The 120,001-nt window shown below is 41.5% G+C and overlaps 7 protein-coding genes across 14 annotated transcripts; 3 read left to right on the forward strand and 4 right to left on the reverse strand.

Annotated features, from left to right (window-relative positions):
- Window positions 1–15,700: 15,700 nt before the first annotated feature.
- ndfip1l (Nedd4 family interacting protein 1, like) lies at window positions 15,701–23,141 on the reverse strand. Of its 2 annotated transcripts, none has more exons than XM_084565533.1 (7): window positions 22,963–23,141; window positions 21,146–21,233; window positions 20,559–20,677; window positions 17,597–17,684; window positions 17,335–17,459; window positions 17,004–17,070; window positions 15,701–16,597 (listed from the first exon to the last, which is right to left on the reverse strand). In XM_084565533.1, exons 1-7 carry the CDS (start codon window positions 22,990–22,992, stop codon window positions 16,494–16,496), a joined length of 621 nt encoding a protein of 206 aa, XP_084421659.1. In that variant the 5' UTR covers window positions 22,993–23,141; the 3' UTR covers window positions 15,701–16,493. The 2 variants fall into 2 exon arrangements, with proteins under 2 accessions (XP_084421659.1, XP_084421658.1); XM_084565532.1 differs by having other exon boundaries at window positions 20,547–20,677.
- Window positions 23,142–24,023: 882 nt separating this feature from the next.
- On the reverse strand, window positions 24,024–27,932 carry endou2 (endonuclease, polyU-specific 2). The gene is made up of 6 exons (XM_084565462.1): window positions 27,828–27,932; window positions 26,949–27,054; window positions 26,135–26,256; window positions 25,318–25,430; window positions 24,829–24,982; window positions 24,024–24,349 (listed from the first exon to the last, which is right to left on the reverse strand). The coding sequence occupies exons 1-6, from the start codon at window positions 27,927–27,929 to the stop codon at window positions 24,095–24,097; spliced, it is 852 nt and encodes a 283-aa protein (XP_084421588.1). The 5' UTR covers window positions 27,930–27,932; the 3' UTR covers window positions 24,024–24,094.
- Window positions 27,933–29,389: 1,457 nt separating this feature from the next.
- rnf14 (ring finger protein 14) lies at window positions 29,390–34,899 on the reverse strand. 2 transcript variants are annotated; one of them, XM_084564059.1, is made up of 9 exons: window positions 34,851–34,899; window positions 33,988–34,146; window positions 33,657–33,718; window positions 33,340–33,529; window positions 32,830–33,185; window positions 32,497–32,725; window positions 31,960–32,132; window positions 31,708–31,838; window positions 29,390–31,453 (listed from the first exon to the last, which is right to left on the reverse strand). In XM_084564059.1, the coding sequence occupies exons 2-9, from the start codon at window positions 34,136–34,138 to the stop codon at window positions 31,393–31,395; spliced, it is 1,353 nt and encodes a 450-aa protein (XP_084420185.1). In that variant the 5' UTR covers window positions 34,139–34,146; window positions 34,851–34,899; the 3' UTR covers window positions 29,390–31,392. The 2 variants fall into 2 exon arrangements, with proteins under 2 accessions (XP_084420185.1, XP_084420184.1); XM_084564058.1 differs by having other exon boundaries at window positions 33,657–33,787.
- A 490-nt stretch (window positions 34,900–35,389) lies between these two features.
- Window positions 35,390–49,754, reverse strand: hspa4a (heat shock protein 4a). 3 transcript variants are annotated; one of them, XM_084565028.1, is made up of 19 exons: window positions 49,472–49,754; window positions 46,809–46,866; window positions 46,517–46,657; window positions 45,564–45,686; window positions 44,543–44,642; window positions 43,918–44,051; window positions 43,388–43,632; window positions 43,104–43,180; window positions 42,546–42,697; window positions 42,135–42,241; window positions 41,454–41,587; window positions 41,018–41,199; window positions 40,289–40,372; window positions 38,564–38,719; window positions 38,141–38,266; window positions 37,875–37,982; window positions 37,495–37,614; window positions 37,163–37,324; window positions 35,390–36,807 (listed from the first exon to the last, which is right to left on the reverse strand). In XM_084565028.1, the coding sequence occupies exons 1-19, from the start codon at window positions 49,576–49,578 to the stop codon at window positions 36,604–36,606; spliced, it is 2,520 nt and encodes an 839-aa protein (XP_084421154.1). In that variant the 5' UTR covers window positions 49,579–49,754; the 3' UTR covers window positions 35,390–36,603. The 3 variants fall into 3 exon arrangements, with proteins under 3 accessions (XP_084421154.1, XP_084421155.1, XP_084421156.1); XM_084565029.1 differs by lacking the exon at window positions 49,472–49,754 and adding an exon at window positions 47,210–47,792; XM_084565030.1 differs by lacking the exons at window positions 46,809–46,866; window positions 49,472–49,754 and adding an exon at window positions 46,753–46,807.
- Window positions 49,755–51,027: 1,273 nt separating this feature from the next.
- Window positions 51,028–55,979, forward strand: zcchc10 (zinc finger, CCHC domain containing 10). The gene is made up of 4 exons (XM_084564489.1): window positions 51,028–51,120; window positions 52,459–52,620; window positions 53,235–53,276; window positions 54,436–55,979. Exons 1-4 carry the CDS (start codon window positions 51,080–51,082, stop codon window positions 54,671–54,673), a joined length of 483 nt encoding a protein of 160 aa, XP_084420615.1. The 5' UTR covers window positions 51,028–51,079; the 3' UTR covers window positions 54,674–55,979.
- A 169-nt stretch (window positions 55,980–56,148) lies between these two features.
- On the forward strand, window positions 56,149–84,341 carry aff4 (AF4/FMR2 family, member 4). Of its 4 annotated transcripts, none has more exons than XM_084564486.1 (21): window positions 56,149–56,402; window positions 68,099–68,228; window positions 70,819–71,598; window positions 72,149–72,187; window positions 72,321–72,407; window positions 72,593–72,620; window positions 72,718–72,778; window positions 72,929–73,021; window positions 73,184–73,328; window positions 73,493–74,243; window positions 74,364–74,512; window positions 74,839–74,924; window positions 75,223–75,457; window positions 75,858–75,955; window positions 76,323–76,386; window positions 76,990–77,126; window positions 78,395–78,466; window positions 78,653–78,746; window positions 78,904–78,947; window positions 79,163–79,380; window positions 80,473–84,341. In XM_084564486.1, exons 2-21 carry the CDS (start codon window positions 68,103–68,105, stop codon window positions 80,598–80,600), a joined length of 3,435 nt encoding a protein of 1,144 aa, XP_084420612.1. In that variant the 5' UTR covers window positions 56,149–56,402; window positions 68,099–68,102; the 3' UTR covers window positions 80,601–84,341. The 4 variants fall into 4 exon arrangements, with proteins under 4 accessions (XP_084420612.1, XP_084420611.1, XP_084420613.1 ...); XM_084564485.1 differs by lacking the exon at window positions 56,149–56,402 and adding an exon at window positions 63,321–64,102; XM_084564487.1 differs by lacking the exon at window positions 56,149–56,402 and adding an exon at window positions 65,303–65,424.
- A 1,981-nt stretch (window positions 84,342–86,322) lies between these two features.
- On the forward strand, window positions 86,323–117,609 carry shroom1 (shroom family member 1). The gene is made up of 9 exons (XM_084565311.1): window positions 86,323–86,466; window positions 106,446–109,338; window positions 109,425–109,611; window positions 109,803–109,855; window positions 110,165–110,800; window positions 111,002–111,592; window positions 112,114–112,222; window positions 113,241–113,513; window positions 115,163–117,609. Exons 2-9 carry the CDS (start codon window positions 106,661–106,663, stop codon window positions 115,415–115,417), a joined length of 4,782 nt encoding a protein of 1,593 aa, XP_084421437.1. The 5' UTR covers window positions 86,323–86,466; window positions 106,446–106,660; the 3' UTR covers window positions 115,418–117,609.
- Window positions 117,610–120,001: the final 2,392 nt, after the last annotated feature.

Raw genomic sequence — 120,001 nt, forward strand, 5'->3', positions numbered from 1 at the left:
CAGCCAGCCAGCCAGGACAAGAGCAAGAGGAAGCAGTGATTATGGAGGAAGCCGGGGCGTCTTAAAGCCATTATATGCCCCTCAGTGAGGAGGCAGTCAGAGGCAACACGGCTGACTGGAGCGCTTCAAAGCAGGAAGGAGCCCAGCCACCACCACCACCACCACCGACTCCACCGGCCTTGCATGTTCAAGGGGAAGTGAAGGAGTTTACAGGGTGAGATAAGGGTTACAGGGAAAGGTGGATGAGATGAGATGAGATGAGATACAAGGATGTTTTAAGCATATGTAGGCCGTTTCAGGTTTGGCATGCCTGTCTCAGAGACAATTTTGTACTACATGAATATGTTTGACACTTTGACAGCATGAAGAGACAACAGATGAGATTCCTTGACTTTTCCCGTCGGTATGTTAATGTTAATGAAGTCTCAAGATCTGGTAGGTGTATGTGTGATTAGCAGTGATTGCTAGACCTGCAACAAAACCCCCCCAGGGATGCACAGGGCAAGAGATAATACATAAATGAACAGAAATCGCTGTCTTTGTGAGAATGGCTGATATCGGAGGGAGAGGAGAGAAAGTGACATGAGTTATGGTAAGGTAAGATGGGAAGTAGAGGATGGCCTGGCCACCGCCTCACCTTCTCTTCGACTATTTTTTTTAAGATTTCTGAAAGGTACTTCAGCGATATTAGAGAGTACATGAAAATTTAATAATGCCTTTGGGGAAACTGAGATTATGCAATATATTGAATGAACCACTAAACCACCAAAGGAAAGTCCTTAACATTCCTAATGCATCTTCTTCTTCCTCAAATAATCCAAGCATCCTTTTGCCTATTGTTGTAGCTTTCCTTCATGCATTCTTCCCTTTCTGCACTTATTTCATCCCTCTCACTTTAGCTTTTTTCCTCATCTGTCTCCCGTCTCTATAATTATTATTTTTTTTCTGTATCATACCCTTTGCTTCTTCACGCTTCTCCCTTCCTTCCCTCCTCCTCCTCCTCCTCTTCTTCTTTTTCTCTCCTGCACCTGTGCCCCTGCGGTGGGGAAGTTCCGGAGAAGAGGAAACCCCCGGGGGCAACCAGCCACCTCGCAGATGGCGAGCAAATTACGCCTTCATTACCTCTCCTCTTCCGTGCTTCCTCTGGTCATTGCTGCACAATGACTAGCTATTCCTGTGACACCTCACATCTGTCAGCAGCTGACTTGTCTGCTCATAAAAGTAGCCCCTATTTAGGAAAAGTCAGGAAAGATTAAATCTCTGTCATGGTATATGTACTGTGTATATGCATGCAAAGTAGGGGTTGCACCAACTAGTCAGCTTTACTGCTGTGCCATGACGCTTTAAGGAGGAAGTCGACTAGTCGCTGATCATGTGAGAATAACAACGCCTCTGAGAAGACAGAATAGGAGCCCAGGCAAACTAGAAGCTGTTCATCAAGTGAGTGGAAATACTTCACTTAAGATGAAGCCCATTCATTCTACCATGACATGCAGAATATCTAAGTCAGTCTTGAAATACAACAAATGTACTACTGCAATACACACTCATCTGAAAAGGCATCCGCTAACGCTAGCAGAGGAACGCTCCAAATCCAACGGCAGTCAATTAACAACTTCACCAATTATCCTATGGTAACAGAGAGAAGGAGGCTGCAAATCAACAATTTGATTGTGAATTTCTTTGTCTAAAGTTGTTAGACCTTTAGCTGCTATACACGGAAAAGGCTTTGGAGATATACTGCTTCTATACTATACTGTTTCTTTATTCCTGTCTTACAACACGCTGTGAAGTGCTATTAAACGCTACGGACAGTGCCCATTTATATAGGCTGAACATATCTGCAGCGCACAGTATTGATAAGCTCATGTGTTTATGTTCATTTCTGTTGTTGACATTGTTGCTATGGTTGTAGAGCGTGTTTCTTTGTCCTTGATGTCAGTGAATGCACCGTGCGAGAGCAGACTGGCGGTGTTTATGGTGTTGACGTGCTCTACGGCCGACAGTAGCCCGTGTTCAAGCTTACAGAAAACCCTATGTACCTTCTATTGTGTGACGCTACAATATGGATTTAGGTCAAGAATATAGATTTCATTGTTGCAAAGCATTATTTTCTACTGTGATTTTATGTATGACGTCACTGACTAGTTGACGTCGACATTCACCACATTAAGTACCGCATATGCATATATATATATGCATATTTATATATGCTGTATATATACAAAATGGTAGAAATGTAGGCTATGTATGTACAACATTTCATGGGCATCTCTACAACTATATTTATTTTTTTCGGCCTTGCGTGGTTGAATTGAAAAGGCGCAAAGACATGAACACATAATGGCTTCAGGGTAAGGTGCAGTTCACGCTCGGTCACTATGTCCTTGTCAATTTAAGTTGTTCAGCACAGCAATGTATCTTTAAAAACATATCATACACATGAAATTCAATTTCATTCAATGCCTTGATGTTTGCAATGTGATGTTTGTGATTTTCCTGAAAGAAACTTCCATTATTTCCAATATATTCCATTTATTGAGCCATTATTATCCGCAGACACATCTAATTTTGTCAGGATTTTTTTTTCAGTTTCAGTTTTTATTAACAGTTGTTAATAAGTGATGTATGAATTTAAACCATGGCACTTTACAAATATTAGGATGATCTATGGAAACCGTTTGGTTCACGCTGAGTGTTCAGGCGCCATTTTCAGTGAGATCTTTATACGTCATGTCTCCTGGGTTGGAAAGTAAATGTGTCAAAATGAAAGGGGGAAGTAAAATAATAACAGCCTGATAGAAAGTTGCTTATGGGAACCATTAAGAGGAACACTAATGATGGATCGCTGGGGTTTGATACTTGACACAAAATCAGCCAGAGAATGAGTTATGAAGAATTCCCAGACAAATCCCTTGTGACATAATCACATTCCATTCCATTGATGGAAATATTTCTCAACCACAGATTAGTATTATTTTATTTATCTGTTGGTTTAAGATGTAAATGTACTAGACATATGCCCCCCAAAACTGACTGTAAGATTAGGATTAAAGCTGTTAATTTAAATACTCACTGATCGTTAGCATTTAGCTCAGAGACTTCACCGCTGTTCCATGATGCTTTAAGCATCAAGCCGACTGGTCACGTGACAGTAACAACATGGACACCTGGAAGACAGGTGGAGAGCCCAGTGGGTCATTGCAGTAAACTAGCAGTGGTTCATCAAGTGTGTGGAAATACTTCACTAAAGATGAAGCCCATACTGCTGTGACACGTCAGTCCGGAAATACAGCACTCATCTGAAAAGGCGCCCGCTAACGCTAACGCAGAGGAACGTCCAAGTCCTCTGGACAGTAGTCGATTAACAACTTCACCAAACAGAGAGGAGGAGGCTGCACAACAACAATTCGGTGGTGAATTTCATTGTCTAAAGTTATTTAATACTATTAAATGCAATTGATGGTGCTGAATTGCAGCCTGTTTTTATACAGGCTATGCATATCTTGACTTTCATCAGAAGCATTGTTCTGATTAAGATGCTTACATTGGTGCTGTATTGTAGATTTTCTTATAACTAATCATAATATCCCTGGACCTTATTTATTTTTTTCCAACTTAGAATGCAATAAGAAATAATCCTCATCAAAAAAAGAACACATAACCTACCAAGTTCTCTTCAAGGATCTGCTTTTAAGCTTTGGTTGCGTACAGTCTGTGAGTTACCACTTATTTGTTAATATGTAATGACCGCTGACTGACTCACTCACTCTGTATCTTATTTCCATGCCTCCTCCAGCCCAGCGTGAAAGCACAGGGCCCAGTGCACCCATTAGTCAAGCCGAGGAAGGCATGGAATAATAATGAACGCACCTAATATGCATGAGCAAGTAAAGCCCCGCCGCCACCCCTGCCACAACCGGTGAGCCTCCAGGAGGTATTTCCATCATGTAAAATGTATGTCGCGCTCACCTCAACGCACCTCTCCATCCTCTGTCAAGAAGGGGAGACGTTTCAGTGCTATGAACACTTCTTTACATCGTCATCAGTATTAATCATCGTGGTCACGTTACTGCATCAAATCCAGCATTTGCTTTGCTCGTCTTCCTGCCGAACGTCCTTTAGTTGATTCTGAGGTGAAAGGTTTTTATTAAGTTTCTTGCTGCTGTCATGTCACCAGGACTTCTGAGTAAAAGCTTCTCAATTTTTCAGTTTGTTATAGCCGTGTTCCATTACTCTACGACTGCATAACTTTATTATATGCTTTACCGTTGTGCACACAAATTAATCAGACCAATATCGTAGCTGCCCCAAGCCATGAAGTCTTTCCCCATGTCATGCTGCACTCCACGCTGCATCTGGTCTGCCTTTTTGAATGAAACGGTCCAGACTCAACGCTGCTATTATTACTATTATTATCATCATCATTTAAAGGCAATATAACAGTATTGGAAGGCAGAAGCTGGGTGGAAGAGCACAAAATGATTTCCTCACAGAAATGCAGCGAGGTTTAATGCTACTTTTATTTATTTTTTTAAATCATCCAGCAATTATGTCATGTGATGCAAAGAGACTGAATGAAGCGCCAAACAATGAGTCTGAACTAACCGACACACAGTCAGAGTCAGTGGGTTTAGGTTAAAATAGAGGACGGACAAAGTGCCAGTGCTGGAGAAGCTGTGGAACAAATGGAGAGGCAGACAGGGAGATGGAGATAAAGGGGGGAGAGCCCACAGCAGGGCAGAAGTCCTCCAATGCTACTGCAGTGAAGTGACAATGAGAGAGGAGAGTATGAGTCATACACAAACCCCTCCCTCTCTCTTTCACCCCCCTCCCAGCACACATCCCCCCCCCCCCTCCCATGTAGCCGGGTTACGTCGATCCTGACTCATTCATTCACAGCCGAGTCTCAAGCCTGCTTTTGTTATACTGATGAAATTTTGCTACTTAAGAGACCATCGCGTCTCTCATTATAGTGCTGTGGCATACTTTATTGCGCTGGCTGTCGGCGTCCCATTCATGAAAAATGCTCCACTCTCTGAGTATGTGCAGAGGAAGACACACGCGCTAACACATCTTCAGACCCATATTTGGATGTCTGGTGCATGCTGAATGGGCTGAGGACGAGTGTGTGCCAGTGCCAGAATGTGTGCACCCGTAGTACTGTAACACACTCAGGATAAATTCCTGTGTGCTACATCTTTTCTCCATCACATGTGGATGTTCCTACGTTCCCCTTGCTCCCAACATTTTTGCTGCTCCATCCATCCTCCTCTTCCTCCTCACTCGGTGGAGCAGCATCTACCTACATGTAGTTAGCTCATCTCCTTTCCTTTTCTTCCTCTCTCCTTCTCTCTCTGGTTAGCTCATCTCTAGGCAGTCGGCTTTGCAGGCAGCTAATTATAGGCCACACTGTGGAGCGCAGGGCCGGATGTGACAGCATGCTGTTTGCGTGTGTGTGTGTGTGTGTACTGTATGTATGTGTTAAGTGCAGACATATATGTTGCTGTTCGTCTCCACGTATGCATCACGAGTTCAAGTGATGTTCTGGTTGTGAGGACCCATTTGCGTATCTCACCCAGTTGCTGGTCCTCGCTTGTAGACATTTCAGAATGTATTCCATAGCTGAGGGTCCTAACAAGTATAATACAAACGTGTATGTGTGTGGATGAGCCACCAGCAGGATATCCAATCCCAGCCCCTCCCACACTGTACTGCAGCTCTGACTCATACAAGGTGGAGGCAGAGACAACCAGGGTCTGATAACTGGCAATGAGCGTGCACACGCATGCACTCACATCACATATAAGACCAATCCATATAGTCTGTATGGTAAAGTAAGCAGGTGCGGGCATAAAACACACAAATGCCTAGTACATATAGCCCTCTATATACTTTAGGCAGGCTGAGCTACACGCTTACTGGCCAGCATTGCATGCATCTATTTGTAAGTATTTACTTTAACTCTTTGTCGCCTCTGTGGTCAGACCCAGACAGAAAAAAAAATCATGGGATCATGTTCAACATTAACTAGAAAAGCAGCAACACTTTTTTTTCCACACAGCTTTTGTGATTTTTCCTGTCTTACAGCATAAAAATAATAGTTTTCGGGATGAACAGAAAATACTAATTTGTGTACAAATTGTAGGTAACTATAGTAACAGCATTTCAGTCTGAGGCCTTTAACATTAACGCTTACTGGCAAAATAGACCTGATGTCAACAATTACAACGCAACTTTTTCAGCAATTTCAGAAAATGGTTAAAGACGTGTAGTGCAAATAGAGCAAAGATGGGAGAATGACACCAAGGCACATCGTCACTCCAGCCAGTAAGATCAAAATGTTAGCCGCCAAAATTGCACCGACTTCCCCACTGAACACTAAAAGGTCACAAAGCACCTGTAACTGCTGATGTTGTTCACACATAATACCTCCTGTCAGCTCACCCAAAATATCCCCATCTTCACAAAGAACAAACAGCAAGGACTAGCGAATGCCACCATCATATTGGAGGTTCTCATTCCAGAAATTGCCCAGTTTCCTCTCTACCTAAGAGACTGAAATTCTAACTAACTAGACCTCAACTAGTTTTCGTCAGCTTTCCCGGGCACGCCAGGGGCCACCCCAGGGTTAACGCACAAAAAAATAATAAAGTGGTGGAGACTTTCTACACCAGGCAAGTTCTGAAACAAGCAAATTTATCTCATGTGGCAACATTAGCTTGGACCTGCAAACAACATCTTTAGATAATTCCCATTCTCACCCTACAAAAACAACAAATTTCATGATATAAAATCCAAAAGATATCCCGGACGAGCCCCTATTTATGTTACGAACCAGTTCGAGGGCTGCAACATAAAGTGGAGGCAACAGGCAAGCTTCTGCAGCTGAAAAGTGGTCGTCGTAGGCCTCTTCAACAACACCCTTTATTCACATCTTCTCAGGTGGAGCTGGTTAAGGTAATTAAGCACAAGCACTGCCACTGCAAGGCCAGTAGAGCTAAACCATTGTTTTGGCCGTGGCACCTTGTAAAGTTGATCTGCCTAAAAGATATCTTTTAACTAATATAAGACCAACATTTTTGCTCGTCTTTGGTGTCCACTAAGTTAAGTCTGCACCAAGTTTGGAAGTATTCTTAACCTTGTAAATGAATCTTTTCAAATAAGGTCTGAGTTTTATTTTTTGTATTCAAATACCCAGCCGTCATCTTGATAATCTGTTAGTCTCAGAGGCTTCTAGACACCAAGAGTCGCAATGTTCTCGAGGCTTACGGCCAGTGTTACCACTTAAACGTGACAAGCTCACAAGTTCCATTCGAAGGCAGCAGTACACTCACCCTCTATTGCTGCCTTATTATACACAATATCCTGAAGAAAACATCAGGTTCTTTAACTCCTGAATGCTTCGCCACGAAAGTGCATAGCTGAAAGTGCATGGCTTCCTGCTGCTGCTGCTAGGAACAAGTTGTAGGACACGAAACCAAAACAGCTGGCCGAGAGTCACCACAAGCAGCTGCAAGTTTTAAATTATGAAACACTTGGAATAAATCACACGACACTAGGACAGTTGTGTACAAGGAGGAACCTCAGTGAACCTTGCAGTGTCTTGTAGTTCACTCAATCAAAATGATCAAACGAACGAAAACAAGAACACAGTCTGAAGCTAAAATATATACACCGATCAGGCATAAGATTATGACCACCTTCGTAACATTGTGTAGGTCTCCCTTGTACCTCCAAAACAGCTGTGACTCATCAGAGAATGGACATGGGCCTCCCGAGGACGTACTGTGGTGTCTGGCAACAGGATGTTGTTAGTGGGGGGCCTTTGGGTCCTATGGGTGGAGGGGAGCTTCCTCTCTGGATCATCCCACAGATACTTGATCAGTTTGGGATGTAGTGAATTTAGAGGCCAGGTCAGCACCTTGTGCTGTTCTTAAACCGCTTTTGTATCAGGCTGAATCCTGCTGGGGATGGCTGCTGTGTCATTGCTATGGGGTGGGGGTGCCTGGTCTGGTCTAGGTGGGTAGCGCATGTTTGAGTAGCATCCACATGAATGAATGCCAGGTCCAAAAGTCTTCTCGCAGAATATTGAATAGTCATAAGATGGTCAACGTCATTCACCTCTCCCGTCAGTGGTTTTAATGTTGTGGCTGATATATAGATGCAGATATATGTACCTTCTACCATCCTGTAACACATAATCTCTATTTGTGTTTGCTGTATTTCTAGAGGATATGTTTCACCTACATTTTGTCATAATCTCTGTAAAGCAGGTCAGAGAGACACAGCGGCAGAGTCCCTGTTAGACGGAGATACTTCTCAATGAATGAAATGAAGTAGCATCCATTCATAGGTACGCCTCCACACATGCACAGAGAGAAGCAGCTTCACACGTAAAGGATGAGATCTATCTCTCTCCTCCTCCCCCTCTTTCTTCCTTATCAGTCATTCTTTCCTCTTCTACTACTCTGCGTCTGCCTCACGGCTTCCTGTCCAACCCCCCCACCCCCACCGCAATAAAAGGAGAGAGGCCTGTTCATTCATGCATTCGGCCAGTCAGCTGAGCAGGGAGAGAGGGAGAGGGAGAGATAAAATAAAAAGAGAGGAGAGGAGAGGAGAGGAGAGTGTGATGAATAGGTCACCTGTATTACATCACTGATGGAGGTTGGAGCAGTGGAAAAGAAAAAAAAAAGGTAGAACGAAAAAAGACCAGACCCCCCCCCCCCCCCCCTTTCCCCTCACTCTCCCCTCTTCCTCATCCTCTTCATCTCTGTCTCCTCCTCTTCCTCCTGCCCTTCTCTCTCTCTCTCTCACTTACTCCCCTCTCCCCATCCTGACGGTATGAGTCACAGACAGACTAGTTCCGTTGATGCACTGCGGAAACGTAATGTGACGTAGCCTCCACCTCCCTCCCTCACCACACACATCCCTCCATCTCTCCCATTCATTTGTCCGTCGCCCTCCCCCCATTCATCCTCCCTCTCTCTCTCTCTCTCTCTCATCATTGCACAGCAAGCCTCCATTCACAAAAAGAGAAAAAAAAAATGAGAATGAAAAAATAAAAAAAATGAGAGAGACGGCAGGTGGAGTCACAACAACAGAGCAAGCACAGCTGGCCACCGGTCATTAGATAAGACGATGAGCAAAAAAGCTGAATATCTTGCAGGATGCAGCGACTGTCTTTGGTTTAGAAAGTTTAGTGAGTTTAACCGTTAATGTTTGGGCATGGTTTGCGGTTGCCATAGACACGGCATGTGCTGTTAAAATATGAGCAAGCTCGCCAAGAGCACTGATTTGTTACAGTAATTAAACTATTGACAGGAAGTGTGTTTGAGGCGTGTGAAGAAAAAAAAGACAAGTAACTAAGTAGTTTGGTATATTTTAATAGATTAGAATAATATAATTGATATTGTACATATTCATACACTGCCTGGCCAAAAAAAAAAGTCACACACTCTTAATATTTTGTTGGACCGCCTTTAGCTTTGCTTACAGCACTCATACACTGTTGCATTGTTTCGATAAGCTTCTGCAGTGTCACAAGATTTATTTCCATCCAGTGTTGCATTCATTTTTCACCAAGATCTTGTATTGATGATGGGAGAGTCTGACCACGACACAAAGCCTTCTCCAGCACATCCCAAAGATTCTCAGTGGGGTTAAGGTCTGGACTCTGTGGTGGCCAATCCATGTGTGAAAATGATGTCTCATGCTCCCTGAACCACTCTTTCACAATTTGAGCCCCATGAATCCTGGCATTGTCATCTTGGAATACGCCCGTGAACATCAGGGAAGAAAAAATCCATTGATGGAATAACCTGGTCATTCAGTATATTCAGGTAGTCAGCTGACCTCATTCTTTGGAAACATAATGTTGCCGAACCTAGACCTGAGCAACTGCAGCAACCCCAGATCATAGCACTGCCCCCACAGGCTTGTACAGTAGGCACTAGGCATGATGGGTGCATCACTTCACCTGCCTCTCTTCTTACCCTGATGCCCCCATCACTCTGGAACAGGGTAAATCTGGACTCATCAGACCACATGACCTTCTTCCATTGCTCCAGAGTCCAATCTTTATGCTCCCTAGCAAACTGAAGCCTTTTTTTTCCAGTTAGCCTCACTGATTAGTGGTTTTCTTAAGGCTACACAGCTGTTCAGTCCCAATCCCTTGAGTTTCCTTCTCATTGTACGTGTGGAAATGCTCTTACTTTCACTATTAAACATAGCCCTGAGTTCTACTGTTGTTTTTCTTCAATTTGATTTCATCAAACGTTTAAGTGATCGCCGATCACAATCAATCAGGATTTTTTTCTGACCACATTTCTTCCTCTAAGACGATGGTTCTCCACTATCCTTCCAGTTTTTAATAATACGCTGGACAGTTCTTAACCCAATTTTAGTAGTTACAGTCTCCTTAGATGTTTTCTCTGCTTGATGCATGCCGGTGATTTGACCCTTCTCAAACAGACTAACATCTTTTCCACGATCACAGGATGTGTCTTTAGACATGGTTGTTTAAGAAATGAGAAGCTACTCATTGCATCAGTTGGGGTTAAATAACTTGTTGCCAGCTGAAAATGATCCAATAGGAGGCTCGTACCTATTTGCTTAGTTAAATCCAGCTGGCGACTTTTTTTATATATATATATATAATACCATACGACATAGTACGTTATAATAAATCAAAGTAACCGACCTGCAGTCACAGAGCTTCTGCAGCTTGTATGTGATTTTATGAATGAAGAAGTGACATTTATGTTTGAGCGGAGAGAGGAGCAGAGATAAAACAAAAAAGGATTTCAACGTACAGTATGATTCACCACAACAAAGTATAAGGGAGGGGGTGGTGATATCATTGGTGGTGGTGGGGAGTCATGTGTGAGTCATATGTGAGAGGAGAGAACTTTTGCCTTGCACAGGAAATCCAGGTGGGGACTTTTTTTTTTGGCCAGGCAGTGTATAGCACATCATAAAAAATAGATTTCCAATATGAAGAAACTGACAGATTGTCATCTCAGATTCTGGCCAGTAATCTACAGCCGTGCCAGGTATCCAGTATGAAGTTTCAAACGACAGGCAGAGCTAAATCTGACAACAGCTTGAGGACAGGTGACTTCACACTCTCTGACATCACCGCTCCGCTATGTCTGCGTCTGACACGGCGGCACGTCACTAACCCACAGCATCCACAGCAGACACGACACAGCACAGCACAGCACAGCACAACACAACACAGCTTCCTGTTTCATGACATTCTGGAAAAATGTCTCCTGGTCAGCAGTCTGCGGACGGTAAAGTGAGAAACGAGGGTCGTTTTTCATATGAGGGGCTGAATAGTGCAGACGGGCAAGAAAAACCAGAGGAAGAGACGTGACGACACAACATTAAGTACACATAAAAAACATTTTATGCAAAAGCTTGCAAAAATCTGGATGCGATACATTAACGGTAAGAGGCGACAGGGAACGCCGCAGACAGCACATTCTGTTGGCTTGCACATTTTATTCATTATTGAATGCGACTGAGGAATAATGTTGCATTTCCTGTGCACAGCCAAAAGTCAAGAGTCACAGAAGTCACAGCACACACACAAGCACATTCCATGAAACTGTTAGAGAACACTTATAACTCCATGTTATTCATGTTAATGCACATTGCTGCACCTTAATAATCCTTCCTGTGTATATAATATATACATTTAAGAGTGTTTTTTTATGTGCAACTGAGCAACTGTGACCAAGCAATTTCCCTTGTGGATGTCGGTCTAAGTATGTGTATTTGTAGCATGAACTAGCATTTAGCGTTTAAATAGATGGGAACAAACATCTGGTTCTATAGTCTTCCAGTGACTCAGCTAAGGTGCTAATCTTATCAGTATCTTTGCAGAGAGACAAGTAAAAACTGCATCGACAGTACGAACTTCTAAGTGATTCCTCTTGAAACAGTGTGCCACAGTTTCAAACAAGGTAAAGAACGACGGATGTTGTGTTTGTTCCTCTACGTCATAATAAATCAAAGTAACCGACCTGCAGTCACAGAGCTTCTGCAGCTCGTATGTGATTTTATGAATGAACAAGTGACATTTATGTTTGAGCGGAAAGAGGAGCAGAGAAAAAAACAAAAAAGGATTTCAACGTACAGTATGATTCACCACAACAAAGTCTAAGGGAGGGGGCGGTGATATCATTGGTGGTGGTGGGGAGTCATATGTGAGTCAGAGAGGAGGAGGAGGAGGAAGAGGATAAGGAAGAGAGGTGGGTATAAAAAAAAGAAAATCACATGGGGAGGTGGGGTACCTGCTGTGTGTGACCCATGGTAATAGGCAATGCTGGCATGTGGATGAGTCACCACTGTTTTAACACACATACACACACACACACACAACAACACACAGGGATGCTCGAGCCATTCGCCATGACACACATAACGCACCGTGCATACACAGCCTGTTTTATGGCTGTTGAAGTAACACATGCACATTGATTCGCCGCTGTCTGCAAACACACGCACACACACACACACACACACACACACACACACACACACACACACACACACACACACACTACATTAAAGGTGCAGGGAGAGGAGAGGAGGGTCAGGATGACTCACATCCAGTGATAACACTCCTCCCCCCTGCCCCAGTCACACACACGCACAGAAGAAGAAGAAGAAGAAGAAGAAGAAGAAGAAGAAGAAGAAGAAGGACATATCATTTGGATGCAACCCACATCCTCCCCACATCCTGGGAACCTCCCATCTGAAACTCAGACTGACAGCGGGAGGCTCCGGCTGACTGCAGTTTGTCTAAGGTGATGGGAATACTTTGGCAGGTTATTCTGACTCGGAACAAATAAGGATTCAGTTAAAATTGAGAATACGTTTGCAGCAGGAGCGTGTCTGCCCTGACCTTCAAGCTTCTCTGTCACATTAATATCAACTTATTTGGTCAAACATTTTGTAGCTTTTCGTTCTAGTGTTTCACATTTTATATTTGCCTTGTCCTGTTAACAGGGAGGATCATCAGCTTCATTTGTTTCTTTTTTTTTTCTTTTTGGCCTGAACAGATAAACATGTTACAAGTGATTTTTCCAGGAGCCATTCACTCTTTTGTTCACCATTCGTGCTGAACAGCGCCCTCTGGAACTTTTATCAGCATTGCAAGCTAGTGCTGCACACTGTTATACTACAGTATAATGTGACTTCTCTGTGATTTAGTTTTATTTTTGTTTCTGTGCCTGCACTTCAAATAAACTCAGTTTACAAAAATAAATCAGCCCATTAATGAACATAATACATAATAACTGTTTGTTTTTGTTTTTTTTGTTGACACAATTGCTCTAATTAATTGTCTTTAAAATGCAAATTGTGGGAAGAACTATTTTTAATCTTTAACCGCTTGTGTAGAGGGTCGTGAGAGGGTGGAGCCTGTCTGAACTGGATTTAGACAAGAGCCAATCCATGACAAAGCCAACACATTTTTTTAAAAATAAAAATAAAACACAATCACACTCACATGCACAAGTACAGCCAGTTATTGGAGTCACTAATCTCCACGCAGGGACAGGGAAAACGCTGCATTAGCAAGATGCCAGCAGTAGAATTACGCCTGGCAGATTTAGCTCCAGCTGTTAGCGTTAGCTTAGCATAAAGACAAGAAACAGGTGGAAACTGCTAAAACTAAAACAATAGTAATCGATCCCAGAAAAGCTTAAAAATTAACACATTATATCAACTTTAATTAATCTGTACAGTAACCAAAATGTCAAAATCACACTTTTACAAAGAGGCACAGACCCATATATTAATCTGGTATTTGATTCAAACGCTAACGTAAAGTCTGCACTTGATGTTGGCTAGCTGTATGCGTTTCCACTCTTAAATGCTAAGCTCATTTAACCAGGTTTAGTCTAGTGTTTAGAAACTTAGCAAATTAGAAGGGCGTTCAGCAATAGTTGCTCGTCTCCACATTGTTTAAGGCACCGAGCTTTTCATCTTGTAAGTTAAAACTGCAGTCGCACAAAAAGTCTACTTAACAGAAGCCAGAAAAGTAAAGCATGTCTTTTTGGAAAGATGGCTCACTCCCACACTCTCTGTAAATCATAAAGACTCCTCTTATCTTTTGATAGCTAAAACATGCAAGCAGTGCAGCCACTTGGCCAGCACACATAATTCCCATCAATTACTCCAAAAAATACTTCCGTCTCTGTAAATCGAGGGCAGCTGACAGGACACGGACAGCTCTTGGCACAATGGAGTTATTTTATGAATGACATCTGGATCACAAGAACACCTGCACTGGGTGACCCTGCTGAAACACAGGAGGAATGACTTTACAGATGGACCTAAGTGGGCTGAGGAAGGATTTGTAGATGTGGATGATAGGCTAATTTTGTTGTTTGTGTGCTTTGAGAGGACTTACAGCCGAAACACTGTCAACAGTCAAACTGTCCGCACCTGGCAAAGTGAAGTTTGTTGATTCGGGGGGGGGATCTGGTGACGTGGTGATTCAGTGGACTGGTGTTGAAGGTCTCGTAAATGACCTTTGCCCTTTTCCTCTCTCTCTCTATTTTGTGCTGTGCTAAGTCAAAGCAATACACATCTCAAGAGCCGAGTTTTCTACAGCTGACATGGTTTAAAGTTTACATTTTCTGCACAGAGCTGGGGAACATCTGTAATTTCTGAACGACAGCTGTTTCTATTTTAACAAAGTGCACACTGCAAAAGGAAATCCAATTTTCAGAAAGTACCAGTGGTGCAGCAACTCAGGAGTAAACAACAGGGTGAGTCTATAGTTCATAGGGAAAAAGAGCAGCATGCACTTGTGCTCCAAAAAGTTTAAAGCTCCTATTAATCACACCTAAAGGCAATTAAACTGTGTTTCTTCACTTTTGGGGGAAATGCTCAACCTCCTTTGAATTTTCAAGCTGTGAGTGGCGGAAGAGGATCTAAATGCAGTTAATGTCACGTCAACCGAGCCCCCACAACCAGCAGCAATGGAGGGAGACGCTGCAGTGTGACACCAACGTTTCCAGTGAAACCAAAGACCGCCTCAGTTGGTGTGACACGTCTTCCAGGTGGGGTGACATTCACATCCTGTTCAACTGCAAGGGAAAACACTGCTGACATGTGTAATTAGCCACCACCAATAAATCATCTCCATCCTCTCTCACACACACACACACGCACACACACGTGTCCCAGTGTGTTAAATTTAGCCCGGCTAAAAGTACGCCTCAAACTGAACGCCGTGGTGAGCATAGATTCTTCTCTCTGTAGCTGGAGACCTTACTGAAGTCGCTCTTCTGGATCTAATAATAATAATGAAAGGGTAGATTCATACAAACAATCTTTAAAAATGTAATTTACTCTCTAACAATTTATTTTCCACCGAGAGAATATGGTGAAATTTAGAATGATTCTGAAAATCCTGCGTTGACAGATAACTCCTCCTCGTAGATATTAACAGACCAGCTTACAACCTGTTTGAAAGATCGTTGTATTGAGCCAGCTGAGAGGAAGTAGCTGCAATAACAAGCACATGTCTGGTATGTAACGTGACATATTTACTGGAAGCTTATTAGCCTTTGATAGATACCTCAATAGTTTTAACAGACCGAACTTTTTCCAAGCCAAACATTTAAAAAATGATTTCACTTCCAATAGAAAGAAGATAAATAAAAAAAAAAAGAAGAAGAATTTTTCTTTTTATTTTGCCATCGTTGCATCAAAGAAAAAGAAAGTGAATTAATATAATACTTTGCTCTTCACATGGCAGGGCGTCCAAAACACATCTTGCAATACTTTTTATTTCCCTTTAATGGACACAAATGGATTTCCTGCGACCTAATAGGGACACTGGAATAATTAAATTGACCACAAGTGTCCAGATTGCACGTCTAAATCCAGTTACAGACATCAGTTTCCCTTTACAACTGATTTTGTCACCTTTCCACAACGAACAAACAGCATTGGTCAGAGAAGTTAAAAGCACATTAAACCGGAACTTGAAATATATTATCTCACATCGTCTAAATCAACCCCATACAACCCCCAAAAGCTACCCAGTGTGACCCTTGTGCCCAGAACCGTGTCTCTCTTTATGCAAGATACTTCATCAGAAAGAGGACTTGAGGAAAAGAAATAACACAAGCAAGACCGCCCCCTGGTGGCTAAACGAGAGACAGATATTTAAAAACTGCAAATAAGGCATTAATTCATACATTTCACACTTCATAATTGCAAATAGCACTTGACAGTTCACCACTAGCTACTGAGGGGGGTTTTACAGATTGCTCATCATTCACCGTTTAACATCAAAAGGGGACAACAGACGTCATATTGTCCAAATCATGTTAAGTAGACGGGGAAGGGGGTGGGGGGGGGGGGGGGATATCCCTTCCCGATTGGATAATGCCAGACAAAATGTCTCACTGGGGGGAAAATATACAATATTGAAGAAAGTGGTGTCGGTTTGTGGGCTCAGCTCAGTAGATGAAGAGGACTCGGGTGCGGGGCAGGCTGGAGAAAGTGTCAGCCATCTTGCGGATTCTGGCGTAGTTGATGAACCCTCGGAGGAAGAGCAACAAGCCTGGAGAGGGTTAAAAAGGGGTGGGGGGCGGCGTGAGACTCAAAGCTAGCCAACAGCTCTAAATTAGGATCTTGGAAGTTTTGCTGCAAGTGTCTGAGTTCAGAAATGACTTCATACAATACTGTTTTTCATAGGGGTCGCAAATCTTAGCTGGTTTGTGCATGGCCTTTAATTTTTTTATATATAAAATATTGTTTATTGTAGCTTCAAGTTATTTGGGAGATGCAATTAATTCAAATAAATCTCTGTCCTAGCCTGCAAGAACACAATAATTAAGCTTAACTATCCTGTTGTAATTATTCTATAACATTTATACATCATAAGACATCAGCCTGAACTCCAGAGAGCTGAAATGGGTCACAAGTCAGGACAAAGCCATGTGTTTCTTTTAAAATTTGCCACTTACCCAACACCAGGAACACCCACCACAGCCAGTACTGTCCATCAAAGTAACCAGGGAAGTATGTGGAGAACTAAAAACCCGACAAAACGACAGAAATTACTGGTTAGAATAAATACGGCCGGTACTGGTTAACTGAAATTTAAAAGTGAATAAAGAAAGCAGCACAGTTCACAAGAAATGTTTTGATTAAACAGTCTCTGTGCCAACAAGCCAACCACTACAGAGGCTACAATAAAATACCGCAGTGGTGTTTGGGGCTTTGGTTTTGTTTGAGCACACATGAAACCACATTTTATGTTTGTACGCGAGCTGTGTCTACGTTTGCGTCTCGTACCCGGACTATGAGGATCCATTTGATGAGGGAGAGGCCGAAGCCTGAGATGGCCCCGTAGCGGCCGGCTGCTGAGGTGGTCAGACAGAAAGAAAGGAAGAAACCAATCCAGTTGAACAGGAATGCCACTGTAGGGAGACAAGGGGGAGGAAAACAGAACGGTGCATGTCATCAGAAACAAAAAAAACAAAAAAACACGTGTAAAATAAAATATTCCCAATGCAAAGAAAAACTGAGAAGATGCAGAATAGACTGGGTAACTCACTGAAGAAAGTGAGCATGAAGATGCCATCATTTCCTATCCTGAGCTGATCAGCATCTTCAAAGTCATCTCTGGTCACAAAGTCTTCATCCTGTGATAAAGCAACAGAAGAGACAAAGATGAGGCTTACCGCAAAAACTATCGCTGTCGACTAACACCGTCTCTATCAGCCATTTCACACTGATGCATTTAAAAAGTACTAAGTGAATATATGACATGAAGTACAACAAACGGACAAATGGCAACATCACAGCACAACCAGTTCATTTAATTTCTAACAGTGTGACTTTACCCGGACGTCTGGCGTCTGCATGAAATCAGCAGAACCGGAAGACCTTGTGAATTTTTCCAACTACACATACTAGCTAGCAATCTGAATACACAAACACACGAGGAGGGTGGGCACTGAACGCACAGTAATATTTGTGTTTTTACACGCGCACAAAAAAAAAAAAAAAAAAAAAAAAAACAGGACCAGATACACTTCCTCTCATCATACACTCCTCCAAGTTACCTCCAGTGAACTGCGAATTACATCGTCAAAAGTCTCCAGGCGTTCCCTGTGCTGAGGCTGCTGCTGAGCGCGAGGCAAAGTGTGGCAGAGAAACACAACACCAGAAATCAAACAGTGTGGCCCCCCCGACATGAAGCATGAAGCAATGCATCACAGCGACCACAAGAGGTCTGACATGAGCTGTATATGTATATATATATATATATATTTTTTTTTTTTTTAGAGGGCCAGATGTTTCTGTTTTCGACAGAATTCGTGCTGACACACATAGGGGTTTACATTACTTTTGGCACACTGTAAAAGGTTGAGGTGTGTTTTGTCATCTCTAAATAAGACAACAACTACACTGAACACTGAGAAAGAGCTCACACGCATTAAGTGCTGATAAAAGAGCACAAATGCTTCCCTTGCGTAACCATGTCATTAAATCTAATGCAACTTCGAACATTTCAAATACTTAACATAAAAATAATTAATATTTAAATTTAAATAGAAGTCTTCCTGGTGACAGCTGCCACAATGGGAAACTACAACAACAACAACAACTAAAAGCATAAAGGAAAACGGAGAGTTCACTGCAAATTCAAACCGTTATATTATATCATCTGCTCAACATTTCTAAACATTACAATGACCGTCACCAATGACAAACTGATGTGAGGCTGTGGGACAGTCTGAGCAGCAATACAAATTGCTAACTAGGGATGTCCCGATCCGATCACGTGATCGGAAATCGGGGCCGATCGCGTGGTTTCAGACTCGATCGGAATCGGACGTTACATCCCGATCAGGGATCGAATATATATATATATATATTTATATTTATTCTCATTATTTTTTTTATCAGATCTATAATATTTCAAAACAAATGGGAAAAATAACAGCTTAGTATTTGCTGTTATGTGGTGGTACAGAGTCAGACCGTCTCAACTCCACACAGAAACAACGTATGCGGCATGACGTCACTTTGCTTCGTGCTGTAAAGGAAGCAGAACACGGCAGCAACTTCAAGCTAGTGGCGCGAATATGTCTGCGGTGTGGAGATATTTTAAAGTTGATGAAAGAAATTTCGCGATTGTTGATATCATAGAAGGATAAAATAAAAAATCAGGGATATCCTGGATCTGTTTCTTCGCTGTTCTTCATTTTTTTTAATGTACTGTAGAAGTATCGGATCGGGACTTGGTATCGGCAGATACTCAAAATCAAATGACTCGGACTCGGGGGCAAAAAAACCTGATCGGGACATCCCTATTGCTAACCAGACAAAAGATAATAAGAGAACCACTGTAAACGTTTGCTTATGTAGGCTGTTTTAGTTACATCACATGTTAATTAATTTAATTGCACACTGTCCTCCCCATTTGTAGTTCTCATATTTATATATATATATAAAAAAAAACAAAAAAAAAAACAACTTCTACCTCTACTGGTCACTTTATATTTTTAACACGTTACTTTATATTTTTAACATAGTCTATAGTTGTATAAAACATTTTATTTCTAGTTACTTTCTATTTTTTATATAGTTTTTGTATTGTATGTTCAATGTATGTAACTGCTACTGGATGCTTGAATTTCCTTCGGGATCAATAAAGTATCTATCTATCTATCTATCTATCTATCTATCTATCTATCTATCTATCTATGTTAATTATTTCCCTGCATCAGTACAGAATATATTTTCCTCCACATTAAAAAAAACTGCGAGAGTATCAGAAAAACTGAGGCATTTGTGAACAGAAGTGAGTCTAATATATACACCAATCAGGCATAACATTATGACTGTCTTCCTAATATTGTGTAGGTCTCCAAAACAGTTGTGACTCATCAGATAATGGACATGGGCCTTCTGAGGGTGTCCTGTGGTGTCTGGCAACAGAATATTGTTAGTGGGGGGGTCTTTGGGTTGAGGAGAGGGGCCTCGGTGGATCACCTTGTCGACACAGTGTGCTGTTCTTCATGTTTTTTTGAGTTTGTGTGTGTGTTCCTGTGTCAGGCTGCATCCTGCTGGGGATGGCTGCTGCCATCAAGCAGTGTCATTGCTATGGGGTGTCTGGTCTGGTCTACATGGGTGCTACATGTCTAAGTAATATCCACACCAATGCCAGGTACAAAAGTTTCCCAGCAGAAAACTGAATTGTCACAGGATGTCATTTACTTAACCTCATAATGTTGTGGCTAATCAGTGTAAATCATAGAATGCTTTTTAATAGCGTGACAGTAAACGTTATTGATGTGTATCTGTCATTCAAGTAGGCAAACCAAAGAGATACAATCAGATTAAAACAAAGTCTGCAGCACAGCACTAGACACTTCCTGCCTTGCAAACAAAACAGGAAGTGTCTGAGCGCAAGCTGCAGTGAGCATACAAGACGGTGTTTATAGTGAGTGTAACCAAAAGTAAAAAAAAAAAAAAAACCCAAGTGAGAAACTCACTCTTCCGGTTACCAGTGGAACTGTAGTCTCAGCCTTGGTTCTTTCTGCTTCATCATAGGAAGGCAGCGTAGTTGCTACGTTGTATGATGGAGGCTTCGGGAAATCCCCATCTTCCTTGTAGTCGAAGTAGGCTGAGGAAGAAACAGTCACAACCCGGTATAAAAACACAGAGCCGCTATGACTGGGAACCATATGATGTGGTTTAATTTGAAATGACAAAACAAAAGCCACGGCTGACACGTAGAGTCAAATGTTAACAGACACCTCTGACGAGCTCAGTCTGCAACAGATGAATGAGCAGAAACGGTGAAAGACTAAATTCCACCCAGTTTTCTTCTTAGGAATTAAACAATCAGAACACCCAAAGACATCAACACAGTTTACACGATAACAAAGCATGTATTTCTGATCGACATTCTGCTTTCACCTGGTCACTTACTCAGATTACTTAAGGTAGCAATTAAGAACACGTTAATAAATATGTTTCCCCATGTTTCCCCCTATGCAGACAAGCACATACATGACCCCCCCCCCACAATATGCCATCACAGCATATGACCTCAGCACCAAGGGAACATCTGGATGAGTCACGGCTTTACCAGAATTGTCCGCTGCGACGCTGCTGTACGGCGGCGGAGCGTCGGCTGCGACCTGTGGACCCCCTTCTGTGTCCTCCTCGTTGGTCAGCTGTGGAAAGAAGATAAAACCACTGCATGGTTACGACCGGGACGCGTATGCGCAAGAAATGACTGCTCTTCAACTGAAATAACCTTTGAGTAAGAAGAATCCTTCACAGGAAACTGTGCCCACATAAGAAATCATGGTGTGAATATTATAAAGAACATGAGCAGCGACCACAATACGTTTCTCGGTTCTGCCGTTTTCTCTTCCTCTCATCAAAAGCAAATACCAAGAGTAGGCCAACCACTAAAAAACACACCAATCATAGTTTTGTTTGTCACCACAAACATCGAACAAGCCCGAGTAATTGCTCGCAGGTTAACTAAACAAGATATCGAAACCAAGCACATCTGATTAAGTCACGTTATTGTCAGTTTTCCCAGGAAAGGCCAATCAAGTAACACTGAATACAAAGCCTGCAACGCTCGCTTTACGGAAGTATAAATTACAGATCGTCAACACCTTCAAGTTCCAACAGCCTCCTATGAGTTCCTTGAAAGGAGCCGATATGCTACTGTGAATTCACAGAATCACGTTGAAGGGGAAGCTGGAACAATCGAGATGAATACGTGCATACGTGTACAACTGAATTGTACCGTGTTGCAGTGACACATGCTGCAATATCTCTACTTATCCTGATATCTATAGTCATTGTGTGCACGCTGGAACACGGATCTGTTTTAATTTAAATATTTCACAAGTCTATCTGCACTTACTGCTTCTGCACTTCTGGTTGGATGCTAACTGCATTTAGTTGTCTGGTACTTTAACCTGCACAATGAAAATAAAGTTAAGTCCAATCTATTCTATTATTTTGAAGACAGTGGGCTAAATTCAATATCAGAAGGATTAGGATCAGTTTAATTCAAAAGGATCTAATTGCAAAACAAACTTTATCCTCCACAATGATCATACAGTTGAATTACCAGCTCAAAAATCTATTTCTTCTTGTCAAATTATATTGTTATTTACAGAAAACAACAGGTGACATATAACCAGTTCTACCGATTAGTGCACTCCTCTTAAGGCAGATTTATTTTAGAGATTTTATGAATACGAGCTTGAGCACAAGCAAGGTTAGCATCTTGTAAACAACACCTACATAGCATGACTTGTTATCTACCGGAGCAGCCTCTAATGCACATTAATTACTACTGCACTCAGCCTACAAGCGCAGACTTATGGTACGGACTGTCCGTCCTAGTAACACACAGCTAAGCAGGTTAGCTGGAGATTATAAGCTAACCAGTCAACACACCCACTGCCGGGGTTCACGTGCTAGCCAAACTTTAGCATTAGCATACAGAGAGGCTCGTCGAAAGGCGTTCCAAGTAGTTTGACGTTACTTAGCCCGCAATGTTAACTAGCTAGAAAACACACAGTTAGCTAGTCGGAAACGCGTCTTTATAGCGTAACTCGACAATAAAAACACCCAAGCAGACAATAACGTCCAAAGAAGAGCATTAATGCTATTAAAAAAGCTAGCAAGATAACGTCAGTTGCGTTAGCTAGTAAGCCGTCACCGTGACGGTCATCTTTACGGAATGAAGATTAAAAAACAAAAAACATCGACTTGAATGGAAACGGACTTTTTAGATCAACTGCAAACTGTCGTGTTTAAAAGGCTGACACGAAGTCAACAAGTCAACGTTAGCAGAACACCGCGGACACGTTGATTAATGTTAAATCTTTTTAAAAAAAAAACGCGTTAGCTTCAACTCAGGTTTCGACTCACCTGCTGGTATCTGGCGCTCGATTCGGCCATTCCGGTGTCAACGGCTAGATGTCAATGACCGAAGAAGAATGGATAACGCCGCCGAGCCACCCGATGAAGATGAAATTATATAACAGCACAAGCTGAAAACTCAATTCTCGCCACAATGGAAACCTCCTTCCTTCTCGGTCGCTCTGCGTTGACACTACTGTCAAGTTGTAAAAGTGGTTGGCAAATAAACACAGAGCTTCCTGTTGGACTTTTAAACTAAAGCTCAAATTACGCATTAAATGTATTAGCGGATACATTTATTTATTTTTTTCATAGTAATACACAGTTGTCTTTTCTTGTCCATATCTCTATCCACTCCTATATTTCCATCGTTATGAAATTTTAGTTTTTATTTTTGTACAGAAAAATTATTCTGATGCTTTTATTTTGTAATCCAAACCAGCTTGTTTCCGCTAAATTGTTGCTGACTTTACGTAGTTTTTTGCTCGTCAAGCGATTGACGTCATTGGCCATAACAAACCCTCTACCGCCCCCTTTTGACACAAAGTGAAACAGCTATTAATAGCAACCAAAAATGTCACTACCTTACAAAAAAATAAATAACAGATAAATAAAGTCGTTGAATCATCCAAAGAAAACAAAAAAAAAATGACATTCCAGTTCTTGTCAAGAAAAGAAAAGTTCATTCTGGCCCGGCTCTTCTGGTTTAAACATATCCTAAACCCCAACATTTACAAGACAGTTATTCACAAACTATTAAATATAGTATGTCACACAGTCTGACATGAACGAAACTTAGGATTTTTGTTGTTTTAAGGACAGGATGTCACATAAACAGTTTAAATAATAAGAATATTATTAATAAGACAACTTAATTAGAATTGCCAAATGCCTTTTAAATTGCTTCGGGCAGGTATTTTGTTTGTATGCCTCATGGACATCTCTGTATTATCCTCCATATATTCTTCTACACTTTCTGAGAATGTGCAACAGAAACAAAGACAAATGCAGCTGAAGTCTTGAAAGGTTTTATTGTATCTTTATCTAAAATAAAAAGACAACAACGTTACCTGTGACACTTTCAATGCAAGCTCAAGGGTTGGCTCTATTTCAGCTAGATTTTATTATTTTCTTTGTCACGTTATTTAGGGTTCTGGTACCTGAGGAGAACAGGGTACGTGGTGCCTATGTGCTTTTGGTTGTAGTGATGGCAAACAATCTCCACGTCGTAAAAACTGAACTGGACTTTGACACGTTCGTTAGGCGAGCTGAGGAAACAGAGAGTGTAGAGGGAGAACTCGAACTCAGGACTGACGCCGATGAAGATGCTGCCTTTGGGCTTTATACCGTTCTTCCAGCTGAACTGTAGCGCCAGGATGTGCTTGTTCTCGTCGGGCTGCGGTGGGAGAAATAAAAATAAAAAATAAAAAAACTGGTAAGGGCTGAGAACGAAAAGAAGAGGGTGGTGATGGGTTTGACACAAACAACAGCTCTCATGAGTATGAGCAGTAGGGACAAGAAGGAAATAAATGGGAAAGATGTGAGACTGAAATGTGTCTTTACAAGGAAAAAAAGAAAGTGTAAAACTAGATGTGATCTGTCACTTGCAAAAAGACGAAACAAGGAGAGCTGCACAAGACGTGCAAGAGGAAACTTGGGAGTTTTTTTGTTGTTTGTGTGCAAGAAATATGATGAGGGCAAGACAACAAAGAGTGCAAGCTACTAAGAGAACAGATTTGTCAAATATAAACAGACGTGTCCCTGTTGAAAGGGACACAAGAGGATCTCTAGATTAAGTGAAGAACACACTGAAATGTTATATACTCCACATAATATTATATAGATACCAGAGTCAAACTTTCAGCAGCATCATACCTGCGGTGAATGTGCACTAACACTGTAGCCTTTGTAATCGATGTGTCCCAGCTTCTCCTGTAAGTAGAGCTGGATCCAGTTGTGAAAGCCAATGACGGTGCGCCTTCCCCTCGTCTCCCCAACAAACACGTGTTCGAACCCTGAAGAGTCTGGCCTGGAGGAAGACAGAAAGGAGAACATTAGAACCTAAACATTTATTGCCAATCACATGCTGATTCCAGGTTGTTTTAGTCTGCTGTTTTGCAAGAAGGACCATACAAGCTGCAAGCAGAATTTCATTTTAGTGTATATGAAACTAAGATTGGTCACATTATAATGCCATTTAGTGGCTGCTGATATTTTGTGGAAATTATCAGTTTCACTGTGGAAACGTGCCTGTCAGTCATGCTGACTACACAGAGCCAGTTTCCCAGAATAAGACAGATACCAAGATGGTGCTAGATTCCACAGGTTGAATCATATTTGAGCTCTGTGCCGGATTCCACCCACCTGCTAGAGCCCCTTCTCGCATAAAGCTCAAACCAGATCCTGTACAGCTGCTCCTTGAACTGCGTCTCGTCCTTAGGAGAGAGCTGCTTCTCCACCAGGTATTTATGGGCTATCTGAAAACAAGCAAAATGTTCTTTACCTATGAAGCACTTTTTCAAAAATAAAATGGCCTTTAATGGGAAAAATTCTAATAAAATAATTCAACACCACAGATTACAGTCAAATCTGGTAATTTAAAGTCCCCTGAGTTCACTTTTATTGCCATCCACATCCCTCCTTATTCTGGGAAATATCTCAACATTGGCAGGATGATTTGGAACAAAATGTTGTACAGATACTCACGGTCCCCGGAGAATTTATAATCCTGACACTGAGGAATCCTTAGCTTTTCATCTAGCACCATCGTCAGGTCAAAATCAGAATTTTTAAAATACCTTGATTCATACAAAAGTAAGGGCGTTTGCTTTAGCTTCAGCTTACTTCATGTTCACTGCGTATAAGCAGGTGTTAGCAGTAAACTACAGTAGTGAATGTGGTAGATAACGGCTTGGCATGAACGTTTCAGCTTGTTCATTTACATCACATTTGCTTTAATCGTTTGACAGTGATTCTGTTTGAGAAAACAGTTTTACATCTAGATGACTATATACCTTAAATGCCCAGTATTTCATAGTTATGATTCATAAAAGTAATAATTTATTAAGGGATTATATGAATAGTTAAACAACAGAGTAACTCCTTAATGGTTATCATCAATCATTTAGCAGGAAAAGGGCCAGATGAGGAGTGTTTCTTTTCCAAATGTCCCCAAAGGTACCTTCATAGTGGGAGTCTGAAGCATGGAGTCCAGGAACTTGTGGTTCTCGGCCACCTCCTCGGGGGTCACGATTTCTGGCTCACCGGTGTCACTCTCATAGTTATCCAGCAGTGAGATAAAGGCTGGAGATGCAAATGCTTTAATTATGTTAAGGAACTTTCACATTATGTTACAGGATCATACAGTCCCAGAAGTGCAAAGGTGATGGAGTCTTGCGGCTCAATGTGGAAATATTTCTGAGAAAGATTGAGAAATCTTGTATTTTTTTCAATAGGACAGTGCACTTGGAGTGAACTCTGAGCGACTCTATTACATAACCCAGCTCAAATTGCAACTCTGTGAGGGTGCTGTGTTCTCCTACATGCAGCATGACTGTGAAAATGTCACCAAACAAAAATCTCTGGAAGGGAAACATACATCAGCAGTTATCACACACAGGTAGATGTCAAGAAAAAGCCGGTGGATGGAGAGAGGAGCATCTTGCTGCCTCCAGCACACTGAACTCTGCATGCTGTGTGATTATGCAACATGCTGCTGCTGTTCGTCATAAGGAGATTACGAGTAGAAAAGCTTTAGTCTGTCTGTGACAAGGAGGACAGCGTCAAACTGATAAACAGAGCTGGGGAATGCATGAAGAGATCAAGTCAGTTTAAAAAAATGACTAAGCAGAACAGTTGTGTAAGAGGTTGGTGCCACATTCAGAATTTTTTTTTTTCCAAATCGCATCTTCTCAAGCAAGAAAGGGCTACTGAGCACTAAAACTAAAATAATGTCAAATTGTGGTGATTTTCGTCCCCCGTCAACACACACTTACCTAAAAAAGTCTCCTTTTTGAAAATGTTTTCATCGACAAATGTAAACAGAGGATATCCTGCTGCATCGTTGTCGTCACTGAGGGCCATGTTGTCTCCAGCTTTGCCCTGCAAGTGGAAGAGAAACACCCAAACACATATCATGACTTGTGTGAATAGTTTATGTCACTGTGTCCTTGATGCACGGCTCAGTCAGAGCTCGTTTGCATGTATTATACTGACATATAAATAAATGGATAAATATACTTAATCCTAGTCACAGACGATAGTTTACATTTAAAGTTCATTTTACTGTAATCTCCAGTATTTCTGTTTTTTATTTTTTTAATTGGATTGAAACATTGTAGATATTTATTAATGTTGCATATGATTAATTTTGTTGTACCATCAAGATGAGCGTGTGTGTATGTTTGCTCTTGTACAGCAAACCTTCTGAGGACCACAAGAAGGTTTTACACCATCGCAGTAAGGACATTTGTGCAAAGTGAGGACATTTTGGCCGGTCCTCACTTCCTTTCAAGGCATTTTGAGGATTAAGACTTGGTTTTAGGAAAAAGATTACAATTAGGTTATGGTTAGGGTTAGGGTTAGGCACTTATTTGAGATAGTTAGGGTTAGGGTAAGAGCCTAGATCATTAGGTCAATCAATGTCCTCACAGAGATAGCCATACAAACATGTGTGTGTGTAGTCTTATGTTCATCAAGTTTTGGGGGCCCATTTTTTAATGGAATAAGAAAATGTTGCAGGTTCTTAGTTTTTGGGTAAAGGTTACAAAGAGGTCGTGGTCAGTGTGAGATGGCTGGGGTTAGGGGCCAGGGAATTCATTATGTCAATGAAAGGTCCCAACAACAATAGAGAAAACGTTTTGTGTGTGGTTTACCTGCAGAGAGATCCTGTAGTCTTTTCCAGGCTTGAGTCGGTTGATATCGTTGTCCCATAGCTCCTGCACCATGGCCGACAGCTCTCTGTCACTCTCAATCATGGTATGACTTGGTTGTGCTGCTGCGGATGGTTTGGTCTCAGTATATCTGTCTGGCAGCAGAGAGACAATTATTAAAGCATCTGCTAAGCTGAAGAGGCAACACCAGCATAAAACACAAGAATTACATAGTATATGTCTACTTCACAACTTTTTAGAGGCAAATGTTCCAAACTTTTTAAAAATGAGTGTTATATTAATGTCTGTGGCAACTGCAAATAACATTAATAGGTTTTGCTCGATATTTAATCTTTTTAACCTTCAGGTTGTGATAAAGTAAATGCAAACTAAGATTTCTGTGATTCAGTAGTCTCAATACAAGCACTAATTAGTGGCAGATTAATATTTTTTAAATCTAGAAAAAAGTTTATAGCAATTTAGAACATCAAATACTGAGTTAGCATAACGGTCAGTTTAAATCCTGTGAGCTTGTGTCTTTGACTGGAAGACCACTTAATAGCCTGTTTATTTGGAAAATTAGAATTACTGATCTGAAGATTAACAATCTACTATAATCATTTATAGTACGGGTGTAAACATTAACGTATTTAAGCTCATTTCTGACTAAGGTAGGATCAGATGATTTCATGTTTTTTCTCCAGTTTCTTCTAGTTAAACAGAGTTTTAAGATTTTGTCAAATACATCAGAACCTTTATTTTATTTTACCGTAAGTCAATAACTTATACAGCCTCCTGGCAGCATTAGGTGCTAAATGGAAAACCTAATTAATCTGTAACTCTAAATGTAAAACTGTAACTGTTGACCTCTGGGCCATCCAACGCTACGCTACTGTACAAAAGAAAATGTCTGAGCAGATCACACATTGGTGACTGTTTGACCTTCGGCATCACTCGCATCCTCTTAGCCACATGGAAATAAAAATCCACTGACCTTTTTCCTGAGTCTTTATGGTTCAATGAGTAGAAGTTGAAGAACAATTTGAGAGTCAGTGAAGTTTTTTGGTGCAGGTCAGGTGCTGTCGGTGATGATTTCCAGTGCTGATGCGAGCAGGTGTCTTTACGGGCATAGTAACAGTTCAGTCAGTCGGTCGATCGGTCAGCGTGCATGGAGAAAGACAAGCCAGGCACGAGGCAGGGGATGGGACGGGACAGGAGAGAGGGGCCATTTTAAAGGGTTATCCACTGTCAGCAACTCTGGCCAAAAGGGATTACACCATGTTGTAGTCTCTTTTCAGTCTCAGGCTAAAACGGGGGGGGCTCTTTGTTTCTTTAGTGTTTCGTTGTCTTTCTCTCTCTGTCACAGCATGACCTCTGGATTACAGGGTAAATACGGGTCATATTTCAGGTAGCAAGAAGCCGTTAAGTGAGTTAACCTAAACCTAAACCTCGAACTTTCTGATTTTGAGGATTTATTCAAATTTAGACTTAATGTTTAGTCAAAGAAAACGACACATTCGATCTCTAATATCTTAATTCATTTCAGGCCTTGACATGTTAATTGAGTTATAATGGAAGGTGACTCCATACAGACTGGGCATGCTCGTTTTAATTTCCTTTTTACATTAATAGAGAATCAGCATGTTATATTTTACAGTTTTACATCATACAATACAAACATGTTGCCATTTTATAGAGGAAATGAAACTTGGAGACAAGATGATCCCTTTATGACAAGATCTTATTAATGTATGTAAACTGTGATGGAACAAAATGGAACAAAACGAGGATTTCATCCAAGTTTATGAGTTTATGTCATGTTTATCTTCATTCATTCACTAATGTTCTGTACCCGCTTGTCCTTTGAGGGTCACGAGGAGTTTATGATTGCAATGATCGCAAACATTTGCTCAGTTGCTCTTAATATTACTATCGTCCTTTGGTGTGATAAGTTTGCTGCATTGTTGTTTAGTATATTAACGCATAGTGAGGACAAAAAAATGTGGCTGGAACCGCAGAGAATTTCTTAGTCTCAGATCCAATGAATGAAACAGACAAATTGTTAAGCAGTAATATTTATTTGGAGGAACAGCTTTTAACAGGATTCTGCAGGTCCTGTGTTCCAACAAGACACATGACGGAGACAATGGGCCTGCATCGATGGGAAAGTGACTCTACGTGCACTATGTGCACCGAACAAGAGATTGTCTTCTTTTGTTTTCAAACCGATCCAGATGTCGGTTTTCAAAAATAACAGTGAGGACCAAATTATTCAATTCAAAAACAAACTCAAATCAGGTTTCAAACAGCTGCAACAACTGCCTGCATTTGAACGTCTGTCTTCGGTCAAATGTAAAATAAATATTAAATGAACATAATACAAAATGATCTTTTGTATTTGGAAGCATCGCATCTCTATGGCCTCGCTTTGATACGATAACATTTGGCAACGTTAAAGTAACAGCTTTATAAAGGAGGGTGTGAATAAATCCTTCTGTAAACTATTTTATGAGGAGCATTACCTTTCTCAGACCACAGTTGCTAAATTTCCCTCTTTTTTAAACACATGTACACACCATAATAAACCCATCATAGAATATACTGTCCTTATATTCTGTATGAAACGGGTGCACTTAGAGAATTAAATCATATCACAACCAATCAAATTAGATCATTCTTTCTGTTCACATTTCTGTAAATTAACTCATCCCATGGAAAAAAGAGCAAACCATAGTTTTCAAAATCAAACAAATTAAAATCCATCAATTAAAATGTAGCATACAGAGTTGACTCTGTACACAGCACACTGCATCTGTCTGAGGGACTAATTGGGTGCTGAATCTCCCGGATTACCCATTGCTTCCTCTTTTTTTCCGTATTTCTAATGACTTGATCATGAAATTCACTTTAATAACCACCTGGAAGTTTGCCTAAAGTAAAGTCTGAAAATCAGTACAATCATCTAGATAATTAATAAAAGTAGGTGAGATGACGAAGAAGAAGTGCAAAAGCATAAGACTTTGTTTTCCCTGCAGCACTAAAAGTAATTTTATTAATCAATGTGAAGCACAAAGCCCCTGTGATTGATCAAACCGAGCTAACTCAGCATTTCCTCTAATCTAATCTTTTCTCAAATCTTAATCATTATAAATCTGCAAGATGTCAAGATCTAAGAAAATAGATGTAATCCGCTGTATATAGAAGAGAAATTCAACCGAAGTATTTAAACGTGCGCTCGTTTTGGGTTCTGAATTAGACTTGTGTTGACCTCACATTGAGTATGCATCATTTGTACCCTTCACCTTTTCTCTTTCACTTTCTCACTGGAACAAAAGCTAAAACTGTTCTTGAATATCGCAATACTTTATATGTGGTGACATCCCTCATAATTAAATACCTAACAAAAAAAGACCCGACAATGTTGAAATTACATAAACAGTGGTGTCATGGTTGTAGTGGCACTGCTGGGCCGACGCAGGCATAGTGAGAGTCAGAGATGGGCCGATGGTTACGTGAGCGATAAAGTGCATTCAGATGGAGCATACAGCAGGGAGGCGTCGCAGTGCTGTCAGTCCTCCTCGTCGCTCCATAAGGCATCTTCTTCATCGAGATTTACACCGTGGAAGAGTCTGCAACAGGCAAGAAAAGATGAAAAGATGCCGTGTAAACAACCTGTATCTATACTAGATGACAATTTGACTTGTACTGTGCATACAACTGTATATTCCATGGCCATATTTTCTATTTTGAATACTGTTTTCACTGTTGTAAACAAAATCTCGTCGCACTGTACGACCTGTGTTACTATATTCTATTCTATTCTATGATAGGATGATGACTGTGTGTATAGATGACAGTGATAAAACGCACACCAATCACTTACTGGTTATAACAGGGTGAATGTGGGTTGTTAAAATGACTGTATGGGTTGACTTTGCTGAGGACACCCAGACACAGCCAGCAGAAGTATTGTTTACAGGAGGTGCAGGTCATCTTGTTGCAGCCATCTACTTTCTAGAGAGAGATACAGAGACAAGGCATGAAGGCACTGGATGTGAGATTAAAGAAGAATGAAGCAGCGAATGTGGAAGTCTGACCTGCTCTACTGTAGTGCTACCAGCAGGGGGAGCCTTACCTGTATATTTGTTCCACAGCGGGGACAGTTCTTGCAGTTCTCGCTGAGCCAGTCTCTGCTGAACGACTCCTCCACTGCTTTCTGGATCACCCTCTTCCCAAAGCGTTGCTCCATGAACTTTTGTCCCTCAGGTGTGGCTGACAGGTACTCGTCTTTTAGGTTACGCAAGTCGTCTGTTGCACAAGACAGAAAGAAACGAGGACAACAGTGGTTTTTAACAAAGAGTCTAGGTTGGGATGTTACATTCTAGGTTCTTCATCACGGTTCTCATTTTACCCTGATCGATCATGTGTATGTGCCCAAAGATTTGCTGCTGCAACACCATATTATGTTACATCCTATTAATTAAGGGTATTTGTTGAGTGCATTTGTTGAGAAAGTTTACAGCTTTGGATGCTGGAGGATTAAAATGCAAGTATCTTAAGTTTCAACATTTTAAAAGTTAAAAAGAAGAGATATATTATGATGCTGCCTTTGTGGCAATAACATCTCTTGCTGCCCTCCTGGACAAAATATTAGTCTTTTCAGTAGCATTACCTGAAGGGATTTTACAGTGAGAGACGCCATGATAGCCCAGCTTGCACAGCGTACAAAAAGCATACTGGCAAACTGAGCAAATGCCCATAGTTGTGTCTGGCTCCACCATTACAGCAGTGCCACAGGACTGACGGGGACAGTAGACTACATCAGCCATAAGGTCCAAACTGGACTGAAGCAGTAAACGGTCGTATCGGGCAAACAGCTCCTCATCCACCAGCTGTTTCACCTGAACGATGAAGGCAGACACAAAGAGAAAGCAGAGCAGTTGAGGAGTTTAACCTTCGTCTCCAACATCAGCGCACAAACCCAGACACTGCACAAGCCGCTTACCTGCAATGGTGTGGCTAAAGAGGTACATTTGGGCTCAGGGCAATTAAGGCACTGAACGTTGCCGTCCCGTATTTGGATCTGGAAGTATTCGGTCATGCAGGCCTTGCAGTAGACATGCTGGCACTCCTTAAAGCAGAGACATTTGGCGCCCAGCTTCTCCACAAAGCAGATCCCACAGCCGAACACTTTGCTGTCAAACACCTTCTGCCGCTGCGCCTCGTCAAAGTCCAAGAGCTGAGGTAGGAGGTCGGCACGCGGATCCATCAAAACGACGGCCCGCGGGTCAACTTGAGAAGAGGATGAAAACTTTTCCTTCTTCACTTCTTTTTCAGAATGGCTGCCACACTGTGCTAGAGCTGAGCAAAGAAGAAAATACATGTTTTGATAAATTTACTCTGTTTACATAGCCAAACTGAAAATAAAAATTTTGGAAGAAATCGTTCAGAGACCAGCAATCATTTTTATATTAAATTACTCATTAATTTAACAGGAACATTAATCTTACTCTACCTGTGGCTGCATGGTCAGTTTTCCTTCGCTCACTGGCTGCCTTACTGCCTCCCCTGATGACCTCAAGAGGAGACTGAATGCCCAGAAAGTCCAGAGCCTCCTCTTTGAGGAACTGGATCCACGTGAAAAGAATCACACAACCCTGGTTTTCCTCCCACAGCTCATCCAGGCGTTGACACAGAGAGGCCATCTGAGGATGTGAAACGGTAAGGGGTGGAGGAACAGGTATAGAGAGAGGTAAATGGTGAAAGACTGATCAGGGTCTTTTTCAAGGTAAAGCCACTTGGATGGTGTGGACATCAGCTTATGAGTCTCACCTGTGCTTTGGTCATCCATTTAGAGCTGAGAGTGAATATTGGTGGAGCTGTCGATGGATAGTCTGCAGGAAGCTCAAAGTTGAGCACCAAAGGAGGTAAGAAGCAGACATTATGTTCTGTTAACTTCTCTCCTGCAAAAAAACACAAGGACACTTAATTACTTTCCTTATTAGAGTGTATTAGCATGATTTGGATAGAATAACTCTATTAAAAGTATTTGCGTCGCAGCTTTGTAGCATGGTGGAAAGTGCACTTATTATGACAAATAAGCTGTGCATGATTCATACACTCTGCTTTTTATTTCTTTGCACAGCTTCACTGACAGGCGTACCTTTGGCAACCACTTTGAAATCAGGAGGGAGCTCCAGACACAGTTGGATCTCTCCCCCCTGTGCCGACTCTGCCCGGTGAAACTCCTCCTCATCATAGATACTTGCTAAAGCAAGCAGCTCATCCTCCTGGGCTTCCTTGTTCTCAGACATTTACATTCCTGCAATAACAGCAAAAGGCGAGAGACACATTCTCAGTAGTTAAAATCTACACACAAAGGGGTGCAGCAAAGCAACAAAGCCAGACAACTAGCAGACATCACACCTGTCGCAAATCACAACAGTGACACTTTAAACATAAGGGCACAAATAGCATATTTAAAGCTAATCTTCACACAGCTACGAGTATTAATTGTAAAGCCTTAAGATCCCCACGGGGATAAATAAAGTCCGATTTTATCTCTTAACAAAGTATGTCTGGTGTAACATGACATCAGATTGCTTTAGCTATAGCATTGGGATACAGTGTGGTCCCAATGTTAGCACGTTAGCTTGCAAACGATAACTTTATCCACGTTAAACTTGGTCGCAATTTAATAATGTTTAATAACAGTTTAGTATCAGCCTGAAGTGCTGTCTGAAGTAGGTGTTGTTGTGAATAGTTGACAGTCTTCAAAGTAAACTTGAAACCAGAGGAGAGTTAGCTAGCTAGTTAGCTAGCTAGCTTGGTAACTAGGGGAAAGTAGCTAGCTAGCATTGTTAGCTGATGTAAACAGTGGCTGTGACTACAGTCAAAGCGGCACAACAGTAACTTTTCCTTTACGGCAGCAACGGATTTAACTTCCTCTGTGCTGCTGGGCAGAAACCACAACAAGCTATTAAGTGAGTGTGTAAATCCTACCGTTAAAAATAACACGTTTCTTACCTTGTCTGTGCCAAACACTAGTGACTCTTGCCCCCTGACTAGTTCACGTCATGACCATTTACTGCGTGACAGCACCGCCTGCAAGCTGGGTAGTGTACTGCACGTTTTATTGTACTTTCTGTATTCATATCAGACCAAAAGCGTGGACTGTAAAGACCAGGAAGACCAAAATTTAAAGAGGTCCAGTTAGAGAAAATTTCTTGAAGTAAAAGTCCAAAAGATCTTAATGTCTTCACTGTTTAGTGTGATATATAGTATGTTTATATATAGTAGACTAGTAGTTGTAATCAATACCTGCGTGTCAAATCAAATTAATTCAGTACAATTCTAAAACTATATGACAATATTTATCATCATGTGACATAGAACTGAGCGTATATTTATGAATACAGATATGTAAAAGGTTTTCTCATTAACTAAAGTGAGCTGCACTGTACGCCAAAACCACCCGTCACAAGGACAGTTTCTTGCCCCGGGCTGCCGCTCTGATGAACTGTGTGAGTCCATCCACATGAACAGTAATCAATAACTCTGCACTATTGTACATACTCACTGCACAATAACCCTGGTTTGGTGTATATATTATCTATGTGTACAGATTGAGATTTATTTTATTTTTTTTTATCTTATTTTACTTATTTAAGTTGCTTCTGTACTAGAGAGAAAAGTTGCTGGAGTCAAATTCCTTGTATGTGTACATACTTGGCCATTAAAGCTGATTCTGCATAAGAAAAAAAAATCTAATTTAAAACAAAAAAGTTCTTCACATCTTTACTCAACCATCTCAACCAATTTTTCATATAATAAATCTTTCTTGTACCATCTTTTCATCTATACTTGCCTCTTGCCTGTCTGTAGAGTTGCAATTTTCACTTTTGCAGTCTATTAGAGGTTGTCCTTTAGATTTTCCTAAATAGTTTAACACAGATACTTCACAATATATACTAAAAAAAATAAATAAATAAATTGAAATCGCATGCTTTTTTTGGTGAATATTTTTTATTATATTCATTTTTTTTTCATGATGTTGGCAACAACAGCATCACCTAAAAAAGGTGATTTGTTGCACCAGCATTCACACTGTTGAGTAGAAAAAAAACAAAACAATGCAAGGCTACGAGAGAACAACAGACCATTGCTTCTGAATGAGAAAAGCTAAATTGTGAAATACTGCATGACAGTAACATGTAGTACCTAGTTTTAACAACACGTTTAAACTCAACAAAAAAGAAAAAAAAAAACTCACTGCTTCCTCTTAAACTAAATACATCATAATTCAACAGTTACAACTGTCTGTCAGGAAAGAAAATGCACTATTTGTCATGAACAACTTTGAACCATTCATGTTGCTTACTGCATTATTTTACAAGTTCACAACTCCTGTGTGTATTAGTTTTCTTCAAATCGGACATTCTTAGCTTAAATGTGCTCAGGAGATGCTGATATAAAACAATCTTTAACATAACAGCCATCGAAGCAGCACAGAGAAAGCAGCTCAATCCCAACGCCCACAACTTTTATATCATAAAGCAGTCCATTCATAATATTAAGCAACATTTTTTGTATTCAAAGAAAATGAGAAGTGACATGCCGAGGAGGCTAACCGATGGAATAGTATCGATTAGGGATGCTGCCATCTGTGTCTTTATGAGAGAGGCTACTGTGTCGTCAATAACTATCTCAGAAGGAGGACAGAACCGGGACAAGTAGCAGGACGAACAGAGGAGAAACTCGGGGGTTGAAGCAGCAAAAGTTAGTCAATGTCCATTTCAGGGAGCTTGTTCTCCGCCGTTTCCTGTTCCGTGCCTGCAGGGGTTGTTTTGTCTGGGTTGCATGGTGGAGTCTCTGTTCCCTCCTGCCCATTGACTGGTCCATTCGCGGTCTTCTCCTCCTCCTTTGGTGGCTCCACTTTGGGCTTGGGTTTGGACACCACTGGGTTGCAGGCTGAATAAAGCTCCTAAACAGAGAAAACGATGATAATACTCTTTTAAAATTACACTAATCTTACAAATGTATTTGTCTTGGTCATGACTATTTTTATGCTGTAACCTATGTTCTGTTCCAGTATCAAGGGAGATGTGGGTTTATTGATGCATTCTGGATACACGCCTAATCTTCTGTAATACAGTATGTTTACATTTATAATAGTAGTCTAAAGGGAAGTAAACTAGTCTACTGTGGGGTTTGGTGCGGATGACACCCCTAAGCCAAGCAAAACCCTGCTGAGCAACATCTCACCAGAAAGACTGGATTGACCTACACTTCATTTTTGGCATGTAGTGTGTTGTATGTGTCCTGGCTGCAGTCAGTACCTTAGTCTTGGACTGGATCTCTCCGACTTTGACCACAGGATCCAGGGTGAGGTCCTGATTGTTCTGCTGGTTCATCATACTGTTCATCCAGAACATGGCATCGTTAACCTGCTTGCTCACCCGAGTCACCTCCAGCTCATCCAGGTGCTCATACTGCTCGTCCTGTTGGGAGACACGCAGGTAAATTAGACAGCTGTATTGCTGTTTGTCCAACCTGGTCAGTAAGGAAGATGTTTCTTTTCTTTTTACACACACTTGCATTTGACCTCAAAAGACTCCTGATGTGGTTAATGAGAATTGGAGCTATTAACTCAGTCACTGAGTTAAGTTACCTTTGCCTTGTATGCTTCAACGACCTTCATGTATAACTGGATCTGTCTGCCAAGCTCCTCAAAAGCTCTTGGTCTCTCCTCGGCTTCCATGTATCTCTCGTGAATAGGCTGGCCAAGTTTCTGTAGAAAGGAGGGTCATCAAATTTTGTCAGTCCATCATCCAGACAGCAGAGCAAAATCGAGTCAATTATCCTATTCTATGTATTATACCAAGAATACCAGCTTTGAATCGTGTGGGGAAAAAAATATTATAGGAACCATAAATATGTTTGGTACCTTCACTGCCACACAAGTACCAAACTCTAAAGTGAACTGTGTCATGTCCTTAAATTCTCCAAGAACCATTCTGAATAAAAACTGTCCAGAACACGGCTTGTTACCTTCAGCTCAGCCAGTTTGTCAATGTAGACTTGTTTCTGTTGGTCCTCGCCTTCATCATACAGCCAGTTCTCCGTGTCCTCCAGTTTTAATGAGAACGCATCACGATCCTACACAAACAAAAACCATTAAATATCACAATTTTATACAGTTCACAGCCTCAAATGCAAGCAGCGTATCTGACTTCCGGATTCAAACCTACTACAAAATTAGACCTAAGGCTGCACATTTATGCTGAGAGGATTAGTATCGGATGACTTGAACTTACAGCTTCATTCACAAACTTCTCCAGGACACCATGGAGTTTGTCCCTCATGTCGTACACATACTCCTCCACATTATTCTTTGCGTCGTTTCTCTCCTTCTCCAGCTTGTCCTGCATGATCATCTTACCCTGAGAGAGTCACAGCGAACAGCAGATTAGTCAGGAGAAGTGCACACCAAATAAACTGAAGAAGGGCGATTAAACCACTTGAGAATGAATCAAGACAAAACAGAATTACTGAATCTGAATCAAGTGTATTACGAATAATGTATAAAATGTGTTTTAGACAATATGAACAAGTAAAACCAGATTACAACTACAATTCCAAGTAAATTAAACCAGAAGCAGTGAGCCTCACTTGCACATTTGCTTGGACAACTACTGTGTGTGCATGCCGGACATTCCCGGTGATTTTTAGAACATTACCTCATTCTCCACAAACATATTTAGTTCTTCACTGGGCAGCTGCCAGTGCAAATTGTTCTCTATGGGCAGCTCCACCGTCTTCGTCTTCACTTTGGGCTTCTTCGCCTGTGGAGGCTGGTCGTTCTTCTTCTCCTGCTTGGCATCCTCTGCCGTCGTCTGAGAGAGGAGAAATGAAAATCATTTTAGTCTGTGCAAATACTGGAGCATACACCACGTCTGCACTATCCTGTCATCCTCAAAAACAAAAGCCTTGTGTGACTCCAGTTAGTTCCATCGCAAACTTGACAGGACAAGTTTTGAGTTTGATACGTTCACTTTAAATGTGAACAGGGTCGCTATAGTGATTTTTCTGTAAATAACTTAAATTCAGCGCACATCCCTATATTATTATTTTACATGTATTTGACCATGCGTGTGTGAAATGCTTAAACCGTAACTGCTCTTCAAGTTTTGGGAGGTTATTGTTAAATTCCACTTGAAATAAACGATGTACTACACAGAGAATCAGCACTTAAGTGTCAAATTCTTTACATGTTTTAGTTTAGTAAATGTTTTCTGTAAAGTGTGGGTGAGGCCTTGGGAGTGAGGACTTTTCCTCACTTTTGGAGAGGCTAAGGATCACTTTAAACTGATCAGTCTCCACATTTACACTAAGTGTGTGTCCGTGTAAAACACCCATTACATTTTACCCAATAACGATCAATCAGTGTGAAAGGGTTGGTATATTTGTATTGGTTACCAAGTGCTGAGCGATATGGCAGAAACTTATATCATGAAAACAATCACAGGATTTTCCAGTTACAGTACGTTAAATACTCCTGTCTAAAAGTATTTTGAATTATCATTTGTCATGCATTGTCATAAAAGCAAATATTGATAGACAGCAACTCTGGATTTAGATTTTTTTTTAAATAAATAATGATTTAATAACTTGTTTACTAAAATGCAATTTGTTGATTTGGAGAACTTGCTCTGCGACATTGTTTGCTCTCTTTAATTGAAAGTGTAATGTGATAGTCACACATTTTGAATGGCGTCATTCATCATTCAAGTGGGAGTCTTGTTTTGGAAAACAAAAAATTACTATCCTCGCTTTAAATTTTAAAAAATACTCATTTGAACAAAAGTGCAGTCGTCATCTAGTGATGTGTTTGGTTTATTTTGTAATGGGCACTTGGAATCAAACGCTCAAATAATGCGCGCACACACACACAAAGAACATTCTTTCTGTCTCTGAAGGCATCAAGCTACGCTGGATGCGCATTAGACAATCTGCAATCACAACACAACCATCTACAAGAAGCAAAGGGACTTCCTTTTGGGTTGCCACGTGAGCAGCACTTGTTTTGTAGACAGCAGCATAATTCTGCGCATTTTATCAATGGATGTATTGACAATGGGCCTCATGCATTCATGTTATTTTGTTCTTAATAAATCCAGTAAGAAGAAAATAAGAAAGTCCTGCTTGGTAATTATGAAACATGCACTGACAGACAAATCTTTTCTCATCCATGTTGATGACGTTCGTTTGATCTTAAACTTGATGTACTTCAGGTAGCATAAGGAAATTATCATTATTTGTGCACCTACTTTGTAAACATAGGAAGTATGTAATTGTTGTACCATGTGCAACAAATATTCTACTTAAGATCAAATCTGTAAATGGGTATGTTACATGCATGAGGCCCATTGTGGTTATCGCCTTATCGCCCAGCACAAGGTTACCTCCATTTCCTCGGCCTCTGTTTTCTTGTCTCCGTTGTCTCCAGGCTGGAGTTTCTGCTCCTCCTGGTCCACCTGCATTTTGTTCTGACACACGGTAAAAGAAACGATAGACATAAATTAAGGAAACACAATGTCCCTCTGTGTCAAGCTTCATCTTACCGTCTGGGTGCAATTAGACCCTTTTGACAAGAGCACACCCAGTCATAGCCAAACGTCAGAGAAACATTAACTATAACACAGACAGTCAGTGGGTTTCTGAAGATAATATTGAGAGCTTGAGCCGCTCTGAAGATGTGATGCGTTTTCTTTAGTCCAGAAGAAAACTGTCCTTTTTCTGTACATGTTTCTTTTATCTCTAGTGCAGTTTTTTTTTCTTTTATATGCATGTTTGAGTAGAAAATCAGCAATCATGCATTACTGTGGGGAAAAGACCAAACTACTGCAGGGGGTGACAAATATCCCAAAAAATAAAATGGCAAACTAATTATAAGGAGCATTCAACCCCCCTTGAAGCTTTCTGAAGCTTGTTAAAGCAAGGTGTCTAAATTCCATAGTGATGACAGGATAACCAAGGTGGCCAGACTGACTTTCTGTGTGATTACGTCCAAACATGAAGCAAAGAGCAAAGAAACAGTAAAAAGTATCTCTATTGTCTCTATACGCACACACACTGTGTCATGTTACACCCTATGTCACGTTACACCCTTTGCAAATACAAACTAAACCCACCTCCTCTTCCTTCACTGTCTGGTCCGTCTCCATTGGCTCCTCCCCTTCAGCTGTCTTTATGACTTCTACTAGCGATGCACTTGATACACTGAACACACCGTGGACATTGACGCGAACTTTCACTTTGACCTTGGCGCTCTCCCCAGATGCCTGAGGAACCACGTTCTGCACCAGGAACTGGCCTGCAAGGCAGAGAGGTAAAGGTAAAGGTAATTTATACTGTACAAAACAAGGAAATAGCAAACCTAACATGAGGCTGGAGCACGTGCAAAAGTAAAACATTAAATGTCTCTTGATCTTTTAATGGTCGACACATGTGGAGCTGCAAACTGGAGTTAAAGTTAATAAATACAAAAGAAAGTTCCAGCAACTACTTTTTGAGTTATAACTCGTCTTCTCATTACTGTTCATGTATTTCTTGGAAGTAATGCAGTACCTATGGTGGCATCAGGGTAGGGTAACTCCTTTAGATTGGCGTAGTAGGCTTCAAGGGTGAAGGGCTCCTTCCTGTAGAAGGTCAACACTTTGGAGAAGGGAGCAGGGTGGTTCTTTGAGAAAACCTCACAATCGCTGTAAAAACACGACAAGGGGAATATGAATAAGACACGTTACAATCGAAATCAAAGTTTTAAAGTGATGTGGAAGCTCATTTGGGGGTTTACACAAGGTGTTCTGGCTGAATCCCCTGCTACATAGACGGGAACAGTTTTTTGTTTTTACCCAAGAACACGAGGGAAGAAAGAATGGGCAGGAGACAGTGTAGCCTTCTGTTTGCACACTGTAGGCTACCACCCACTCAACCACCCACCCACCAACTCATCAATCTGCTCTTAGACGACAGTCTTCTTCCAACTCACTTCAACTGCATTCATGGAAGGATTCTGGTCTCAGACATGACCTAGTAAAGTGTGATCTATTACATCTATATTACACTGTTTTGGTAGTTGCAAGCAAGATAAGTACAAATCCTATGCTATGCGGAAGTTCAAAATGCGAAGCGGTCATTTAATGTCCACATGACGAAACAATCATGTTCCCTACTCTCTCTGAGATTCAAGAATAAAAACAAGCCCTTAAACTGCGTTTCCTTCACAGGAGGCAGTGACGTAGCTCGTACCTCAGACCCTCCTCTGCAGCTGAATTCCATTTTAGGGAGATAGGATAGGGGACGACATCCGTTATGGAGAACTCTCTGACTTTGAAAGCTGGTGACAAGATAGCACACTGAGGGGAAAAACACAAAACAAAACCCAAGTTAACAGAGCTCAAACTTTTGTCATTAAGTTTCTTTCTTTAACCGACCAACAGGAAAATGTATTCAACTTCCATGCACAAAGAAACAGGGTTTGTATTTGTGAAGCACAAGCACATGTTATTATAAAAATGAAATGGTTAGACATTTCGTCAATTGTCCAGACTAATTATCACTCATTAAAGGGGTTGAGTTAAAAACCAATGTGGCACACTGGTGAGTGCTGTGTGAGTCACCGATAGGACCAAAGTGGTGGTTATAGCATCAGAGCTGTACCTGCAGAGCACAGCCCCTGGCCACAGCCTCGTCCGCGTTCAGGGTGGTGCTCAGCTCTTTGCCGAAGAATTTGCTGATTCTCTCTTTGAGGGAGGGGATTCTGGAGGCGCCGCCCACAATCTCCACTGCATAGATGTCTTCCTTTTTCAGCTCTGGACACAGGACGCGGGGGAGACAAGGAAGAAACAAAGCAGGCGCGTCAAGTCACACCTTCGCTTTCCAGCACTCTAAACCAATGTCAAGGCTTTAATTTGTTGAGTGTGAACTGTTGGGCGCAGTGGATTGCGTATACATTGACATTTAAATGTTATTTAAAATCTGATTCGTGCAATATATCTTGGTACCTTTTGACATATTACTACTTAGAATGGACAAGTAAGAGCAAGCAGAAATAGAAAGGAAGCGAGGAGTGATTAAAAGAAGGCAGGAAGGCAGATGTGCTGCCAATGGTGGGAAGGAAGGGCTGTCCTAGGAAAGCACATGATAGAACCTTGACTATGTGAGTACGCACGTGCTTAAGGGCATAGTCTAACTGCTATTAAAGTCACATGTACTCACTGGCTTGTTCCATGACGCTGCGCAGGGGACCCTCTACTTTGGCCAGCAGGCCTGCACACATCTCTTCAAACTGGCCTCTGTGGACACAGGGTCATAAATTATTAATAGAAGCAGCCACACACTTTAGAAAACATGCATGCAAAGGTAAACTGGTGCAATGTACGAGGTTAGTTATCACCAAATGAACAATGTTTATTTATATACCTGCTCATCTAGAACAGCAAAAGCGTTCAGACCAGAGAATATAGTTTTAGTTTTTCTCCCAGCTCTCCCTCTGAACATACCTGTTAAGTTTACCGGAAACATCAATGTCATTCATGAAGCACTCAATGTTGAGAGGCAGGTCTGAGGAGTTGGCACTCATCAGCTTCTTGAGCTTCTCGCACTCTTGGTAGAGGCGCACCAGCGCTCTGGGTTTGGACCTCACGTCCAGCTTGTACTTCTTCCCAAACTCCTCACAGAAGTGGTTGACCAGGATGTCATCGAAATCCTTTCCGCCAAGCTCTGAATCAAACGCCGTAGCCAAGATCTGACAGCACAGAACATAGCACACAGGCTTAAGACTTCAAGTGATGGAAAATTATTGAGCAACTAGATTCATATTTGATATCCCTTATTTATAGCAGTACGTCTAGCACAAGTGCATGCAAGGATGACAAATGTCTGGATTTAGACTATATCTACTGCAAAACAGCCCAATCATGAGATAAATATTCATTCACCGCTTAAGTCTATACAAAATTTACAGTGTGCTGTAAAACCTCTCCCCTTTGGTATTTCTTTTCAAAATGGCCACAAATTATTCATTACTTACCTTGAGCTTTCCCTTGTTGAAGGCACAAACTGACACCTGGTAACCGGAGTGGCCCAGGTCCACAAACACCACTATCCTGGGCTTTTCCTCTGGAGCGGGCAGGTCCTGCTTGTAGATTCCATATGCCAGAGTCACTGTGGCAAACAAGCGGGCAGAGATAGCGTTAGTGTCTTTGCTCACCTCTGCGTGTGTGTGTGTTACTAATTAGTATGCTGTATTTGAGCTGTACTCTGCTAAACCTATTCTGCTCTGACTAACAGAAAGTTGTCACTTCCTGACTGCAAGCACAATACAAATAAAATGTAGGCCAAGCTTAACGACATGCGTCTATTTCAGCACGTGTGGTGGTTATAAACTAACACAGTTTCTGAAAATATGCTGTGGCACTAATGCGAGGCGGGATTTACAGACATAGACTCAAAGCAGAGTGCATTTACTCAGCAATAACATATACAGCAATTTTCTTAAGAGGGGTGACGGCTCCAGCACGTTATAAACAACTTAACTCCCGCAAAGTATCATCTGCATACGATTTCACAGTGTAATAGCTCTCTATTGGCTAAATAAGTAATAAATATTTCAAAAAATTCAGATGGTGTCAGTCCTGGCAAGAGTTTCTATATACCTGCAGTGGTTTCATTCATTAGTCGTAGACAGTTGAGGCCTGCGATCTGAGCTGCTTCCATGACGGACCTCCTCTCCGCGTCAGTAAAATAGCTCGGTACCTGGGAGAGGGAAAAGTGAGTGAATGTCGATATAGTCTTAAAGTGAAGATGAACTGCCTGAAACAAGTAGCGATGAAAAATCTATCCATGTGGTATTACGTGAGGCATTCGCAATATGCTAAAAATGTCCTTCATTTATTCCACGTGAAGGACCCGTTTGGATTCTGCCTTAAACAAGACGTCTGGATACCATTACGACGTTAGTTACTCCAAAACAAAACATCTCCTTGTGGAAAAGCTCAAGGGCTAAATTTAGCTACTAGCCACCGTAATAATAACATGTTATCTATCACCCGGGCTGATGTAAACTGTAGATTTAGACCCAGAGAAAGTAACAGTTTCTCTGTGCTGGAGAGATCTGACTGTTAACATTACATAACGGATGCTATCGGTAAAATTCATACACCGAGCTCAAGAAAAACGTACACTTCCCACTCGAGGTGCAAGAGAGGAAATAAAGCCTTCAGACCAGACATCTGTCCAAGTGCTCGGATCTCAGTGTCACATGAACAGGTGGCAGTACATTTATGCACCTTGCAAGCAGCTTTCACTTATCTTTTTTTTTTTTTTGTACCGAAACCGGTGAGGATGCTCGAGGATGACATTAATAGCCGCCACTCAAATAGCAGGATATAAATGCAATTAAGTAGAGTAGGTAAAGTTATTTAATGGTGACCACTTATATGTGTCATGGTTGAGTGGGTATCTACCACCATCAAGCAAATAAACACTCCTCTATGCATTTTGAGCCAACTAGATAAAAGGTTTGTTGTCACTATTCGAAGCCTAGAAAGTTGGAACTGTGTAAGCAGACTTCAGATTTTAACAAGAGCACAAATGCGCAGCAGTAACAAATCCGTTTAAGACGTTTCGTGGATTTTCAGACACCCTGCCGCTGTGACTCTCTGCAGGAGTGCTTACCGAGATGACGCAGTCTGCAACTGGTTTCTTCAGGGTGCTCTCAGCTGTCTCCTTCAGTTTGGTCAGCAGCATGCCGGTGACCTGCTCGATGCTGAATACTTTCTCTTCCTCCATGTACATCACCTGGAAAGGGTGAGAATTAGAAAGCGATTACTCTCAAGGCAAAATCCTATATTAGGATGTGAGTCACATTGTTTAATATTCATATGAATAAATAAATAAAAAGTTTCATTAATAATGAAAGAGGTTACCGTGATTTCATAGAAAACAATGATTTCACAGAAGACGTTTTAACAGGCTAAGTGCTTGTAGAAGAAGGCCCCCATGAACCAGTTATTCCATTAGAACTAAGAAAAATATGTTAATGCAATAAAATATGTAAAGTGATAACTCTGGCAAAGACAATGTTGAGGAAGTCCTCTTTGATTCGACATTTCCTCTGCTCTCATTTATCCCAGCGACTGACAGTAATCATCTCCATGGGGATGTAATAACGCGGTGATTGCAGAGCGCCAAGGCAGCCGTTGTCATTTTTTATTTCCCGTCACTCTGGGTACGTTTTTGAGTTTTACGCTGGCTGAGTGCATTTTTCATATTTAGGCAATCAACTGAGTAGAGTTAATTGTCAGAGAGATAATAGCATGACCCTTCAGAGCAGAGATTGAGAGATAAAATCACAGTAAAATAAAAATAAAATAAAAAATCTATAAATATGGGGGTTTAGGAAAGAGGTAGCAGAAACTCTTATACTCTTTTTGAGATAAATGCATGGAGAATTTATCAGAATAATCAGAAGTGAAAGAGCTAGGATTCAGAGAGGTACTTCTTAGAGCAAAGCAGTTAAAAGTGGAAGATGCAGCACAATATAAACTGCTGTATATTCTATGCTTTCTCTCCAATTCTCTCCACGAGTCCCTTAATTTAAGGACAATATAATAATATAACAATCTTACTTTTATGCCAGTGGAACCAGAGGGCATCTGTGCCAGGTCGTACACCAGGTTAAACTTGGCTGCCTGAATGTAAGGGTCCGAGAACGCCCTGCCATGGAAGCGCTTGAAGCCCTGCACCGTATTCTTACAGTTGGTCACGACCTGCACATGATGGAGGAGGGAAAAGAGGTGGTAAATATGAGGAAACACAGCTGCAAGCTACGCAATAAAAACACAATACAGTTTGCAATTCTTACATTTAATTACAAAGCACTCTGATGAGGATGACGGTGTGGCTGAATAGATTTTTTACCTGGCTCTTTGCGGCAGCTCCTATCGATCGATTTCGTGGTCCAAATGATACAAATGACCTGGAAAACACGAAACCACACAAGTTAGGCAGGCAAGTGTTTTGAGCTCATGTTATAACACATGTATATGTGAATACACGCTGAATCAAAACAGTCTTGTCAGGGCAGTTATTACGTGGTGTCAACTCACTTCCCGACACATGACATGACATTTCAGAGACCTGCCAACATAAACAGACCATTCTCCAAGTATGTAGTCACAACACTAGCTGCTGTGGTATGTTTAAACGCAGTATTTCAGCTTTCTTAAGATATATGGTTACGACATTTTTTTTTTTTTTTTAGCAATCCTCGCTGAAACTAGGATTCCTCCCTCACACACACAGCACTATATAAACACAACCTTAAGTGGTGTGGTCAATCCACTTGTATCCCGGTGGGTTGAGGCCTAAACACGCCTGTCATCATCGTCCCTATCAAACACAGATGCTACGCGAAGCCAGAGCTGCTGCCGACACACGAGTGCAGTTGGCGATGTCAAAGAGAAGGCCAACACTACATGTCTCTGGGGACGCTGGCTTAATGGGTGCAAGGCCAAACCTCGACAGGAGAACGGAGTAGGAGGTAGTATGATGTGGGGTATTGCCTCGGTTTTAATGACGTCGAGGACAAAACACAGGAACAAAAGAAAAACAAAAGAAGAAATGTGAAGAAAGGTAATACCGAACTTTCTTTGAGTAATATTTCATTTTTGCATTTGAAAAACATCTCTAAAACAATATACAGAAGCCATATTAATGTCCTGAAATAGCATATTTTATCAGGTCAGCACACAAAACCCAAAGAAATCAGCTTTTTTTTATTAAAATAAAATAAATTATTTATCTCAGCTCATTCAATAAATTAACTGCTTTTGTCATGCAGATTTGGTAGATAAATAAAGCCACGAAAAGTTAATGATTTTGATTTGTTTCAGAATAAATGTCGACAGGTTAATCCATTAAATTTTGACATGTTAATTGACGTAACCATGCAACAATGGTTTGATTTAAAATATTTTCTATGAGTTGGTGCAATGTGCAAGTCATAAACAGGATCATTATACGTTATTTTGAACAGTACAAATACAGATGCTACTCATTCATTCATTCATCTTCTGTAACCACTTGTTCCTGTGAAGGGTCGCGGGGCAGATGCTAATTTCTTTTCTAACTTTTATATCCTGCCAGGAAAAAAAACAAAAACTTCAGAAATACTTTAATATACAGCTCTGGAAAAAATTAAGAGACACTGATCAGGTGATCACCTGAACCAAATCTTATTTTATGAGGTAGATTATAAAAAAACCACTGCTGTGATTAAAGATTGAGATTATCCCACCAATAATGATTTCTAAACTCTTCCTAAGTTAAAATATTAGTGTTGTGTTGTTTAAGAAATGTTTTCTTTGCATTATTTGAGGTCTGAAAACACTGCATCTTTTTTTTGTTATTTTGACCAGTTGTCAATTTTCTGCCAATAAATGCTCTAAATGGCAATATTTTAAATATCAAATTTGAGAGAAATGTTGTCAGCACTTTATAGAATGAAACAAAAATGTTCATTTTGATAAATACATAGCAAAACTGATCATTTTGCAGTGGTCTCTTATTTTTTTCCAGAGCTGTATGTGTGCAGTATCAATATTGTATTATGCTTTGTATAAAATGTAGCCCTATAATAAAAAAATATGTTTACAAATGCTAATCAGACTAATAAAATACTTAAATATATATATATACAATCTGTGTACAAAGTTAAATATCTCATGGGATGAGGGAATAACTAATTCAGTGAATATTTAATAAAATAAAATAATTATTATTATTATATTAAGCCGTCTTGTGTTTAAAGTTACCGACAAAGTCTCCTTAACAGTCCTTCAAACGCTGCCAAAAAGACTCTTTAAGATTACTTTCATTGGAGAAATACAACTACTGCAGGTACAAAATGTACCATGTGAATAAACTCCACAACTGTTACACTAAAAGCGTATATAAATACTTTTTTTTAAAGAGTATTCGTGTTCAGGGTGAGTCGAGGCAGTACATTTTGCTAGAATATTCCAACCAGAGATTGGCTGCTGTCGTCATCCTACAGACCATAACGTAAGACGCACACTTTGCCACACGGGGCACACCGGTTGGTCAGAGCTTACGTCTTCACGAGGAGTGCAACTTGACAGAGAGGGGGGGAGACACCGCCCGGTCGTGTGTGCCGGGCGACCTGAAGCCCATTATCAAACCCCTCACAGTCTCAGCACCGTTAACTGTAAGATTAGCAAGCCTAGCTGGCTAGCAAGCTAACTAGCTAGCGGGATCTCTCTCTCTCTCTCAATGGTTGCCAATTGAAAAATGTGTCTAAGTTAAACCTGGTGCCATGTTTTCTTTTAACACATTAGTAAATTGACTAACTCGCATGTAAAGACAGCTTAATAAGCAAACATAAGTACATATAGATGTAAGTTTATCTGACGGATGCGAGACAGTGAAGCTGCCTTCACGTGCATTACCGTGACAACGGTGAGACAACAACAGTTAGAAAATGACCCCCCCTCTTCTTCTTCTGCTGCTATCCCCCCCCGGGAAAACTCCAAAAAAAAAATATCTGTATTTCTGGTACTTACGGTGTACATCTGTCGCTGTACTCATTGGCGATTGTCTCGATTCCTCCGGCTCGGGCTACAGCTACATAGCAGCTTTGGAAGCCCAAGTCAAATCCCACCACTGACATCTTCAGCGATAGTACGTCTGTCTTCTGGCTTTAACCGCTGTCTACAGTACGGCTTGGAAAAAAGAAATAAAAAACAAAAGCGGAGATTTAAAAGGATGTCAGGGGGGGGAGTCGTTGTTGCTGACGCTGTGTTAAGTAGTGCTACTTCTTGTCATAATCCACACCGATGACTATTACCGGCGTCTCTGATCTGTACTGGCAAGCTGCAGCAGCAAGGTGGTGTTAACTGACTTCTCGTCGCCACCCATCGCGATATTTACGTGGTTCTAGATATCTCTGGACTTTTCCATAACCATGTGGACGGCTGTTCTCCAATATTCGCGGTTTTGGTGGAAGTGTCACGACATTTCTCTTGATCTGCTTAATCTTTACCGTGAAGAATAACATGTAAATAAATAACATGAAAACAACAACAATTTATTAATTTGACACAATGATGTCTAGGACCAATCCCAGGCGGAGAACAAAAATAGACTGTGATGTATATGGGTGATGAAGTCATGTTTTTACAAACCCACCAAACAGTTGAAAGACTGAGTGAGGGAGCCAAAGCTACACGTTTATTTTTAAAACCATAGTTCATATGTTGTAAGGCTATTCCAGCACTAATCCAAACTAAAATAAGAATACATTATTTGTAAATTAAATAAACAATTATTAATGTTATATGCGTTTTTTTAAATAGGTGTACCTGCACCTGTATTCATACTATTATAATTATATATTTTTTTCTTTTAAATGTACCTAATGTGACACCCATACAATTTATCTATTTATTTTAGCTTGAAGCTTCACTGACGTCTTATTTGTTCTGTTAACGCTGCAAAACCCGTTTTTTGTTAGAGATAAGGGAAGATGACATGTACATAGCTCTGACAAATAGTAAACCTTGGTGGGTGTAATGACAGTTGAATGGTGGGAGTGTGCGCTGCCTTGGTGACACATATAACCAAATGCTCAACCACCGTAACTGTGTGCACAGCAAGTGACTATATGAATGTAACACAGAGGGGGGAAAAAAGTACCCATGGAAGGAAAAAAACATTATTTTTTTCCACAAGGGAAATCGCTTGGTCACTCAGTTGCACAGACAAAAACACTCTTGATAACCACTTGTAAAAAGAAAAATCAATGTAAGATAGTAAAAAATAATAATTGAAATACAATAGCATGAGAAAAAAAATATATGCAAGATTTGCATATGTACAAATGCACAAGAAATAGAAGTAAATATACACTATGTACAAATGATAAGGTGCAATAGAATGGGTAAGCATTGACATGAATAAGATGGAGTTATTTGTTTGAATAGACATATTTAATATAATATATAAGTGCAACAATGTCATAAAGTATGTACAAAAAGTAGTATTCTTAAAAAAAACTGAAAAATTATATATGCAATAAAGCGTCTTTACCTACAGGGGGTGCTAACGTTATTAAGTTCGCCGGAAATACGCACTAAACTGAAACCAACGAAGAAGAAAAAGTAAACTGCAACATGGCGACTCCCATGCATAGAATAATAGCCAGGAGGCAAGCGTGAGTATAATTTAGTTTATTAGATACAGCCGCGTCGTTTTCATGTTTGTATGAATACAGTTGTCTTGTCTTCAACTTAAAGGACATCGAGCTCGTCGAGCGTGTGAGATATAGGACAGGAATTAGGACCGCTGCAGGGCTTAGTGCGAGCACAAATTCGCCGCTGCCTTTATGTACAATACGTTAATATTAGATTATTTATCAGACCTGCTGTTATCCGTGTTCACGCCCTTTAGTTAGTTTTTTAGGAGGGGACTTAACACGCTCCTTATTACACTATTAATTTAAGTATGCGATAAGATGTCTGACATCCATCACAAAAAAAAAAAAGCTGATAGGATTATGGCGGCACATTTAGTTTTTATCATTTCTGCTGTTGTCCAGAGAACCAAACAAGACATTTTCGTATCCTGACAATAACTACTACACTACCGACAGTTTCAAAATAAGTAAATTGCCACAAGCAGTGTTGGGCTGACTCACTGTATTGTTTTAAAAATGAACCTCCACCACATCTATTTGTATATCAAAGTCACTTTCATTCACCACTGTACTAATTACTTTCATTTGTTCGCTACTGTGTGGTTTCACTTGTATATATAATAGATTGTATTGCATAGTGCTGCTATGGTTTTTATCTTTATGCTGCTGTAGCTTCTATTTTTATTGCTTTCAAATCAGAGAGCTGCTAAACTGTATTTTTGCCAGACAATGACAATAAAACTCAGGGAAGTTATTCTGTCCTGTTATTATCAGTCATACTTTACACATCAGATACAAAATATTGTTCACAGTATTGTTATACAAAATTTCTTGGGGAATATTTATCTATCCATACTTGTCTTAAACTTGTCAGGGCATCTTAATCTCTTAATCAACCAATACACATTCAGTACTTAAACCTTTAAATTAAAATATATTCACATTCTTGATCTTTCAATGGGGAAAATAATCTTCAGTATAAAAAATGTTAACTTTCTAAAACTATTTTGATTTATTTTATGAACTGTCATGTTTCCAGACTATTAATCATAATGTTACGTAACATTTCAGTAGTTTCATTAGATTAATCATAGCAAATATGATGATAGGTGAACAGATGGCATTTATTTCAGGAATTCAATGACTGTAGAATGGTAATTTAAAATAGTAGCCAGCATCTTAAAGCATTGATGAGGTTTAAAATTCCCAATAACTTCCTGCAGTTAATAAAGCTAAAAACTCAGCTGGAAATGTAGTAGCAGTTGTTGTTGATTTAATGCGTACATTTGCAGGGACTGTCAATGTCTATCTTTGGACGACAGCTTTGTTCTGATGTGTCTGTTTTATTGCATACAGGGAGGCAAACAAACAAAATGTGCGCTGCCAGAAGTGTCTGGAGATGGGACACTGGACCTACGAGTGCACAGGGAAGCGAAAATACGTACACAGACCAACGAGAACAACCGAGATGAAAAAGAAACTCAAAGAGAATGAAAACAAACCCCTGAGCATCACTGGGTGAGTCGCCTCTGTCAGTTCGTCTCTGGTGACGGCAGGCGAGGTGGTAGTTCTCCACTAAAATGCCACCATTCTCACAAAAGGGTTGACACTGCTCTCCCTACAGCTCTAGTGCACACACTGTATTGGAAGTAATTAATTGACTCAGAACACTTTTAGGGCGTATGAAAAGCAGAGCCCATTCAGGATATAAATTACGTTAGGAGAAGCTGGTGTTTGCACTGTTTGACAATGAAGTGGCCGACGAGACTCAACTGAGTAGTCAGGGAATGTGGCTTGTCAGTGTCGGTGTCTAACTATGAAACAATGCTGTAAGACACTGTGTACCTTGGAGCATAAAAACACACTGAAGACAGTTTAGTCTAGATACTGAATGGAGTCACTGTTGTGACCAGAAAAGGACACACCAAGAGAAAAATAGACATGCTGTGAAAGAAAAGTTCACAGCTATTACTGAGACTGTGAAATTAATTTCTTAATCTCTGTCAATGCTCGAGCTAGGGTGTCCTTTTTTGTATGGGTATGTTTCCTATGTCTGAAAAAGTGCCACATGATGCACAGGCACAAATGCAGATGCATAATTACTATTATTATTATTATTATTGTCTTTACAGACCAGGAAGAGAAGGCTCCAGTGAGAAGAAAATTAAAAAGAAGTAAGTGAGATATTTATTACACAGTGTTTTGGCATTGCTGATGATGTTCTTTGATGATCTACTTAAATAATTTTGGTCCCTGATGCCAAATGATATGTCTGCTCAGTCACATTTGTGGCATGGGTTGTTTTAGGCATTGTCTCAACTGCATTTTAACATAAATAAAACATGTTTGCGCGCATCTTAATCAACAATCAAAAAAACAGACACGTGACACGTTTTATGTTGTGGGAAAAAGCTTATTATCTACTTTTCTATGTTTGTGAGGAGTTTGCTTCCGTTTGTTTGGGTCATGTCATACACGGTCACACAAGGGTCTGTAAGGTCACATCATGTTAGTCGTTTCAGTCACATGAGAGTCATGTGGAGTGGATGTCAGGAAGTCGGTGTGATCATGTGGGAGAGCCACTCCTCGTCTCTTTTGGGATGATTCTCTTTCCAGATTAACGTAGGTGACCTCTTTCACAGCTTCACGTTTCCACTCCTGGTCATAAGCTTTAACTGATTCTAAAATCTTTCCTAACATTGTAGACTGAAATATGAATTAACATTGCCCCCTAGTGGAGATTATTGGCGACTGCAAGCCTAATTTTTTATTTTTAGTAACTTTTTTTTATATAAACTGTAATTTCAGTACCTGGTTCTAAAAAGCACAAATGTGTTGTTTATTAGTTTTTGCTTTTGCAGAGTGGATAATCACACCTTTATTGTTGATCATCACCCATACTGTTTCTACTGTGACTGAAAAAGGCATGGTTGCGTAGTCTAATGCAATTAAGATTAATATTCCTCATGTGCTGTATACATGACTAAAGGATGCTTTGAAAAACAGAATAATATTAGAAAATCTCACATCAAAAATGTTGTAAACATTGAAATAAATGCAGTCAGGAAGTTCTACCTAATGAATTGTATAATCGTACCTACTGACCTGAGGTGACTGATCCCAGCACTGCGTCATGTCACTTCCAGTGTCTGTAAACTGAGTGGGAGAAGAGTCGGCAAGTTATGAAATGGTTCAGTCTTTTTCTTTCTTTTTTTTTTCTGTGAGACATGACACGACAGCCAGCATGGCTCACGTAACATCTCTGCGACCGTGACAGGTGTTCGGTTTTGTATGTTCACGTTTTCCCTTTTGTGCTTGGCCGCTCGCTCTCAGGTCTAAAGACTCCAGTGACAGCAGCAGTGATTCAGGCGGCTCCTCCAGTGACTCATCGTCAGACAGCAGCGACTCCTCCAGCTCCTCTTCGGATGACAGCGACAGCAGCAGCGACAGTGACGATGACAGCTCTTCCTCATCTTCTTCCTCCTCCTCCTCTACGTCCTCAGACAGCTCAGACTCAGGCAGCAGCGATTCAGACCAGGGACCTCCAAAGAAGAAGAAAAAGAAGAAATGAATATGATCGAATGAGGGGTTTTTTTTTTTTTTTCTTGTTTTTGATTCCCCAAGTTTTGATGAATTTATTTGTAAAACCCATCACAGTTGGTTGCATCTGAATGAGTGGGACCGTTACACAGGTTTGTTAATAATAGACAAGGATAAGACGAGAACAAGAGTTTATTTTGAGTTGCCCACTGTTATTTTCCCTGTTCTCTCTTCTAGCGCGACTTTTTTTCAAGTTTGTAGGACGTAAACTTTAAATATCTAAGGAAACACATGTCATTATTCCTGTTTAATCTTGTGATTTTGTACCTAGGATATTTTCTGTCCGAGTTAATATGTACAGTTCACAACCTTTATAAAGCAACACCATACCGAGAACCTACACAAGACCTATCCAAGAAAATGTGACGAACGTAAATTAAAAAAAAAAAAAGGAAACCGAATTAAAGTTTGGTTTAAAAGTCTTGTCGCAATAGAACTACATTTGCTTATGCCACTGTAAAATAAATATGTTTTTGTTTTTAAGGCTTTTGCAGTTTGCTATTGTAAGAGATTTTATTTTGCTACAGTATAACATGGTGTAATGATTTTACCTCTATGCATTTGAGAATAAATTGCTTAGAAATGGATTTTTGATAACTCCAAAAAGAATATATTTTAAAACTGTGCCAAGAAATGATATAAGTTATGCTACAGGAGTTTGTGATTGTCCAGGGCAGGCCTTGTCTGTCTTTAAGAACTTGCAAACTAACATAAATATGAATTTTACTACATTAAAACACAAATAAGTTTCAACTATGTGGGAAAATCAAATGTCACTATAAATAGGAGGAAGGACAGTAGGTAATCATGTGTGAAACTAAATATACACGTATTTTCGTTTTATTTTTTGTCACCCAAAGGTGCGTGACAACTGGATTTAGCAATCCGGTTTTAAAATTTAAAATTAGATGAGGCTATCAGTCAACAGCAGGGAACAATGAAACACTCCGTGATTTCCGTCCTTCTCGTCAAGTCTGACAAACCTGTGCGTCACGGGAGTGTTGCATTCACGTGAAGTCGGAATCTGTGGAACTAGCTGTGCTGTTGTTTGACAAACTTCAGAGGGACAATTTAAATCGTCTCCTAAGTGGGACCGAACTTTATTATAAATGTTCTTATTGCTTCTGTTGTTATTTGTCATTGTTTGTTGTGGAATCTCATATGTCCGCTGTCAAAATAATGAATTCCCTCTGGTAGTATAAACAACTTAAAAATTAAGGTCATTGTTTGTTGTTTTTTTAAGTGGCGCCTCATCCACATTGCGCCGAAGTTATGTAGTTTCCCTGTCAAGTTTACAAAATATAATAAAACTGTAACTCAGACGTCGTATACTTGTCATCCGGTTGGATTTGGATATTTCCGATAACCTCAAATGCAGCTCCGGTTGCTGCCATCCATGCATTCAGTCCTGTCTGTGGTACCTGCTGGCTGCTTAACTTAGCTAGCAGTCTTACCTTATCAGTCACTTCTATCCAGGAGTAAATCAATTGAACGAGGGAGAAAATGATTTTATTTTGTTTTCCGCTCGATCCACAGTTGCGTTTTAGGAAAAAGATGAGGGCCACCAGTTTGGTTTTACTATTTTAGCTGTTATAGCGTTTTGCTGAGTCCATTTTGCGTGTAAACTGGAAGTGGAAAAGACAAAGAGAAAAGAGCTTTCCAATAGCTAGAATGATTTGGGCCTAAAAAGGAGACAAGAGGTAAGGATGCCGAGCATTACGAGAGACGTTGTGTGGTGATTCACTGTGCCAAATGGTTATCTGACATTGGGAGCGGATGTTAATTTAAATTTCCGCAAATAATGTCAATGGGTTCGGAGCTAGCTAGCCGCTAGCCTAGCCTCAGAACGCTGCTAGCAGGTTTGGCTAGCTAACGTTATGCTAAAGCGAAAGATGCAGGTACTCCTATATGTAGCATGTTAGCCGCTTGCTAATGATTGGGTTAGACGTTGTGACTACTTCTGTTGCAGGAAACCTTGAACAAGCGAAATATGTTTTGTGTATATGAAAAGCTAAAAAAAAATGTTCGTTTTAAGACGTGCAGTGTCTTCGCTATCTTGAAAACGAAGGCAAACATCGCAGGGACAGTGGTCATGTTTTTGTTCCTGGAACGTTAGCTAACAGGTAATGACGTCTGATGTTTGTGTTTTTCTGTGTTTAGCTGTGGTTGACACGAATTTACACGTCAAAGTTTGCCAACTTGGCACTCATTTATGTACTCGAAAACGAGATAAGTATTTGACACAAGTGCAATCTAATCGGAGTTTATTTATAATGCAAATAAACAATACATTTACTACTGCAATTAAAGTCTAATCTGTGTAGTTGATAAAAGCTAACAAACTATTATTGTTATTATTATTAGTAGTAGTAATAATTGCTTGCAGTTTTTCTCTCGCACATAAAACAATTTAACTAATCCGAGGCCCATGAGAGTCGTCGCTTTCCTCATAGTGACTAGCAAAAAGTTTTGGTCTGCTGTCCTCTAGCTTCCGCATATTGCATGCTGCATTAATAATGTCAGATGACTCTCAGTGTCGCTCCTAGCTCGGTCAAGTCCTTACGATTTGCATCGAAATTACAATTTCGTGGCAAGGCAACACAGCAGTGTGTGTGTGTGCTTTGGTCGAGCAAAGGGACAGCTGATATGCTTTTCTGGGAAGCCATTTTACGTGCCACAGTTGGGGGAAGGGCCCGTAAACGTATCATAAGTCTAGAGTTTCTCTCAGCAGTTAGTAATATCACGGATTCATGTGCATATGGTGGAGGGTTTGGCACGCTGAAACCAGGACAGTGCACCTAACTGGTTTATCTAGGGCTGACACTTCATGATGGGGGGGGATCCCTAAAGGTCATGAACTCATTTATGGCAGTTTAACTGTGAACTGACACAACAACTGTAGTCTGGAGTTTAGGCACTTAGGCTCAGGGTTGTGGTTGCAGTTGTTCCTGAATACATGAAAGTGTGCGAGAGTTTAGGTTTAGTGTGGACACGTGACAAATGATCATTGCATTCATGTTTAATGGAGACCGAGAAAGCCCCGTCCTAGCTGCAGTATTTGCCAAATAAGACAAAAGAAAGTCTGCAAGAAAAGTACTGACTATTCCAAACTATGGTGTGGTAGTTTTCACAGTTTTTGTAATACAGAAGGCAGTCCACATGTTTGGTGATGGTGTTAACGACACACACTTGCCAGTTCATTAGGTACACTAGTGCTACGCTAAAAGTTATGGTGTTCAGCAGTTGTTTTAAATAACTGGTCGAGCTGTTGATCAAATTGTTTTAATTTTGGACGCCGTGGTTTGTAGTAAAACTGAGTTGTAGCGACACATGTGGTGGCAACGTAGGCTACGTAGCAGAAAGACTATTGTGTTTAATTTGGTCCAATTTAACAACGCCACAAACTGCATGCTCCAGAAGGATCGTACACTTTAATTGCCACCTATCTTACGATGTTTCACCATAAACTGAACATTTCATAAAGTGGGGAGCGGCGGTGGTTTCGTGCAGGGTTGTTATGTTAGAATGCATTGGTTTTCACCGGACCAGTATGTAGTGCTAAAAGCGTATTAAAGCAACCCACCTTGCTTTAAGGGGGTACTATGATAGTACGGTGTCAGAAACTTTAACTCAAATACCGGGTCTTCTTCAGGCTGTGCCAAAGGGTTAAAGAATAAAACCAAATATCACTGTCACATGAACTTTTAATACTTACTTTTAAAATAGTCAAAGAGAAGCTTTAGAGCACGTAAACTGTTAAAACAGTGGTTTAGTTTTTTAGTTTTCTTGCAGAGATGTTGAGCAGTGAGGCAAGTTTTCAAGTATGTGACAGCGTGATGGCTGCATGTAATAGTTTTGAGTAAAGCTAACAATCGAACAACCTAATGAAAAGCGTAATTGGACATATGAGACGGGAGCAAAGCTCACTCGCTCTTGTTAAATTGTGACATAAACAGCCTATTTGAAGTCGATCTGCAACTGCGCTCTCTGTTGACGCAGCTCATTGTGAAATCGTCCTCACTTCCTGTTTAGGTTTTGCTCGGAGGCTCCAGTATAACTGTTTCCTCCGTTGCCAAGGCAAAGGGCACATGCTCTTGTCAAGATGTTATGGTGACTTGTTTGTCCGTTCCAGACAGAGCAGTGGGTGCATGTTTTCTTTGGCTTTGACACGTCTATTGTGCATTTCAGTTGTACTACAGTGCGGTTTCACATGCTGGGTGTTGTGGGAAACGAGCAATGTCGCGTTTGACGCTGTTCGACAACAACTCATTGTACATGACTGAAAGACCGTCTTCACAAAGTTGTGCAGTCCCCTCTCTGAATAAACGAAATCAAGAATACTTCCCTGTCTTGTCTCATCACCTCCATCTTCACCTCCCTTTGAGGACTGAAGTGAATCGAATATGTCAAATACGAAGCGTTACAAGTGTCGGATTTCTGTATTGTTCAAATGTTGCGTTTCCCTTCTTTAACGTTACCTTTTTAAGAGATAATTCTCTCTCCAGCTACAGTCTCCAAGTTTATAATCAAATCATATTTCCCTAACAAAGAGCAGCCAGTTTAAAAGTAAGTTGTTTGAAGACTCTTCCAGAGTCTGCCAGTTTAATTAGCTCGAATCTAATCAGACATCAGCAGCCTTTTTTTTTTTTTAAAGCCCTCAGTACTGTTGCTCACGCAGCAGAAAAATATGCTACTCACTATGTCCTGACCTCGTGCATCTGTTCTTCAGCTTTTGTTCTGTAGGATGGTAGTTAAGCTCTTGTGTGTGGCTGCATAGTCCTGTGCAGGTGAAACTCATTATGGACTTTTCTTATTTCTCAGATTTTGCATAGACCTGCGCTGTGTGGTGTGTCTATATTACACACACACAGAGTTTCAGGTCTGTATTCCGTTGGAGCAGTAATATATATATGTGATAAACTGTCGTGGGAATTATTGGCACTCTGTATTTTCTGAGTAGGTTAAGTGCATTGCAGGGAATAACAAATAGGTCAGTGATATAAACAGTGAAAAGTGTGCGTGTGTGTCTGTGTGATGGCTATATCAGCTATCAGCTTTATTTTCCCTTCTCTATTAATCTGTATGTTAGGTAAAGCTCCTTGTATATGTTTTGGTTTCATATTGGACAAAGAAAAGCATCAAATCCTCATTTGAGAAGCTTTAAGTTGCACATTTTTGCTTAGAAATAACTATAATAATAATGATTTGCAGATCAATTTGAATTCAGTTAATCAGCTATTAGTTGTAGCTCTACTTCACTTGTATTCACATTTGACGTGTTCTGGAGTATTATGTTATGGGTCGGCACGCTTCTGTTCGCGGGCAGACGTATATGTTCCAGCACGAGATTTAGTTCGGACTGTTCCGAGTTGTAATGATGTTACAGACGCGTGTAACATTTATTGCACAATTCAGAAATTCCTCCGGCTCCTCAGCAGGAATGCGGCACTCTTTGAACCGCCTTTGCTCTTATCACATTTCGGGGGGGAATCTTTGATTTGCGCGTTGTCGCAGTATAGGTTTGCGTCACATCTGCAGTTTTTAAAATGGCCCGAGTCGAGTTTCAGCTGCGTAATTGTTAGTTTCTGGGAGGCAAAAAACTGACTAAGAGAGTTAAGTCATGCCTCCATGCCAAGTTGAGAGTTTTATGTGGGTGGGTGTTACTGCATGTCAATAAAAGAAAGCGAGTATATCGGAGTATAACGCCGCGTAGGGTTCTTATGTTTGTGTTAGATTTGGTGAATGCCATTTCCTAATTAAGTACATACATCATCAATAATGAGGAGCAAGGGCGTGAACGTGAATTTCTTTAAAAAAAATAATAAAAAATTCAGTCGGTCATAAGCAAAAGCCTCTTGACAAGGCTTGGTGTTCTCTGTGCGGAGCTTGAATGACGCAAGTTCTTTTGAAATGTTGCCAAGATAATTGAGGGGTGCGTGACATGTTCCACTAACATTATGGCAGAAAAACTACCCGGAGTTATCTGTGCCAAAGCTGTGAGTTGACACAATTTATGAATTCAGAACTTTCTAGGTGGATGCTAAGACATGCCAAGTACGGTTTAATAGGGAATTACTTTAGTGTTGGCCTAAAAATTAAAAAAAAACTTCCACTGAAATGTTTGTTTTTCAGTCTGATTTTAACGTGTCATATGAAGTAGAGTGCAGTTTTCAAACTTTACGTTTATCATTAATCCGAGTCTTAAGTTCTCAACACCTCTTGATAAGCAGGTTCTCCGGAAGAAAAGCTTCTAAATTAATATGATTCATTGTTTTTTTTTGTTTTTTTTTTAATTGCACAACAGTCACACTACTGGGCCCTGATTGGTAAATGCTAAAAGCTCCCTCTGATTCAGATAATGCACGCCTGCTGAGTGGAGGCATTCCAGGCGGTGAGTCAGTTCAAATGCTTCAAACCTGCCTCAATGAAAGGATATAAGCATTTGTTTCGAGAACATGCCAATCAAGTCCTAAGTCTTGTTTTGATATGTTAATTGAAGCTAATCTGAAGCCACATGGACATATTGAAGGGGTTTTCTTTTGTTGAAGCAGGAACTCAAGAAAGCTCCTTTTGATGCCGTGTTCCTCGGCAAAATAAATGGTTAATTCAAAGAATAAAAATCAGGCTTATTCATTTCCTGTATTGTTTGGAGGAGGGGGAAGATGTTTCCGCAGTATTGATATAATGATAAGCCGTCATTGTGCTTGGAGAAGTTTCCTGAAGAAAAGTTTAGATCTTTTATGTAAGTTATAGTTTTTTTTTTAAAAGCTGTTAATTTTCTGGCTGGTTTGCATGGACTTCTTGTCCCCGGGCTGCATCTGGTGCTGACAGCAGTCCTTCCCAAACTGCTCCTTTCTTTTTTTTTTTTTATGAGGCAGTTTTGCAGCATTTGAATGGACACTCCCTCTGGAATTCCTGCAGTCAGCAGGTTTGCTTCAAAAGCACCAGGGGTGGTGGCACTGGCTGCCCATCTGAACCCATTTACTGACAATTGGCTGTCGAAATTATTAGAAAGAAATCATTTTTACGAAACCCCGTCTGAATGGTGACACTTTTCGGCTTGTGTAAACATAACTGAATATTTTTAATATCCAGTATTCACTGGGGAATTCCTCCAAAGGGTCGTTCTAGTTGTTGCAGTGGGTTGAAACCTTCCGCTGCTGTTAAAATTTCGTATCACGTAGGTTTGTGGCTGCTCAGTTACATTTTCTACTTAATGAGCGACTTATTGATCAAATCAACCAAGGGTAGTAGTCTGATTCTGTTTCTAAAAGTAACCGCCATTTATTATTTAGTTGCTTAAAAATAACTGCTCAAGCGCGCGCTTAAAGACGGAGATTACAATAATGGTTTGTCATTTAAATTCGGTGTAAAGTTGATATTTTTCAGTTACAGGAACATTTCCGCTGAGAAGACCTACATCTCTTCTCTGTTCACATATATCGAAAGTGTATTTATTAAAGAGTGAAAGGGAGATTCCCAAGTTTGAAAATTTTTCCCAGTTGCTTTTCTGTTGTTTTCTTTGTGTTTTCCTGTCAATGCCATGATAAGTAACCAACAAAAACACTATAAAAGGTCTGATCTTTGACCTAAACGTAGGGAAAAATGTATAAATCTTTATTAAGTTGTATAGTTAAGCAATTCAAAGTAAAGTTTACATGTAAAGAAGAAATAGTCGATGTTGTAGATGGATCGTATGAAGAACATAGGTGATGGATAAAGATAGTTTTGTAAAGTTTTAAAAGTGGTATGGTTACACCGCTGCAAAGTCTTAATTTGCATTGTAAAGGATCACAAATTGCAGCTTCAAAATCTGAACAACATACATCATCTGCTGCCCTTAAAGCTTCAGTTCAGACAAGGAATTTTCCACAGGGGGAAGAAAAAAAAAAATTGGACGAAAAAACAAAAAAGCGCAAGAGGAGGAAAACCTTTCTCTTATCCAGGACTGACAAAGTTGTAAATAAAGAAAGTAGCTAGTAGTGCCACTACAAAATTGCTCGATACATATTCTGCTCTTTAGGCATTAAAGTGATTTAAATGTTAACACCTGGAGACATGCCAGACAAGAAGTGGCATGTTATTCAGAGTGTTTGTAACGTATAAAAATCATTGCAACATGCGGTGATGCCACATTTGTAGGCATGTGTCGTCATCGCACGCAGCAGCAGATGAATATGTCCCTCGTGTTTTTTTTTGTGCGGCCCGGCGCGCTGGAAACATGCACGCTGTGACTTTAACAAGCTGCATGGGCGCTTTTGCCCCTGTGCTCGGGGCACAATGGGGGAGGGAGGGAGGTTGTTGACGGATAGACGAGCTCCGATTGGCTGGGTCCTACTGAGGGCAGTGACATCACGTGGAGGAGAGGCCCTGTGGTGTAAAATAACATCTCCTTTTATGGGAGGAGGTGGACCGTGCCATTCTTGAAGAGAGGTGAGATTTATTCCCCTCAGTGCCGTCTTTCCTCCCTGTAGATGTTCTCCTTAATTGGCCTGTAATACTTTTTTTCTTATAAATTATTTTTTCTTTAAGGCTTTCTTTGACTGAATGTTAATCCTCCTGTTTTTTTATAAACCACTTCTTATTATATGGCTTTTTTCTTTACTTGTCTTAAATTTGGGTTTAACTTGGAAGCTGTAATTAACTCCTATAATACGTCTCTTTGCTCCACAGCGAGTCTGCAGGCTTCACAGATTCTTGCTGATCGCTGTGCTCGGCCAGTGCGTCCTTCAGATAATTCATGTGCTTAATTAACTGAGATTAAAAGATTCCTCTGCTCCTTGCTGAGCAGTTATTTTTTTTCCTCATACTTCAAGATTAAAACTGGCCCTAGGTGCTTTTAGTGAAGCTTTCTGGCACCCTTGTGGAAAGAAGACCGGCCAAACCATTCTCTTTTTTTCTCCCATCAGTTGCTCTCAACATTCGCACGCTCCGACGTTACTTATTCACCCTTAACCTCTTCTCACCTCGCTTGCGCTCTACACACACCTTGACCACAAATCAACCCAAACGGAAGCAAAAAAAAAAAAAAAAAAAAACCTTCGGCTGCTCGCACACTTCACCGAAACATGTGACTACCCCTGCTGTTTGCCCATGTGGTATCTCCCGAGAACAAGCAGTCACCTCCCCTCCCTAAGTCAGATTTGTCTCCACTCCAAGGAAATACACTGTACCTTCGAGTCGAGTAAAGAAACCGTAGTTGCACTTTTCTAGCAGGGCGCCCACAGATGCGTTTAGTGAAAGAAAGGGTCAGGTTGTTTTCACTGGAGGGGGTTGGCGTACGAATCTGGGCTGTCAAGCCATGACGAGAATACTTCTGAATCCCTGGGAGATCCTCTGAGCCCTCCTCCCCTCCTCCTTCCAATGTTTCAGTGGTTGGGGCCATGGCCTCTCAGTCAGGGTAAGAAATGAACAACTAGTTGGCTGCTTTCACTTCTTTCTCTTACAAGTCACATAATATGTTTTCTTTTTTTTTTTTTTTCCGATTGGCCTCGCATAAGGGTTATGCCACATAAATCCAGTCCTGTATTCATGGTGCTCAGATAACATCAGTTCTTCTTCTTTTTTTCCTTTTTTTTAAGTTATTTTTTTGCTTGCCTTGAGGATGTGGCTTGACTGTTCTGTTATGAGGTAGAAAGACACATGAGCTGATTAATTTAGGTACAGAGTGAACTGCTTGTTCAACTCTGGAGACTTTGACCTTTTGAGTTTGGCACACTGTTGAATGACTACAAAAAAAAAATGTAGCTGGCCAGTACACTCTGATAATACTACACGCTGAGCTTGTGTGAGGAGTGATATTGTTTACCAATGACTCTTTAAGACGGCATACTTATATCCTATCTCACTACGCTGGCTGAAGTTGAAGACTTGAGTCTTGGACGTAGTCTTGGCCAAAAATGCAAATTAAAGCTCATCTATTATCTGCCCCTCAAGCATAAAATTGAGATATACTTGTACTTGGGGTTTCCCACACAAGCCTGATAATAATATAAAGCATTAGTGTTCAGTTTCGTTGAGCGCCACAGGTCAATAGTAGCTGAATGTGTGGTCACATTTCATTTTTACAACGCACAGCTTTAGATTCTGCACTCAGAAAGGATGATATAGGCTCAGTTGGACTTTGCGGACCTCCATTAGTCCCAAACGATAGTAGATGGCATTAGCCTGTTCCTGGGGGAATTCTGACCCAAGACTGGAGACATCCCTTTCTACCATTCGCTTTGGCATGTTAGACATCCCTTCTTAATTCTGTGTGGTGATAGCATTCGTCGTTGTGATGCTAAGCCGTATTTGCAGACACCAGCTCCCGTCCCCCATATTGTAAACACGTTGATGCATAGGTAACTGAAGTTAAGTTTTTTTTTTTTTGTTTTTTTTCCAGGAAACCGTAAGCTGAAATGAAAAACACGTTCTTGATTTAAACCATAGTTGATGACAAAATGATGCTGCACAGAACAAGGTCCAACAGCACATTGAATTAGCAAAAAAATGCCGTTTTTAAAATCAGTTTTCATATTTACTCGGCCTGGTTTTGTGACGTCCCTCCTGCTCGTCTTTAGACTTTATATTTTTCACATAAAACAATTCCTGATCTGTGTTTTGCTTTGCTGCTGCATATAACCTCCTGTAGTTTTAAAGCTGATCTAAGGCCAACTTTAAAACGGGTTAAGCTCAGAAGCTTGTTCCACATTCACTGCTACGTCATGTCAACAACACCAGGTTTGTAACATGTGGGTACCTGGAGTACTTCCTTGTTTATTCAAAAGCAAATGTACACTTTCATTGTTTTTTCTCTTTTCATACAGTACAAGTTTAGATCCCTTTTTTTAACAATACAGATTCCTTGATAGTATTAGTTTTTGCAGGCTGCAGACTATTACACATCTGTACTCCAGTATTGCTGAAACCAACAACTGAGATGTGAACCTACACTGCTAAAATGGATAACATTATGACCGTCTGCCTAATATCGTGTAGGTCTCCCTTGTGCCTCCAAAACAGTTGTGACTCATCAGAGAATGGACATGGGCCTTCTGAGGGTGTCCTGTGGTGTCTGGCAACACAATGTTGTCTTTGGGTCCTATAGGTTGAGGGGACGGGCCTCTGTGGATCATCCTGCAGATACTTGATCAGTTTGGGATCTAGTGAATTTGGAGGCCAGGTCAACACCTTGTGCTGTTCTTCATGTGTTTCTTGAGTTGTGTGTGTGTGTGCCTGTGTCAGGCTGCATCCTGCTGGAGATGTCTCCTGCCATCAAGGAGTATCATTGCTATTGGATAGGGGAGCCTAGTCTGGTCTAGGTGCGTGGTACATGTCTAAGTAACATCCACAGGAATAACACTGTATTGTCACAAGGTGGTCAATGTTATTTACTTCTCCTGTCTGTGGTTTTAATGTTGTGGCTGATTGGTGTATACGGTAACGTAACTGAGTAACACCCCCATTCTCAACTAATAAAAACCAGTAGATTAGGTCAGTTAGTTGAGCAGAATGGTCGAGAGCAGTGTTTACAAAAGATCCTGTGCCTGGGGCATTTGATCATCTATCACTGTGCTAACAGTGGCTCATTCACACATGTAGTCCCACTCCCAACACTCCTCATTTACATATACATGCACTACTACTACTACTACTACTACTACAACAGCACACTGAAAGCACCCTTGGTACGTCATCATTTAGTTTCAGTATTTGACCACTTGATATGCTTTTTTTTCCTCAAACCACAGGCAACATTTATAGCATAAAAGGCCTACAAATGATAATTGGTGCTTGTCGACGAAATAACTAACATTAAGCAGAATTTACGAGAAAGCGGCTTCAGTAAATCTTCCATACTGCTGTGTTTGGCGACGCTTGTCAACCAGTGGTCAGTCCTGTTGTAGCAAGTTTCTCATCGCGGGAGGTGTCTGTTGTTTAGCTTTTTGACGGTGTATCGTCTAAGGTGGGTTCTTATCGGCGCGAGTTAAATAAAAACCAAGAGACTGGACGTGTTGATAGATGGTGTGCAGCCCAAACAAATGTTTTTCGTCTTTTGTTTACACTTCTGCTGATAAAACTGTTTCTGAAAACGGCATGTTTTGCAGAGCGGTTCTGGCCTTGGTCTCTTCTTAAGCCTTTGCTTGATGTAGCCGAGCTATAAAGTGTAAATCACACTGGCTGCTATGAGCAATGACTCACAGTTGGGTGGTGTTGATGATGTAAAACAGTCTTAGGTTTTTGTGAGGGGAAAAAAAAAAAGATTTCTTCCAGAATTACTGCTTAGATTTGCTGATAAACATTAATGACGGCTAGTCAGAAATCTCACATATAAATATTTAACCTTTTTTATGCACAAGTCATTCTAAGATCTTGCAAAGTTTCGGATGATTTGACTGCCTTTCGTTTCTAACTTGACTTCGTTCTGTGTCGTCGTTCTGCAGCCAGTTTCCCCTACTTTTGTTGTGCTAGGTAAAGGTTAAAAAAAAAAAACGACCCGGTGTGATGCGTTTATAATCTAGGAGGAGGTCAGGTGCTTGCTGATGGATAATCGCACTCCGTCAACAGCCTTAATAATCATTGTTGTCACTGGCAGAGCTCGAAGCTGTCGACCTAAACCGGGATGCGACATGCTTGGCTGACCGTGTGCTTGTTTCCATTTTAAAAGCTCTGTAGTCGCTTTCTGGTAAACAGGGTGCACAACTGAAAGAGAGAGAGGGACAGAGAGAGAGAGACAGAGATTATTGGTTCTTCAGTTGTGTTTTAATATTTAGAAACTCACCAAACATGTTACGCAAAGTTTGACAATAAAATAAAGATGTCTTTGCATATCCAGTGTCTGTTACATGGGCATTGCCCTTTAAATAGCGATGCGCTTTTGTGTTTGCACCACACACATTATGCTCGTATGCAAAATAAGGGCACGATTGTCTCCCTGATACGGAGTCCGTGACGCCGAGATTGGCGCTTGATGGCGTTTTTACCTAGTCCAGCGTGTTTTCTACTTTCCTGTCTGATTTTGATGAGATGGAAGACGTAGAAATTGTGTAAACACCCGAGTGTGGTCGTTGGTAGTTTCAGCCGTGATACAAAATCACGCTGACCATCTGTACAAGGAGATTATTTGCAGTAGAAGTAGGCTACTGTACAGTCTAGACTGTCCTAAGCTTATTAGAGACTACTTTCCCCACAGGTCCTGCTTGTGATCACCATGTTTGTGATGTGTGGGGTTTCACTAATGATGAGTCGAGAGAAGTTTTTTTTAGGTAGATCCTTTCAGAAACGCCAGGTGTCTTCCTCCGCAAGTCTTTCACTTTCTGGCCGTCAGTGTTCAGCCGTTTCAGGAAGGAGTCCGTTTTTATTGTTTTTATGTTGACTCGTCATTTATTTATTTATTTATTTTTTGCATTAACAGCAACATGAACCGTGAGGACCGGAATGTGCTCCGAATGAAAGAAAGAGAAAGGAGAAATCAAGAAATCCAACAGGGAGGAGGAGAGGCCTTTCCAGCAAATTCCCCTCTCTTCCCTGAGCCATACAAAGTGGTAAGTTTGTTTTAACTCACGTTCACTTTTGGTATTCATCATTAGTCAGTTAGAAGGAATTTTCTAACCGCGACAGGAAGTGAGAGCGGCACGTACTGCAGGGAGCCTTCGTGACGATGCGGTTTCGTCATCGCGTGTCGACGCCTTTATACATTTGCGGCAGGATTGGTTAACCTGAAGAAAAAAACGTTTAGCTTCAGGAAATCCTCTTTATTCTGGCGTCTCTCTACCCGCATTTAATATCTTCAAAAAGTTTTGTTGCTGTCATACTAGTGGGAAAGGTGACCGGCAGCACCGTTCATTCTTGGTGATGTTTACATTGTATGTGTGGTACTTTAAACACGGCTAGATATGCTTTAATACCCACGGTGGTGTTGTTTCTGTAACATATCTCAACAAAGTCTGAAAGTGACCTCCCACCTTCTTTTAATTGAGGTGATCTCAGGCAAATTTAAAGAGGTAATTGCCTGCTCTGTGTGCTTGTGCTATGTTAATCATAATCAGGTGTTGAAAAGAGTTTCCTTTTACAGTAAAAGGAGAGTGGAGTAGGTCCTTACAGTAACAGTTGTGGGTTGCATGAAATGATAGTTGGCCGCCAGATGAAGTCGGTGATTACCTTACTCTGCACAAAATATAAAAACGGTCTGCTGACAACACCTGCCTTTGGTTAGCTGCGTAGTAGCACAGCTGTTGAAAGTAAACAAATAACAGCTCTTCCTCCCATGTCTTCCTCCCAGACACACACATGCATACAGTACATGTAGGCCAGCCAGCTCCCAGTTCCAGTGTAATTGTAAATTGTAAAGAGGATTTGAGTTCTCAGTACTGGTCTAATCTTTGCTGCTAACCAGATTTGAGCAGATGTTAAGTGGCTCCTCTCTTTAGCTTGTGCGAGACATCAAAGAGGCAGTGAGGAATATGTCCTGACAGGTCTGGGAATAATAATAAAATTAAAAAAAGCCACCAGAGGTGAGTGATGAGTGCTGGTGCACATTTTTGGACCACAACAAAGTGAAAGATATAAAGCTGATATTAAAGAAAGTCTTTGAGCTTTGCGGCAGATCTTTCTGTGCATGTTTGTTATTTTGTCTTAAGAAACGTGGAACTACTTTCAAGAAAACACAAGTGGCACGTTGAGCATAATCTCTGACTGGCTTGTCTCTACCTCGTATCTCTCGACTGCCGTTATGTAAGCAGTCGTTTGACTTTTCTCCCCCTCTGTCATGCTTCACCAAGTGGAAGTTTACAGTGTTTTGCATTAAAGGCCATGCGTGCGCACAGCTGCAGCTGTGGCCTCCCAGATGCAGACCAGCGCAGCAGTAGTATTTTTACGGCGCAGTCGCTCGGCTGCACAAAATGAAGTGTGATGAACCTCAATCTATAAGGACGGCCTCAGCCAAACTGTGCAAAGATCCAAGTAAACCCAGAACCAAATGGTCTATTATATTTATGTTGCTGTTTTGATTGCGTCTGAAGAACCACAGAGATCAGGCTAATTCGGATTATATACGAAGATAAAGGAAATTATTTCGGTGAAGTTTTAAGTGTTGTCTGGGCTCATCCGGTCGGAGAGCACTGCCTCAGGTCTGGGACTGGACGTGGAAAATGTTTCTTGTGGTCTTGTGTAGTTTTGTCTTGTTTTTGTAAACTCTACCAAGCGCTGCAGTCTGCGTCTCTCTGAGCAAAGAGTTTGTCAAACAAACTGTGTAATAATTCAGCTGAATTTTATAGATCCTCAAGTACTTTCTTTCCATTCTTTGTTGATTTAGCGTCATCAGCCAGCATACTGCGCACGCCAGCGTCCGTATGTGTGATGAGATATTGCACCAGCCGGCTGAAAAGCGTCGATTATGTCCGCGTGTTTTTATGCCATTCGAGGTCTAACCAAGTCAGCAATAAAGCAGGTAGTTTATGCTTTTACTGCCACCAAGCACACTCCGCCACATGTGAGCCAGGCCACGCTAGCAGGAGGCTCTACGTTATGACCAAGCTAGTCACACTTCCTGCTGCAGATAACGGCTTGTGTTTCCTCACCCTCAGTGTGAATCTGTCAAACAAAACAGAGGTGTGAGGCTGCATGTGAAACTGGATATTGCGCACAGACTTCTGTTCACGGGGTGACTGCATGCAGGTCGACTGGAACCCACCGCCTCAAAGTGATTGATTAACCTCTGTGTTGGGACTGTGGCGCGGACCCTTATCTCTGTTCACACACGGCTTTGGAGGCTCAGTTTGGACGAGCTTACTTGTTGTCTTCAGAATCTCGAATCGAATAATTTATCTTATCTTAAGTGTAAAATTGGTGACGCAACACTTCAGACAACGTGTTTATTTCTGAATTGTAATTATTCTCATTTTGATAATTGCGGTTCTGTATGGAAAGCAGTTAATCCAAAGGTTGAACTCGTGCCCATAATTTCTGTTTTCTCTCCCCTTTTCTGCTTCCCTCTGTTCACTTTTCTCTCATTTTATTTTCATCACAATTCATTTTCTGTCTCCTCTTTATCCGTTTTTCACTCTTTTTTTTCTTCATCATCGCTCTGTCTCCTGCCCCACCTCCTCTTTCCCCATTCTCTGTTTCTCTCTTCAGTCCAGCAAGGAAGATAAACTGTCCAGCCGTATTCAGAGCATGCTGGGCAATTACGACGAGATGAAAGAGCCGATCGGTGACACACTTCCAAAGCTTGGTGGTAAACCTTCTAACAGCTCGTCTTCCTCGGAGGAGAAATCGGGCCCACCTTTGTTTAGCGGGGACCAGCGTGGTAGCGGTGGCCAGACCAGTAAGTGGACTCCTGTTGGCCCTGCAGCGGGTGGGTCTTCATCCCAGTCCCAGAAACGTTCAGGAGTCCAAAGCGGCCACAGCAGCCAGAGGAGCAACGGAGGCAGTAGCGGCAGCAGCAGTAGCCAAAGAGGGGAGGTGCGGGAAAAGAAGTCAAGCAAACACAGTGGAGGGTCAGAGCACTCAAAGTCGCACACAGCGAGTCCGGCCAAGGGATCTCTGAGTTCATCCAGCAGCCACTCACGGAACACCTTGTCCGCCGAGCAGCATCACAGCAAGGAGCGCTACCGCTCCAAGTCCCCAAGAGACAGAGAAGCCAACTGGGACTCGCCCTCACGGGTTCACACCTCCTTCCCCAGTGGACAGCACTTGAGTCAGGCCTTTCCCCCGTCTCTCATGCCCAAGCCCAGCTCCATGCTGCAAAAGCCCACGGCCTATGTGCGGCCTATGGACGGCCAGGAAACGGCAGAACCCAAGAGCTCACAAGCAGAAAGCTACAGCGGGCAGTCGCACAGCAGCACCATGGGAGAGATGAAGTCCAACGGCAAGGCCCCGCTTACAAAACTTAAGATCCCATCACAACCTGTAGAGGTAAGACAGGATCGACAGGCCCATTTGAACACTGAATCAAAGTGTGAATACTGTGATGATTCCTCCTTTTCCTACTGGCCCTAATAGAAACCTGTCACAATGTAAGTGATGGGGCAAGTTTACCTGAAGTAGGTTTAGTCAAAGCATCCTGTCCAGAGTCATCCCAGCGTTCTGTAAACTTAAAAGACCATGTCTAAGGTCCGCTTTCTTTAAACTGTGGGACGTATTTGACGGGCCAGTATAAACAGAAGGAATGATTACATCAAACAAGACCGGTTCCAATGTTCATAGGGGCACTTGAGCATTGTTTTAGTACAGCCGTTAAAATATAAACTGCTATCAGTATTTATATACTTACGAAAGCAGATCGGTGCTCAGAATGATGTAGTAACTGTATTAAATGACCTCACACATGGTAAACTCACTAGGACTCATAAAATGCCTATAGGATGACTCATGGTGCTCAAAATGGAAGCCACCTCTCACTTGCTGTACCGAGATCATGTTGTTTATGAGCACATCTGCTAAGCTTGGTGTTTTCTTTCTTTAGGGATCCGGTGATCCCAACTGTGTCGATGAAATTCTCAAGGTACGTTGGTAGTTTTATTTTACTAAATGCTTCCTCTGAGAGGCCAACGGTTCATCATGAGTATTCAGAAATGAAGCTAATTTGAGATATTTTCCTTCTGCGTGTGTGTGTGTGTGTTATTCTTTAAATTCAGGAAATGACTCAGTCGTGGCCCCCTCCACTGACCGCCATTCACACCCCCTGCAAAACAGAGCCCTCCAAGTTTCCATTCCCCACCAAGGTCAGTGTTTTGCCAGTGCTGACTGTTTGATTCATTGGTTGTCATAATAGATTAATAAATTAATAAATAAGTAGCTATTTTTATTACATCTGCATAGCGTGAATAGACGCCAGAGAGCACATGCACCAAATCCAAAAACTCATGAAAATAATTGTTTTTTTATTCTTTTTTTTTTTTAACCTCAGGATACTCACTCGTTTCAAAGCGGACACAGTAAGTACCACGCCAACTTCACGCAAAATCCCCAGAAAAGAATAATTAACTTATGTGTTGTGTATTTACATGTACGTGCATCGTGTGTTTGTTTTAGAGCGAGTCAGTTCATCCAAGAACTCCAGCCACCAGCCCAAAGCTTGCGACGACCAGCCGACGTAAGTGCTTCATCCTTTATCCTTCTTATCATGAGTGCGTGTTTGTAGTTTTACCGATATGGAAACCGGAGAGAGTACGATATGTACAATTCCCGACTGCACCGCTTTGAATAAGAGAAGATATAGTCATGTTTAATTTCTGTGACTCAGCGTGCTGGAAAATGACCTGAAGCTAAGCAGCAGCGAGGACAGTGATGGAGAACAGGACTCCGCTAAGAATCCATCAAGGAACACATCAGCAAGGTAGCGCGTTGAATGTTTGCTTTTGTGAAATTTACTAACTGTCACATTAACATGGGGTCAAGTTAAAACTTTATTGTAGGTTTTTAAAACAACGGGGCATTTGTGAACTGCACAACTTTTGCATATATATCGTTTGACGCCGTTTCCCTGTCTCAACAACAGCAATAACAGTGAAGCAGCCGAACAGTCGAGGGATGACTCCAGTAGCCACAGTGGCTCCGAGAGCAGCTCGGGTTCTGACAGCGAGAGTGAAAGCAGCACGACAGACAGCGAAGCCAACGAGCACCCGCGGCCTGCCTCTCCTGAAGTAATCATTTCACCACTTTTTTTTATAAAGTTGTAGTGCTGCTTAGTGTTGGTTAGAGACTGTATCACCAGTTCTCACAGGGCCACGAATAGCTGCTTAATAGATAATTCTCAGTCACTTAGACTTAGTTCCCTAATTCTGTGTGTTCTGCTGTGTCCCTTCAGCCCGAACAACCCATGGCCAACAAGTGGCAGTTGGACAACTGGTTCAAGAAGACGAAGCAGTTCTCCCCTGCCTCTCCAGTGGACAACAACAATGTTCCACCCAAGTGCAAGAAAGAGGGCCGAGATAACAGCTCAGGGCGTGGCTACGGCAGCCAGGGAGGGGGGTCAAAAGACTCAGCAACACCTACCCCAAACAGGGACCTAAGGGCAGCACAAAAGGGTCCAGAGGGTGGCCGCGGACGACAAAAGTCCCCCGCCCAAAGCGAGGGTGGAGCAAATCCGCGAATCCGTGTGGGTAAAAAGCAACCTAAAAAGTCTGAGAAGCCTCCTGTGGTGGAGGAACCTAAAGGAGGTCTGAGAGTAGAGAGTGAGCCTGCTCCAGAGATACCTCCCCACCGGCCCAAAGCCGCCACTAAGGGTTCCCGCAAACCAAGCATCAAAAAAGAACCCAAATCCTCTCCCAGGCCGACTGCGGCCGCCGTCCCCACCACTACAGATAAGCGCAAGGCAAAGGCTCCCACCAAGACGACCCAGAAATCTCGCGAATTTGTCACCGACTCGTCCTCGTCGGACTCTGAGGGGAATGACAGCATCCCGTCCTCTTCGCAGACGCCCAAGTACACGGAGACCATCAGGACGCCTGTGATTTTTTCTCCGATGGAAGAGAAAGAGCTGTTGTCTCCACTCAGTGACCCAGAGGAGCGCTACATGGTGAAGCCACCTCAACAGCAAGTTTTACTGGTGAAGATAGGTTAGTTGAAACGGCTCATAATTCCCGTATCGCTGCAGTGCACACACACACGTTATAAGGTTTCTTTACTGTGGACCAAACAGTCATCATACCCTTCCCTTTCTGTCCCATTTCCTATAGATCTCACCTTGTTGTCTAGGATCCCCGGGCGGCCCTACAAGGAGCCTGCAGAGATAAAAGTGGAGAGCGACTCTCTAGAGAGGGACAGCATCACCTTCAGCAAGCAGAGCTCTGAGAAGAGCTCGAGCAAGGCCAAAAGGAAACACAAGGTAGAACAAATTTTAGTGATTGCTCTGTTAAATGCATTGCATTTGATTTCAGTTTTTAGGAGATCACAAAAGAACCTTAAGTCAGATTTCTATTAAAGCAAGCCAAGGAACAATTGATTGCATCTTGGTGTAGATCCAGACTTTGATTTTCTGCTGTGAGAGGATTGTGCATTTTTTATTTTAGCTGTGAAGCTACTAGAGAAAGATCCAAAAGGTCTTGGTGTAATCTGAGCTAGTTTAACAGTGATTTTAGTAAAATGAGTGCTGGCAAAGTGTTGTACTGTACCATCTAATACTTTAATTTTCTCCAAATTCTGTATCTTCAGAACGATGAAGACGGCACCAAGCTAGAGAGCAAACGATGTAAGGTGGAGGACAAGTCTTTATCTCATCATAAAAACAGCAGTAAAGAGTGAGTATTCTCCTTTTTTTATTTTTTTTGTCCTAAGATTCTAATACTCATAATGATCCCGGGCACATATCTTTTCCTGTAATCGCAAAAAATAAACCTGATGAGCTCTAATGAGCATCGTAAAATCCGATCATTAAAGCTCAGTGACATGGCTCATTTACTGCGTGGCATTCCATGCAATAAACGAGCACCTGTTTATATTATGTCCATGTTCTTTGTTTTGAATTTTTATGAGATATTTAATCTTCGAGCCCTGTTTTTAACTGAAATAATTCAATGATGATTAAATTCCCGCCAGGTCCAAAAGGTCTCTGGACAAGAAAGAGGAGCCGGTCCCCTCTCCTTCCATAGCAGGTCTTCAGCGGACACCTAAGGCAGAGCATCCGAGTCGAAAGCGGACGGTCAGCCAGTCCTCCAACTCGCTGTCCAGCGGGACGGGAAGTGGAAAAGAGGGGAGCCACAGCACCAAAGGCAGCTCCACCTCCAAACACAGAAAGGGAGAGGACAAGGGACGCAGCACACGGGACGGCAAGGTGGGCATGAGCGACCTCATCGTCGGGAATTTGCTTTGTGTCTTTGTGAATACCTGGCAAAGTGTCATCTTTCATCTTGCCAACCGTCCAGTGTGTTTCCCCTGAGGAATTTGAATAACAAAGCAAGAGTGCAGAGAGAAATGGTTGTTGCTGGGGGAGGAAGGGGAGTGGTTGAGAACATACCGTAGCTTGATGGATGGATGGGAGGGTAGGAGTATGTTTTTAATGTAGCAGAACTCCCAGTATCCACACCTTGTATAACTAGCAGCTAATCATCGAATTCTGCGTCCATTTTGTATATTCCCTGCACATTTCCTTGACTTTGATTTTATGACTGACTTCAGAAACCATTCTTCGTTTTCCCTGAAACTTTATTTCCTTTCACTTTCCGTCGCTGCAGGAGAAATCCTCAAAGGGTTGTGATAACCAGCTGGCTGTGCCTCCGCTCACCACAGACGGCTCCAAGTCTCAGAGATCCAAGCTGGTGTTTGAGGACAGGTAAGAGGAGCTTTTTCCACTGTGGATAACCCCACAGCGGGACACAGAAAGAACTGCAGCGGGGATCTAGGGTTGCCTTTGATGCATAAAGCGGTAGGAGGTCGGGGAGGTCATGAATAGATGAGGCAGCGTGCCAGAAAGATGATGTAAATTTCCATTTTAAAAGGCTCTCTGCTGCAAATCTATTTTCTTTTCATGCTGCGATAAAGGAACAACATACTCTTGCTTCTAATTTATTTTTTATTTTTTTGTCTTTAGTTCCCGGTGATGTTTCAGAGAATGTTTTATAGAAACTGAGCCGTGATGACATGTTGCAGAAATGATTTCTGTTAAGTAATCAAATTTGTTTGATCTGATTTTGTTTCAGGGTCTATTCGGCAGATTACTACTTACAAGAGGCCAAGAAACTTAAACACAATGCAGATGCACTGGTAAGGAAGAACCAAATGACTATTTGCTCATGTAATTGGCATGTTGTGGTGTCGGTTCTTGCATGCAAACTCCCAAAGTTTTTGAGCATGATCTCCACAAAAAACTAGAAGGAAATATGAACACTTTCGGTACCTGCGCTCTGTAAAATGAGCCTGGGGCTATGATTAACCGCAGGTATTAGTTACTTGCATGGATCTTATTCTCACTGATTTGCATAAAATTATTTTGTTGCCGCTGTTTTCTTTTTCAGTTTAAACCACGATCGCAAGTTAAATGAACGAACCAGCAGTGTGCAATAAAATGCACACGACTTTTAGCTTTCTAGCTAATCTAGAAATCTAGATATTTGACTTTATATCCTTTTATCTGTGCACTAAAGGCCACAACAAACACACAGTTAAATAATGAAAGTGGAGTTTATTAAATCCAGCCCCACATAATTATCTAATGTTCTAGTGTCATGTGAACATCATTTCACCCTCCACCACTGCAACAGTCTGAGAAGGAAATGCAGTATTTCACTGGTAAATGAAAACTTGTGATTTTCCACAAGCACTGATTCTACACTTTGTCCTTGTTTGTTTTAATTTTTTTTTTAACAGCTGGACCGCTTTGAGAAGGCAGTTTACTACCTGGACGCTGTGGTGTCCTTCATTGAATGTGGTAACGCTCTGGAGAGGAGTGCCCAAGAGGCCAAATCTCCGTTCCCCATGTATGCAGAAACAGTGGAGCTAATCAAGTAAGTGGAAAAACACAAACACATTTTGAAGATGGTTAGAATTGAAAGGGGAACTCCACCAGTTACAATCACGAAAGTCTATTGTGAAGCACCGCTGCACTCTAGAGATTTGTAGAGGCTATTTGTCGACTTCCGATGCTTTGAGCATCCTGTCGACGAGTAACAGATCAGACATTGACGCCTCAAAGAAAACAGTTGAGGGGCCCAGTGGGTCATTGCAGCAAACTAGCAGCGGTTCATCAAGTGTGTGAAAATACCTCACTTAAGATGGAGCACATGCTTCTGTGACATGTCAGTCCTGAAATACAAGTAAAGTACTTCTGCAATGCACGGTTATCTGAAAAGGTATCCGCTAACGCTAGCAGAGGACCTGTCCAAATCCTCTCAACAGCAGTCAATTAACAACTTCACCAAACGCCCTGAGGTAACAGAGAGGAGGAGGCTGCTAATTTAACTATTTGTCAAAGTTATTAGAACCTTTAGTTGCAGTAGACGGAGAAGGCTTCAGAGAAATTACCCGGGAAATGACACTATCCCATCTAAGAACATGCTGTGAAGTACTATTAAAGGCTACTGACGGTGTCCATTTATATTCTAGGCTTTATATATCTGAAGCACACAGTATTGATGAGGTCATGTGTTTATGTTCTGCTCTGTTGTGTTCCACTAGTTGACATTGTTGCTGTGGTTTTAGAGAACGTTTTATTGTCCTTGATGTCAGTGAATGCACCGTGCGAGAGACGTTACGGTGAAACTGAGAGTTTGCAGAGCTACAACTGACAGTAGCCCGTGTTCAAGCGTCAGTAAACTTGCAGAAAAGCCCCTGTAGCTTCCTTAGTGTGAGATGCTACAATATATATTTAAGAATATAGATTTCATTGTTGCAAAGCATTACTTTCTACTGTGTTTTTATGTGCGAGTCGTTCAACCCCCCAAGACTTTTGTGGCTGTGAGGTCTGACATCACTCGAGTAGAAATTTCTTGTGTCTAAAGAGTTAAAGAAAAGGATAAATTAAGAAGCTTAACAGATGTCTGTAGCCTGCTCCTCATCTCTGCTGGATGCTACTGGCTCAGGGCTATATCAAAACCCTACACCCACAATTTTCAGAAAGAACTAATAGCGTTTAAATCGTTTCTGCCGTTTCTTAAACAGTTCATAGTGAGTTCAACTATGTAAAATGAGTACTCTTGTAAACCAAAAAAGGGTGCATTCAGTTTTACTAAAAACCACCCGTTTGTCCCGTCTCTCTCTCTCTCTCTTTGTCCAGATACACTATGAAGTTAAAAAGCTACATGGCCCCCGATGCTACTTCAGCAGATAAGAGGCTAGCTGTGCTTTGGTAAGTACGCTCCCTGACATCAGGTGTTATACTTCCCTTTGAAGAGGTAGAGGTGTCCTCTGCCTCGAGACTCATACCTGAGTAATACTCATCCTGGCTGTTTGTTCAAGACGCCCACACATGTCTGGTCTTTGCTGCGTCCTTTACGAGGTTTACAATCAATATTTGTCCACGTCTCTTTTCTAGCCTACGGTGTCAGTCTCTTCTCTACCTGCGGTTGTTCAAGCTGAGGAAAGACAGCGCTTTAAAATACTCCAAAACACTCACCGAACACTTAAAGGTAAGCGTTTCCTGGAATCTTAAGTTTCACTTTTCTTGGCAAACTCGGGTAATAAAAAAATAAAAAAACGTGTTCCATGAATGGCTTTATTTTTCTGTGAATATCTAATCAGCTTCATCTCTGTGTACATAATGTTCTTCTCATTTTGTTTTTACAGAATTCTCTGAGTAACACCCAGGCTCCCTCTCCTGGAATGGGAAAGTAAGTCCTGCCTACTTTGCTGTTTGCAGATTAAAGTTCATTCATTCGTGTTTACACTCGGCAGCAGTTACGTAAACACTGCTGTCAAGGTTGATTTCCTCTTTGTGTTAAGAATATTTGACTGTCATGTATTTGGTAAAAAAAAAAACTAAAATCCCCAAACTAAATCAGCACCACAAACATCTAATAACCTTTGTTTCTGTTTTCTCATGCAGTAAGGCAGCGGGTATGCCCTCTCCAGTATCTCCCAAACTATCACCGGGCACAGCAGGTGGCTACTCGTCAGTCAGCAGCAGCAGCAGCACCAGCTCGTCTGTCACCATACCTCAGCGCATCCACCAGATGGCCGCCAGCTACGTCCAGGTCACCTCCAACTTCCTGTACGCCACCGAGGTCTGGGACCAGGCCGAGCAACTATCCAAGGAGCAGAAAGGTATTTTAAGGCTTTTTAGAGGTTTTTAGCATTTTACTACTTCATATTTTACTTTATACCCTTTGTGCCAAGGACCACAACAAACAAACAAATTGTTATTTAATAGATGAAAACCAATGCTTCACATGACCCTGATTTGACGAGCTTTCGGCCTAGGACATCTTGTCTTGTAACTGTAATAACTCTGCAATTGCTGAATATAACTTTAAAGTAAAACCTAATTATATCATTACTACTCTAAAGCAGAGTTTATGCCTCTGCAGAACATAGACGCTGTAACTACGCAGGTAGCCAATGCCGGTGCAAGCCATTTATACTTGTGCACTCGTCAGTCTGGCTCGATCTGTATCAACGCCACCCAAACAGTAGTCGGCGCTGTGTCTTTTGACAGTCGGGTTCATTTTTGTTTCTACTTCCTGCTTCACCTTCAACAATGGCGACTGAAACTTATATCGAACTTTCGCCAAACACGAGTCATACAAACGTCTCCGTCTCCAAACCTCCTCAGTTAACTTTCCCGATTCCTTATTGATCCAAAACAATCAATTTGAAAATTGTGGAGATGGAGAAGCAGCGGGAAATGCTAAAGCAGAAACACGGTACTACCAAGCGGACCAATCACATCTCTTGCGCTCTGCATCGCCGTGGTGCGTAGTTACATTTCTGAGGAGGTGCTGCAGCACTAGGCTCTGCGAAGGGGTCTGCGTTGTCACCGTAGCATCTGTGTCAGCTTAATGCAGAAGTATAAACCGCCTATTACTATTACAATAAAATGGCATCGCAACAGATGGGCTAAAACAACCAAAGTCTTGCAAAGAAACTGACAAAGTCCCAGCACTGTGCCAGGACGTCCTGTCAGGTTTAAAACTTCTTTACGATAGTGGATTAGTAGATGAGGAAACTCAAACCAAATGCATGTGTTCGTTGAAAGGACTAGATGTTGCAATCCCTCGTGTAGCTTTTTTATCACACTAAATAGTTAAGACATTATGATCTGAAGCTTACCTGGAGATATTTGTTGCACGTGTTGCCTGCATCCGATTAAGCCAATAAAATGAACTTACATTTTTGCTGTTCCTTTGTTTCCCCCAGAGTTTTTCTTGGAGTTGGACAAAGTGATGGGTCCTCTGATCTTCAACACCAGCAGCATGACAGAACTGGTGCGTTACACGCGGCAGGGCCTCCACTGGCTGCGCCTGGACGCAAAGCTTATTCCCTAGCGGAGGACTCTCTCCGTGCACGCTGCTTTTTACTCTCACACACACATACACACACACACACACACACACCTTCACCTCAGCCTCTTGCGCTCAGAGCAAAATGCGTGCAAAAACACACACACACACACACAATGCGCTCACAAACAAACTATGATGTACTGTACTCAGTCCACCTCTGGTCCTCATGTACACACAGATGTGATGAACTTCTTAGACATGTCTCCCAACACTGTGTCCATTTTCTACACCAGCTTGCCAAAAACACTGAGCAATTTAGAACATGTCATGCCACACCTTCGACAATGGCGCCGCCGCCACCGCCGCCGCACACAGAAAGGCAGCAAAAACTGCAACGGGAATCAAGAGCTTACCGCCTGGCTTCATATATCGGCAATCTTACGAAACCCCTTGAGGGGAATGTTTTGTTTTGTTTTATCTCTTTGGCATGGAAGCATCGGGGGGGAATTATTTATTATGAATACACTAAAACTTGGGGTTTGGTTTATAGGCTACTTTGGCTTTTAACTTTTTTTTTTTCGTTTCACTTTGTTTCACCAAAGTACCTCCCATGAACACCAAAGGTGCTTTACAAATGAAGGTTTCTCTTTATCATTTTTGTGCCTTGTATGTGAGCTACAGGAAAACAGTCATCTGTCATATCTGAAGATTTTCTTTTTTTTGCTACAGCCACATTTTATCTATCTTAGCAGTTACCGGAAGCTGGCAACCACTATTTTTTTGCAGTCTTCATTTTTTTTTTTTCCACTTTAAAACATAAGTAAAGATGGCCGCCACAAAGCTGAACTACCACCCGTCTTCACGAGAGGATAATCTTGGAGCATGCCCATAAGATTCAAGGACTGTAGGAAGGGCTACTGTGCACAGCAGATTAATACTTCTGACACACACACAAACACATATATACGTATTTATAAATGTTCTTAGGAGTTATATTAATCAGTTTATTAGTTTTAAACGGCATTATTATTTTCCAGAATCATGAACTTTCGTTTCGCCCCTTCTAACAAATGAATCAGTTTAAAGGGAAGCGTTTCCTCTGGGGAGGGAAAGAAATTCATCATGTTGAGATTTTCTGCCTCTTTCAAGCTTCAGACGTCGAGTCTCTTCCTATGAAATGTTTTTACGCTTTTATCTCCATTGTTCGTTGAGAAATTTCCTCGAGATGAAGTCATTTCCAGACAGTGTTTTAGTTGTTTTTTTTTTTTTTTGGATCCCTTTGTTTGCCCACAGTGTATTTTTCTAAGGACCAGCAGGGAGAGTCTTAAGTATTGAAGATCATGCCCACGCTCGCTCGCGATGCAGTTATTTAAAGTTTCTAGAAACTGGGTTAATTTGGGACAAACAAATCTATAATGAAAGGAAAGACGTCCTTAAGAGAATCTAAACTTCATTAGTGATTTTCAGATTAGCAGTGTTGCATTTATACGACAGAGTTTTAAATCTATATATCTCAAATAAAAAGTATAACGACTATTATAGATTTTATTTATGTACTTTTTTTTTTCTTCTTCTTCCTCTTCTTCTTCTTCTTCTTCTAGCCAAGCAAACATGTAACTTGTCAAATGCATTTTTTTTTAAAGCAGGGTTGCAACAGGGGTAGTAATAGGATGCAAAGTATTTGTATATGTAATTCTTCTTGTTATAATTTTACATCCAGAATCTCGTGAGTAGATTGTTGAGCTGTGGCAGGCAGAGGGGAGAAGTTTTAAATGAAGACATATGAAGTTGTGGCTTTTTAATGACATGAGGAACTGTCCTGTTATTTTTGTGTGTGTTATTTTAAGGCCACTTCCTACCAAAACATGCTGGAAATATAAAAGCCTGGGCCAAATAGTATTTACATTAATTATTATTATTACTATTAGCTCGTTTTCTTTTATTTGCAGCCAGGTTCTGACAAGAAAGTGGTTTTCTTATATGTTTAAACTTTAAATTCATCTCAAGACTACAACACAGTGCTGCTTGGCCCAGGTTTTTACTTTTTTTTTTTTTGTATTTCATTTTTTATTTCCTTGTGTCTCGTGTGTTTCTTTCCTTCACCGGCTCCCTGGCCTTTTATCGGAAGGGACACTGTTATTTTCCCTTACACTTGAAAAAGAGAAAGTCAGAGGAGGTATTATTTTAATCTATGCAGGATTTTTTTACAAAACAAAAATCTGGAGAGAGAGAAAAAAAAAAATAAAATAAATGAATTTTTAAGCTTGGGATTTTTTCCCCCCTTACTTTTTTTTTTTTTCCCCCGCCTCAGTGAGAAACCTGTTGAACTCAAGTGTCCAATGCCTTTAGCTTTTTTGCAATTTTTGTGTACTGGTTTAGTATACATGTGTATATAGATCTGTTTTTATAACCAAACACAGATGGCTTGAGCCATTTTGTACTTAAAAGCTGGAGGCCACTTTTCTCATAGGAATTCCTCTGTGGGTTTTGCCAGCCCAGTCAATGTCTTCATACACTGGTACACTTTGTAAGTACAGGTCTGCGCCGTGCATTTTCCCTACGCTATCTTGTAGTTAAATGTACAAATTTAGAATTAGAATAATTTTTAATTGTTTGCTACTCACACTTATTTATTTTTCTGCCCCTTTGCTTCATTTTTTTCTTCCTATCTTGCCTTTTTTATTTTATTTTATTTTTTTAAAGGAGTACCCTTTTATGAAACGGGAAGATGTAAATGTATTGGAGTTGTTAAAGATGAGATTTCATTGTAAGTAGTAATTAATATTAATTCTAACTTGAAAGAATCCAGGGTAAGATGAGTTTTTTTGTTTTTTTTTGTTTTGGGACATTCAGTAGGAAGATGTTAACACTCGCATGTTTCTATTTAAATACAAATGTATAAATTGTAAATATAACATTTCTTTAAGGGTGAATTTCTACTACAGGTTGACATTTTTATTAAATTTAAAGAAGCTGTAAATATACTTGTGAGATACTTTATGCACATTTCCCCCTTCTTCTTCCTCCCGCCTCCGTGGGCTTTTATGTTCTTCTTTTCCAAGTTGTTGCAGATGACGCCCCTGTCTGTTAACACTGTATATCAAATTGATTTCTGAGGTCCCCCCCCTTTTTTTTCCCCTTAACGTGCTCGTATACTTTGTCTTCTGCTTCACTGTCTCTCAGTATCACGGTCGCCACATAATCATTAATGTCTCTAGATCCAAGTGCGAATATTTTGTCTTCTCTGTATTTGATATGGAGCTGTGTACTTTTCATGAAATGTATATTGTTGATCTCATGGGACGGATGGATGGATGGATGAATGGATGAATGGATGGATGGCATGTACAGTCTGTTATGTAAAACCATGTCTGTTTCTTCCTCAGAGCGAGGTGTATTTACTACGTGTCCCTTTTGAACAATTGGTCCAACATGTCTTTTGAAACAGAGGTATTTCTCTACACGTCAAAACAGTTGTAGCAGTTTATACAAGTATGTTGTATAACACCTTTTTCTAAAAGTCGTCTCGTTGGTGAGACCAGCAGCATACACTATGTATAATAATCTAAATTGGATTAGTTTTAAGAGAACTGATGATAGAGATGCTATATATGATGGATGCAATATGATTAAAGGTACTCATTGAGTTTGATCTTCAAACTTAGGTTATGTAATTTAAAAGCATTCTTGTGAAGTGAGTATTAATTGTGACTAATGAGAGTCTGTCCTGAATATTCTTTGTATTTTGCCGTATTGAGAATAAAATATATATGGATATGTTTACTGGAGTGTTTTTGATTTTACGCACAAGCACGTCTCATGAAATGAACTCTTCTGCATTTACTATTGCGTGACAAAAAGTTATTTCGGTCTTTCTACAATGATTTTTTTTTGCATGTTTGCAGAGTAGGAATTTAATTAAGCCTCTTCATAATGTCTACTACACAAAAGCACACGGCATAGGTGATGCTGTCTAAACATTTTGTGGACAAAGACAAAAATGCACTAGATTCAACTACATTGTTTGTTGATTGGCCTTTAAGTAACTTTTGCATGTGTCTTTAAGCCACAAAAGGACTGACAGATATTAACTTGTAAGAGATTAGCTTGAACACATGCACCAGACTCCTATTAACATGAGAAACAATGGCCATAAATCTGAGTATGGATGTAGAAATATGAAGTGGGAAAAGGCGCGCACACACACTGCATTTACTTTAATTTAAAGTGGGAATATTACAGTGACATAAAAGTCCTGCATTTAAAATAAAATGTCACTTGAAGTATTGGCTGTAAAATAAAATGTAAAAATGCTCATGTAGAAAATGGCTCTAGTATTACTAACCATATAAGAGGCATTTAATGCTGCAGTCAGCTGAGGTGGAGCTGCTTTTAATGTTTGGCTGATTAACCCATAGCAATGCATTATAAACTAAACAATAGATGAAATTCATCTGCACAGTCACTACAAGAAAATGCACAAGTGACGTAACTCAGACTTAACAATCTCCAGTGACTATCGGCTGACGTACCTCTACCTCTAATAGACCTTTTTTTCCACAGCAGGTGTATTAATGACAACTCGGTTGAACTGAATGCCCCAGCAATCCATCACAGTTAACCGGCACGCACAAAAGTGTTACCTCCCCAAAGTGGAATGCAATCATCATCATTAACACGCCTGTTTTTACTCTACAGTGACATGTCAAGACGTCTGCTGTTTGCCAATCAAGATTTTGTTGCAGTACATGAAATCTAGTCACTCTGTGCATGTTGTTTATATAATTTTGTCAAACTCCATTCATTCATGTCGTGCAACACGCACAGCTGCTGTCAATTATCACTGAATAAATTGCCACCAAGTGGTCATGTGCTGCTATTGTCATTGTTGTCTTTCCATCAATTTCTCCCTCATAAATGCACGAGATTGTCGCATTAATCACAATTAAATAATATGAGTAGTGCAATAGTGTCTCAAGCAGCCTTAATATACTTTGAATGCTTACTGAAATATATACAGTAATTATTAATCAGTGACTTTTAAGATTGATTCTCAAATGATATAAGATAAAAGATTTAAGATAATTGTAAATGTTTGCCTAAAAGCTCTAATATACAGCCGTATGACATGAATTCCCTTGAATCTGCTCTTATTTAATTCATAATAACACCCGACCTGACCCATACACATCTCTTTCAGTGAGGGGAATAAATAAATAAATAAATAAATAAATAAATAAAAACAGGTGCTTAACTAATCTTCCTCTGCGTGAAACAAAAGTATTCAAAGTAGAATATAGCTCTGCATTGCAGAGCCTCTTAGAAATGATTAGCTCCTTTCAATCCACATTGCACTGCTCTGAGGATATTAACTCTTCGTGTAGAGTTTTTTCCACATTTTTTATTTTTATTTCTGTTTACAGTTTTAGCAGAGAGATATACAGAGAGAATGTCTGCTATAACTTTTTTGTATTTGTGAGTAAAGCGCTGTCACTGTTCAGTGAAATGGATCAAAACAATACAGGGAAATTCACTTTTCTTTTTTTTTTTTTAAACCACTCTTCCGCCATTAGCGCGGATTGACCAATAGGACGTCGCGTTTTGCTCACGCACCCGCCTCCCGCCGCATCTGATTGGTCAACGCTGTCCTCCATTACTTTTCATCCGCTTCTCTCTCTCTGAGGGAATAAGGTAGGCTGACTGTGAGGAAGGAAAAGGAAAGCTCATTACCAGAGGTTGCGATACACGGCACAGCCAACTAAATAAACCTCAGCTGTTTCTGTTTGTTTTTATTATACATATATATATTTTTTTCTTTTAAAACCTATTTCGGGAAGAGTGAAACTCAACCGGGCGAGTTGAGGGGAAGGAAAAAAACCACAACCACAAAGTGACCGGGAATCGACAGGTACGTGAAGTGTACTTCGGTAGCAGCAGGTGCATCCAGTATCGCTGCTCGGTTTCGGTTGTCAACTGTCAGCTTGTCGGTTAAAGAGGGATGGTCATGGGATAGTTTAATGAAAATAAATTATGTATTTTTTTTTATATTGCACCTCTAGTGTAGTTTAAAAAAAAAAAAGTTGTAGCTTTGTAGGAAAAATCAAATAGACCTTGAATTAGGAAATAAGGTTGTTAATGCGTGTGTTTTATAACATAGCTGACCTTATTATACTGCTATTGAATCTATATTCTATATTCATTTATTTTATTTTATACATATTCAGCATTTGCTGAATTTCTATGTTTGCCTAGCTATATAGGTCATTATTAGCTAATAACTGGTAAAACACTGAGTCATTTAATTGATTGGACACGTATTTGGGAAGCAAATTTACATTTTAAAATTATAATTCTGTGTTTCCACCTCAAGTTGGAGGTAGTTTTGGACTTATTAGCTAATAGTGCTAAAACATTGAGTAAATAAATTGATAAGACAAGTATTTAGGAAGCTAATTTAAATTGTGGGATCATAAGTCTGTGTTTCAACCTTAAGTAGGAGGTAATTTTGGACTTATTACCTAATAACACCAAAAACATTGAGCCATTAATTGATTAGACGTGTATTTGGGAAGCTAATTGAAATTGTAGAATTGTAATTGTCTGTTTCCTCCTTAAGTAAACTCTAAAAATACACTTGATGGGTAAACTGATAATGGAAAAAGCAGTGTAATTGATATTGTAATAGACTTGCAGGGACAAACTGCGACCCTAACTACTGTTATCACCACTCATAATTGCTATCGCCATCGTGTTCCACACTCCTCATGCATACTCACGTTGTGTGACAATATATCGTGGACAGCGTAGTATTTGTCCTTCCCTAACCTCATCTCCTCGCCTCAGATGGATACCTGGCCCTGAATTATGCACAGGAGGGCCTTTCTACCTAATGAGCGCGCTATGTTTTATTTAAATGTGGGGGACAAAAGGCTCCACGGCCGTGGCAGGGTTGTGTTTGGGGGGGGAAACCAGACACTGGTGTTTTGTGCTGTGGCTGAAACTGAAGCGCTCATGCGGCGCGTTGGTCAGATGGTGGGAGCAGGAGGGAGCACACTGGGCTCTCTGTGTGCCGCTGCTGGACGCCACGATCAGGCCCCTGGCCCCTGCTCGACTCTCCTGCGCCCACACAGTCTGACCTGGAGGCTGCACAGAGAGGTCAGCGCAGAGTAAAGACATTTGTGTAGGTGTTATTCATGCGCATATCACCAAAGATGTAGACGTAAACGCTTGCTGATCTAAATTAAATTATCTGCTGGCACACGGCATGACAACTTGACACAGAGCCAAAGCATGCAAACATGTGTCAATATGCACATCTGGTAATAGCTGAATATGAATGGTGGAATGTTTTATAGCCTGAGTATTCAGTGCGTGGTGTTTGCAGGGAGATTTAAGAGGAAAAGAAAGCCGGAAACAAAACATAGAGGCAAATAGAAGGGCAAGCCTTTAACATAGAGTAGGGTCACAAAGCCACGGGCTGTATATGTAAACTTAGCGTGGGTGTTGTCACATGATCCTGCTCTCTCTTTCTTTCTCTCGTTCCTTTCTTTTATGTGTAAGAAAACAAAAAGACAAGAATAAACATTGTATAGTGCAGTCGAAAACACAACGCAGGTTTGGGGTTGCGAGTGTTGTGGTTTGGACGAGTAGATGGTCACTTTTTAGGCAGTGGAAAATCACTCATAGTGTGTTAGAGGCGTGTGGTTTTGACTCGGATGTTTACATTCTTTCTTTGACCTTTTGCACAACCCACCCCTGTAAAGACGAACCAACTGGTCTGGCTGTGTGGGTGAGGTTAGTTCAAATAGGTTCAGATGATTTCTGCAGCACTGGTAGCAACATAACCAGCAACCTGAAATCGCGGCTGATCTAAATTGAAACGGGATTGCACGTTAAAGTCTCATTAAATTCCAGAGATAAAGCAGATAAAGGTTAAAGAGATCTTTCATCTTGCCTAACATTACCGCAATTAAATCATTATCACTTTCTATGGTATCACTTTGAACTTTAACGAGGGTGAGGTAGTGGAATAGGATGTAGCGGGAAGGTGTGAGAGTTTTAAACCATTAGCAGCTCGTTGGTTTCTGTTCAACCTACCTGCATTGTTTACATGTTCCTGTAATTACAGCGCCAGCTCGTTGAAATTTCCCCGTCTTCCTTTGTACCTGCATGACGTGAGACTTTCGCCGGCATTGTCGGTTTCAGGAAAGTAAAGATGTCTTTTACCTTTGTAAAGGAAAGCGCTGATGTAATGGATGACTCACACTAAGGTTTGAGAGTTTTAACAGTGAAATGATTTACTCAGACTGGCTGTAGTCAGGTGAAATAAAGGATTGTTGAGCATGGGTTGTTCGGTGGTGGTGCTCAGAGTAAAGTGTTATTGCAGTTCAAGGGTGTAAGGGGGTAATAGAGTCAGACCAGTGTGACATAGTGGAGATAGTAGAGATAACTTTGGGATATTGTGTCATGCACCTTTTTTAGGTTTATTCTCGGTTGCCTTAGTGTGTATTGATACTGGAAAGGTTGATAAGATCCTTAATGGTCATGACGTCACTGCAGTACCTACCAGGAAGGTCACTTCAGATGCTGATAAGAAAATCAGGAGTAAGAGCACAGAGGAGGAAGAAAAAAAACAATTATGCTTAAGGTGGCACATTCAAGTTAAAAAGTCCCTGCTTGATAAATAAGTAACAGGAAATAACTGGAGAAAAATGCAGAGCTGCAGGAATGTTAAGGGGAAATGTTTCTGTTTCAAAGAGCATATTTATTGGGTTGAAATTTACCAGTGAGTAAATATTACTTTAACCTCACGTTATTGGGTTGAACCCATCGAACTCATCGCAGAGTGTGCTCTCATTGCTTCAAAATGATATTTAAGCATTGATTAAACTGCTTGCCTAAAAGTAGCTGTTAACAATAATGATGGATTTTGATGAATTCATCAAAGTGGATTTTGCACAGGCCCTGTCAAATACACATAGGGCATCCCATCCATATTGTGAAGCCAATTGTTGATTTAAATCTGTTATAATCCACTAACTCTTTGGCCTAACTCTTTTCAGAGCATTTTAACATCTTTCAGCTCGTTTTTGTTTTATGGTCCAAAATTTCTTGTTTCTGTTCATTTTCAACGGTGTTGCTTTCAGCTAATTCGATAAAGAATGCTGTAAATGCTACCAAACATCAGACAAACATGGTACCAAGCTTGTCTTCTCTCTGACAGGAGAAGTAAATGACCTCCAAATTCACTAGATCCCAAACTGATCAAGTATCTGTGGGATGATCCACAGAGGACTCTCCCCTCAAAGGCTCCCCATACCACTAACAACATCCTGTTGCCAGACACCACAGGACACCCTCAGAAGGCCCACATCCATTCTCTGATGAGTCACAACTGTTTTGGAGACACAAGGGAGACTTACACAATATTAGGCAGATGGTCATAATGTCATGCCTGAGTGTTGTATAGTGGCTAGATGTTTGAAGATCAACACAGTGTGATAAATTGGAGTGAGTATTGGATTTTGTTTCCTTGGGGACATAGACGTAATGTTCTCTGTGACTGATCAGTGTGTAAATATGTAAGTTTTAGCTCACTAAACTTCATCAAACAGCTTGAAGGAGTTGTGTGTTCACATCTTGTTCCCTTTCCCACAAACTGACCATAGACATCAGTTAACACAGATTGCTTATATATATAAAAAAAAAAATATATTATTTCAAGGATGTGGATAATATTTTGTCTGTGTGTCCTTCACCTTGACGAGCACCTGCATGGAGCAGGTTTATTGTGTTTGCACACTTTCTCCTGCTCATGCGTGGCTCACATTCCAGACATTGCGGCGGTCCTGATTTTCAAATACTCTGTGTTTGAGAAACATATGCAATACTATCCCCCAACGACATCCACCAAACTCAGACAGAGAGGCTTTTCAGCTCACCTTTTGTCTCATTTCCTGTCGACAAACAGACTTTTTTTTTTTTTTTAAACCTGGGTTTGACCACTCACTTGTCAGCAGTTGTCAGCTATTGTCAGATCCTCCTTCTTTTGTCAAAGGACTCTTGATGGGAAAAAAAAAATGGCCTCCAGGTTAAAACGAGACTCCCCCTGAGGGCGGGCTGGAGAGTGTGTATGGTTATGTGTCTGCCTATTGTGGTGGCCTATTGATGGGACCACACCTACTCCATTGTATGGCCCTATAAGATCCTCACTGTGATGTGCCAGTGTCATGTGTCGTGTAGGTATTTGTGCAGATGTACGGTTTGACTGTGAGAGCAACAACTCATACAGGTAGCTTTTTAAAAATACAGCCTTTTCATCCGTCTCTGAGTCGTTAAAGGTTTAGTGCCACTCACCAGTATGTCCTGTGTGTCCTTGTTGAATGCATTTTCTTCCTCATAAAACATTTGGAATTCTATTTTTATGACGGTGTTCAGACTTTCATGGTTTATATGTTTGCTAGCTTGCACATTTTTTCTCCTCTGCTTTTGCTAGCACATTTTTTTGTAATTTTATTCTCGAGAACATCTTTATAGTGTAGTTTTATTACTTTATAAGAACTGCAACAAAACTGGATCATGAGGCCGATACTCATTATATTACTAGTTATAGAACCAAATAGTTCTTTCAAAGAAGTACATCTCGCCCCGACACGAATGCGATCAAATCAGCAATGTGCGGAGTTAGCATGAGTAGACAGACTAAGGTGTGTGTGTGTGTGTGTGTTATGACCATAATACACCGTGGCCAGCAGGTCTACAGGAGGCCCGTCTCAGGTTTCATAGCCTCTGATGAAAAGGCGCGGGTGAGGGGTTGTCGACTGAGACCTGAGCCAGCCACGGACGCAGTAATATGGCTGTGATGTTGACTAATAAAAGAAGCATTTACAGCTGTCTGACATGACTGGAAGTGGAGGCTTGATGTTTCGGCACGAAGTCTGGAACGACCTCAGCATCTGGCTAATGATAGTATTAGTCAGAAATAATAAAGATTTAAGGTTCAAACAATTCGCAGATAAATAGATGAATTGATAACCTTCAGCTATTTTAATTATTACTTCTAAATTAAATGTATTTTTTTGAGTGGGGTGGGACTTCTTTAACATCCAGTAGAGAAACATAATAATCTAATCACGAGTCGAGGCCCCACATTTATTCTGAACATTTCTCTGCCAGTAATGTTTAACCTGCACTTAGACGGATTCCTTTGAGACGAGCACGAGCCAAGCTGCAGGAAAAATGTAAAACTAATGTGAACCTTGCAGCGCGCAGCCAAGACATACAGCGGTTGTGTATGTAATGGCTCAGTGTGGAGAAAGCTGAAAGAGGGTGGAAGAAAAAAATGTTAATAGAAGGGTGTATTTTTCATCTTAAAATGTCTCTAAATCAGAGGAAACAGTAGAGTTCACCGATCACACCGATGCCTCCATGTCTGACTCCGTTATCCCTCCCATGTAACAAAGTCCAGAATTTGTTGCACTGTGTTCTGGTGAAGTTTAATCTTTGTGTGATTTGTTTTACAGTCTTAAACCCCCCCTCCCCCTTACTTCCACCACCACCACCCTTCCACCTCCTCCTCCTTTGCCCCCTCTCCCTGCTCTGAGGTAGGAAACCTGCGCTTCCAGCAGTAAAATGAGCCCATTGTGATCAGCTCCCCCCCAAAAAATTAACCACGGTGGCAGACCTGGTGCTGGGAAACACAATGGCGATTAGAAATCACTTGACTCCTGAGCACGGTGATCAGCGCTATTAGGTTACTGTATATGTTTCAAAAGCAGGACGATTAAAAGTTAACACGTTAGTATTTCGTCTTGGCGGAGGCAGCAGTACAATGGGAGCTCATCTACAGACTGATGTCTGGAGCCGGAGGAGTAGGTGGGACTCTGTAATTATCAGCACATCAGACACATTTGTTCTTGTAAGAGAGCTCCAATTAGTGTCACTAATTCAGATGGAGGTGGGATGAGTGCAAAAAAAAAGAAGATGAGAAAGATGACAAAGGAGAAAATAATAATTTTCCTTCTCATTGTTACTTTTTTTTGAGGGATTACTTAGTTAGAGAGACTTATCTACCTGTTCAGGGAGAACAATGATTGGATTTGACTATGGAAAAACCTATTGAGTAACATGCAGAAAGCAGTGAACCAGACTTTCCCTTTTAGTTTTATAGAGTCTAAATAGAGTTTATTGATGCACCTGGGAAATTGCTTGGTTACAGTAACTCAGTGGCACATAAAAAACACTCTTGGGAACCCATAGTAAAAAGAAAAACAGGTGTAAGAAAAATAAAATAAGATAATAATAGAATAAATAGTATTAGTAAAAATATACAAGATTTGCAAATGTACAAATCTACAAGAAATAGAAATGAACATAGGAAGGATAAATTAAGACTAATAACAAAGGCTCTATTGAAATACATGTCGACTTAGGAATAAGATCTGGTCCGGGGTCATCCTGCGTGTGTGTGTGAGATTTCTGTCGTGTATCCTGAATTACTTCATACTGAGCTTCATTGAGGATATTTTTGACGGAGTTTCCGCATAAACATAAAAGCTGAGAGCGTCAAAAATGTCAGGTTTTGCAGAAATCCGATACCTCTGGAGATCTGATCATGCCACTTGCTGTTATGTTTGGGGATAAAGGAGTTTTATAAATGTTATCAGCACATTGTCGGCTGGCTACATGTGCCCGGTGTCTCAATAAACAAATAACGCGCTTGTTTAGGAGCTCAGCGTTGTGATCTCTGACTGATAGCTGTGGTACTGTGAAGGCACCAGAAACTACATTCGCCAAACAAACGTAATGTTAATATTTATCCTTGGTATTTCACTCTCTTAGTTTCTTAGTTACCAAAGGAGACGAAGCGAAACCTTCCACCCAAGTGTGCTCAGGGATCACATCCCTCTCTCTAAATGAAACCTGTTTTAGCATCGGTCTGTGTCAGAGTGCAAGACAGAAGTGTAAACAGAGGAAGAAAGAGACTGAGTGAGATTTGATCCCAGGCTGTTCAGGACAATAAATAACTGGATTTGGAGAATGAGGAGGAAATGGAAGACATCTGTTACCCACAAGTAGGACTGCCACTACTTTTAAGTTATAGATTAATCTGAAGAATATTGTCTCGATCAGTTTTTTAGTCAATAGCGTTGCTTGCAGCTCCTGTTTAGTTATGGATCTTCACATCTCTGTGACTTATTCTGGTCGGTCTATCAGGGTGCTCCTGATAGTTTGCACTCATTGGCCCAAAAAACAAAAATGTGGAGAATGTTGACCTCCTAAATTTGTTTAATTTCAGCTGACATTTGGACTCTTTGTTGAACTGACCGTGCAGCTCTCCTCGAGCTGATTAAAAATCAGAATCTACTTTTAAAAAATAAATAAAAGTCTTGGCTCAGATCTGACTTTCGTGTCAGCCCATGTTGGGGGCAGTTGGGGGGGGGGGGGGGTGAATGCTAACCACTCGCCCTCACACAGTGCATCTGTCTGCCTGGCTGGCTGTTTTGCAATTCAAATCTTTGGTACAACACTGAGCAAATGTTTCCTTGTTGTCCTGAAGCTGCTGCTCTACAGGGCACCGTGTCGCGTATCTGGACTGTCCTTTTCATGGTGCTTAAAGCATCCTGTTAGTATGAAAGGAGAGGATTAGAGGCATGTCTGTGACTATCATCACACCATATTAGTGGAGAGTGGCCCAGTTACACCTTTTCCTTTTATTATCTAACCCTTCTTTCTTCTTTACCTTTGTTTTCTACAGTTTCTTTCTTCCTTTCCAGACATTATGTCACAGATAATTCCGGTGTACCAGCAGGACCTCCATGCATGAATAACTTTTAACCTGACGTCAGTGACTATGCATCTTGCCTTGTCTTTGTTTCACGTAAAAGCAAAGAAAACAGAAGCAATGATCCGTTAAAATGCCCACCGGGCTCAAACGTGGTTCAGATTTACTCCACTTAATGGTTATTCTTTGACTGGATAAAAATGAAAATGGGGTTTTGATGGTGTCAGCTTCGTGGCCACAGGTGCAGGTTAAAGTTGGGTGGAGTCGGTGTCCTCTGGGTCACCAAACGTGACATTTACCACTTCTGCATCTCCAAACAATGCAACGACAGTCCCTCTTTTGTCCAAACACGTTTGTACTAAATGTTCTGTGACAAGAAGTTCACTCTTGGCCATCGGACAAGCTTAAATAGAAGCAGAGAGAAACTGAGCAAATATTTGCTGACTGGAAATCTAACCTGTAACCGCATCTTATGGGAATGTGGTGTCGATGTGAACACTCTGGGTTATTTATGACTCACTGGATAGCTTTTGGCACCTGTGGAAAGTGAAATAAACACCTGTAGAAGTGTTTAAATGCTTTTTTTTAAATTTTCTGAATCTCAGTGTGCAGCATTCGGGGAAGTGTATTTCTGCTGGCATCTGGAATGTGGGGGATTTTCCTTCAAAACTCATAGTGTAGCCTGTATTTCTGTGTTCTACAACTGTCCATTCATTGCCTGTAATTGCCTCCTATTAGATGGGTCCAGGGGAGCAATAAGGCCAGACGAGGAATGCTGTTGTCCTGGAGCTCTACAGGTCATTTGGTACTGTAACCTGACTTTTTAGCCACCCCAGGGGGTCGAGGAATTACGAGACAGGAAAACACCCAATCACTAATTATGTGGTCCGAGTGTCTCGAAGGGAATAGGATACTGTGTTGATATAGTGGTTTATGATCTGTGTGGCTACAGAAGGATAGGGATACAGTTTTGTGTTTCCCAGATAAATAAGTAACACAAGCCTGTATTTTAAGCACTGTCATCTGTTGCTGCCAAACAGATGAATATAGTGAAAAGTTCACTCTGTGCTGTTGCTAAAACTTTGCAGTTCATGCATTCAGAATTGGACCATTGGCATCTCGGCAAAAAATCACCCTTGGCACTTCTGACCTCGCATATTCCTCTGACCACAGGATTAAATATTTAATGTCATTATGTAATAGGTATTGAAACCAAAACTTTATCCTTGTGATATAACAAAGTTTCGTGATAGGCCAGTTGTTATTTTTCCCCCCGTCTAGACAAGTCTAGGGAACGTTTCCATGGCACAAACCGAAATCGGGTTGTGTGATTTACTTTTTGCGCTTGTTTCTGTCAAATATATGCATGTAGAAAATCACATAGAAGGACCCAAAGGCCCCCCACTAACAATATTCTGTTGCCAGACACCACAGGACACCCTCAGAAGGCCCATGTCCATTCTCTGATGAGTCACAACTGTTTTGGAGGCACAAGGGAGACCTACACAATATTAGAAGGTGGTCATAATGTTATACACCTGATTGGTGTAGTTTGCAGCTGGTGTGGACCGAAATGTTACATACAAAATAAAGTTTTTTTACAACCTGGACCTTATTTCTGGCATATAATGCAATCGTTTATTCACCCATATAAGTTTGGTGTCGTTTTTAGTCCTTCGGAAGATATTTAGCTCCGACGGAGCGGCGCATGTATCCATATAGTGGGAGTGACTGGGGCACCGAAGCACAGCCTCTAAATAGCGTATTATCTGCCAGGGAATAGCACTAGCGTTTCACCGTACTACCATACTAGTATATTATAACAAAATATTGGTGAAATGAACGAGTTTCACGGCGGATAATGTGTTATTTAGAGGTTGCGTTTCGGTGCCCCAGTCACATTATATGCCAGAAATAAGGTCCAGGTTGTGAAAAACGGTAGTTCCCCTTTAAAGAGAGAAGTATTTGTGCATTTGCAGTAAGTAAAAAAAAAACAAACAAACAAAAAAAAATAGGTCAGTGCAAATGTGAGTCTTAATAGTCATAGTTATAGAAGTAGGTTATCTGATGTTGGTGATGTATTGTGTCTGCAACAAACGTGGACATTGCACATTCATTGGAAGTAACTCTCGTGTATTTTTTTATCATACAGACTCTTATCAGGCTTGTTCACCTACTATCAACAGATGAATAGCGAGATCCTCGCACGAACGAATGTCATTTATACTCTATAAATAACATCTGAGCGCAATAACTCTGTGCACTTGAAGCATAAAGTCATTTGTCCATGTGGGAACCGGAGGATTAGAAATGCCACTGCGTACTAACTGCTAACTTAACTGATCATCTGGTGCTGTTACGTAAACAGTACACAGAGAAAACATTTGGATGATTGAGGTTTGCATATTTCGTTTTTGGGCAGTCATATCGGGCCAGCCTGTTTGCTCTACCTGCTGTACCTGCCCTAGCTGCTTATCAAGCACATTGCTTTCCTTGTGGCCCTGCCAAGCACCCGAACCAGCCAAAGTGTTAGTGATAACGCACCAAGGGTCACGCCGCCATAAAGTGTCAGGTGTTTAGCCTGCTTATAGATATTATCACTACCCAGTACAAAGAGTAGATTGTTTTATTTTTTCAGCCGTAATGTAGTTGGATGTTGAGATTGGCCCTTGTCACAGCGGCCATGTTGACATGTGAGCTCAGCTGTACTCGATAAAATTAGTAATTTATCATAATGTCTTGTGACAATTGTGTGAAGAAACGTGTGCAAAAGCTTGGTTTATACTTCTGCAGTGGATTTACGCAGAAAGACGGCTTAATTCTTGGTGGCTTGTAAGCTGTGTTCAGTTCATAAACTATTGCTAACTGGAATTGAGCAGCTTGTATTGGAGTTGGAGCTAATAGATGTTGAACAACAGTTGTTTTTAGGGAAATTACAGCAACTCGGAAAAGAGAAGAAGACGTCTGAGTTGAAGGTGTGTAGGAGGCAGAAGTTTTCCGTACTTGAACGAGTAAATGCATCTTTTGGGGTCTGCATAGCCGGAGCATGAAGCTACTCATCCAACCCTCATACGCATGGCTAGGATCTGATGCATATAGCTTTAGTCATTCTCTGCTAGTATCTGCTGCACTTTTAACAGAATAGCAAAAAAAAAGATAGTCATGCACAAGATATAACTATATAAGCCATGTGGTCAAGTTCAAATACTGATTATAGTCAATAAGAGTGAAGCTTCCTTTATGGCGACATTTCAGAACTCGCTGGTCATGATACAGGCTTTTACTTTTGTGCAAACATTCGGACTCTGAGGCTGGGAGACGAATTTAATCAAATGTGTGGAAAATCAGGTCATATCGAATGGCCTTCATGCACACATCCCTTTGTATAAGGTGTGATAAGTCCATTAACAGCTTTTGGCTCGGGTTTACCGGCATTAACACATTCCATAAGTAGTGCAGTTCATGCGTAGAAGGTGCAAATGTATAGCGTGGTGCACAAGGATTTCTTTGTTCTCTCTTCTCTTTCTATTTGCTAATTATTTTCTCAGATTAACTTCTAAATAAATCCAATTACTACTATGCAATGTCTTTAATAGTTTTTTTTCCATTTCTCCTCATACAGTTTTACCTGTAGCAGTTGTTTAATCTGATATTTGCATAAAGACAGGAAGTGAGTCAGCCTGCCTGATGTGTAGAGGCAAGTCACTCCACAGTTTCCACAGCAACTGAAAAAGCGTGGTCACCTGTCAACTTCCTCTTTGTCTTTACGACAACTAGCAATGACTGATCTGCTGGGTGTGAGGGAGTGTACAACCGGAGCAGGTTGGACAGATACTGTGGGGCATAAAGGCCATGAAGACATTTAAAAATAAACGAAATAATTTTAAAATGAATCCGAAATGAAAGTTAAAAGTTAAAAGACGAGCAGCAGCATTTTGCACCAGCTGTAGTCGAGCAAGTGACATCTGGCTAAGCCCAACATAAAGTGCATTGCAGTAGTCTAAGCGAGTTGTGATAAAAGCATGGATTAAAATCTCAAAAGGATTCAGAGAAAGAAATAGTCTGCTCTGTTTAGTGATTATAACAGAGACGTTGTTCAGATAGAAGCTACGGTGAGATTATTCAGGGATTGGTTATGTTGCAAGAACAGGATTCCTCTGTGATAAACCTCGATTTGCTCCCGGTGAAGTCATGCAGCGTCTCCGTACCGGCTTAGGGGGCCACCGTGGGTGAATTCCTGCATCTGTAATGTGTCTGTGGTCAGCTGGTCAGAGCACAGTTCATTATGTGTGAGGACAGAGATGGTTACTGTAGCCTGACTGACAGGGCAAGATGACACTGAGCTAACTGGTAGGGGACTCGAAGAGGATAAAGTACCTTGCAGCTTCTTGGTACGAAGTCTCAAATTTACGCTGTTTCTGATCGATGAGAGGCTATTGTAGCCGTTTGATACAAGATTAGACTTAGATAGACTTTAATGATCGACAAGAGAAATTGCTTGGTCATAGTAGCTCAGTTGCAAAACAAAACAAATATTCAGTATTTTATTATTTTCATTTTAGCTTTTAAATTTTAAAATTTTTTGGGTTTTTGGAAAAGTCACCTTGGGCTCTAAGAAACGGATATAGTCATTTACCAAACTGATAAATAATGTATGAATTAATTGACAAATCACTTTTCTTAATTAAATTAAATTAAGCTAAATATATATATAGAAATATGGGGCTGAATTTCCAGGTGTTTGATATCTGCTCTGTTTACCTTCTGACAGTGTGACAGCTCTTGCGGACACTTGGGACCCAAGAACAATAGATGGTTTCTTTCTTTAAGGATAACATTTTTCAGTAATGATGGAGTCACTGAGACTTTTCACACCTTTAAAGGACGAAGTGGGTCATTTCTTATTGTGCATGTTTTTGTTGTTTTTTTTCCTTTGGTGTTAGTGTTCAGCTTCCTGCAGGGCCGGGTCTCTTCTTTCTCACTCTCTGTGTTTTTGCTCCTTTCATACATTCCCTCATCCTGGCCCCTCTTTTGTCTCCACGTTTCTCTTGTTGTTGGACCCTAGAATCACACATTTGCTCCAAAAAAAGTTAATCTCCTGCTTTGTGGAGGTGTTAGAGGTGTAAGATGGTGTCACCGTGTTGATCCTCCAGCCCTGGAGTCAGGTTTATCCCAGGCTCTGGCAACAAGACACATGGCGTGTTGCATAACTTTTTATATCACCCATAAAAAAAGGGAGCGGGGTGGCTCTTTCAGGGCACTGATGTGGTATACAGCATGCATTTCACATCAGAATTTTGACTCAGGTCAAAAAGTTCTCAAAGTTTAATACATGCACACTTTTTTTTAATACACACTAAATGAATAAAACTCAATGGCCTGCAGCCTCTGGTACAGAGGAATTTCTACATTATCCAGTTGAACTCACCATGACTAGATCATATTGCAGACCCCCTGCGGGTGCTTAATACAAAAGTAATTGTCTTCTCAGAGGCCAGTTGGATGTATTAAGAAGTTTATCATTTGCAGAGGCATGTGTTCCATTTTAAGCCTAATGCTGGCAGGCATGATGCAGTTCCTGGTTAATGGTTAGTCAAGGAGGATACACAATAACTTTTGTGATCAGTGCAAAATGTTATAATATACTCTGTGTGTGTGTGTGTCGTTATATAAGCGTTGTTTAACTAAAGGGTTTTTCTCAATTAGCATGTCTGCAAATACAGACAGAGACGTCTTTACATTTGTTTTGGCCATCAGTTTCCCTTCTTGCCCTAATCAAAGTGTGCAAAGTTTGATTAAGGCATCAACATCAAATCAAGCAAGTGTTGATATTGTCAAGTAAGTATTTAGGCCAGATCAGAGCTGGAATGCAGAGCTTATTAAGAGTGTGACAGCTTGTCTTGGTCAGCTAGAGATTTTAGTCTGCGATGTGAGCACTGCCCAGCAACACGCAGCCGCCACACTTTCTTCTTCCCTTGCTCACATAGACACAAGTCAATCTCAATCTCTGTGAGAGGCGTTACGCTGTAGGTGTTGGTGGTGATTACACTGCATGGCAAAATGCAGCTTTCCCTTTTCCCACTATTAGCCACTTGGCTTTAGTCGGCGCTCGACATCCGACCACTTCCAGCTTTTCAAAAAAAACGGCTTCCTCTCTTGTTTCTGTTTGATCAAGGACAATAGGAATGATGCCTTTTAGGTCCTGTGGGAGACTTGATACCAGAAGTGAAGTCACTGCCCAGAATTTGTGTATGTCGGGTGCCTCCTTCATCCGTTTTGTGCTTGCATGTTGCAGAAGATTTTTGATTTGAAGCTACCAGGGAAGGATTCTGTTTCTGGTGGCTCTTTGGGAGTTTTGTTTTTCCTTCTGGTGGAGGGGTAAAACTCTGCGTGAACTGTACATTGAGAATAAGGACCGAATATAATGGCTCACAGTCTAATGAAAGCCTTCATGGGCCAAAAGGTCAGTGGAACGATTCTAATCCTATAGAGAAAGTAGCTTAAATCGTTAATATCGTACGCTTGCTCACTTCTTTGTTTGTTGTTTAATGCTGGGTTACAACTCTGCTTTGTGAGGATCTGCTTCTCTTTGAGTTAAAGCTGTATCATGTCTGTTTGCTATGACAGAGTGAGTCCTTGTAGAAACGTTCTCTCTGAAACAAACATAGGAGTTGTCGGCATTAGTCGTCTTAAAGCTACTCCTTCTGCATTGTTTTGCTCCCATTGTGCATTGTGCTCATCTGGTTTTTGATCAGAGAACTTATCTTAACGTGTGATTAACGCACGCATGTTTTGTTATTTTGACCTCGGCCCCCTCTGTAAGTTTTGGAAATTTAGTTAAATGATCAAAGAGAGCGGAAAACCCTGTGGAAAACAAGGCAGAAGAAGAAGAAAGTGAGCAGGAACAAAGTTATCTGCATTTATTGTCGATGTGAACTGGGTTACCACGGCTCAGGGCAGAGAGAGCCCTCCTCCCTCTAGCATATTTGTCCTCTCGAATGTTGATTAAGATAAATTTAGAGCAGATTAAAAAAAAAGTGTGATTAATTAGCCTTAATTATGTGTTAACTGGAAATAATGTGAGAAATATTTTAATCTGTTGACAGCCGTAGTTAGAAAATGTCGGCCTTTTTTTTCACAGCAGACATTTTTGTTGGACTTGGAGGTGGTTTCATAAAATGAAGCTGTTATAACTTAAGTTCGAGAACTTGACCACGCCCCATATCATCTATATATTTCCTCAGTCGGAGGTCCGGAGATCCATCAGCCCATCATCATCTTTATCTGACTGCATAGCAGAGCCAGCGCAGCTAACGAGCTAACGAGCTTAATGCTAGTTGATTGGCTGGCTACCATCAGTCACTACAAATTCCTCTGTTCCCAGTTTCTTAATTTACCTGTCCTCTACGTCTGTGTCTTATTTTCTACCCACTGCCGTCTGTGCTTCTTTGAGGCCCATGGTCCAGTGTAGTGGCTGCGTGGCGAAGGTCAAACTTGAACACATAATCACAAATGAATGACAAAAATGGAATTTAACACCCTCCATCTTCCTCGCTCTTTAGATCAGCCTCACCTCGTGTTCTCTCTCTCTCTCTCTCTCTCTCGCTCTCTCTCTCTCTCTCGCTCCCATTCATTGGTTTTATAAATCCAGAAAACGTGTCCTTGCCTGACACCGTACTTTTTTAAAAAAATGTTTAGTCTTTAAATTCTTGCCGGTCTTACGGCTTACTCCCTCCTCCAGCCACCATGATATGGTACTTAGTTCAGTAGCCTGGCAAAAAGTGTTAATTTGCATTCCATTATGGATTATATTAATATTAATTTCTCTGATAATCACATGTAGAAAATCAATCAAATGTTATATACACCAATCAGCCACAATATTATGACCACTGACAGGAGAAGTGAATAACATTGACCATCTTGTGACAATTCAATGTTCTGCTGAGAAACTTTTAGACCTGGAATTAGTGTGGATGTTACTTAGACATGTAGCACCTACGTAGACCAGACCAGGCACCCTCACCCCATAGCAAAGACACTCCTTGATGGCAGCAGCCATCCCCAGCAGGATGCAGCCTGACACAGGCACACACACAAAAACGCTTTAGGAACAACTCAAATATAAACATGAAGAACATCACAAGGTGTTGACCTGGCCTCCAAATTCATTAGATCCCAAACTGATCAGGTATCTGCGAGATGATCCACTGAGGCCCCTCCCCTCAACCCATAGGACCCATGTATGTAAAATACATAAAAGACTAATTTATTTTTATTGACTTAGATGTTAAGCGTTAGCGGTATCAGATTTTCTTTAATTTTGGTCCTTGAAAATATATCTCTACGCTACAATTGTACATTTTTATAGTTCCTTTCTCCCTTGTCTTTGAACTGCCATAAACCAAAAAAATAACTGATATTATTATCAAGTAGAGCCACCACCAGAGCATGGCTGCATCTCTTTGCTCCGCTTTGTCTGACACCATGTTAACAGTAACAACAACTCTGCATAGCTGAGCACTAGCGCTCAATAAAAAACAATAGTGAAGCCAACAAGGGCCTTTGTCTGACTCTAGACAATCAGACAGGAGGTTCTGAAAGCTGACGTTGTTACTGAGAGTGGGTTTGACCCATAAAACACGCTGATCAGCGTCCAGTTTGAGTGCTTTATGACGTGCGTAAATCTTCGTTTGAATTTAGTGGTGTACGTGGACCCGTGTGTCACTAAATCTTTACGGTTTAGTTAACTCAAACCAGACAATGTTAATAGATCCTAAGAGTTTCGTATCGTACTGCGTCTGTAGTTACTGAGGTTGTGTAGCTTTGTCTGCAAAAAGATTACAGAGCGAAATAAAGGATAAGAAATAAGAGAGAAAAGGGAAAATAAGGAGGGTGATGGTGGGGGATAACTAGTCTCTGTGACTTTTTTTTTTTTGGGGTGGAGGCTGGGAGGTCACCCACACACCATCCTCCCTCCCCACCACCCTTACTTCCCTCCTCCCCTCCTCCATCCTCCCTCCTGCCTTGGCTAGTCTCCATGTGCCGGGCTCAGGGGTTTGGGAATGAATGGCGCCCCGGCTCTGCTCCGTCTTTGAAGCCAGCCAGGAATGCGAGGCCTCTTTTTTTTTTCTCCCCTCTCGCGCTCTCTCTCTCTCTTTTTCTGTTGTTCAGGCGGCCCGGCAGCTCTAGCAGCTATCTGCAGCAGTGAAATATTCCCTCCGCTGCGCTCATTGTGCATCGGAGAGCCGGACGTCATCGGCTGGCCAATCAGTGGCTCCAACTGGGCAGCCTCGGGTCTCGGTGAGGGAGGGTGGGGGGGTGGTAGGGGCCTGCTAGAAGTCTTCCCTCTAATATCTTGCTCTCCTAGTTACTTGGTCTGGGCCCTCTTTAGAAGAACAACGATGTCCTGAAAGAGAAAAAAAGACGGAAACCATTTGGAAAAATCCCTTTTTAAAATGAAACTTATTGCGTTTTCTGATGGAAATCATCATAATCAGTGACTTATCCTCAAAGTTTGGGTGAGTTTTTATTTTATTTTCTTAAAGTTAAACCTCCGAATCAGTCGTTGATCTCTGAGCTGCTGTTGCGACTGCTGATCCCGTCTTCTATCTTGCCTTCAGCTTTCCTGCTGTCATTGTTCAGTTCTCTTGTTGTTGTGGCTTGCGTGTGAGAGTATTTGTCTGGGCAGATCACCCTCTTCCTCACCCTCCCTCCTCCCTCCCCACACCCCTTCTCCCCTCTCTGTACATTTTGTCACTGCCTGTCCCCTCCATCACTTCCACTTGAGCGCTCCCCTGTTTGGGAGCCTCTCTCAGTTCGTAGAGGGAAGAGGAGGGCTGGACGCCACACACACTGCAGATCAGAAGGCCCTTCATAAACACATGCATCCCCCTTAATACTGTAGTTTGAAAGGCCTTTGGAAGGTGGGTTTTGTGTGTATGCAAAACGACCTACAAGGATACACTTTGATGCCGGTTTTCAGCTCAGCCAACAAACTCTGCAACTCTGAGAAAATGTATTCACTTGTCAGTCGTCTTTCTAGGCCCTAAAACTAAGCAAGGTTAAATCAGCTGAATCGTACTGTGTTGATGCAACGTCTTTGTGACTGGTTGGCTTGTCTTTGTTTTATTAGCAACATTTACCTTTGCGCATGCATGACAGGTATGTATGCTTGATGACAAAGTCAAGAAAAAGGCATTCGGGTCACAGCAAAGTCCTGTTATTAGAGTAAAACTTAAACCTATCATTAACTTGAATGGGGGCTGCTTTCTGTGCCGAAGACAGATTTTAGGATAGCTGATGATGACAGAAAATTGCAGGGATTTAATCCCATCAAGCTATTAAAATCCTGTCTTTTAAATAGTGTATTATGAAGAATAACTAGAATTAAGATGATGAAATGTGCCGTGGATTGAAAATGGGATTGAGAATAAGTGGTTTCTTAAGTTTAAAAGCATAATTAATTTTAATTTGATCTGCTTTAATGGCCAAACAGCACGCTTGTTTGGCCATTAAGTTTGGCTCTAGTACAGACTTCTGCAGAACATAATCTCAACCTAACGTGTGTCAAACACTCAGAGTATACATATCACATAGCAGTTACATGTATGTTTAAGGTGTGTGAGTCATGCATAGGCTGTTTTTGAAATGTTTTTACCTGGATGGCAGTGATGTATAGCATCTTCCAGAGGTGGCGAGCTAGGTGTGAGTACTTGAAGGTCCCACGAATCATTAGGTGACTATGTGTAGACCGGCTTTTAGAGGTCACGTTGCTGTATAACAGTGCATTATACACCTGTCACATGACTAATCCTCAGCTATTTCAGAAGGAATTCCCGACATTTTTTCATGTGTGCTGCAACGTGCGCCGCCAACCTCAAGGTCCCTAATTAGAGGCCTTACTGATGCAAAACGGTCGACGGACTCCTTCAACAGGTAGTTGAACATACTGACCCACAAAAAAACAAACAAGCTGTCATAAACTTCATAATGTTCACATAATGTTGTTAGACCCCAATCAGGCATAACATTATGACCACCATCCTAATATGCCTCCACGGCAGTTGTGACTCATCAGAGAATGGACATGGGCCTTCTGAGGGTGTCCTGAGGTGTCTGGAAACAGAATATTGTTAGTGGGGACCTTTGGGTCCTTTGGGTTGAGGGGAGGGGCCTCTGCATCCCAAAGATACTTGATCATTTTGGAATCTAGTGAATTTGGAGGCCAGGTCAACACCTTGTGCTGTTTTCCATGTTTTTTTAGTTGTTTCTAAAGCGTTTTTGTGTGTGTGTCAGGCTGCATCCACCAAGGAGTGTCATTGCTATGGGGTGGGGGTGCCTGGTTCTGGTCTAGGTGGGTGGTACATGTCTAAGTAACATCCATACGAATGCCAGGTCCAAAAGTTTGCCAGCAGAACATTGTATTGTCACAAGATGGTCAATGTTATTTACTTCTCCCGGCAGTGGTTTTAATGTTGTGGCTAATCAGTGTGCAGTATTTATGGGGTGTACTCCTTTTAAGTATCAGGGAAATCACCTTGTGGCTATGGTGTGTTTCAAAGCGAATAAGGACTTTATTACCTTTCATAAGTTACAAAATGCTATCTCATCTCTGTAGGCATAAACATTTATAACCTGCTGCTCTAAGATCCCTGCATATGGAGCACAATTTCTCAGGAGAGGAATTTGACCTAGAAATGCCATCGTAAAGATTTTTCTATGGTGACTTACTGTTTTCTGGCACCTTCGTAGTGTTTGAGCAGCGAGCATCTTGCAAAAGCAGCGTTCTGGATGTAACTCTTAACTGACTGAGTATCTTCTGACATTATGAACTATGACGGTGTTTTTCCCCAGAATAGCAGTGTAATTGTTTGTGTGCCGTCAGGCTAGAGGACATGCCAAGCTGACAATTTAACACAAACATGCGTGTTTAGGTGTATAATGAGTATCAGCCTTTCTCTGTTTTTGTTTCCATTTGCTGTTTGAATACGCATTTTGTCAAACCAGTTCATTTTTGAGCAATCGTTCGGTGCAGGTGTATTAAGAGTTAAGAGTTCAGGCTGATAAATCTGTGTTCTGTTTTTTTTTTTTTCTTTTCCTAGGAGTAGACCATTTCAAGAGGCTTTGAATAAACAAAACGGAGGCAGGAAAATGACCTAATTAGCAACAAGCGTGACAGGCAACCTGGTGCAAATGTGTTGATGGTGACCATTTCCCCAGTTTCACCCAGGAGGAAGACACATGCATCAGTGCACATACAAGAACACCATATTTACAAACCCCACCCTTCCCTTCCTGCCATTTGCCCCATTCCTTCATGGATTCCTACAGCTTCCACTTTGAGAGAATGAGCAACGTGGACCTGCATCCTCTGAGCCTGCCCGTCAGCCGGCTTTCCCCAGCCAAGTCCAATAGCAGCATCGTTGAGCAACTTACCCACCACCAGCACGGCAAAGGAGACTCTGCCTACAGCTCCTTCTCTGGTGGATCCACTGCCCCAGACTACCCCTCTCCCTTTTTGTCAGACGACCTACAATCCAGCTCCTTCAGCCACTATGCCGATCTTAAGTATGTGAAGTCCATTTATCATCCAACCCAGGTTATACAATCTGACTCAAAGACCATGGACCAGCTGTATCGCTCCGTTGAAGCTATCTCACAGCAATATCGCAACAATACCAGTGTAAACCATCATAACTACAACGGCAATGACAATTTCCATATCAACAACAAAGCTCTCTCAAAACGAGAGGGGCTTATGGGGAATCCGTCACAAAATGCTCAACCTCCTGAGTGCCCTCCTCCAGTCCCAGCACGCCTGGATAGTTTCATAGCCACTAAAAACCTGGAGAACAGCATGGCCCACCACCAGGAGGCTGAGTCACATCCCCAGCAGCCGCAGCCTCAACAACCCAGACCACACAATCGACTCCATCCACACAACAGTGATCTGGGTTCCCCAAAAGCTGAGACAGCTAACCCAGATGCAAGCCCCTCCCATTTAAGATCTGAACCAGCGTACTCAGTTTGGAGGCGCTCTCAACCGCAACTGCCACAACCCCAGCAGCCACCCAGCTACCGTTCCCACCACCAGACTCATGATCAGGCCAAGGGTCCGGTGAACCCAGAATACCTTTTCATCAGGGATAACAAAGCTGCCTCTGAGCAGCAGAAGTCAACAAGACGGTCAAGCCAGCCCGAGCACCTGATACCTAAACAGCCCTCAAGCGGTGGTGGGTGTAATGGAGACAGTCATAACAAACCCAGTGGTAGCAGTACCCATTATGAAAGTCACCGCAAAAGGGCTCTCTCAGCTCAAGATTGGTTTGTTTCAGAGCCCACCCGAGCTGCCAGCCCCAGTAACACTGGTCAGAGTTTTATCAGCAGTAGCATCCAGCATAAAGGTCAGTTCTACTTTGTCACCGGAGTATGTAAGGTGCCTGAATCTGGGATGAGGACGCACTCTTTGTCCGTGTGTGGATCAGGGAGGGAGATCTCCACGGCGTTGGAAACCCACCGACTTAGAGAAAAAGAAAGATGCCACAGCACAATGGAAAATTTCTTTCGACCGCTCCAGGAGAGCTCTCGTTCTTCCAGCGGTACAATTCCAGATGAGAGGGAGGCTTTCGCTTCTGTGTCCGTGGGAAAGGAGCTGTTCTCCAGGAGTCAGGATCAAGAGAACCATAGACCATCCCTCAGCTTGTCACAGTCCTCTGAAAGCCTGGACACCTTGGAAGAAACTGACATGATGCAGAACCGAGATATTGGCCGCCACACTGCTAACAACCCAATATTCTACTGCCCCCCTCATTCAGCCACACCAACGAAGGATGTCGCCTCTCTGATCGGCTATGAACAGCCCAACCACAACAAGAGAGACGATCGCGCAAAGACTGGCAAACGGCAGCCCTTGGGGGATGTTGCGAGCGAGAGGATAAACAAAGAAACAACCCCTCTTCTGTACCACCTCACCGGAGCCAGCAGGGCAGCGTTAAAGCCTAAGAAGGATCCAGATTTTAGCGGAAAAGGTAGAGAAGCAGTCCTAAACAAAACAAGCCAAGGAGATGTGGCAGTAAATGACAATGAGGGACCTCTACAAGGCGACATTAGCAAGAACGATAGAGGGGAAGTTACGTCCGTTGCCTGTAACACCCTGGATGACTCTTTTAAAAAGTACTACAAAGAGAAGTTGAAGGACGCCCAGTCTAAGGTCCTGAAGGAGACGTCATTTAAGAGGAGGGACTTGCAACTGTCGTGGCCACACCGTGTCAGGCAAAACCCAGAGCTGAGGCCAACAGTGATTCACTCTTTCTCCTTATCACAGGACTCAGAGACTTCCACGGACACGCTCACTCCTTCTGTGACCTCTGAGCAGACAGAGAAGGGGAGCATAATAGAAGAGGTCGGAGAGAACCAGAAGGAAATGGATCAAGAGACCGAGAAGGAAAATGGGAGGCCAGCGAACGTGGCCCAGCCCCAGGTGGCACGCATCGGAGGCAGGAGGAGACTGACTCCAGAGCAGAAGAAGATGTGCTACTCTGAACCAGAGAAACTCAACCAGCTTGGCGGCGTCCCCAGCCACTCGGCTTTCCGCTCATTTGGCAACGAAAGGGAAAGTGCCGTCGAATGTGAGGGAGAGGAAGAGAGCATGCAGCAAGGAGAGCAGGGGCTGGTTGCGGCACGGAGGAAGCTGTTTGAGACAAGAGGCCGAGCTCTTTCAACGTCAAGCGCCACAAAGACAAACCTAAAACACCTGCAGCATAAGGCCCTGGTGGAGTACATGGAGCGCAAGACGGGCCAGAAAGTGGCCGAGCCCCAGCAGCTAACATCTCAGCTGCCACCTCCACCCAGGCAGAGGCACTCACTGGGGGAGAAACCCTTCGACTGGGGTGTCAGGCCTCTGTCAGGGAATAATGAAGGTAAAAATATGAAGAAGAAGCTCAACAGACCCCACTCTGCAGGCCGCATACTTGATTCGTCCACCAGCTCTATCAGGTCCGAAACTTTTTTGTCTCTTTTTTTTTTGTACCATAGATCACATTTAGCATTTTATTCACGCTGGTATAATTTTCACATAACAGGTACGCCCAGTTCTTCTCAGCACAGTCTTGCTCAGGCCAGTATGTGGGCCAGCAGAATCAGTCCAGACCGAGAGAGAGCCATGGTCCACCTCAGGGGAAGTGTGCCTCGGCGGAGAATCTCTTGGACCAGCCAGAACCACCGAGCTTCTTCAGGAACCGATCCACATCTACACCACATGCATTTCAGGTAAATTTGTAAAGTATAAATGCCTCTGTTGAGGGTTCATTTCATTTACTAAACCCCAATGTCTAGAAATATTATTTCAGATAAACTTATTCCTGGCTCTTCCTTCAGTATTTAAATTAATTTGACATGAAGGAAAGTTTGGTCTGCATGCTTGAATGTAATTTGCATGTTCACTTTTGCTTCTTTTGCAGTCACTTGACTACGAGGAGGATCCATCACCGGTTAATACTATGGAAACCTGGAGGTATGTACCAGGCTGCAGACAAACTGGGACATATTTATTGGTTTCAGGTCAGGAGAGTATTAGATCAGTGATGTGTGCGCTGTGGCACAGACGATAAATCTCAACTTGATCCGTTGTGGCTCTGGAAAGGCAACACCCACCTGCCCCTGCAAACTAACATTCCTTTCAAAAGATTTACGCATTGACTATAAAAGAAGAATAATAGGCTGAAACATTTTTAAGCAGTTGGACTATTGCTTTCATTTAAAATCCCAAACTTTAGTATTTAAAGTTAATGTGAATACTTCTGAATATGTAATTTAATTTCAGTTCCCAGAAGGATGCCGTGGAGGAGTCCTCGGTAAAGCCGGCCCCTGAGGACCAGCAGCGTGTCCGTGTGGTTGCTCAGAGGGGGAAGTCCATGGAGGAGCTGGGGGCATCAAAGATAACGAAACTCTCAGCCTTGAGTAAAAGTTCTGAGCAGCTGGATCATCTGTCGAGGAATTCAGCTGATGCAGGCGGCCCAGACACAGAGAAGAGGGGTGTGTCATACTTTCCCGAAGCAAGAGAAGCCCAGGGGAAGGAAAGGGGTAAGAAGAAACAACATGCATCAGAGCAGATGGAAAAAGAAGCAGAGGTTGTCGTTCAGAAGACCACTCAGGGACAGACGCAAAACCAAACCCAGAAGAAACAGCAGCGGAACTCTGAACCAGGGGATGCGACAACGGGAATGAGGAGTAGATCCACATCTCCACCCTCCCGCTCCTCCTCCCGGGCCAGGATTCAGTCCTCCCCTGCACACCACGGCCTTGTCACAGAGGAGTCCAGGTCCAGCATACCACCAAGTGAGACTTCTTCTAACCCACCGTCCCTCAGAGGTCTAGAGATCAGTGAGAGGGAGCTCAAATCCACCTCGTCCTCCCCCATCCAGACAAAGCTGCCTTGTGAAATCAGGCCCAGCTCCAGGTAAGATTAGACTTTTGTTTATGCAGTTGCTTCCGCTTTTAAACAATTAGACTCGTTGTATTTGCCACACCACGTTCTTCCTGACAGTCACTGAAATATCATTTGAATGTATCACTCATCAGGCACAGAACAAACTGATTGTTGATCCTGCAAACACAAAGTAATCCAGGTGTGATTCTTAACTTGTTTAACTTTCTGTAGAGTCAGAAGTTCTTCTGTTACTGGATCAGAGAGGGAGCAGTCCGTGGACGAGCCAAGCGACGACGCCCAACCCGATTCAAACCATGAGGTGTCTCTGAGCTGCGGCGTCACCACAGATCCCTCGCTGTGGATTCTCCCACCGGAAGAAGAGTTTAAAGAGGAAGTCCCGACTTCACCGCTGATTGATAATGTTTTCGACGAGTGCACCAGCTCAATCCCTCCGAAGCAGACAAGCGAATCCTCTGCGTCTCCCTGCTCGCCCGTCTCCGAAGCAGACGTCGGTCAGCAGGTGGAAGAGGAGGAGAAAGATCCGGCAACGGGAAACGAGAAGGTGGGAGAACACCAGGAGATGGAGGAGAGGGGAACGCCAGAGGGAGAAACTGAGAGCCTGGAGAAGCCCGATGAGAGACCTCAGTGGGAGGAGCTCGTAGAAGCGGTGGTTGAAGCTGACCAGTCATTGGCCGGAGTGCTCTACCCGCTGGCCAAACGTAAGACGGCGCTGATGCTGATGGAGCAGCTGCTGTCGGAGGACACGCTGCTGATGGAGGAGCACTACAAGAAGAAACAGGAGCAGAAAGGAGCTGCAGAAAGGTAAATGTTAATCCGAGCTCTGGTACATGTAAATAGGTCTTGTTAGTTTTATTGCTTCGATTGGAGGACACACCACACCCCTGAGAATAAATCCTAGACTTTACATCCTTCCGGGTGACTATTTAATGTAACTACGTGTCCATCTTACTCATACCTTTCAAACCATACTTGAGAGCATGGCGTGCAGACAAGACCAAGTTAATTAGGGCTTATGTTTAACGTGTTTCCATGAAACCTAACACTGGGTTATATGGCTCAAGAACTGAGCTCCGCCAGTGCCGTGTTACCTTTTGTCATATCACGTGGACAGATACACCTGCCTATTTGCTTACTCCTGTAACGTGCATACACTCAGGTTTCTGCTAGGACAGGACACAGAACGTGCAGTTGCATTTCAGAGTGTTATTAAAATCTGTTCCATGTGAAGCAAATGTAAGTAAAGTCTCTATTGTGTTGTGCTGAAAAGGAACTGAGCGGCCCCGAGAAAGTTGTTCTGACATCCACGTGTTTCCCTTTTGTAGCGCTGTAACGACTGAAAGGTCTGAACCAGCTCCCTGTCCGTCCGCCTCTGACAGCCAGAAACCTCAGTGCACTGACCTGCAAAGCAAAGACGACATCACTGAGAAGAAGGTAAAAATAAATTATATATATATATATATATTTTACACACTGAAATCCAGAAGCTTATCCCCTCACAATAAAAAGAGAAATAATCTATTATAAAGATATAACAGTACAACTCACGTAGCCAGAATTAAAGCAGCTTTATAAATAAAAATTATAGGAAGCCAGTTAACTGTACACTTTAATCTCATTTGGAAACTCTGGTGATTTCTTATTGGTACCATCTGGATGCTATTTGGCTTTAAGTGGATTCATTTCAGGCAGAGATAGCTGTGTCTCCCTTATCACTTGGACGTACTGCCTGCTTCTTATCACTCTCCCACTTGTCTAATGTTTGGCTTAGCGAGTAATCTCTCCTTTCTTTTCTGGCTGCCCTGCACATATTACACTTTTACCAGTGGATCCCAAAGTTATTCTGCACATTTGTCATACATATTATTAATATTGTTGCCGTCTTCCTGGTACCTCATCGTTAAGTTACTCCTCTCTGTCCTTTTGACAGATCCTAGATGCTCCTTGTGATTGTATTGACTGATAGAGACCATATCGATAGCAGAGGGAAGCATTCATTCCTCTGCTATTGTGCAGCTCTATAGGCAGCTTTATAAAAAGCAAGGTTGAGCATTTGAAGACACAGATTGCAGCTTTTATAAAAGAGATTCTGTTGTGCAAGACAGTTTATACGCTTTTTTTTTTCTGGAGAAATCAAGTGGCTTCTTCCAAGTAGCATCTTAGCTTGTTTCAAACTGTCAGAAGTGAATATTTATAGACACTCAACACACTGTGGTCTCTTCTTGTTACCCAGCGTTGTAGTGGTGAAACCGAGATCAATATATATCACGTCATATTTTCTTTTCTTTGCTTTTGAAGTTGTGTTTTGAGTCCCTCTCACAAATCTCTCCATGGCCAAGCCTCGTTCAACCACTGCACTATACCTCTATCCATGATTCAGCCAAACAACGTTAGCTACATGTGGTCCGTCCGAACTGCCTCACAGTTTCCTCCTCTCCGATTTAACCAACAGCGTTTGCTAGTGTCCTACGTCGAGGAGCGCCTACGTTCGCTGGAAGAGACGCGTGGCGCCCTCCAGACAGAGGTGCAGGAGAATGCCGCCCACGGGGAGGCGCTGGAGGTGCTGGTCCGCGAGCGCTGTCAGCCCGTGGAGCTGGAGAGGTACAACCTGTTCATAGGAGACCTGGAGAGGGTGGTGAGCCTGCTGCTGTGCCTCTCTGCTCGGCTGGCCCGGGTGCAGAACGCCCTGAGCACCGTGGACCAAAACACAGATGCTGAGGAGAAGGTGAGGAACAACGATCTTTTTTTCCCCAGGTGTTTGGAGATTTTACTTTCAAGAGTGATTTCATCTTCCATGTGGTCTTTTTTCTGTGTGACAGTCAGCTTGAAACTGTCCTCCTGACTGTGATGCACTTTTCTGCAAGGGTTCTTCTGAAGTTTCTGCAAAAACCAACCAAAATCACATAATCCTTTCCACAGCAGACACTTTTTCTTTTTAGTTCTTTGTCGTATTTGCTGTCAGTTTCAGTTCAAGTGAGTCATGCCACACTGCACAAGCCATTAAAACCCAAAAACTATGAATAGTATATTCGCTCTGTGTCTTGTTTTGTTTTTCACAGATCATTACTGATACAGATTATGACTGTTAGGGAAAATATTTCAGATTAAAGGTCAACTTTATACTACTAATCTACTCTAATGCTCCACCTGCATTTCATTCTCGCTGTATTATGATTGTATGATTGTTGTATTCATGCTCCTGGCCCCATCATCACTCCACCCCTCCCCACTCCTACCCCTTGCTGCTGTTTACACATACACACTAATGCATGCGAGGAAAAGCATGCAGTCAGCGGGTGCTCCTCTGAGGGACTGCCATGTCATGTAACCCTCACAGATCTTGTGATGCACTGCAGTTCATTTAGAGCTTCTCGGCAAAAAAACCAAAAAAAAACAACCATAAGTGTTAGAAGTGTGCGGCTGCTCCCATGCCCTCAGCTATACTCCTCGTCCTGTTTGCTTTAGAACAGCAAACAGGCCACTTGGGAAAAGTTGAAGGGCAACTTTTAATGGAGTCAAGGTTTCTCACTGTGTGGAATTTAAAAAATGTTGCTGGGCTTTTTTTTTTTTTTTTATCTGAGATTAATTGCTGATATATGTATGTTTTCTTTTTTTAGCTTATCTGTGTTTGAGCCAGATCAAGTTTAAACCATTTGAAGATTACTTTTGATAAACAGGAGTTTCCAGATAATGTTTAACACGTCAAGAAATAATTGCTTGAATGTAATCATGCCGAATCTGAGATAGCTACTGCTCATTAGAAGGTGTTTTTTATTTATTTTGTTTAACTTACTTCCATCTTTTAAACATTCAACTTGTCCTGAAAATAATATATTTTCTCCGGGCCTCCGTGTATATTCAGCATCGATTTATTTTTCTTTGCATGGGATGAATTAGATTCCTATATTTATCCGTAAAGGAGAGCTCCTTGTGACTATGTCCATCTGTAAACATGCGGCCGAGCGTGCTGCATACTGAGGGCTTGTTATAGGCTCATTTCTTTTTCTTGCTGTTATCAGCAACACTGGTATTTACACTGACTCACCGAAACTCCAGCCCAGTTTCGATGACATTTGTATCTACCCTGCCCTCTGTTGACTTAAGGGAACACTGCACCTACTGTCCTGTGGCTGCTTGAAACACGATCCTGCAGCTTTCACCGCTCACTATTATGTCAAAGGTGTCATCACAGATCAATTTAAAAAAAAAAAATATATGGCACAAAATTGAGCTTTCTGACATGTTTAAAGCAAGATATTTACTCTGCAAGGCAAGAATCTTTGTCCCCAGCCTGTACATAAATAAGATAGAGTGGAAAGTTATCCTTTAAACTGTATCTGTTATAATTAATCTTTTCTCTGTCTCTCTACGCAGCAATCTCTGGACAGTCGCCACCGTCTGCTATGCAAACAGAGGGAGGACGCCAAAGATCTCAAGGACAACCTGGACCGCAGGGAGAACCTGGTCTCCACCTTCCTGTCACGTCAGCTGTCCGCCGAGCAGCTGCAGGACTACCGGCGCTTCGTCCAGACCAAGGCCTCGCTGCTCATCCGGCAGAAGGACCTGGAGGAGAAGCAGAGGCTGGGAGAGGAGCAGCTGGAGGCCCTTTCCAACAGCCTGAATCTGTGACCTTTTCCTCGAGGATGGCTTGTTCACGAAGACATGCGGAGAGGAGATTCGGCTGTACTTTACAGGCTTCGTTTGCCCGACAGAGGTCTAGCTGATCTCTCAAATCCTTTTGCACCCTGTCATGACTTTTCTTTTATCCTATAAAAGAGTTTGAGAGCTGCAGGAGCTACCCATAATGCCGTGCTGCCGTCCAATCATAAATATAGGCGGTACATGCAGTGAAAAAAGACTAGTGAGAATGAAGCTCCTTGCCTTTCTGTTATCGAGAACTCTCATCCCAACACTTTTCTCAGTCTGCACAGTTAGCAGGAAGACTCGACCCAATATTGTAAATTTTTGTCGTGCTTTTGAAAAGGGTTGAACTGTTTTTTGTTTTTTTTCTGTGTGCCTTGATATTGTGGAACATTTCCGATTAGAGAGCTGCTGTGCAGAAACTTTACGTCCCCTGTTAGCAATTCAGACACTGTCCTTCTCTCTTGATCAAGATGATAGTCCTACAGCCCCATAACTGCACCTGTGGAAACCTACTATAAGCTTTAAGATTGTATTTGAGCAGTGAGAAGGCCTGAGAGAGGGTGTCGTACTGTATCATGTTAGTAAAATGTACAATAGATGTAGTAGATTTAATCTTTTTTAAAAAAATATGTTCTTTTTTTAAAATATGTTTCAAATTAAGGCACTAAAAACCAAAAAAAGGTGAATGAAAAAAAAAGCACTTTGTAAAAATACATAAATGCACATTTCTTCAAATCAGATTTAAACTAATTTCAAGTGACAGCCTTACTCCATCCGCTTAAACAAGTTTCTTCTTTGTTCATTTGAAGTAGGAATGCTGAAATTGTCTTTTTTGAAAAGGTACATGAGCACACCCAAGAACTTTATCCGTTCTTTACGAGCTAACTCCATACCTTATGTAGTTGATGAGTTCATGCTGGAACAGCTCCTCAAATGGAAATATTTTCTCCCCATTTTGTCCATTTGTCCGTTGCAAAAGTGATACTTGAAATACTTTTTTTTATATATAAGAGAAAAGTCCACAATCTTCACTTCAGGTGTCTTAAACTAATCTTATCTTCTCTACCTCCCTCAATGAAGCCCCTCTTAGACACACATAACCCTGTAGGTTTATTTAAATTTACTGCTCTATAATAAAAAGAAGAAACATACACTTGAATAAAATAACTCCCCCCACAGTTGTTTTTAAAAAAAATATGCTTCAGCATTATTATTTGTCGCTAGTTTTTTATAGTTGCATTAATTTCTTTTTGCTGAATCTTCAACCGGAGACATGAGAGACTTATTAAAGCGTTAAATACTGAATCGTGCAGCGTGTGCTATGAGTGATCATAATGTCTTCATAGTGTGTGTGTGTGTGTATGTGTGTGTATAGAGGTTAGAACAGAAAGACAGAACTCCTCTCGGCGTTTGCTGTGTTATCTTTCAAAAAAACTCCAGTCATGAAGTCATGAAATGATCAAAATCTTATTGAAATTCTACTGAGAGAAAGGAAACTCCAGCTGTTTCTGTGATATTTATGTAATAACATACACCACAATAAAAATAGGACTTTAGAAAACCCACCTTGAAATATACATTTTATTTTTTTTGCATGTGCTTTCTACACCTCCACCTCGAGCCCTAAAACATTTCTCTGGAGATTTGTGTCCGTTCCACGCGGCCAAACAAATGTATGCTTGTTTTGGCCTTCGTGCTGACGCAGGGCTGAAGCTTTAGAAAAGACTCTCGTGTTGTTCTCTCTGCTGGAAGTGTGCAAAAGAAACACCAACAATAAGCAGCACGCGGATAAATACTCGTTTTAGCTCTTCCTAACCGCATGTGTGCACACAAACAAACTATTTGGCAACCTCTCCGAGCCATTTCTTGTTTCTCTCTTTCAATCAAGGCGCCGCTTTGATTGAAGCCACAGGAAAGGTGGAGGGGTTTGTTTTAAACACTGGACATAGAGATAGAGGCATTTCAGTGAGTCCCAGCCGGCGCTAATGACGGCGTCGGCTTTTTTTCTTGCTGTCTTTCACACCTGTTTTCTGTTGGGAGGTGTTGCTTTGTGCCTGTTTGGAGTTTTAAATTACTCGATGTTTGTAATATTGTGAATAAATTAAGCTCTCCTTCAGCTGAACCACATTTCTCCTCATTTCAAGTCAAAACGATTTGTTTTACTTCGCAGGTGCAGACACACACATATGTTCAGTCAGAGCAGCAGGATCACATCGTAGTAAGAGACATCACAGACTACTGCACATATAGTCTAAATGTTTTATGTTTGGTGCTACAATATTCAAGCTGTGAGAAAGGTTGGCGTCCTGTTTGACGTTTCCACTCAGAGCTCGCCTCTGCCATCTGCAGGAAAATCAATATATTGTCTCTCGGAGTTCATTAACTGGAACAGAACTGTCCTGGGAGCATTTACAGTATTCAACAGTGCAATCATCTCTCTCACTCTACTTTTTAAATTAAATCTCTGTATAAAAGCTTCATTTATATGCTTAATACACTCGTATTTAATTTTGGGAAAGACAAAAGTACAAAAGACAATATAGTATAGATAGATAGGGTTTTATTCCATCTGATCCTTAATATGTCAGCTTCTTACATGCACATACACTTATTACATGCCTTCTTGGACATTAGATGAGACAGTTGATGTCATTTTTATGCCTGTATGCTACATGTGCACCAGTTGTTTAGTGCATTGCAGCATAACGACAAAAAAGAGAAGCAAACAGCTTGGCTCTTTGTAAGGCAAACAAAATCCTCCAGCCAACATTTTCTCATATATATTGTTTGTGTTTTTGTTAATTTTTGTGCATATAATGAATAAATGAACACGCAATGAGTGGGAGCCAGAGTTGAGAAGCAGTTAGCTTAGCTTAGCTTAGCTTAGTAAAAAATAGTGGTAACAGGGGAAAACAGCCAAACCTGAATCTGTCCAACTGGGAAAAACACACCAATTAACTAAAGCTCACCAATGAATTATCTGTTTAATGTAGACAATTAACAATAAATGGCATTTTTGGGTTACATGCTGCAGTTTTTCATTGGTAAACAACACCAATTTGCATATTTTTATCTTCTGTTAGTGGTTGGTGTTTTTGTACTTTGGACAAACCCACGCTAATCGTTTCCCCCCCTGCTTCCAGTCTTAATGCTAAGCTAGGCTAATCACCCCCTGCTTTCAGCTTTGTACAAAACCACATGCAAAGACAGTCAACAGCTGTATGAACAAAAATGTAACTTGTGGGCTGGTGGCTGCGACATGGGAAGGCTTGGCATTCAAGTGGTAAGATGGGCTGTAAGTCATGAGAACAACAAGTTGTGAGCGTTTAGAAAGCTAAAGAGATAGTATTCTGGCATTCATGTGGATGTTACTTAGACATGTGGCAGCAGCCATCCCCAGTGGGACGAGATGCAGTCTGGCACAGGAACACACACAAAAACGGTTTAGGAACAATTCAAAAAAACATGAAAAACAGCACAAGGTGTTGACCTGGTCTCCAACCAGATCCCAAACTGATCAAGTATCTGTGGGATGATCCACAGAGCCCCTCCCCTCAACCCGTAGGACCCAAAGACCCCCCACTAACAACATTCTGTTGCCAGACACCACAGGACACCCTCAGAAGGCCAATGTCCATTCTCTGATGAGTCACAACTAATTTGGAGACAAAAGGGAGACCTCTCTGCTCCCTTTTTATCAGAGCTACTAGGGATTTCCCGTCCTGTTTATCAGCAAAAACACACACTCTTATTAAAAGGCAGAATTAACTGAGGAAAAAATAAAATAAGTTGGCAAGTGGCAGAGAAAACCCCAGGAGGATCAACAACAAACAAAACACTTTTAACTAAATTCCCACAGAAGCGGAAAAGACAAAAAAACACAACCCGGGGAATTCTAAAAACAGACCTCCCTGTGATGCAACTGCATAGCAATTAAGTTTAGACAGACAGAGTGAAGTGATGGAACATGGTGCAGACAGCAAACAGGAGAAGGGACAGGATGGCTTAAACACTGTGGCGACATTTCCGCCACACTCCCAGATAATGAGGAGCCTTGCGACAGATAATCACTGACTGCATCCTTCTGTCTCCAAAGTGATGCAGGAAAAACAGAAAACGATGGATGAAACTCGAGATAAGGTGGCTGTTTACTGCTTCGTGCGACTATATCAAAAGGACCAGAATATAACATTTGCGTGCAGGAGAGATCTGGAGCGTTGTTCACAACACAGATGACTCAGTGATCACTCCGCCAGGTGCTCATATTCAACGCTCCCTCTTTCAGCCTGAACTATGAACTCTCCGCCCGCAGGAATGTCAGCACGCCTTCAGTCAACCTCCAACCCCTGGCACTCATTACTCAGCTCGGTTATATGAAGATTAACAAAGGCTTGAACGAAGGCCAAGAAATCGCTAATGGCAAAGCTGTATATCAGCATGATTTACTGCCTCTATATTTGTGTTGAAGCTCTGCTCTAATTATCTTAACGCATTCCACACCTCCCTTATTACTCGCTCATTTCATTCGGGACACCTGACCGGCCATAAAGTCTATTTTTACGATGGCTG

This window comes from Chelon labrosus (assembly GCF_963514085.1).
Source record: "Chelon labrosus genome assembly, chromosome: 17".
NCBI lineage: Eukaryota > Metazoa > Chordata > Actinopteri > Mugiliformes > Mugilidae > Chelon > Chelon labrosus.

Coding starts and splice junctions, on each gene's coding strand:
- ndfip1l (XM_084565532.1), bottom strand. CDS start 22,992: ATGGCCGAATCGAGCGCCAGATACCAGCAG. Junction 17,685..20,546: donor TTCCACTGGTAACCGGAAGA/GTGAGTTTCTCA, acceptor GCTTTATCACAG/GATGAAGACTTTGTGACCAG. Junction 17,071..17,334: donor AATGGATCCTCATAGTCCGG/GTACGAGACGCA, acceptor TCGGGTTTTTAG/TTCTCCACATACTTCCCTGG.
- endou2 (XM_084565462.1), bottom strand. CDS start 27,929: ATGATTGAGAGTGACAGAGAGCTGTCGGCCATGGTGCAGGAGCTATGG. Junction 25,431..26,134: donor TTCAGACTCCCACTATGAAG/GTACCTTTGGGG, acceptor GCTTGTTTTCAG/ATAGCCCATAAATACCTGGT. Junction 24,350..24,828: donor TTAGTGCACATTCACCGCAG/GTATGATGCTGC, acceptor CTCCCACCGCAG/CCCGACGAGAACAAGCACAT.
- rnf14 (XM_084564058.1), bottom strand. CDS start 34,138: ATGTCTGAGAACAAGGAAGCCCAGGAGGATGAGCTGCTTGCTTTAGCA. Junction 33,186..33,339: donor AACTGACCATGCAGCCACAG/GTAGAGTAAGAT, acceptor TTCTTTGCTCAG/CTCTAGCACAGTGTGGCAGC. Junction 32,726..32,829: donor CTTTAGCCACACCATTGCAG/GTAAGCGGCTTG, acceptor TTCATCGTTCAG/GTGAAACAGCTGGTGGATGA.
- hspa4a (XM_084565028.1), bottom strand. CDS start 49,578: ATGTCAGTGGTGGGATTTGACTTGGGCTTCCAAAGCTGCTATGTAGCT. Junction 40,373..41,017: donor AGACAGTGAAGGAAGAGGAG/GTGGGTTTAGTT, acceptor ACCGTGTGTCAG/AACAAAATGCAGGTGGACCA. Junction 37,615..37,874: donor ACAAACTGGCTGAGCTGAAG/GTAACAAGCCGT, acceptor TCCTTTCTACAG/AAACTTGGCCAGCCTATTCA.
- zcchc10 (XM_084564489.1), top strand. CDS start 51,080: ATGGCGACTCCCATGCATAGAATAATAGCCAGGAGGCAAGC. Junction 51,121..52,458: donor ATAATAGCCAGGAGGCAAGC/GTGAGTATAATT, acceptor TATTGCATACAG/GGAGGCAAACAAACAAAATG. Junction 53,277..54,435: donor GAGAAGAAAATTAAAAAGAA/GTAAGTGAGATA, acceptor GCTCGCTCTCAG/GTCTAAAGACTCCAGTGACA.
- aff4 (XM_084564485.1), top strand. Junction 72,779..72,928: donor GCTTGCGACGACCAGCCGAC/GTAAGTGCTTCA, acceptor TCTGTGACTCAG/CGTGCTGGAAAATGACCTGA. Junction 74,244..74,363: donor AGTTTTACTGGTGAAGATAG/GTTAGTTGAAAC, acceptor CATTTCCTATAG/ATCTCACCTTGTTGTCTAGG.
- shroom1 (XM_084565311.1), top strand. CDS start 106,661: ATGGATTCCTACAGCTTCCACTTTGAGAGAATGAGCAACGTGGACCTG. Junction 109,612..109,802: donor CTACACCACATGCATTTCAG/GTAAATTTGTAA, acceptor CTTCTTTTGCAG/TCACTTGACTACGAGGAGGA. Junction 112,223..113,240: donor ACGACATCACTGAGAAGAAG/GTAAAAATAAAT, acceptor TTTAACCAACAG/CGTTTGCTAGTGTCCTACGT.